This window comes from Canis lupus, chromosome 10, assembly GCF_048164855.1.
Source record: "Canis lupus baileyi chromosome 10, mCanLup2.hap1, whole genome shotgun sequence".
NCBI classification, from domain to species: domain Eukaryota; kingdom Metazoa; phylum Chordata; class Mammalia; order Carnivora; family Canidae; genus Canis; species Canis lupus.
This window is the reverse complement of record NC_132847.1, coordinates 36351169-36473064: the sequence shown is the minus strand read 5'-3', so window position 1 is coordinate 36473064 and position 121896 is coordinate 36351169. Positions and strand designations below refer to the sequence as shown.

Below are 121896 nucleotides of genomic sequence, written 5' to 3'. Positions count from 1 at the left end.
TTTATCTGATATTCTTCTGTCATAAAAACCTATCTTGTCTTTTCTATCCCAATACAAAGCAGATGCATGACAAATGTTTGTTGACTCTGGTCCTTCTTCTAATAACTGATGGGAAATCCAGGAAAAGAATGTGTTGTTTTCTCAAATACTGCTCTGTAAATCTCAGACGATAAAGTGCCAGCTAATCACCCCCTGGGTCCCAGGCTTTCACTGGGGCCTTCTAAAATACACAAAACTCAAGTGAAGGCATGACACCATTAGCACTACATAATTCAAGCAAACAATAAATGTGTTTACTCTGCCTGGCTACTGACCACCTGCCTTTCCATCCCACAAGGCAGGTATCTATATATAGGATCTCCTTGTTTGCATTCCTGCAGAGAATGAGCCTTTCTTTCCTTTAGGCCTCACCATCTGTGGATCTGAAAGAAGCTTGGGCCCCCCTGACAGCATGTGTCTGGTCTTACTTCTGCTGCTGGTGCTCCTGCCTCTAGGGAAGGCTGCACAGCAGAGGGATGGCCGACAAACTCAGAGCTCTGTTTCCCCTGTGATCCTAGAAAGGAATCGCAGGGAGCTCCCCATTGGCAACCACGAGGAAGCTGAGGAGAAGCCAGATCTTTTTGTTGCGGTGCCACACCTCGTAGGTGCAGGAGAAGGCCAGAGGCAGAGAGAGAAGATGTTGTCCAGGTTTGGCAGGCTCTGGAAGAAGCCTGAGCGAAACTTGCACCCATCCCAGGACTTGGTCAGTGAGCACTTCCCACCTGGGACCCATGCCCTCACTCAGCCAAAAGATGGGATGCAAATGGAGAAATCTCCTCTTCGGGAAGAGGCCAAGAAATTCTGGCACCACTTCATGTTCAGAATGAGTCCAGCTTCTCAGGGGATCATCCTGCCCATCAAAAGCCATGAAGTGCATCAGGAGACCTGTAGGACAGTGCCCTTCGGCCAGGTATCTGTTCTGGAGGGAGAGGGGATCAGGAAAGGGGTGGACAACTGCGACAGGTGGAGGGTAAGCTGCCAGGACCCCGAGTCTCACCTAACTCCCAAATTTGGTCCTTGGGCACTCATTATAACATTTGCCAAGGATGATCATACTCCCCAAATTTCCATCTAACTTGCCCTTGTTTCTTAGTGTTCTGGAAATGCTGTAAGAATGATATGATGGTACTGCCCAGATTAATAACCCAGATTAGTGATGGCACAGAACTTTGTTTTATGGGGTTTTACTTATTTTTATGTTGGAGGGGTTCTATCCGGAGGGATAGGTGAGACTGTGCCTTCAGTAAGGAAGAGTGGGAACCTAGAGCAATAACCAGAACTTCTCTCTAGCTATTCCTCTACCCTCTATTGGGATGTCGATGAGCAGGTTGGCTCTACCTGTAGATAAGGTGAGATACATGGGACTCCTCCCCAAACAGCCGCATACATATGTATCTTGGCCTTAATCCCTGTATTTCCTACCCAACTACTTCATAGGCCGTCTGACAGAAGTTGCTACATCATTTCTAACATTACCGCAGCAAAAAATGATTTAATTTAATTTATTTTCTCATAAGCTTTCAAAAAATGATATCAGTGTGAAATCACATTTTTTCCTCTTGGAAACACCTCCTACTTCATGTCCCGTTGGCTGATTTGTGGTTATTATGATGGATTCAGCACCATTTTAAGACAAAGGGGCATTCTACTATCCACTTCCTCCCATCAGTCCTGGCAAGCCCTGCGCTCCAAATGTTAAATTAAACCGAGAAACTGCATCAGGTCCTTAAACACGAAGATACTGAACCGAAAGCAACGCAGGGGAGAGTAAAATTTTACAGTCCAATAATGCTACCCAATTAAGCAGGCAGTATTATAAGGTAATTGACTGTGTAAGGCAGTTAAGTATGCTGCCTGAAAAGGCAAGGATATGTAGCAATAAGTCCATTATCAAATAATAATGACTGCGCTGTTGGCCATGTGCAATTAGAAAATTGCTCCCAAGAATCGTGCAATTGAATTTCCTTTGAAACTCTTATGTTGAATTCTATTGCTAGTTAAATTAAAATTAAAGTGTTTGACTCATATATCTTGAAGGGCACATAAAGCTAGGTGAGGGGGTATGGGAGGGGCAAAGGTGAGGTGATGCATGATGATTTGCAGGCATATGTGCTATAACTTTGCCCCAAGCAGCTTCATAGATCTCAAAATAGAATAGAATTCATCTTGATGTTCTAATCTATTCTATGAACAGTTGAACAAACGTGTATGGAAAGTCTATTATGCATAATGCACTGTGAGACGTCGAATGATAAGGCGCATTACTTAAATAGGAAGTTAGGCATTAGAATTTTTTCAACCGGTAACACGTAATTAGATCAAATTTCTTAAAGTTTGGTATTTAAGATATAAAATATTTTCTTATTAACTTAAGGATTTCTTAAAGGCTAATTTATTTATCTACTGAACAAAAGAAATTTAATTGAGGTGCCCTTATGCCCTTATAGATTAACCATCCCTTGGATATTGTAAAATATCCAAAATTGGAAAGGTTTTGAAATTTTAGTCTGAATTATCTTCAGACTTACAGTCTATAGCTTCTGCATCATGTGTGTCAGTGAAATGACTCAAGATAACTTAATGGAGATGTGTTTGCCTCTTAGACGATCACCCATGAAGACTGTGAAAAAGTAGTTGTACAGAACAATCTTTGCTTTGGGAAATGTGGGTCTGTTCGTTTTCCTGGAGCTGCACAGCACCCCCACACCTTCTGCTCCCACTGCTCACCTGCCAAGTTCACCACGATGCACTTGCAGCTGAACTGCACCGGCTTTGTCCCTGTGGTCAAGGTGGTGATGCTAGTGAAGGAATGCCAGTGCAAGATGAAGACTGAGCATGAGCATGGACACCTCCTACAGGCAGGCTCCCACGCAGAACTTCATGCCCAGGATCCCTTCATCCCAGGATTTTCCACTTAAAAGGAGATCCCACTATTACCTTTGAAAAACACAACTACAATAGCAAAGGTGCTGGATTACTCAGTTTGGAAGTGTTAGTGGGTGCATACTATTTTAAGGGAAAGGTGGTTCAAAATAGCGAGATAGGACAATTTAGAGGCAATGGTATTCATCTAGTTATTGGTACGTATTTGGATTTTAGTCTTGGCCCTGCCGTCCTGGCAGGAGGATGTTAAGGATGTGGAAGCTTTCTCCATCTCAAGGGCTTCATCTCTACATGAGGGACTTGAATCAGATGATTGCTAAAGTCCTTTCCACTACAAATGTTCCATGATCTAGTGTCTCTGAGTTCTGGTAAAAGCCCTACATCTGAACTTGGAAAAGAAATAAAGTAGACCCTAAAAATTGGCTTCTTTGATAACTTGTCAAAGCACCACCCAAAACATGTCTCTAGTATTTTTAGGAAGGATTCTTTCATCTCAGACAGTGTTTTATTTGCCTTCCAGATATGCTTATTTTATTGCCATAGATGTAAGGAGTAGCTTGCTTGGTTGCCTCTTTATTTTTCTGATATTCCCCATATAAAGTTCTTAATGTCAAGTCTCTGTCTTTGAAAAAGGAACAGCAATATTACTTTTAGTGGTTTTCATAGGGACGAGGAACAATCACTGGTAGCCACACAAGTATGTATATTATGGGGAACTAAAAATATATGCTCCAGTACCAGGCTTAAAGGTCAATCCAGAGATGCTAATGAGGTAACCAAGGAATTCCAGTAGATGTCAAATTAAATAAACTGCAAATGATTAAACATGGAAACAACTTATAGGTGAAATTCTTTATCCATGTGCATTTTGGATTAGGTAGTAAGTTAGACTTCTGTGTTTGGATGACTGTTTTTTTTTTTTTTTTTTTTTTGCTGCTGTCTAAAAACTTCATATTATGTATTTTATTCTGTAAATGCCATACTTGCAAGTTCTGAAAATATTCTGAATGCTTTAATGTATTAAATTTTAGTATATGAAGCATTGGGAAATGTCATGGAATTCAATTGTCTTAAATTTTGTTTTATTTTATTTATTTATGTATTTATTTTTAATTTATGATAGTCATACAGAGAGAGAGAGAGAGAGAGGCAGAGACACAGGCAGAGGGAGAAGCAGGCTCCATGCACAGGGAGCCCGACGTGGGATTCGATCCCCGGTCTCCAGGATCGCGCCCTGGGCCAAAGGCAGGCGCCAAACCGCTGTGCCACCCAGGGATCCCAAATTTTGTTTTAATAGTTTTTATCTGTCCCATAACTTAAAGGTCCTATCTGGAGACTACTTACCTGGGAGCATTTCTCAATGGTTTCAGAGGCTAATGACAATGCTCCAAGTGTTTCTTCTGACCCTTCCAGCAGTTTTCTGTTAACAGAAAAAAAAATCACTGTCTTTAGTGATTCCATTTCTCCTTCTATATTTATTTGTATGCATACATTGTATAGACCTGACTTTAGTTATATTTCTAGTTATATTTCTTTTTCTATAATTACTTTTTAAAAATCCACCTTAAAATTATTTTAATTATTTGAATCCTATTACTTTCAGCATTCACAAAAAGGCATTTCTCAGAATATTGATTTTTTTTAAAGGAATTGAAGTATGCTTTAATTCTATTTCTCTTTAATCACATCATCTAACCTGGTGTTCTGAAGAAGCAGATGTATTTATATTTAGTGTATATTCTACATCAAAGTAATATAATATGTGATATACAGATACACATGTGGCATTTGCATCAGAATATATTATACCCTTTGGTGGTCAAAGACAAGCTAATTGGCCAAGATATGGTCATAAGGATGATACTGTTAAGCATTAATGATATCCCAGCTGGTCAATATATTTTGATGCCAAAAGCTATTGAGCAGCTGTCTTGTATGCAATTGCCTAACCCTGATTATGTAAACCTATCTCTGCCAATTGGACTGTCCTTCCCCTCCTTACATGCTTGCAAATCCCTTTTATTTATCCTTGCAAATAGACTCTCAAGCCCAAGCCCCAAACAATCATCAGTCTTATTCAAACTCTGCTCTGCTCTTCCCTCATGTGAATTCAAGATGAGACAGTGGATAGTGGTATCAGAGCTTACATTCATAGTGCAGACCTCATGAAATTGCTCACGTTCATCTTTTTACTGGAAAAAAAAAGGCAGTTCTCAATGGTTCAACATAATACATAGGAGTGTGGGCACCTGAAAGGAAACACACAAATATCGAAAATCTATTAAGTGCCAGATGCTATGCTGGGTCTCCTGATAAGTTATAAGTCATACAACTTATACAATACATAAATACATATATTACACAATCTTCGCAAAAATCTTCTCTTAAAGTTTTATTTTATTTAAATTCAATTAATTAACATAAAGTGTATTATTAGTTTCAGAGGTAGAGTTCAGTGATTCATTCACTGCATACAACACCCAGTGCTCATTACATCAAGTATCCTGTTTAATGTCCATCACCCAGTTACCCATCCCCCAACTCTCCTCCAGCGACCCTCTAGTTTATTTCCTAGAGTTAAGAGAGAGTCTCTTATGGTTTATCTCTGTCTCTGATTTTTTAAAAAGATTTTATTTACTTATTCATGAGAGACACAGAAAGAGAGGCAGAGACACAGGCAGAGGGAGAAGCAGGCTCCATGTGGGGAGCCCAATGTGGGACTCAATCCCGGGACTCCAGAATCATGCCCTGAGCCAAAGGCAGATGCTCAACCGCTGAGCCACCCAGGCGTCTCTCTTTCTCTCTCTGATTTTGTCTTATTTTATTTTCCTCACCCTTCCTCTATGATCCCCTATTTTGTTTCTTAAATTCCACTTATGAGTACAATCCTTACAAAAATCTTATAAGGTGGGTAAATACCCTATTTTACAGGTAAGAAAAATAAGCCTTAAAAATTTTAAGCTACCAGACTAAAGTCATTTGGAGCATATTTTCTATTTGTATTAAAATATTTGTTCATTTATTGCTCTCCAGTTTACACTGATTTCTTTGAAGTCTCCTTCTTATAGGCCTCAAGGTTGATTTCTTTTACCTCTTCCTCAGCAATCATATTTGAGGACATTGATTTTACCTCTTGAAAGAGAAATCATCCCCTGGTCAGATTCTCAGCCAAACATTGCCCTAAATTAAAGAGGTGGTCATGGCAACTCCCTCATCAATCTTGATCTCATTTTCCACCCAGATAGGATTAGGGTGATAAAGAATTACTTCAAAATTGTTGTGGGGGCACCTGGGTGGCTCAGTTGGTTAAGTGTCCGATTTCTGACTTTGGCTCAGGTCATGATCTTGGTGTCATGAGATTGAGCACGTCAGGCTCCATACTCAGTGAGGAGTCTCCTTGAGATTCTTTTCCTCTCCCTCTACTTTTGCTCATGCTCTTCTCTCTCTCTCTCTCTCTCTCTCTCTCAAAAATAAATAAATGAATCTTTAAAAAATTATTGTGAGGATAAGTGTAAGTAGCAGCACATGAGAGAGCTTTAGATTCTGTAAAATTACAGGGCTTATTTCACTCTTCTCCATTCAGGCATACTTTCTTTAAAAAAATTATTCTGAAAAATAGACACACAGAAAAATGCAAAGGATATTATAGCAAACACTCAAATTCTTACCACCAGTATATTTGACATTTTGTCATCATGTACTTCTTGTCTATTTTTACAAAAGAAATAAACTATTTCATATATATATAAAGTTACCTCCAACCACCATGCTACGCTCCATGCCCCAAACCCCTGACCCCTCAAGAACATCCCCAAGATTCCTATTTATATTTCCAATATCCTTTTATATTTTCGCAAAGGTATGTATATATCCATAAATAATAAATAGCAGTATTTTTCTATATATTTTTTTATGCAGCATGTATTTATGTATCTACAAGCTATATGCAAGATATAGCTCTAGGTGCTGTGAATATGGAAAGAAAACAAGTTGGACAAGCTCCCTGCTCCTATAGAGCTTACATTCTAGTTGGGGAAGACATGCAATTTGAGAATCAGTCGACTCATTAATCACCAAAAAGGAAAAATATCAGGTGGCTGTAAGTTGTATGCAAAGAATTGAGAAGGGGAATTTTGCTAGAGGGTAGTTACTTAGTTTGAGTCGTCCCTGAAAGGGTGACATTAAAGCTGTGAGTTTTTAATTACACTATGATGAGCCGTATGAATTGTTCTACAGTGATTTATTTTTCTCCACACAGAGTTCTGCCTACTTTTTATAACAGTTTTTAAAGTTTTTTTTTTTTTTAATGTCTACTTTATCTCAATTCTAGAAACTTGGCATTAAGTATTCGCTACAGAGTGGTTAACTTAGCTTTGAAAATTTATTTTTTTCAATGTACATGGTTTCTTTAAACTGTCAATTTAATTTCTAATTAAGAATGTCATGTATCTTCTTAATTTTTATAAAGAATCTATTCTATGCAAGACACTGTGCTGAGAACCCAGAGATAAGTAAAGATGAATAAGAAATATTTCCTGCTGCCCTGGAGCTTACAGCATTGTAGCAGAGAGAATATGTGCAAATTATAAAGCAATAATGATAGTAGTAATAATAGCAGCTACCAATTATTGAGCCCTTACTATGTGTTCTAAGTGCTTTCTTTTCCTATCTCCTAGAAATAGACATTTTATACTCATTTTTTCCCTCTTTTTGAGAGTCAGGAAGCTTCATTCATTCAGTCCACGTATATTTATGGTTGTGATGAGCCTGATCATTGCACTGAGTATAAAGAATATAAATAAAGGAATGCATGATTATTTGAATATAATTCCTGACCTTACAAAGTTTATAGTCTGGGAACAAGTAAATAAATGTATTTGTTTCTGTAAAGCTAGAATAATGCTCTTCCTACTATGCCTCCAACCCCAAATTGAAATTCCACTGTCTTAGTGAAAACTTCCATAAGCGCTAGACAAGGTTAGTTTAGACTCTTGCATGATTTCATGGTGCTGTATTTCTTCACCTCTCAGCACTTGTTTCAGTTTATGATTATACCATTATTTGTGTCATCATTACTCAAATCATTAGCTTCATGAGAGGAGGGATCATATTGGATTTCTTTGATCATTGTAATCAGTGCCTAGGAAAGTGTCCAGCAAGTAGCTGGTACTCAATAAATATTTTTTCCTGCATAAAAGAAACAATATCAATAGATGTCATATGTTGAAGATATATCATTACCAGGCACTGTACCAACCACTTCACATACATAATTTAATTTATCCTCAGGAAACTCTATAAGGGAGAGAGTACTGCATTATTTTGTAGATGAAGATGATCATATAAGTTAAATAACTCTCCCAGAGCAGCACTGTGGAAGAGAAGCTGAGTGACTCCAAAGTCCCAGATCTTTCCTACTATTTTACATTACCTCAAGATAATAAAGATGAAAAAATCTATAAATAAATATGTGTTTATATATGTACATATACATATATACGTACACATATACATATATACATAAACATAATATATACACACACATATAGAGTTAAACTCCTGATTCATCCACTACTTTATTCCTTCTCTGATTCCCAGAGCTCATCATCCATGCCTTTCTTTTTTTTTTTTTTTTAATTTTTTTTTCATCCATGCCTTTCTTAAGACACTTAATCAATGAGGATGCTTTCAACTCGAGAACCGGAAAGCACAACTCAGAATATATTAAATTATAAAGGGATTTAGCATTTCACTAACAAGCAGTATGGAAGGCAGCTAGTTTCCTGGTTGGTCAAGTCAGAAGCATTCCCATTCTACCAAGGACTCAAATTCCTTCCATCTTTCTGCTCTGTCATTCTCAGTGTGTCCTTCACAAGCTAAAACTCCCCTCAGTCACAATATGGCTGCTGCAGTTCCAGACATCATGTGTCACCATTCGCACACCAATGTCTATAATAGAAAAGAGGATTCTCTCCCATTTTGCATCCTTTTTAAAGAGCTGAATAAAATCAGTTACACTGAGGATAAACAATGGAACAAAACCTTTGCTCTGACAGCAAGGAATAAAGAGGAAATGACAGTTGAGTACCGTTGAGTAGGCAAACAACAGTGTCGGCCACAGCCCTTTGTCATTTTTTAACTTATATTATCACTATTTATTTACTTTATTTCTAAATTGTAAGTAAACTCTGAACAAAAAGTTCTGTATATTGTATATACTTGTTACCACTCTGTTTCTGATATAATGTTGTTTTATACAGCATATTATTTTAATATATTTTAAATACATTTGAGATACTGTTTTAGATATCATATTATATACTTATATTTTAATATTGGTATATTTGCATATGTAAACATACATTTACATAAAATGTATAATGTTCTATGTGAGATAAATGCTCAGTACACATTAGCTTAATGAATTTAAGGATGAATTTTCGGAGCTGCTCTTGGAAGAATAGGTAGTATAGATGGTGTGGGGAGTTTTGAATGACAGCCAACAGGTTTTAAGGATGTATTTGGTAGGCAATGGGGAGTTTTTGAAGGTCTGTGAGCAGATTAGGATGGTATGGGTTTGTAACTGTCACTCCAGAGGGGCTCATGAACCCCCTGAAATGTGCACATATGTTGCAGGTATGGGAATCCTTCAGGGCAGAAGGTCCAGAATTCTAATGAGCTTCCCAAAGATTTCCATGAGCCAAAAATCTCAACAGTGGGTATGATAAATTGGAATGGAAAGAAAGCATGGAGGCCAGAAGAGCTGGAAGAAACGGTGGAAATCATGTGCACCAACCCCATCTGACTGGAACTCAGGAAAAGTCAGGTTTCCACTTTCGGAACAGAGGATGAATCTGAAATATTGATGGGTCCTCTTCACCTTGTTTCATCTCGTGTTCACCTCCAGGAGCTTTCAGTGGTGAAATGTGTGAGTAATAATTCCCTGAGCAATGGAATGAACTTTCCTGTAGTACTAGTTCTCCAGAGCCGGGCCCCAATTATCCACCCACATTTCTGGGAGACAGCTCAGATTTTCCTTTAGTGTCTGCCTCCCTCTGACTCTGTTTTGCTCCTCTTCCTTTCCTCCAAAAGAAACAATCACCAGTGACCCACCTGTGGGTGGGGACTCGGGTTAATATTTTTCAAGGAAATTATCATAAGTTCCTTTTGTCTGCCAGCTAAGGGAAACACACCTCTTTGTGTCCAATATTTAAAGAACAAGAATTTCCAGTAGGTTCTTTTTCATAAGTCACAATTCTATTACCAAAGGAAACCTGCATCCTGCCCAAACCTCAGGCAAGAAATAGGTGAAAACTCAAGTGGATAGACAGATTTCACATCTTGCACCAGCTCAAGTAAGACACTCAGATGATGCCCTCTTCGGGGGGCCTGGGATCCATGGGATTTAGCAGTACCTTACGCTTAAGCAAATAATATCTTGGAGCTTTACAGGACCATGGGAACACCTTGTGAACCTAGAAATGAAGAGGTTCCCAAATGTGCAAATATCACAAAAAGAGACTTTCTGTCTCCATTCTCCTCCTTGTCTGCCAAAGAGATCATGAACCCTGGCACAGTTCTAAGGACAATTGCCAAACAGGTGGGATTTTCTTTGGAGTCTACTTTTCCTCCTTTCTGCCTTAAATCTCATTCTTGTGGTTTCCTCTCTCTCTCTCTCTCTATCTCTCTCTCTCTCTCGCCTTCACTTTAGGATATTCAAATGACCTACAATTGCTCAGAGCTTCTAAGTCATATCCATTTATCTTGAGCCTATCAATGTATTCATCCAACTAACATCTTTTAGAACCTATTAAGTGGTGGGCACTGTGCTGACCCACAGGGTATCAAGATGGCTATGATAGGCTCCTACCCTTGCGACAGAATTTATCTGGCTGGAGAATTTGTGTTTCAGCTTCTTAAATTTGGTTGTGCATTAGAATTACCAATGTGCTTGTAAAATATAGAAGCTGTGTTCCAATGGGTGGTGGTAGGGGTTGGAGAGAGGAGGCAATCATTGATGTATTTTTAAAGCTCCACAGGTGATAATGAAGAGGTGGAGGTCACTGAGGAATTCTGTACTCTTGCTCAGATCTCTTCTAGACCAAGAGCATTATGCTGCCCTCCCAGCCCTTCTGGATCTTCCTGTTGTTGTCCACAGAATCTGTCTTTCAAGTTCTTCAAACTTCATTTTTGGGCAGTTCATGTGTAACGTGACTCCTGTTCCAGTTAACAAAACTGGATTTTTTGCTCAGAGGAAATAGAGGTGTTTAATTGAGTTGATTTTCTCTCCCCCAGATAAATTGCTCTTTTTATCACATACCTACCATGGGACACCTTGGTGGCTCAACGGTTGAGTGCCTGCCTTCAGCCCAAGGTGTGATCCTGGAGTCCCAGGATCGAGTCCCACATCGGGCCACCTGCATGGAGCCTGCTTCTCTCTTCCTATGTCTCCGTGTCTCTCATGAATAAATAAATAAAAATTTTTAAAAAAATCACATACCTACCACACATATTCCTTCATCAGCATTGAACACTATAATTCAATAACTCCCAAATATCAGCCTAAAACTTACTTTGGGTGCTCACAAGCAATGCTTCTTGGTTCCACACCTAGAGAGTATAATTGACTGAATTGGAGGTATTCCTGGGAACCTGTATTTTTCTATCTTTTCATTATAAAATTTTTCAAAATTACAAAAATTTGAAAACACTAGTACCAAAAATACTTCTATAACCTCCAGTTTGACTCAACAATTATTGACATTTTGCCATACTTGCTTATCTTTCAGTTTGTACAGGTATGTGTGTATGTGTGTGTGTGTGTGTGTATTTACTCCATGGTTTTAGACTCTTGAACAATTTGAAAGTAATTGCGGATATCATGACACTTCACCTTTACTCCTAAGAATGAGGATATTCTTGCTCAATAAAAATACTGTCATTATTGCTGCTAAGAAACTTAAAAATATTGTCAAAATCTCATCTAGTCATTTTTATTTTAACAGACACCTTCTGAATCTTGTTCTTTCTGCCAAAATTATAGAGGTGGAAGTTTCAAACATTATGGTGGGCTGATAAAGCAGGTCTTTGGGGAGCAAGCAGGACTTATGCGACAACCCAAATAAGCCTTGAGTTAGCTCTGAGATTTCATAAATCAGGGCAGACAAGTGTCCCATCTTGCCAGAATGTTTACTCTACTTGACCCAGAGTCTAAGAGAGAAGCCTGACAGGTCATGTGGCTGCTGGAAAGCACTCCTATACATTAGTTTTAACTCTAAGAAAGCTGAAATATTCTTCTTTGCCCTGGGAAGCTTCAAAAATAATTTTCCTGCCTTCATTCTTAGAATAGAAAGTTAAGTGGCAAGTGCGCAAAAAGGCATCTAAAGCATTAAGGACACAGCTCGTCTAAAGGATGAGATTTGCCTCAGTGGAAATGATCAGTTGGATGATTCCCTGCTGTGACTAAAGAGTTAAAATTGCGGCGCAGAGTCCTGCTTCAGGGGAGCTGTAGGACATAGGAATCATGGGAGTTGTAGTGTGATAATTTTCCATGCTCTTTAATACTGTTTCCATAAAACAGCATCAGCTGCTGCTGAACATGGTGTAATTTTAACATGATCTTTTAATATTTACAGGGCGCTTGTAAAAGACTTCATAATGACAGTTGGTGATTCCCGTGGCAGTTAATGAATGACAGCACAACTGTGATCAGATTGCTTTAGGAAAGAGTCTCTCAGAAAGCTGGCTTTCACAGGTTCAGGCCAGGGGATGATTCTTGGGTCCAAGATTTCCTAAACCTAAGGTTGATCCCATTTGATGATTGCCTACATGTTCTACAGGGTCATATCTCCAGGTTCTTCCCAAACAGCCAAAGTGGAATAGGAAAAGGTAGAGTGAACAAGGAGGTTGCTTGCTAGAACAGGTATGAGCCTGGGGATGACATTTTTCTTTGTTTGTAATGCAGTACAGTGAACATTACTTCTTGACTAAGAGAGCAAAGAACAAGGATATCAGTAAGAAATTGTGTGTGTGTGTGTGTGTGTGTGTGTGTGTGGTGCGTGCATGTCTTTGAGTTTGGCAGTTATCCTTATCCAAAGAAGCACAGGTATTTACTTAACCTCAGATGTGCTTAGTGGCATTCTAAGTCATTGGTCAATTTTTCATCATTGCTTCCACTGAATTCCTCAATTATGTGTTTGCCTCCCCCATACTATTCATCATGACACTCTGAGTCTGAATTGCCTATGGAATTTTCTCAGCCATCTTTATACACTGTTGCCAGTCTCATTTTTACCAGCAAAGCCTGAGGCTTCCTGCTGTGGCACTGCAGGATGTCAAAGGATGAAATGTCAGGTGGCCTCATTTTTTTCATCTACTGAATGTAGATACCATGAACCCAAAGCAGATCTATTGAGTTAGCATATTCAGAAACCAACAGAAGTTATTTCTCCAAAGTGTTATAGAGCCATAACATATGGCAGAAAGTGCTATTTTTAAAAAAGATTTTATTTATCCATGAGAGACACACAGAGAGAGGCAGAGACATAGGCAGAGGGAGAAGCAGCCTCCCTACGGGGCACCTGATGTGGGACTTGATCCCAGGACCCCGGGATCATGACCCAAGCCAAAGGCAGAAGCTCAACCACTGAGCCAACCAGGTGTCCAGAAAGTGCTATTTTTATTACCTTGGGCACTAAAGTTTTTCTAGAAGGACTCAGATTATTTTATTTCACTGGCCAGCATTGTCTCCACATGAGCCACATTGGCTATCTCTTTCAGAGTCTTCATCTCTTTTCCTGGTGCTGAACATGTGCCTCTTTCCTTTACCTTTCTGAGAGCTCAGCATCTCTTATTCTGGTGTCTACGTGAAGTTGGAGGTCGTTGAAGTTTCCCTCTCAGCCTCCCTTCTCTCCCCTTCAAAATATCCCACTTGCTCACCCTCTGGCTCTTCTTTTGTTTCTGACTTTCAGTATTAAGTAACTGTCTGTTCTCCTACCAAAGATAACTCTCCTATTTGGACTGTTGATTCTACTGGTACCCCTGCCCCATACTTTGTTTAAGCTCTGAATCCTTTTTTTTCTTTACGTTTATTTATTTAAGTAATCTCTACACCCAACGTGGGGCTCGAGTTCATGACCCTGGATCAAGAGTCACATGCTCTACCAACTGATCCAGCCAGGCACCCCTAAGCTCTGGTTTCTAACTTGTCTTCCTCTTTTGTTTTTTGTTTGTTTTTTAAAAGATTTCTTTATTTACTTGAAAGAGAGAGAGGGAATGTAAGTGGGAGAGGGGCAGGGGAGGAGACCAAGAATCCTGAGCAGACTTCCTGCTGAACATGGAGCCCCACATCGGGTTCGATCTCACCATGCCAAGTTCATTACCCGAGCTTGAGAGTCAGACACTTAACCAACTGGGCCATCCAGATGCACCTTCCTCTTCTCTATTTTTATGTCTTGGAGACAAACCCAGCCCCCACCTCCATCTCTTTGGCTGTTGTTTTTAAATAAAATCTCTCAATGAAAATCTTAATCCCTTTCCTTCATGCAATGAGGTCATCATCATCAAAATTACTCTATTTTTAGTACATTCTTTACATTGAACCAGGGTAGAACTTGTCATCTTTCTAGACCCATTTTACTTCTGTCTAGGGTCTCTACTAACCCCATTCACTTAAGCTATTTTCTAAAAACACTACTCACAAAAATTGTTTTTAAAAGCACATTTTCAAAACTAAATAAATCAAATACAAAAGCACATTTGTCTTCTGCTTTCTGCCTCAATCCATATTTCTCCAAAAGATGAAGGGTCAGGGTGACCTACCCAGGGCATCACTTTCTCCTATACTAGAAGAATCTACATGTGAAACTGTTGAGTCTCATTGCTGAGAATGGCAGCAACTTTATTGTGCCATTGACACAGAAAAGGAGACCTCTTTCCTGAAGAACCCTGACTTTTGAGTCCCGACAACAGGTGGCTTTCAATTATCAAATGGGTTGCTAAAACTCAGCTAAAGACTACCAAGAGACAAGCCTGTAGCCTGACAAAAATCAGATTTCTTGCCTTTCACGGAGGAAGGGCACTTCAGAGAAGTGCCACTAGACAAGTAGGAGGGGCAATGTCAATTGGGCTTTCACTGAAGGATTTTGAAGATGTTCTAACTGAAGCAGGCATCAGTTTTGTATTGGTTGTTGTTTTGAGGTGGGATTAGAAAAAGAGGGAATTAATAGGAATTGGGGGCTGTCATGAGGTGGAGTTGGCTGAGCATTTGGATATCCTTAGTAATAAATGAAAATAGCAAGTGGTCTGAGGCACCACTGGTCAGTAATTACCCAGAGGGGGTCATTATAGTAATTTATATCTGCCACGTGACCTTGGCAGAAGCAATGTTTGCTATTAACTTGGCAGCTGGCTTTACCTGTGTCTCTCCTCCCAGCCTGATTAGTGGCAGGGCTTCTTTTCTCTTTTCAGTCCAAGTTGATTTTCATTCTTTCAATTCCAAATACATTTTAAATCTTTCAAGTGGCATGGATTCTAAATTCACCTGAACATTCACTAGACCATGTTTTCTCACTGGCACGTAACTAACTGTAAGAATTTAGAGTTCATCTTGATTTAGCCTAATAGAAACCTCTAAAGAAAACATCAAGCAACCCTAAAAGTTGAGAGGAAGCCAATTTAGAATATATAGAACTTTTAAAAATGTTCTACTACTCTGCATTTTGATGATGCCATGGCACTCACTTTTGAAGTTATCTTACTCTGAAAGCTTAGTGGCTCCTTGCTGGAAATAGCATTGAATTTGAAGCTCACCATAATTCAACTCTGTTCTAAGTTTTCATTCTCTATTTTTCCATGTATTTTATGTTTGAGCCCCACCAGATGGGCCACTGGGTACTTTCATGTCTCCATGCCTTTGCATACATTTCCTTTGTTCTGAAGGGATCCTCTGTCCCAGCCAAAGTCCAATTCTTTTTTTTTTTTTTTTTAGATTTTATTTATTCATGAGAGACACACAGAGAGAGGCAGAGACATAGGCAGAGGGAGAAGCAGCCTCCCTGCAGGGAGCCCAATGTGGGACTCAATCCCAGGACCCTGGGATCATGACCTGAGCTCAACCACGGAGTCACCCAGGAGCCCCTCAAAGTCCAGTTCTTATTTGCCTGATGCAAGAACCTTTCTCTGTGAAGCCACTCTTGAACCACCCTGTTGACACTACTGGCTACTTCTACACTACTGGCTGCTTCTTTAGTTACATACTCCCATATGTAACTCTGCTTAGCATTACTTTTGTTCTATCTCCTAAGCACACAGTGGTTTTTAGAGTTATTTTTGGTATTTGGAGAAAAAAAGTTTATTTTACCTGCTCTCCATATCCTAAAGCAAATTCTTCACCTGACGTTCATGATTCCATTATGGTCCTCTGGAGGTATGGGAAGGTGGCAAAGCTTCTGAAATTTTATTTATAAATATGTATGTACATGTTTATATAATTGTGTGTATACACACACACTTTGTTGGGAAGAGGGTCTGTAACTTTCATTAGATGCTCAAAGAGATGTGTGCAACCCAAAAAAGGTTAAGAACAACTATTAGAATATTAGACTGTTCTGGAATGGGCACTCTGCCACTCAAACAGATGGGGGAGATGACTATAAGCAACCAAGAAATCATGAATGTGCATCAAATGTGGGTGCTTACGGCATGGTACCCAGCTGGGCAGGTGGAGAACGCCATCCACCCAAAGCTGCCAAGGGCTATTAGCCAGTGTTGATTAAACTCTGGACTGCACTTGCTCTGACTTTTGGAAAGTGTAGTCAAATCCAGTTCTCCCCAGTCACGGCACGAGAGCACAGTAGTTGGCTGAGTTTATCCACATAAATGCCCTGACTGTGCCTTTGTTGAGAAGCTAAGTTGGCAGTGGCAGCAATGCTGCTTGTTCTTGTCTACTTTTTCAATTCCCAGATAAATATTAGTTTGATTAATAACCATGTTCCAGTTAGTCACAGGAAGGATGAAGTAGACCAGAATTCTGGAGGGAGAATATAATGTAGGACTTATATCTCCTCTCCATCCTTCCAGTAAACAGAAAAACTTCTCAAAAGATTACATGATGCCCTATCTCCCTGACCCTCTCATTATGACACAGGAGTCAAGTATATACGTTGCAGTATGATACAGTATGATACAGTCATGTTTATGACTTGACCTCCAATGTAAGGGATAGACAGGCCTTTGATTAGACTTAAGTACTCATGCTAAAAAGATCATGATTCTGAGAATATTTTTCCTGCCACTTTCTCCTGCCACATGCCACTGAACTAATAATCATTTGGTACTTGTTGAAATCACTTGCCATAAATTATTCCTTCTCACTATAGTATACTGAAAAAAAAGAGCAAAGTAATATGCAATTCAGGTACTTGAATTTTTTTTTTTTTTTTTTTTTTTTAGGTACTTGAATTTTGAAAGTAAAACTCCATGTTTCCCCTTCCCCCAAAGTGACTAGTTGTGTTTACTTCCTTCCTTCCTTTCCCTCTCTTTCTTTTAAAGGTTTATTTATTTGAGAGAGAGAATGTCCATAAGTGGGGATAGGGAGAGGAGATCTCAAGCAGACTCCGTGCTGAGCTGGATGTGGGGCTCCATCCCACAACCCCGAGATCATGACCAGAGCAGAAATCAAGAGTCCAACACTTAACTGAGCCACCCAGGCACCCCTGTATTCCTTCTTTCTTTCCTTCTTTCTCTCTTTAAAGATTTATTTATTTATTTATTTATTTATTTATTTATTTATTTATTTATTTATTTATGAGACAGATTGAATGAGGGGAGAGAGAATCTGAATCTCCACACTGAGCACAGAGCCCCAGGTGGGACTCAATCTCACACCCACCAGCTCATGACCTAGGCTGAAACCAAGAGTCGGACGCTCAACGGGCTGAGCCACCCAGGCGCCCCTTTATTTTTTTCAAACAAACCAAGTTACAAAAAATCCTACTACATAAAATGCATTATGAAAACCAAAGGCAATTCTTTCAAAAGCAATTGTCACAGCCTCTCAACCTAGCTATGCATAAATGGAGGAGCTGATTTCTTAATTTTAAAGGGAATAAAACTTGTATATAATCAAATCAATCCCTATCAGTGAGTTCCTTGGGGCGGGGGAGGGGGATAAAAGAAATTTTTCAGATCAGTAGTTGTAAAAGTTGAGTGTGCATCAGGATCACCTGGAAGGCTTGTTGAAACACCAATTACTGGGCTTCACCCCTAACGTTTCTACTACAGTAGATCTGGAATGGAGCTGGAGGACGTGCATCTCTCACTAGTTCCCAGGTGGTGTTGATGCTGCTGGTGTGAGGACCACACTTGGATAACCACTGGCCTAGGCCTTTAAGGTTCAAAGGTATTTGTAATTGATTCATAAACCAGAACACAACATGTTTAAAAAACCTAGCAGTACAAGGTACCATAAGGGTTCAAAAGAAGCTTCGGCGTGTGTGTGGTGGAAGAGTACGCTGCGCTGGCAGGATTTGAGCTGACTTCCAGGTCTGGGTGAAGATCATCAGAGAGGAAGACAAAGGGCATCCTAAGAAGGGTAAAGGAACCAGGTTCATTTGAGCTAGGACTGGAGAGGTACATGGAGACGCGTTGGTGAAGGGCTTGCAATGCTATCCTGTGAGAAGTTCAGATTTCATGCACCAAGTAGTAATCTTCCACCCATACACTCTCCTCTTGTGGCATGCAGGCAAGAGATTTAGCTCTATGTTACCACCACCATTGTAGTACCGCATCGTATCAGCTTAGGTGAGGGAAGGCAGGTGTTTGCTAAGGTCCCAACTTAGACCTGGAGGTGGGTTATTTGCAATGCCAACTCAACTTACTTTTCCCTAGGTGGCGGGATGGGAAAGCTGGCAACTTTGGGCTGCCTCCTTAAACGCCTAGTAAAGCTTGTCCGAGTGCGGGCTGAGGTTGCCCACAGGAATAGGCAACTCCCTAGGTGGCTGCGCCAACTCTGGCTCTTGCTCCTCCGAGGGTCTGAAATGGGCACGACCACGCACTGGAATCCAGCGCCCTGCAACACGGGCGGTGCGCGCGTCGGAATCACCCGGAGGGCTGGTTAGAACGCAGGCCCCGATGCAGCCGGCCTGGGGGCGCACCTGTACCCAGCGCGCGGAGGACGCCGCTGCTGCGGGCCGCTCTGAGGCAAGGCGCCGGGGCATCCAGGACGCCCTGGGGGAGCAGGGGCCTGCGAGCCTGACGGGGAGGCGCCTCCGCCCTCCCCAGGTGGGGGTGGGGGTGGGGGTGGGGGTGGGGGCGGGGGCGGGGAGGAGGGCAGCGGGGCACGGCCGGGGCACAGCCGGGGCACGACCGGGGCACGACCGGGAAGGTGCGGCGCGGAGGGCGGAGGCGCCGAGGGGCGTCAGGTGCGAGCGCTCCGGGGACGGCGGGGCCGCGCCGCACGCGGCTGGGCCCGGGCGCCTCTCCTCCTGCCCGCGGCGCGATTTCGGCTCTTTCGGCCCTCGGCGGCTCCCATCGCGGCCCCCGGGAGCGGAGAGGCGGCGGCGGCGGCGGCGGCGGCGGCGGCGGCGTGCGGGCGGGCGCACCCCCACCCCGCCGGCCCCGGCGCTCCGGCTCCCGGAAGCGGAAGGGGAGCGCGCCCGGCCCGGGCGACGGCGACGGCCGCGGCGCGGGAGGAGGAGGAGGGGGAGGAGGGGGAGGAGGAGGAGGGGGAGGAGGGGGAAGAGCGGCTGGCGGCCGCGAGAGCAGCGGCGGCGAGAGGCGAGCCCGCCGGCGCCGGTGAGTGTGTGCAGGCGCGGGGCCGACGCGGCCCCCCCCCCGCCCCGCCCCTCCCCCTCCCCTCCCCGCCCCGCCGGGCCCCGCCGCCCTCACCTGGCCGCGCTCGCGCCGCGCGCCCTGCCCCTCCCCGCACCTGCCCCCCGCCCGGGACCCGCTCGCCCGGCTCGCCCCGGCGCTCTCGGAGCAGCTGCCCCGGAGCCGCGCCCGCCAGCGCCCCCTCCTAGAACTGGGGGTGGGGATGGGTTCCTGCTCTAGTCCCAGCGATTGGGGGGCGGGTTTGGCTTATTTATTTATTTAGCCTTTTAATGTATTCAGCCTGTGCCCCGAGCTCCTCGCCTGGGAACCTCCGTGCCCGCCCGCAGAGCCGCGCAGGCCCTCTCAGCCTTTCATTCATTTGCGGACCCCTGGCGCGCGGCCGCGGAGGACCAGCAGCGGCACCAGTAGTTGGCTCCTTTAGTGACCTTCTGGTACCCCCACCCCCACCCCCACCCCCACCCCCACCCCAGAGGGATTTTGAGAAAACAGCTTCTGGAAGGCAGCAGTTTGCACTTGTTACCATTCACTATAATAAATAGGTCGCTGGATTTTAAGTGGAGAGTCCATTTAAAGTTGTGGTTTCTCGAGATCTATTTGGGTCACATTTTAAAATCCCTTGTGAGTCAGAGGAGGATGTCTGTATCTCTAGGGCTGAGGGAGCCTGACCGGTTATTACTCGAAGATATTGCAGTGTAGCAGTCCATAAAAGTACAAGAGGGGGGGAAAAAATCAAGGTCATTATGGGTGGGTCATAAATCATCGTGTAAAGTTACAGCCTAAACGACGGCTAAGGATAATTAAGCGCACGTTAAAAAAGATGATGTGTCAAATGGGTGCTCAGCCTAGGATGCTAGTGTGTATGCAAACTGAAAAAAAAAAAATTCACTACCTGCCTCGTGGTAAAAATAACAACAACGATAGTTATCATTTGATGACTGCTTGACTTGTGCCTCCTGTGGCTTTTTGTGTAATGTCTTGTTAAATCCTTTCATTGCTTTAGGTTTTACTTATTTTACAGGTAAAACCCAGAGCCGTGTTTTATTTTGCTTTAGTTGCACAACCTCTTAATGGCAAAAAGACTTTTGAAGAAGAGGTGAGGTGAGAAATCAATTGGAAGGAAAGAACCAAGTGAGATTTAGTGTAGTGGAAAGAAAAACTAGATTCTAGCCCCATTGCTGTCACAGTCTAGCTGTAGGGTCATGATAGGTCAGTGACCCATCCTGTATTCTTATCTATACAGCTAAGGAGTTAGGCTAAATTATTATTATTTTTTTTTAAATTTATTTGTGATAGTCACACAGAGAGAGAGAGAGAGAGAGAGAGGCAGAGACACAGGCAGAGGGAGGAGCAGGCTCCATGCACCGGGAGCCCGACGTGGGATTCGATCCCGGGTCTCTAGGATCGCGCCCTGGGCCAAAGGCAGGCGCCAAACCGCTGCGCCACCCAGGGATCCCAGGCTAAATTATTTAAGGCTTGTTTTAGCTTTTCCATACTTAGCATATACAACATTTGTAATTAATTAAAAACCCTTTAACATGTTAAAGGCACATTTTAAACATATACCTGAAGAAGTATTAGGAAAATTATATCAAAATATAAAAAATGTATATTTCCATATTTTTGGAAAATTGGTGTAGTACTATTATAGACTTCCTCATTTTGGATGTAAAACAGTGGGATCATATTAGGTCCCTTCAAACACTGGTGATTTCCGTTACGTGTAATATATTTTAGCAGTTGTAGTTGGAATGAATGGTATAGAGCATATTTTAAATAATATGGTAACCGTGTCACACTGCCTATCTCTGGGGTGTTTTACTTAATAAGAGAAAGGTAGGTATTTTTAAATGCACACATGTAACCATCAGTTTAACAGGTAGATCCTAAAGAAGAAGTGACCAATGAATCATAACGTTTTACTTATTTGCCCATTGCTGGATTTTTTTTTTTTTTTTTTTTTAGTTCACAGGGACTAATTCAGAGCCTGTGGAAAAATGCATAGATAAAATAATGCCATGTATTAGTGAAGAAACTAATTGAGAAGTCTAGTATTGTCACCATGGAGTCTTTTTCTGGGTTTGTAATTGAGTGTGAGTGAATACAATCTTTTTTTAGCATAGAAGGCTACATACAGGTAATATCAGTATTAACAGGGATAACAGGGAAGGCAGAGGAAAAGCTGTTTTTATTACCAGAGAGTTTTTCCCTAAGCTCAGTTTTACTTTTATATTAAGGCATGAAGGAATTTTATATTGCTTTAGTAAAACATTAGGGCTCAGATTCAGTTTTTCAAGTGCACTAAATATAAATAGCATTTTAACTTTAGTAGAATGATGAGTGCACTTATACCTCCTACGGAGTTGAAAATGTTTGAACTATTTTGTATCAGTGAAAAATACAGGTGAAAGATAAGAATAAGAATAAATGGGGAAAAATCCCTTTTTGTTGTTGTCAGCATAGTGATTTTTTTGGTTAAGACTCATTGGTGAATTGAATAAATCTAGTTATTCACGATGTGGAATAACACTGCTCTCATGGGTAGCTACCTCACCAAAAATATCTTAGGGTGATAGTAGTTTTTTACTTATTTCCCTCTTTTAATGTACCCTAGGGAAAAGATGTGACATGCTCAGAGTTTGTCTTCTGCCTTTCAGACCCCCTCTTGCCCATGCTTTATTTACCTGCAGCTAGATTTAACGTCATCTCGTGTAAGCGGCAGGCTGGGTATCTGCTCTTTTCACCTACCTGTTGCCATTTCCCCAAAGGGCAGGTTAGGTAAAAATTAGTATTTTGCCACTCTCTGATTAATTTTATTTTAGTTCGCACTTTAATGTGTGCAGGTATGACCTCAACCGGGCTTCTGCTTTTAAGCCTTTTATCCGTCATTATGGAATGCATAACTTGACCTACTGCAGAATTTTCAACTTCAAGCAAGTAAGGAGTGATTATTTGTTTTAGTATTATTGTTCTTAAACTGTGCCTGCTTTGGTAAGGCCTGCTTTGAAGGATATCTGATTTAGTTTTGGTTTTGTTTTGTTTTGTTTTCAGTCTGTCTTGGTGCTGTGGGTACTAGAGGTAGGCAGCTAGTTTCCCTTCTCCTTGGAAGAACATGTGAGGTTCATGTCTAGGAAACACCAGGGCCTCTTTATTTCTACTTTTACTTTATCTGAAGGTTTTTCCTTGTCCTGTGTTTGCAGCAAAGGTTATCTGTTGCCTTCTGTCCCTACCCTACACTTGAGTTCTTCGCTTGCCTTTCCTGACCCTTTCCCACATCTCTACCTTCCTTTTTTTTTTTTAAAGTCTTTTTTTTTTTTAATTTTTTTTTTCATTTATTTATGATAGTCACAGAGAGAGAGAGAGAGAGGCAGAGACATAGGCAGAGGGAGAAGCAGGCTCCATGCACCGGGAGCCTGACGTGGGATTCGATCCCGGGTCTCCAGGATTGCGCCCTGGGCCAAAGGCAGGCGCTAAACCGCTGCGCCACCCAGGGATCCCCATCTCTACCTTCCTAAGTGAAGAGTCCCATGTAGACTTTTTTTTTTTTTTTTTTTTAAGATTTTATTTATTTGAGAGAGAGCAAGCACAACCAGGGGGGAGGGGAGAAGGACAGAGGCAGAGGGAGAACCAGGCTCCCGGCTGAGCAGGGAGCCCAGTGCAGGGCTGGATCCCAGGACCCCAGGATCATGACCTGAGCTGAAGCAGACGCTTTACTGATGGAGCCATCTAGGCGCCCCTGTTTTTACTTTCTGTTAGGGAATTCTGATGAAGTATGTCATTGTAGTGCAATATTTTTAACAGAGGTATTAATTTACATTTATTTTTCACTCATGAAGGTACATAGAGGAGCCAATGGCTTATGTTCAATTCTGCCTAGAAGGTAGTAATTTAAGGACTGTTCTAGAAGTGGGTTCTTGAAGCCATTGATACTGCAAGTATGTTTTGCTTTGACACTTTGCCCACCCACATTTTCACAGAGTCTTCTTGGAGAACTCAGCATTGAGTCAAAATTCTTCATTAGTTTCTGAAATCAGGTCCTGATTTGCTCTCATGGTTTTTTAGTCCTTAACTTACCAGCCCTTCTGCTTTTCCTTGAAAGATTTTGGTTTACAGGTTTTAGTTCAGCCACTCTATTTTAGATCAAATCTCTATTTTAAGTTTTCTGCTTGAAGAGACCCCATGCCAACACGTAGAAATAAAACTTTCCTGTATGCTCATAGTACCATACCAGCTGAAAGGCTGGGCTGTGGGAGGTTTCTCATCCCTGACAAGTGTCCTCAGGCTACTGTTGGAGGAGGTAGAGTTGGGGTATGGCTAAATTGTATCAGGACTTTAAAGATAGGGCCCTGGAAACATTGTTTGATTCTGGAGTTTGTAGGACTAGAAGTAAAACTTACTTACCTTCCTCTCTCTTCCTCTCCTATTCCCCAAGCCCCTTTAAAGTTACTATTTTGAGAGTTGCTTTTCATTTGTCAGGCAGTTTCTCATTTAAGCATAACAACAATTCCATGAGTTATTTTTATCACCATTTTACAGATGGCTAAACGGAAGCTTGAAAAGAAACGGCAGCTTGGAGGCTGTGCCATAATTTGAATGTGGCTCTCTTTTTCATATACCACAAGATTAATTTCCTACTCTTGAAATAAACTGGATACCTATGTGATATTTTAAAAATTAAATTACCTCCTTGATTAGAGACAGCTACAGCCTGATTTTTAAAAAATTAAAAATAATTATATATATTTAAAGATTTTATTTTAGGGAGAGGGAGAGAGTCCACAAGCGCACGAGCAAGGGGAGAGATGGAGGGGAGAGAGAGAATCCTGGGGCAGACTCCCCACCTAGCAGAGTCTGACTCTGGTCCTGTCTCAGGACCCTGAGATCATGGTCTGAGCCAAAACCAAGAGTCAGCTGCCTAACCAACTGAGTGAGGCACCAGGCACCCCAGTAGCCTGATATTTTAGGTGGAATTATTTAACCTGGCCAGTTTTCAGGGTAGATAACATCAGAAGTTAAATATCTATATAAATATGTTTAAAATTTTATAGTTGTAATTTCATTTTAAGCTACAACTATAAATTTAAATTTTATGTATTTCTATATTAACCATTTTGGAAACTGGTATTTTATTTTGGTTTGCCCCATGAATTGTGGATTGTATTTCTTCAGAGATAACAATGTTAAAAATACTTAATGACTTTTTATAGTTAGGAAACTTTGGGATGTTCTTTGTTATCCTAAAATTACAAGGAATTTTAAGCCTAACATTGTTTATATACTACAGAGATTTGATTTGATTTGATTTGATTTGATTTGATTTGATTTGATTCCTTGGTGTTGGTGATGCTGTTGAATTAGATGAAATGGTCATCCCATTGTAAATGCTATGGTGCAGTGAAGCTCTAATAACTGTCAATGTAAAGTAGGCGTTTTCCTTGATTCTAAGCCATTAAGTGACCTGGGTTTGACTCATAGATGTTTGACTTGTGCTATTACCTAATAATACTGACAGGAAGAACTGTTTTGCTGAAACATTAGGAAGCCACCCTACGGTCATAGCCATAGCAGTATTATTGACTTTGGCCATGTTTCAGAACATTTTGTTGTACCACATTTAATTCTGCTTGTGATTTTTTTCTAGACGAAGATGAATTTGTTCATTTGCTCTTAGAGTAGCAGCCCCTCTACTTTGTCATTCCATATTTTGTCTCTAAAAAATCAAAAGTGCAGGCAAAGAAACCACTCTAAATTAGCTTAGAAAGTAAGAGTAGAAACAAATTATATTTGACAATCTAAAAATCATGGCTATAGAAAAATTGACACTGGGAGAAAATAGAGTTAAAAAAGTCTATAAAGGGGGGATCCCTGGGTGGCGCAGCGGTTTGGCGCCTGCCTTTGGCCCAGGGCGCGATCCTGGAGACCCGGGATCGAATCCCACATCGGGCTCCCGGTGCGTGGAGCCTGCTTCTCCCTCTGCCTGTGTCTCTGCCTCTCTCTCTCTCTGTGACTATCATAAAAAAAAAAAAAAAAAAAAAAAAAAGTCTATAAAGGGAATGGAAATGCAGTGCTAATGATTTTGATGAATTTCTCACATCCTCAGTTAGTAATAGTTTCCTTTTGTTCTGCTAAGCAGTATGCTTAGGAAACTCCTCTAACTTGTCCTTCATTTCCTGTCTTGGAGAATGGTACCGCCCTTCATGGAGTCCCTAAGCCAAAAACCTGGGAGCAGTCCTACCATCTGCCCTTTGCTTCTAGTTGATCACCAAGTATGACCAGTTTTACTCATAGAATTCTTAATTTGCCCTTTTCCAGCATGTCTCCTGCCCTGTGTTCTTTCTTCACCTCTGTCCCACTGCACTCCCCTTATAAGTCTTTGTTTTTGGTTTTCCCAGGTACCCTCATTTCTCACCAGGTTTAACCTGTAAGCCTAGCTTATTTTGTGTAGTCCGTTTGGGAGCTTTATCCATCCACCCAAGTCCATTCTTCACAGTGTTGCTGTTCTTTCCAAAATGCGAACTTCCTCATGGCATTCTTCTGCCTAAAATCCTTTGATGGTTTCCCACTGTTTTCAGTGCAAAGTCCAAACTCATTTGCATGGTTTAACAGTGTTTTTTGCTCTTAGATCACTCTTGTGAGTCATGAAATCTCTTTAGTGGTCTGTGACCCAACATTATATATTTTTATTAAAGTGAACTAGGATAAAATAGGATAGCAGTGTCTGAGTACATCACATGTAGTAAGGGCAAATATTTCATTACATTTTTTCCATTATATATTTCATATAATGAATATAAAACATGTCATAAATTTCTGTGTATACTGGTGAGGTCATAAAATATATTTCTTGGAGATGAGTGTGCTCAAAAGGTTAAACATGTTTTACTCCGTTCTACCATATGCAATGACTCTAGTCATTTCAGTCTGTTTAGGTTTTCTCTGCCTGCTTCTATACTTTTGCTTATTTCTCTTCCTTGTTCAGAAGAGCCTCCATTCTTTGACTAGCTAACTTGCACTTTCCACTCTCTCCAGACATCTTTTACTCGCTGTAAGAAATACCTTTTGTACTACAACCTAGTATATACATAAATATTCCCAAAACTGAAAAAAGTTCCCTGAACCAACATCCTTCCTAGATGAGGTGCATTCTTGCCCTCTTGCCCTCTATCTTACCTTGTCTTACATGGTATGGATCTTGTCTATTTATTAGTCTGTCTCCACTGAGGATGGGGCCCATCTCTTTTTTGTCTGTATCCTGTGCAAAGGCATAGTATATAGTCAATAGATGTTAATTCCATTAATAAGTACTGAATTGGTGTATGTATGTTATCTAGAATGCTACAGTATGGTTGTTTAAGCTTGAACTGTAGAAACTAACTTTTATGGTTGATTCTCTTAATGTTTCATTATAGGAAGATAACTTTTTTCCTTAAAGCATTTTAAACTAAAACTTGCTTCTATTTTAAACTCTTTATGTTTATCAATTGTGATTGGATAGTTCCAGCCTCACATCTTGAGGGACGTTACATTGCATTTTGTCTCATCAGTGATCTCAGAATCTGTTGTCATTTTGTGATTTGTGGTCAGGAAGTTTGATGAAGCCCAAATGTTGGACACACAATACTAATTTGATTTTATGGGAACTGGGTGTTTTCAAAAGAGAAAACTTTCCTGTATAATGGTAATCAAATGCAGATTTTGGGGGGATGGGTAGGATATGAAAACACAAAATCAGGTGGAGTTGAGCCATCTTATTTCTGAATTTAAAACTTTTGTAATTGACATTTTCATGAAATATTGAGTGACTTACAATTTTTATCTTTGTAAGAGATTATTTGTTTAAACAATTAATAGATTCTCATCGAGAACTCTCATTGAGGAGAGATCCAGTTGTTGGGATGAATGAATTCTTAAAAAAAGAATGAATCAAGATAAAACCTCTAAATGCAAGTACCAGAAAAATTACAGCACATCTTGGTGAATTTGCAAGTGGTAAGTCTACATTTAATTTTACATGGGGATATGTTTCTGTATTATGTGGCATAGTATCATCAAAGTCTTATTTTTAGATGCATGAAACAATTGTTCATTTGTAGAAAAAGATAATTGTAGTTGCATTATGTTTATTTAAAATTTTTCATATTAAATTTTAGCTAGACATTTTTTTAAATAAGAAATTTCTTTTTCCATAGAGAAAAGTAATCTGTAAGTAATATGAATTTCAGAAACATCCTCCTGAAATACAAATCTGATATGGATTTACAGCTGATGCTTCTATACTGCATTTTAAAAGATATTAATTTTATTTTTATTCTTATTTTTAAAAAATGTTTTAAAAGCATTTAATCTTAGGGTGATAAATATAGTGGCAAAGAGAGGCTTAAATTAAACATCTTGTGTAAAAGGTTGTAGTGTCTAATCAGAACCTCCTCAGCTACCTTTATTTTTCAGTTGGTTGAAAAGAATTTAGAAGTGCATATGTTTATTAATAAACTTAAAAGAACACATAATCTATACATAAAATGTGAAAGCTTTTCTTCTCACTCTCTTTCCTTCCTCAGCTCAGTAATAACCACTAGTGTTAACAGTTTGGTGGATGTGTTTTCTTTTATATTTTTTTCTGTAAATATTGAGAAATTATTTATATGTATTTTTTTAACAAAGAAAGAATCATGTTATATAAACTTTTCTGTAATTTGTTTTCCCCTCCAATTGAATTATGAACAATTTTAAGCAGAAGAGTTGAAAAAAATTTGTGGTGTAATATCTGAATACTTATCACCTCGATTCTGCAACTCATATTTTATTAAACTTCATCACATGCTCATCCATCTCTCTGTCTACCCGTCAACCCACTTTTTTTTTTTTTTTTGGATCCATTTCATACTTAATTGCAGACATCAGTACATTTCTGCCTTCCGCCCCCTCCCTGATGTTTCAGCCTACATATCATTAACTAGAGTTCAATGTTGGTATATAGGGGTTTTTAAAGGGTAAATTTACATACCATGAAACGCACCATTCTTAAGTGTATGTTTGCGGACTTCTGACAAATTCACAACCTGTGTGCCTCAAATTCGTACCGAGATGGAGATCTTCATGAGGGAACTGGAGTGTTCCCTTATGCCTTTTCCTAGTCTCTCCATTATTCCCCTCTCTTCTAGGAAACCGCTGTTAAGCTTTTTTCTCATAACTTCTTTCTTTCATTCAACACTATGTGTGGGTAGCCATATGCAGGTCTAGATATACCTCCTTTTTTTCCTTTCTTGTTTTCTTTTAAAATTATAGTAGCTTGACACTTTGGATGTCTTATAATTTATTTGACCATTCCTTCCCTCTTCATGAACTTTGACGTTGTGCCCAATTTTTGTGATTACAAAAAGCACCATGTGGAACACCTTGAATGGGTACATACCTCTACACTCTAATGAGTACTTTGGTAGCTGTTACTAGAGATAAAACTGCTGGGTGAAAGAGTTTGATTTTTTAATAGATCCTACTAACTTGCCCTATAAAGATGATTGTATCAGTTTACATGCATACCAGTAATGGATGAGCATGTCCTTTCCTCCATGCTGTCTCATCATTGGATAATCATGTCTTTCAAAAATTTTGTGAATACAAAGGATAAAAAACACGCCTAGTTATTTCATATTTTCCTAATCAATAATGATTAGCCATTATTTTTTTTCCTTTGTGAATTGCTTCTCTGTGTATTTACTTTGTATGCCTCTTACCTGTCATGTATTGTAATGTTTTTTGAAAGGGATACTTTGTCTTTTAATTTTGCTTGCAGTAAGTTTTAGGTTTCAGAAATTTTAATATTTATGTGGTCTTGTTGGAGACGACTTCCTCATTTCAAGATTGTAAAACTACTTGCTATTTTCTTCTACTAGTTTTACTTTGTATTTGAAATTTAGAAGAGAAAAATCACTGTGAACTGAGGTGGCAGGAAAAATTTCATCTGGAGAGTGAGATTTAAATTGACCTTGAAGGGAACCCTGGGTGGCGCAGCGGTTTAGCGCCTGCCTTTGGCCCAGGACGCGATCCTGGAGACCCGGGATCGAATCCCACATCGGGCTCCCGGTGCATGGAGCCTGCTTCTCCCTCTGCCTATGTCTCTCTGCCTCTCTCTCTCTCTCTGTGTGACTATCATAAATAAATAAAAAATAAAAAAAAAATAAAAAAAAATAAATTGACCTTAAAGTATGAATTGAATTTAAATAGAGTAAGCTAAATTGTAGGGACATTTCAGATAGGAGGGATGAGAGAAGGAATACTTTTTCAATATTTATGAAACATTCATAAGGCTGATGTGGAGAATCACATAAAACTGAGTTTAAAGAGAACATTTGGCTAGATTTCTTGTAAATCATTTTGGCTAATTTCTATCCTTTCCTAAATTTTGCCTTTTGATGTTATCGTTTTCTGTCCTTTAATAGTTTTCCATCCCCTTCTTTTCATAGTGATTCTAGTATTCTTCCTGAGGAAAATACGTAGTAAGATTTAGTGGCCTAAAAAGGCAAGAAAGGAAAGCTAGTTTTCTCCTAGAATAGTTTGGACACTGTAAATATTTATGTAGTCCAGTTTATTAGAGTTGAATTATAATATCTTAAAAAAAACAGTTTGTGCTGTAGTAATTTACATCATTAATGAACTTAGTCACAGCACTCAAGTAGAGTCACCAGATAGCAATCTTAAAAAATGTGGAAGTACCAGTATGTCCACTAGTTACATCAAAGTTTGAGTTATGAACTCACCTTTTAATGTATAAATTAGCATGTTAGAATCTCCAGCTAATGAAAGTATTTTACAAATGCCATCCTTAAGACCCAGCAGCAGCACTGTGTTCAGTTTGATTGTTGCTCAGGATGTGTAATAGTTTCTGTTCGGCCATAAGCCACGCCTAGTAGATATTAACTGAGTGGAGTGATTCTGCAACTCTACCAGTTATGTGTTTCTGGTTGTAATCTGATTTGGAGCTCTTGGAAGACTACTGTTTGCTTCTCCGCAATCTAGCTGTAAAGCTTATGTGGCATTAATTTTCACTAATCAGGTATTTAAAAAAGAATTTAACATCTTATTTATTCTTTGTTCTATTTTTCTGTTCTTTACTTACTTCTCCTTGGGGATGCTTGTTCTTTTAGGGCTTGCTGTCTACATATGCTTACATGCAGGAAAATCAGACACATTTGACTCTACCTTTCAGTATCTAGTATTTTCAGTTGTGAGGAATCTCATAAGAAAAATTTGTTATTCTCTGGTGGAGGAGAATACAAATAGAGTTCAAAAAAATTAATGAGTATTTGCTAATTCTGCTACTTATTTTGCTGGCTTGTAGGCTTCTCTGTTTCTAATACTAATAAATTTAGAAATAAATAGTGAAATTATTCTCTGTAATTATTGGAATTCATAGTCTGTTTTTTTCAGTCCTAACTGGAACTGAAACATTACAAGAAAGAAGGTACATGAAGTTAATAATATTGAACATGTTGAGAGACAGAGCCTTCTGTCATTTCTTTTGGCACTTGATGGTTGGCAAGGCTGTAAAAATAAACATTCTTTTTAATGTTTCTCATTTTAGCTATGTAGACAGCTTATCATTTGTATTTGAGCTCCTTTAGTTTTTAAAACAATGATACCCAGTAAATTAAATAGCACACTTTATCCTCTGTGACTTTCCTCACTTTAATGATACTGATAGGTCTTTTAATTTTCTAATTAAAAGGTGATGAAGTTCAACTTTTACTTTTTTAAAGGCTTAGGCACTATTTCTATTTTAAAATTCATACATAAGTACTAATTTAGACCATATCTGATTTAAACAGTTGGGTGGTGGTGCATTTGGTTTCTTGTCTTTTTTTTCCTACTGCTCCAGTATTTGCATGTTCTAAGGATGATAGGATCAGGGTATTACTTTAAAATTAGCTAATCCTAAATCATTTTTCTTTGTTCTGGTATCTTTGTAGCTTTAAAGAACATTGGCAAGGCCCCTAAGGGGTGAGATCCTGAGGCTCTCCAACTGATGATAGTGAGGGATAGAAGATGAAAATCTGGGAGTCCTTCTTGCCTCATTCCTCTGTAACCCCTAATATCCAGTCAGTTAGTAAAACATACTGGTTTTATTGTAACTATTTCCTCAGTTGATCTCTTCTCCAAACCTAATTTTGGCTTTTGTCTTTCCTTAGCCTAACTGATCTTTAATTTTATCCTTGACACCAGAGTTTCAATAATTTATTAAAGTATAAATACCCTTCATGCTCCACTGTACACTTTATGACTTATGATGGCAATTGTAATACCTCCTACAATTTTTGCCCTTGTATGCTTCCTGATGTTTCTTCTGTTTACAGTGTTGTTGCCACTTTTCTTTGCTTGGGTAACTTTTACTCTTTTAAAGCTGAACTCAGATTTCACCATCTATAGGGAGTCCTGCCCAAATTTAGCTAGTCCATATCCTCCATGCCTCTGGGGCCATCTTGTCCACATATCTGGACCTTAACATGTTCTATTAAACCCAGTTTGTGACTCTTCCACACTAGACTGTTAGTTACTTTAAAAAAAGACCACATCTCATTCCTCATTGTATCTATAATAACTGGTATGTTGTGGTGGCTCCATGAATAAATTTGTTGAACTGAGGTCAACTCATTGCCCTAACATTGAAGTCTTAGGGAAGCTTTTGGATCGGTGGTCTTTAGATATCAGTCAGCTCTATCAGAGACACGTGGGGAACATTTTAAAACATTTTATTGGTTTTTGAGCTTTACTCCATAAAGAATTATAATTCAGTAGATCTGGAATAGGACCCAAGAATAAGGTATTTTTAAAAAGCTCCTCAGTTGATTCTGATTTGCCTACAGATTTGAGAAACATTGTCCTACTTTATTATTGTATTATTCCATTGTATTTAATGGGAAAAGTGCCCCCTTGACTTTACAGAGTAATTTCTATCTACTAAGGTAGGCATATATTTTAAATCACTCTTTTGGTACCATGAAAATAGAATTACTCGGGAGATTGATTTTGTTAACACTCATATGAAAAAGTCCCATTTAAACAGGGGTCTTCTTGAATTGATAGTAATAAGATTAGTAGGGCTTAGTTCTGTGAATTTAAATATTTTTTGGCAGTTTTGTGGTTACTTTCTGGTTATCATAACTTTTCAAAATGACTTTTTAAGGCATTGTATTGTGGTTTAAAATTGCACAAATCTTAAGTGTATAGAACAGTGAACTTTTACATATGTGTATACCCAGGTCAAGATACAGAACAATTCTAGCCTCTCAACGTTTTCCTTATGTCGTTTTGTAGTTAGTAACACCCCTCCCACCACAAGAGGGACTTGTATGACCAAGTATTTTGACTTGTATGACCATCAGTTAGTCTAATGATTAAAACTGCTAAACAATTTCGCACATATCTTTTAATATGTGTCTCCTTTCTCTTGGGTTTACACGTGGAATTGCTGGGTTAAGGACAGACTTGTGTTTAGCTTCAGAAGGTATTGCCAATTTATCCTCTATGATAGCAATTCATAGTGAAGATTGGAATTAAATTAGTTGAAGCTCATGATGAAATTTGACTATCCTGAAACTTCTTTTTGTATTCCAATGTGTTTCCTTTTGTCAAAAACATACAAAGAAAATTCGGTGTCATTTTATAGTTGCCAGTAACATAGTTTTGTCTTAGTCAAGTACTTTTTTCTACATAACTAATTTTTTCCTTTGTTACCTCTCCTTAGGATCGTCATTCCTTGTGGGTTGGCAGGCAGTTGTGGGACTGCAAAAATGGGTCTCCGGATTCACTTTGTTGTTGATCCACATGGTTGGTGCTGCATGGGTTTGATTGTCTTTGTCTGGTTATACAATATTGTTTTAATTCCCAAAATTGTCCTCTTTCCTCACTATGAAGAAGGACATATTCCAGGCATATTAATAATAAGTAAGTTTCTGATCTTTATTTCTTTATATAATTAGTTTTCTCATTGTGAATATTTTTGGCATATAGTATCACTGTGATAACCTTTCTTTTAATATTATTAGTGCTGTTAATATTAAGTTACTAAATTGTGGAAGCTTTGAAAAAAACTGGCTTTTATATACTTTGCAGGGTTGGATATGTGTGGGATCTCCATATCTAACTCTGCAAAAGATTTAAAGGTTGTTTCGTTTAAAATGAAACTGACACAGTAGTGCTATTTTGTGTGTGTCTGTGTGTATTTTAAGTGTTTCTATTATGTACTTATTTCAAATGTGGAAGGAGTTTTAAGGATGAAGATGGTCCACATTACTGAGAAATGAGAATTTCATGATACAAAAATTATGGATTATGATGTGGATTATGGTGACACTGAACTCTTGGATAATTATTTTCTGCTATGGTTCATTTGGTGATGGCTTGCTTATGATTAAAAGAATAAGATTGAAATGAAATATTTTACATGTACATGGCATTTACAGTTTCCTTGTACATTATGTCATTTTGGCCTCACAAGTGCTATAGGAAATATAATCTCTGTTATACAAGTGGTAAAACTGACCAGTACCATGCAGTCCATTCTGGTGTTAGCATTCAAACTAAGTTTCCTATTACGGGTGCACTGCCTTCCTCCCTCTTCCCTTACTGTTATTTTTCTAACTATTCTTTTAAAAACTCAAAATTTCTAGATTCTTTATTTTCACATTACATCGATATCTTAAGATCCATTGAAAGGAGCAATTGGATGTAACTAACTCAAAATAATTTTGAAGATAGCCTGTTAGAGGTGATGAAAACGTATAATTGTAGGATGGGTTTTAAAATGCTGCTTTGATTCTGTCAAATATAGTACTTTTAGTAATTAAAAGGGTGCTTATTCATTTATGCCATTATTGGCAAGGAATCTGTTAATAAAAAATCTGATTTATAGCAAATTTATCAGTTATGCAAAATAATATTTAACATTAATATGTATGAGACAGTCTATTGGCTGTATTATTTGATGAATGAAATGCATTAGTACTTAATTATTTTATTTAGTCATTTAATTTTTCCATTTTATTTTTTGAAAATTATTAATCCTGATGGCATTATTTAAAACATGCTTTTAAACTTTCAATATACTTTTTGATAAAATATTTTGAAGAACAAATGACTAATTTTATTTACTTAACTTTCTTATTTATTTCAAAGTATTCTATGGCATTGCCATATTTTGTCTGGTTGCATTAGTGAGGGCCTCATTTACTGATCCAGGAAGACTCCCTGAGAACCCTAAGATTCCACATGGAGGTATGGCACTCTTCAGATTGATCACTTTTGTTCTGCTGGCATTATTACCTTTGTGAATGTATTTTATAGTCTTTAGCATGTATTCATTATAAAGTACTCTAACACCATTCTCAAGTCTTTTCTCAAAAAATGTTTCCTTTCTAGACTTCTTTTTTTAAAATTGCAAATCCCAGCTGACCCTGGTATCCCCCAATCCCTGCCTCCTTGTAGTTTACCTGTTTATTTGGTTTTCTCTTCTCCCACCCTAGACCTACATAATAGCCTCTGTGAGGGTGTAGAGTTTTTGTTTTGTTTTCTTCATTTGTTCTGTGCTCTATCCTTAGTGCCTATCTCTGTCACAAGTAAATGCTTGTTGAATGATATATAATTACCTGATATGTTTTTATTTAAAAGGATTCTTTTTGATGGTATCCCTCTCTTTGTGATATTATAAATTGAATATTGCTTAGAGTAAATATTTGTAGTATAATGACACAATTGCCTACATTTTTCCAAGTTTTAACAACTCAGTGAAAAAATTAGAAGGCTTTTTATTCTAGTGTCTGTTGAAGGTAATTTGGGGCTCCCTTATTGCATAATAACCATTTGAACCACAGAAATGTGGTTCAATACACTGAAAATGCATTGCTTGTTTATTATTATATGCCAGGTATAGTAAACCTCAGGTACTCTCTTTCCTCAGTTGCACTTTTTGATCATTTGCTATATAAGCTTTGAGAACTCCTTGTGCTTTCTTCTAATGAGGAATTTCTGTGACTTTGTTGGATATTAGAGAACCAGAATATTCCCTATAGTACTTCAGTGCTTTCCAGCCTTGCCGACACCAAGGGAGCTTTTAAAAATGTCAGTGTCCTGATCACAATCCTGTATTAATTAAATCCTAACGTATGGAGGTTGGAGCCAGATATCAGCACTCTTCAAAGATCTCAGGTGATTCCAGTGTGTAAAAAATTGGGGAACCTATTAATTCCCTCTGAAATTAGATTAGTGGCAAGTCACTTAAAGAGCCTCCCTTAAGTTGCTGAGAGCCATTGTTTAGGGACATACTTGGCCTTGCAAGTTTAATGATTAAATGGGAATGATATGACACTGATGGTTATATGACTAGCAATTTCTGAGAACTGTGTCAAATATTTTGCTTCTATTTACTTAGAGAAGCAGTATCACTGTCAGTTTTCGTGTGTGCGCACATGCACACGTTTTGGGGTAGGGAGGGTGGCAATCTGCAATTTGTACCAAATCTCTTTCTTCAAGTAGCCTAAATCAAGGGCTCTCTAACATGTTAATAAACATATTGCCTCCTTCGACTCTGAAACCCAGTGTTTCCAGGAAATTAGAGAAGCAAGCCTTTCCTAACTCAGGACCCATTTCTGACAAAATCTTTAGTTTGCAGCAGTCAGAAACTCAAATGCCTGCATGTATCAGATGCTACAAATCAGTAAGAGAGGCCAACGAAGAACGATGTCATACTGAAAGTCTCCCATCTAAAGACAGCAGCTACGGTGAAATTGTCATGTAGGCCCAGTGTTCTTAGATCTCACAATTTTTAAAGAAAAAACAGAGAACTGCAGTTTTTAAGAGGAATTTTATGATTTAAAAAAAAATTAGCTAGTTAAACATTTAAAAAACATTGGTTTTAATGAATGCCAAATGAGTTATGTCCTCAGGACTAATTGAATTGACATGAAAGCGCTGTGTTACCTTTAGCTAATGATGGGAGGACTCCATGGCATGTTGCTGCTGTTTGGATGTCTGCATTCTTTCTGAACTCAGTTGACATTTGGCCTGTTATTCTTCACTGAGTCCTGAAGACTTACCTTTTGTCCAAATGAAAAAAAAAATTCATTTATTGTTTTTTTTTATTTTTTTATTTTTATTTTTATTTTTTTTTCATTTATTGTTTTTTAATGTTTCCAAAGTATTTTACTATCTCCTGTCATTTGATCCTCATGGTAATTGCATGAGGTAGGTAGACTGAATAACCCAGTGTAGATTGTTCTGTATAGGTCACACAGCAGGTTGTCATAGAGTGCTGTGACACCCAAATACTTGTCTCCATCCCCCCCCCCCTTTTTTTTTTTACCACGATCTATATAGAGATGAATAATTTTAGCCCTTTATTCACCTTTGCTTTGATTCTGGGGAAAACTGAAGTTATCATGTGTTTCATGGTGTAGGTTTCCTGATTATTTTGCAAATATGGTTTTAACATAGTAAAAAATACAAAATTTTGACTGTGAAAAAATCGCATGACTTGAGTTGGGGCTATAAAAACTGATATTTATTCATCATTGTTTTAAAGTTGAGCAGTTTTCATATAATTGAATTCTTTAGAAAAGTAAACTTAAGCCCTAATACTTTTGATTTTAACCATTTAAAAAGAAAGATTTTATTTATTTGAGATTGTGCTAGTGAAAAAGAGAGAGAGAGAAAGAAAGATGGAGAGAGAGCATGAGTGCAGGGAGAGGCTGAGAAGAGGGAGAAGTGGGCTCTCCATTAAGGAAGAAGCCCAACACGGGGCTTGATCCTAGCACCCTGGGATCACAACCTGAGCGGAAGGCAGACACTTAACTGAGTGACCCACCCAGGTGCCCCAGTTTTAACCATGTTTTAATTGAATTAACTCTGAAATATTTTACATGACTTTGTTTCTTTTTTTTTTTTTTTTAAATAGAATGACTCACCAAATATATGAGGTCATTTGAATATAAGAGAATGTTTCATTGTCCCACACAAAGATCCCCAGAATTTGATTTTTATAAACTTTTGGGCATGTAGGTAAAATAGTCAAATGAAATCATTAAACATGTATTTATATGATTCAAATTCATCCCATGCATGCTTGAAATATAGAAATATTACTTTGTCATTTCCAAGTGTTATAAAATGATTTCATTCAGTCTCTTAGCTTTAAAGAAAAAACAGCTTTATTGAGTATAATTCACATGCCATATGATTCACCCATTTTAGTGGCTTTTTTAGTATGTCCACAGAGTTGTGCAACCATTACCACAATCAATTTTATTTATTTATATTTTAAAGGAAGCTCTATATCCAATGTGGAGCTTGAATTCATAACCCAGAGATCAAGAGTCGTGTGCTCTATTGACTGGGCCAGCCAGGCAGGTGCACCACCACAGTCAATTTTAGAACATTTTCATCATCAAGTTCTTAACTTACATGTTTGACTTAACTGTTTTTGTCATCATTAGAGGCGTTTTGAGTAGAGCAAAATTCAAAAATCTTGAATTTCAAGACTTTTACGTATCTGTTACTGAACAAAATTTTCCAAATTTTAAAAAATGTAGCACCTTTAAAATTTGTGTGATAATGTCCCTTGAAATTTTACCCCAAAATAGCACACATGTAGGGACACATATGCTATTAATGCTCAAAGTCATGTTTTCACTTGTAGTTTTGCTTCCCTCCCCATTTCTTTTATTTTTAATTTTTATTTATTTATTTGACTGATTGTGTGAGTGCACAAGCAGCGGGAGTGGCAAAGGGAGAGGGAGGAGCAGACTCCCAGCTGAGCAGGGAGCCCAATGTGGGACTCGATCCCAGGACTCCAGGATCATGATGTGAGCTGAAGTCAGATGCTTAACTGACTGAGCCACCCAGTCCCCTCCTCTCCATTACTTATATTGCTTTTTAAAGGAGATCTGTTAAAGACTTACTGCCATTTATTTTCTACATTGTCAAGTGATTCTGTCAGGAAACCTCTGTAAAGAGCCAAATGTTGTATTGATTTTCATAGTTTCAAGTTATATTTTCCTCCCTAAAACATTATTTCGTGTTTTTTAAATACAGTAATTGAGAAGGCCTAATATGCAAGTTTTTTAAAAGTCTGAAATAGAATGTGATTACTTTCTTTCTGAGGGATAAGTAAAACAAAACCAAATCTTGCTTTGTATTTATTTATGCATTTACAGCTTTAAGAGGATCCATGCTACACAATGTGATACTGTGATACTATTTACTTAGGTCACTTAGGTTTACCGAGTCATTTGTGGAGTTTGTCTTCTTTAATTTGCTTTATGTTTTGATTTTTCTTTTCTTTAAAAAAGTCACTTTTCAATTGTTCTTTTCTTTAAAATTTTTCTTTCCTTTAAAAAAAGCCGGTTGTCAATTTTTCTATAGCTATCATAAATTAGCAATTGATTTCTCTCTCCCATAGGCCTTTTTTTAAATTTAAAATCTTTATTTTAAAAATAAATAAATAAATAAATAAATAAAATCTTTATTTTCATCAGTTACAGATGGCATTCTGCCTTCTGATTTTTTCCCTATAGGCATTTATTTTATATTAGATGGCTAGTACAGAAGTCTTCAGACATCAGAATATGTCAGTTACCAGGGCACATTTGAAATGAATAAACCCCAAAGAAGAAAAAGGAGAAGAGCAAGAAATGGTTTATAGATACGTAGGGTAGATTAAGATGGATGGATCTTTTTTCTTGCTATACAAGGCAAAAACATAGATGCTACTTTAAATTTCTAGATATTTAAAATGGTGATTTTTTTTTCTCCTCTAAACACATAGGTGTGTGTGTGTGTGTGTGTGTGTACGTGTGTGAGAAAATGTGAGTTTTCAAAGCCATTATAGATACTTTATAGTATCCTAAATTTAGCCAGTAGAATGGCTCAAGCTCTTTTTTTAAACAAATTTATGATCTAGACCATAGATTGGCAAACTCTTCTTTACTGTATGAGTCCAGATAGTAAATATTTTCAGCTTTATAGACCATACAATCTCTGTCACAGCCCCTCAGCTCTGCCATTGTAGCCCCAAAGCAGCCAGAAATAAAATGTAAATGAATGAGTATTCATTTGAACTGTGTTCAAATAAAACTTTATGTATGGCTGGAATTTGAATTTCAAGACTTTTACATATCACACATTCTTCTTATTGTCAATCATTGAAAATTGTAAAAACTATTCTTAGCTCATGAAAACAGGTGGTGGCCTGGATTTATTTGCCTGTGGATTGTAGTTTCCCACCCGGTGGAATAGACTACACAGTTCTAGGCTTTCTTGCACTATAGCCAAATGCTGGCTTGTTTTCTGAGGAGATAACATTTTTAAGTATGAAATAAAGATTTTTACTCTTTAGACTCTCGTATGCTGAAATGACTAATAATGAATACACTATATTTATATTTTAAGGCACTGGTTTAAAACCTAATGATTTTATATTGTCTTTTAATGAAAATTGGCTTATCAGGGGGAGTCTACTTCCTGACTATATTTCTTGCAATATATAATTCAAAGTTTTAACATTGGGATGGTTGAGAGCATCTCTAGCTAAGTGGGGAAAGAGTAATTTGCTTGTGACATTGTATTGTGCTACATATGAAATGAGTTTTCATTTCACTTACAGTTAAACAATATTAGTTTAGATGTCTAAATTAAATAATGTTGCTCTTTCATGTAAGTTTTTTATTAAAATAAGAACTGTGAATAAGAAATAAAGCAGGATCTTAACTCTAGAAAACAAACTGAGGTTGCTGGAGGGAAGGAGGGTGGGGAGGATATGTTGAAATGGGTGATGGGTATAAAGAAGGGCACTTGATGTAATGAGCACTGGGTGTTATATGCAACTCATTAATCACTAAATCCTACCTCTGAAACTAATAATATAGTATATGTTAACTAAATTGAATATCAATAATTAAAAATGAAATTTTAAATGCAAATGATAATTTCTCAACTTATTCAGTATTATTGGATCAATGAATTTGATATTATTATTATTATTATTGACATCTTCTATAGTAGAGTTTTTTCCTAATACTTCACTATATAAAATTCCAGTATATTGATTTTACTCTTGGCCATTAAACTAAAATAATGGAATTAAAATAGGGTATCTTTTTAGAAAATGGAACACTATCTACCATTATCTTCTTTTACTTATATTTAAAATCTGTCATTTTTTAAATTCAAACTTCTCATACTTTAGCAAGCATTTAGTGACCACCTATTGTGTGCTAGGTTCATAGTTTGCATATACTAGTATTTACTCAATATGGTAGCTAGGCTTTATTACTATTACTATTACTATGCCCATGCTTTTAACAAGATTAGAGTGTAGTTTAAATATAAGTGATGGAGGGTTTAAGAATTTTGTAAAAGTAAAATTCCATTTCAACAAATATTAAAGAGATACATTCTGAATAATAAAGCAGTTGTCTTGGTAGATGACTTTCATATAGTTCTTAAAGATCTGATTAGAAAAAATTATAATGAAAATAAATGGCTTTCTGTAAACTTAATGTTTTTGGCACAAAACTTAAATGTGTGATCTTTAATTACAAGGTAGAGAAAATTGCTACTCGGTGGTAAGAGTTTTGTAAAGAACTCCCTTATTTTCATTAAATAATAATTCTCTCATAATCTTCTTCTGAAATCATTCTAATACCTCCGAAACCCTTTTCTAACCCTTTCCCATAAACACTCCCAAATAAATTCACTGTTATTAAAAATATAAAACGGTTATGGGGTGGGAATGCTCTCTCTTTTCTAATGAGTTTATAGGATTGATTTTGACTTCTTAATGAAACTAGGATTCAGCATTATTTCTTCTTTAGAGTCTTTAGTTAATAAAATTTCTAGAAATGAATTTGTTTACATAAAATTGTTTTAATATAATTTGGTTATACTTTAGGGTTTTTTTTTTTTTATACTTTAGGGTTTTGTCATTAAATTTTACTTATAGCAATATACCCCAAACCCAAATACATTATTTTCTGTTCCTTAGTTTGACTATTAATAGTGTTTTACTATTACAGTGTTTAAAATTAGAAATGTATAGAGTAAGACATGCATTGAAAAGCAATATTTGGGTGGGGGATGGGGTAACTGGGTGACAGGCATTAAGGAGGGCACATGATAAGATGTGTACGGGGTGTTATATGTTGGCAAATTGAATTTAAATAAAAAAATAAAAGCAATATTTATGGCAAACTCTTTTACGGTGAAGATGTAGAAGAAGAAAAGTCTCTTGGACATATATATCAATGACTTCTATAAAATCTAAACTGCTGTTGCTAAGTTTCAACATTAGTCATTTGCCTTTATTAAATGGATTTTAATTTCCTTCTCTAGAAAGGGAGTTCTGGGAATTATGTAACAAATGTAATTTGATGAGACCAAAGCGTTCCCATCACTGTAGCCGCTGTGGCCACTGTGTTAGGAGAATGGATCATCACTGTCCATGGTAAGAAATTTATGATTTAATTTTAGTAAAAAAATAGTAAAAAATAAATCACAGTACTTATCAGATTAAAATTAAAGTTATATTAAAGTCATGCAGTTTTTAAAATTCCTTCAGTAAGGATACCTTTATTCTGTCAGGTTCTATCAGCTGCCAAAGTCATTTTTGCACATAGATCCTGTCTTTTCTAATAAGGAGATATTCAAGCAGAAAACTGACACTTAGATGCATCCACATGTACAAAAGAACTAAGATGGTTGTATAAATGAAGCAGTGTATGTAAAGCATCTAGTGTAGCATCTTACACATAGAAAGTATTTAAATAGTAGCTGTTATTATTTCTAACTGTAATAAACCGTATACATTGCATTGTTTGTATTTCCCTTTACAATTGTTTAATTAAAGAATAACACATTTCAGAAATGCTGATAACCTCATTTCTCCCCCTGTAAACTTTTTTCAATATTATGTATTGGACACAAGTATTAAGATTACATGCAAGCTGAGTGTGTATAAGTGGTAGTTAGCTGATTCTGCTGAACTGCCAACATTTTTGGCCAATAGGGGGCTCTCTTGTAATATTTTTAAAAACAGTTCAGTTGAGAAATAGAATTTTAAAAACAAATGCTGTGAGAATTCTGCATTGTATCTCATTTCAAAGCTGTCACAAAAATCTGTGAACAAGATATTGTATTTAATTCTGTTTTCCTAGCATGGGATCTCTGTATAAATATTTAAACTAGTATAGTGTAGCACTTTGTAAATATATCTAAATACATATATATTTATGTTTGTACACACATACATGCATATATACAAAGTTAACTGCATAATGGGCTTCTTAAATTTATAACTGCATTTATCTATAGTTGACTCAAGGTTGGAGTTTAGTTTTGCCTGATGATGCTGATCAATTTAGAGTTTCCCATATTTTTGGTAACTTACTCTGATAGCACAAGTTAATATTTGCGAGCTTTTAGTGAAAATTTGATTTTTACCATAAGGTGATTATTTAAATAGAAGGTAATTTCCCAAGATTAGGAAAAATAAAAGTATTTTAGATAAAAGCACTTTGTTACTGTATAAAAAAGTTTAAAATTGTCTAAGTCCATCAATAGGATAGTATAGTGTATAATATATAGTTGATGTTTAAAAAAAATGTGCCTTGAAGTTAAACAGATTAATTCTCAAGTAATTATCTAAACCTGAGTGATCTGTTTATAATAGATTTTTTTTAAAAAAAGGCTAGGTGAAACATATATTATTAGGCAAGTGGTAACCACACTGAAAAACTCAATTGTGTAACCTTTTTTAGAATAATGTTTAGGATTTTGACATTAATTACTGTTCTTAGTTACTATTCACTATTTTCAAGGTGGAAGTGTAGCTCTAAGGATTTATAAGTACTTGCGGATGTGTATTTATTTTGAGCAACTAAGAATGGAATTTATTTTTTTACGATTTTATTTACTTAGGAAGAGAGAGAGAGACACAGAGAGATAGGCAGAGGGAGAAGCAGGCTCCCTGTGGGGAGCCCCATATAGGACTTGATCCCAGGATTCTGGATCATGACCTGAGCCAAAGGCAGATGCTCAACCACTGAGCCACCCAGGTGCCCCTCAGGATAGACTTTAAAAGTAGTAAAAATCGGGAGTGCTTAACAGTAATGTCAGTGTGACAGGTTTCTGTCCTCCTACCTCAAATCATTCTGATTGCTCTCCACAGCTGGGATGCTGTCATAGAAGAGCAATATATAGAAGGTTCTTGTTCTCTTGGCCACTATCACTTCCTCTGGCGAGTGTCTTCACTGCTTTGTTCCTGTTTCCATACCAATGAAACAAGGAGACTGCCATCTGCTCTTCCTGCCACCCCGGGTGGCTGTGAGTAGAAGGCAGATCATATCCATGGACTTCTTTGTAAAGTAGAAAGTGCTTTCCAAATGTGAGGTGGCATATTTATAGTACGTCTGTTCCTGCGCACTGTTTGCTCATAGGTTTAAGAGTGTTCGCCTATCTCCATGAAGTTCAGCATACGTGAAGTTGTTCGCGTTTGTTTTCAGTTTTACCACTCCTGAGGATATGTCTTACTAAAGTTTAAAATACTGTTTCTGTTTTCCTTTTTTCTTCAGGATTAACAATTGTGTCGGTGAAGATAATCATTGGCTTTTTCTGCAGTTGTGTTTCTACACGGAACTTCTTACTTCTTATGCACTGATGTTTTCTTTCTGCCACTATTATTACTTTCTTCCAGTAAAAAAGCGTAACTTGGTAAGAAATATTTATATCCACTAATTTAGAGTGGCTGTAGTATACAGTTATTAACATGCAGTTCCTTTAAGTGCAGAAGATTGAAAACAAAAAAAACAACAAAAATAAACTCCAAACTTGGTGAATTTTAAAATGTATCGGGATTAAGAAAGTGCCCTAATCTGACATTCCCTTTTAACCAAATCCATTTTTGATTATTTATTAGGGCTCAATGACTTTCTTTAAAAAGCAACATATTAGATCTTTCAGTGTATATGTTTTGGTTTAAAAATACCTACAATGATGAGAGAGTAACTGAAAAATGTTAACTTCTTGTTTCCTTTCAGGAAGAAAAATAGGCTTTAATTTTTTTTAAAGGTTCTCGAAGGAACATTTTTAAGAAAAAGGATTCCGCCCCCCCCCCCCCCCATCCCGGACTTTTAACAATGAAAAGAATTTGCAAGCTCCTTTAAAAAGTTGTTGTTATATATACCATTGGAAACTGTGCTTTTGTCATTTTGTACAGGGTAACAATAGACCTTAGTAAGGCTTGCCCCAGATTGATGATGGTAGGAGTGATTGTGGTGGTAATAGCAGCAACATGTGTTAAGTACTTGACTATGTAAATGTTAATACCATGCTTGTGGGCATGTTTCAGTTCTCACTTTAATGCATACAACAACCACATGAGGTGGGTACACTTTCCTCCCATTTTTATAAATGAGCAAACATACTATAGAGGTTAAATAGGTAGATCATGAAGGCACAAAGCTAGATAGTAATTATTCATATGATTTTAGTTGTAGAGCTGGGATTTGAATCTGATCTTGTGTTGTTGAATCTTACTTTATGTGTTTTGGCAGTTGATATTCCAGCCTAGTTTTGTGCATAACTTGGATTGTGTTTTTGAGATACCCTGTGCGTGTATGTGTGTGTAAGACAGAGAAGGAGGCAGACAGGCAGAACAGAAAGAAAGCATGCACAAGGATGCACTTGCGCATGTGAGGAAGGAAGGTAGGATGGGATAAAGGGACAAAAGACCAGAATCCTCCATGGAGAAGGGGAATTTTTCTTTCCTAGTTATATCATTTAAATCTTAAAAATAACAATTTCAGTGGTGGTACACATAGCTAAATTTTGGAATAAGTGAGAGAAGGGTCTTTCTAAAGAATAAGGTCTTTAAGTTCTGTGTCTTTAGGTCATTTCTATATATATGATCTTTTTAAAAAAGATTTATTGATTTATTTTAGAGAGAGGGAGAATGAGTGAGGGGGAGGGACAGGGAGGAGAGAGAGTGAGAGTCCCAAGCAGACTCCTTGCTGAGCATAGAGCCGAATTCAGGGCTTGATCTCAGAACCCTGAAATCATTTTAACGATCTGAATTGACTGACCTGAAGCCAAGACTCAGATGCTTAACTAACTGCACCACCCGTGTGCCCTTCTATATGACCATTTTGTATAATTAAAAGAGAGTATTTGCTATTGTTGTTTGGCTGTGTATATTAGGTGGGGCCTTGTGGTGATTATGCTTATTAAATATAGATTGAGCAATTAATATTAGATACTAATAAGTGAAAAGAGTTCAAAAGGAGAACTTTAAATATGGATGTTTGACATTTTCACACTGAGAATTTAGTGCATGCTAGTATTGTAGTTTTAGAAATGTTTCATCTCATTTATAGATTAATTTCTGATATAATTGGCATTATAGTTAGAATATGTAAAAGGTTGAACATATCCTAAGAGTAACCTGTTTCAAGTAATTGAGCCTAATAAGAAAAGCATTAAAATAATAGTTACCCAGTAAGATTAAGGTCATAATTTTTTAAGGTGAGAGGGAGAGAGATAAAATTCGGTCATGTTAATGAAAACTTAATAGAGGTTCCCTAGGAGGAAATGCATTATAGTATAGTGGAGGGATTGGCAATTTGACCTTCTACCTGTTTTTATTAATAAAGTTTTGCTGAAACGCAGCTACTCTGATTTGTTCCCATATTGTCTGCAGTTGTTTTTAGGCTACAACAACAGAGTTGAGTAATTGTGACAGGTACATATGGTCCAAAAAACCTGAAATATTAACTCTCTATATTGAGTTTGCCAACCGTGGTAGTAGAATGATCTTGGCTTTGTAAACCGACACACCTAGGATCAAAGCCTGGCTTTTGTTATTGTACGTATAATCTTTGACACCATGTTTAAGCATTCTGGATTGCAGTGTTCTCTTTTGGAAAATGTGAATAATAAGAGATTAAATGAGATAACACATGTAAAAGTATCGGATATAGAATAGACATTCATTTGAGTTTTTTTAAACATTTATTTGAGAGAGAGAGAACGCGCACACACGTGTGCAAGTGGTGAGGAGGGGTAGTGGGGGAGGGAGAGAAGCAGACTTCCCACTGAATGAATGTGGAGCCTGACATTATGACCTGAGCCAAAACCAAGAGTGGGATGCCCAACTGAATGAGCCACCCAGGAGTCCCTGGCCTATTAATTTTTATGAAAATTTTACAGACTATTGGATGGTATTGCTGGGAGACTGGTGACAGACTGAAGAAATTTCAGTACTCAAGACAAACTGATTTCCATCTCCAAATGAAAGACAGAAACTTTGGGAAAATTCTACCAATTACAGGAAGGATCACTCTATTTTGTTTTTTGGGTTTAAAAAAATATTTTATTTATTCATGAGAGACACACAGAGAGAGGCAGAGACATAGGCAGAAGGAGAAGCAGGCTCTCCATGAGGAGCCCGATGTGGGACTCGACCCTGGACCCCGGGATCATGCACTGAGCCAAAGGCAGATGCTCAACCCCTGAGCTACTCAGGTGTCCCTGTTTTTGTTTTTGTTTTTTTAACAGGAAAACTGATTATAGGTGATGGTATTTGAATCCTCAGAAATATATGTATTTATAAATATATATTTTATTAAGTATATATTTACATGCATACTGAATGTTGACAAAATGCCCTCAGAATAGTAAACAAACGTTTACTATTAAGAGATTAAAGATGTGGGATACCTGGGTGACTCAGCAGTTGAGCATCTGCCTTTGGCTCAGGGCATGATCCTGGAGTTCCAGGATTGAGTCCTGCATTGGGTTTCCTTCATGGAGCCTGCTTCTCCCTCTGCCTATGTCTTTGCCCTTCTCTCTCTGTGTCTCTCATGAATAAATAAATAAAATCTACAAAAAAAAAAGATTAAAAATGTAGGAGAAAAAGTGGATATAAAGTGCTTTTGCATGGTATTAGATAAAGGTATGTTTTCATTCTCTGCATATGGCTGTCCCATTTTACCAACACTATTTACTGAGGAGACTATCCTTTTTCCATTTTTCTTGATTCCTTGTCAAAATTAATTGATCATATATGCATAGGTTTATTTCTGGGCTCTCTATTTTGTTCCATTGATGTATGTGTCTGTTTTTATATCACTATCATACTGTTTTGATTATTAAAGGTTTTTAATATAGTTTGAAAGCAAAAACTCTGATGCCTCCAGCTTTATTTGTCTTTCTCAAGGTTGATTATTCAGGGTTTTTTTTTTTGTTACTCTATAAAAATTTTAGGATTGTGCCGTTTCTGTGAGGAAAATGCCATTGGAATTTTGATAGGGATTGCATTGAAATCTGCAGCTTGCTTGGGTAGTATGGACATTTTAAGCATGTTTCATTCTTACAAACCATGAGCATCGAATAGCTTTCTATTTAATAGTGTTTTCTTCAATTTCTTTCATCAGTGGCATAGTTGTCACTGTATAGATCTTTCCCTTCAATAGTTAAATTTATTCTAAGGTATTTTTTGATGCAATTATAAATGGGATTGTTTTCTTAATTCCCTTTCTGATAGTTTCTTATTAGTGTTATAGGTACACTACTGATATCTGTATATTGATTTTGTATCCTGTAATTTTGCTAAATTCACTCATTAGTTCTAACAGGTTTTGGTGGAGTCTTTAGGTTTTCTGTATATATCATGTTATCTGCAAAGAAAGATAGTTTTACTTTTTTTCTATTTTGGATGCCTTTTATTTTTTTTCTTGCCTTATTGCTCTGACAAGCAGTACTAAGTTGAATAAAAGTGGTGAAAGTGGGCATCTTTGTCTTACTCCTGATCTTACAGGAAAAGCTTTCTGCTTTTTTATTACAGAGTATGATTCCTCTGGGCTTGTCATATATGGAATTTATTTTGTTGAGATATGTTCCTTCTATGCCTAATTTTAAGACTTTTTTTTTATTGTGAATGGATGTTGAATTTTATAGATTGCTTTTTCTGCATTTATTGATATGATCATGATTCCTTTTTTTCCTCTCCCCCCATTCTAATGTGGTGTATCACGTTGATTGTTTTGCAGATGTCAAATCATTTTATATCCCTGGAATAAATCCTACTTCATCATGGTGTATGATTTTTTAAATGTATTGTTGAATTCAGTTTGCAAATATTTTGTGGAGGATTTTTGCATTTATGTTCATCAGGGATTTTATCCTGTGATTTTCCTTTCTTCTAATGTCTGATTTTGGTATCAGATTAATGGAGATCTTGTAAAATGATTTTGAAATAAGGGTTGGAATTAATTCTTCGAGTAAAGCTCTCTTGTTCTGGACTTTCTTTGTTGGGTGGTTTTTTATTACTGATTCAATTTCCTTCCTAGTAATTGGTCTGTTCAGACTTTCTATTTCTTTATGATTCAGTTCTGATAGGTTGTATGTCTTTAGGAATTTATTCATTTTCTTCTAGGTTGTCCCATTCGTTGCTATACAATTTTTTTATAGTAGTGTCATATGATCCTTTTGTTTGTGTGGTGTCAGTTGTAATGTCTCCTCTCTCGTTTCTGATTTTCCTTGTCCTCTATTTTTTTAGTGAGTCTAGCTAAAGTTTTGTCTGTTTTGTTTATCTTCTCAAAGAATCCCCTTTAAGTTTCCTTGATATTTTCTATTGTCTTTTTAGTCTCTATTTCATTTATTTTTTTCTCTTATCTTTGTTATTTCTTTCCTTCTACTAACTTTTGGCTTGGTTGTTTTTTTTTTTTTTTTTTTTTCTAGTTCCTTACCGTATAAAGATAAGTGGTTTGAGACATTTCTTTTTTCCTAAAGTAGGCATTTGTTGCTATGAACTTCTCTCAGAACCACTTTTGCTGCATCTCCTAAGTTGTAGTGTGTCCAGTTTCCATTTGCCTCAAGATATTTTTTTATTTGTTTTGACTTCTTCTCTGAACAAGAAGTTGGTTGTTCAGTAGAGATTGTTTCAGCAACACGTATTTGTGAATTTTCCTTTTTTTTTTTCTTATAACTGATTTCTAGTCTCATACCATTGTGGTTGGAAAAGATGCTTGATATGATTTCAGTCATCTTAAATTTATTAAGACTTGTTTTGTGGCCTAAACATATGATCTGTCCTAGAGAGTGTTCTGTGTATGCTTGAGAAGAGTGTACATTCTGCTACTGTTGGATGGGATGATCTAATGTGTACAGTTTAAGTCCAATGTTTCCCTGTTAATTTTCTTCTGGATGATCTATCCATTGTTGAAACTCAAGTATTGAAGCCCCTGCCATTATTGTATTGTTCTTTGTTTCTCTCTTCAGGTCTGTTAATATTTGTGTTATGTTGTGTTTAAGTGGCTCTATATTGTGTGCATAAATATTTACAAATATTATGTCCTTTTGTTGGATTAATCCCTTTATCATTATGTCGGTCTTCCTTGTCTCTTATTTACAGTCTTTGACTTAAATCTATTTTGTCCATAAGGCACCTGGGTTGCTCAGTGGTTGAGCATCTGCCTTTGGCTCAGGTTGTGATCCCAGGTCCCTGAGATTGAGTCCCGCATCAGGCTTCCCACAGGGAGCCTGCTTATCCCTCTGCCTATGTTTCTGTCTCTCATGAATAAATACGTAAAAATCTTATTTAAAAAAGTCTATGTTGTCTGACATAAAAGTATATCTGCTTGCTTTTGGTTACCATTTACATGAAATATCATTTTCCATCTCTTTATTTGCAGTTTATGTCTCCTTAAAGCCAAAGTGAATCACTTGTAGGCACTGTATTGAGGATTTTTTTCTTTAATCCATTCAGCCATTCTTGTCTTTTGATTGGAGAATTTAGTCCAGTTTACATTTAAGGTAATTATTAATAGGCTTGCTCTCTTTCTTTGTGATTTGATGATTTTCTACAGTTGTGATGTATATTGTTGAGTAGGAATTGCTCATCTAGTTTCTAGATTTCTTTCAAAGAGAATCTCTCCATGTGTAGCAGTAGATTCAGTGTGTCTGTGAAAAGAGTTGAATTCAGGAGCTTTGTATATCACCACTTTGGACTGGACACCTTTATGGGGTGATGAGGGGGCAGTCTTTGTACTTAGCAGTTGTTCTGTGATGTGCTTCATTGTTTCTTTGCATTTTTCCTGTTTGAGAGAGTTTATATAATTTCTTGAATCTCTGGCTTGATGACATTCTTAAGTTACAAACATTTATTTCTTTGCCTATACTATACCATTAATTCAAATACTGCTTTTGCCCAACTTTTCTTTTGCATTTCTGATACTCTGATTTTATGTACATGAGAGCTCACTGCACTGCACACCTTTCACAGTCTTTTCTGTGTTTTTTTTTTTTTTTTTTTTTTTTTTTCCTCTCTGCTTCAGAGCACGTGTTCTACTGACCTTTATTCTGGTTTATTTTGATCAGCTCTTCTGATCTGTCTAATCTACTGTCAAACCCTTCTACTGAGTTATTAATTCAGTTATATTTTTCACTTTCAAAATTTTCATTGAAACCTTTTTCATAGATCATTTCTTTAGTGAAATTCTAATTTGTCATCTATAGTTTTGAACATTTTAAAGTTATTTTAATGTCTATGTCTGACATTTCAGTTTTGAGATCTACTTATGGGTCTGTTTCTGTTGAATTTTTTTTCTGTCTCCCTTAGTTTCCAGATATTTGGTCCTTTCTTCTGACAGATCTGATAAGTTTTGTGGGATACCAGGCATTTGACAAACTGTAGAAGAGCTGGTTGATTTTTTTTCTTCTATATGATTTTTTTCTTCTATATGATTTACTCCTTTTTTTGGATTGGCAATAAAGAGAAGGCTCATCTTGATCCAACCAAAGGTTTGTATGATGAATATTTCTAAGGCTGAGTAACAGAACATTGGTCTTAATATAGCAGTTCTTTTGAAGATGACATTTATTACATTTATTGAAGTTTTGTAAAGATTTATGATTACTCGGTTTTGTCTTTGTGAAGGACTACTTTCAGTTTTCCTTCTCTCTTATGAAGTAACCCTTCATTTTCTCAGCTGAAAAATTTTGGTGTTTACTATGGATCATGCCTTTTCCTTGTTCTTTCCCCAACTCTGTAAGATTACAGACAGCTCTGAGCCTCTGCTTCTGATTGACCTTTCATACTGCTTATGAATTGGCAAGTACCTTAAGGTAAGAAGCAGTAGGACTCACCTTAGTGCATTTCTAGACTCTCAGATCTTGGGCCTTTAAGCCTTGACTACTTTGGCTACTTCCCAGTGTCTTCAGTCAGCTGTTTATTAATTAATTGGATTTTATGTGGCTTTTAGTAGTGTTCTTATTGAGATTAGTCTCATAAAATGGTTTCCCTCACAGGTGTTGTTGGCAGTAGCATTTCATTTTAAAATTTCTTCCCACGTGACTCGTTTTCCTTTTTAAAGATTTATTTATTTATTTATATATATATTTATTTATTTATTTATTAGAGAAAGAGAGAGTGCATTTGTGTGTGCATGCACAAAAGCTGGGAAGGAGCAGAGGGAGAGACTGTCCAAGCAGACTCCTGCTGAACGCAGGGCTGCATGTGGCACTAAGTCTTAGGAGCTGTGAAATCAGGACCTGAGCCAAAACCAAGAGTCAGATGCCTAACCGACTGAGCCACCCAGGTGCCCCACTTCCCAAGTGATTCTAATCTGTGTTGCCTAACTGTGCATCTCCAAGAGACAACACTCATGTCCTAGTCTAAGTAAGAGGTGTCCTGTGGAGTTGTGCAGAACAGTGCTGCTCTGGCTATAGGGTTTAAGAACTGTTATAGGAAATGAGGCTTGGGATGGACTTTTAATATAGGTAAGAGATTAACAAGATGAGATGAAGGAAGTCATTGTTGGCAAAAGAACAACAAAAGGTTAGAGGCAATAATTGAAATAATTGATTTTAAGGTCAAATACTTTCTAAAATACTAATATACCGTATAGCAAATATTTCTTTTTTTTATAGCAAATATTTCTAAGGTGAAATAATAGAGCCTTGTTTTTACCATAATAATTCTTTTAATGACACTTTATTTTTTTTCTTGTAACAAGGTAGAAAAAAACAACCAGGAATTTCAGTACAAAAGGCCCCATTATTACCATTGACATTTTAAAAAGGTAACATTTTGTAGTGGAATATTCTCCAAACAGCTCTGCTCATCAATTTTTTTTCTAGGTTTTTGCCTGTTTCTTTTTTATTTTTCTCTAAAACAACCAAACAAAACTATATCCATCTCTTCACTTTGTGTGGAAAGCTGGCCAGATAGTGTCAGCATGTTAATTCACATTGTTACCTTTTCAAATATTTGAGATATGGAATAAAGATCCCCAGATATCCCTAATTATCTTTGGAGATTAATGTATTAATGATTACTATGCATCTTTCTTGTGGAGATATTAGCACAATTATGGGATGCCATGGATTTGACCCTGTATTCTCCTGTAAGTCAAAGGAAGTAAAAGCTTAGTCTGTGTTCTTTTTTTATACCCTTTTAAGTTGGTAGATGGCAGCATAGTATTTTTTGTAGCCAAGTTTTAAAGCCAAGTACTAGTTTTCTGGTTGGGAAAAGAAAGTGTTAACAGCTCTTCACTAGGTTTTTGTTTCTTTTGTTTATTTGTTTGTTTTTAAGGTAAGAGTGTTTATTCATTAAACAATAGAAGAAATGGATTACCATTTAAACTTTGTTGTAATGGCACTCAACCTGTATTCAGTAGAAAACTGGTACATTTTGGTTAAGCTCAAGGAAGAGAGAGTTGAGAGAGAAAGCAAGCTGTTTTGCAAATTCTGGGAAGTGAAGGGCTTAAGACCCTGATTCTTCCATTCCTCTTCTCTTAGCTTCCTCTTGTCAGGAAATTCTTTCTGTGCTGGGTTGTTTTAACTGCTTTGCAGTTGCCCAGGTGTTTTTTTTTAGAGTAACTTAATACTTTTTAAATTTCTTCTCTTCCTTTACTTTTAAAATGTCCACCTATCATGAACTTTCAAGGATTTATATGTTTTTACTATGTAAAGCTTTGAGGAAATATTTCAAATATCCTTTAATGAGGGAAGGAGGTATAGGAGATAAGGAATTTATTCACCAGGAATCAATGCCTCAAATAAGGATATATTTTAACGCTGTAATTATTGATATATATTCTAAGTTTTATACTAATGAAAGCCTACAACTCTAAAATAAGTATTACTGTCTTCTTTGTAGACAGTCACTAAAATAATCTCAAAATTCTCAGTATTTTTTTTTTTAATTTTTATTTATCTATGATAGTCACAGAGAGAGAGAGAGAGGTGGAGACACAGGCAGAGGGAGAAGCAGGCTCCATGCACCGAGAGCCCGACGTGGGATTCGATCCCGGGTCTCCAGTATCGCGCCCTGGGCCAAAGGCAGGCGCCAAACCGCTGCGCCACCCAGGGATCCCAAAATTCTCAGTATTAAAACAAAAATACGTAAATGGAAAAACTGCAGAAACTTAAATGATAGGTATCTTTCTAAATAGATAAGGATGACTTAAGCATTTTTTGTTAGAATCACAGAATCCAAGATCAATAAAAATCATAAGCTTTGAGATATTTGGATAAGTTTTTCAAATGTTAGATGTTAAATTAGTTTGAGCATCATTTATATTTATCATGCCAATATAATGCTAAATTTTATTTTTTAAAACCCCTCTTGAGACTAATGTCTTACTTTAAGTAGTTAATTGGGATGAAGTCATTTTAAAGATTTCAAGACATGTAGATTGGCAATGATTTGGCATTTTAAATGAATAAAATAAATGAATATTAAAGAAACTGAATTTTCTTTGACCAAGGTCCAGATTTGACTACTTCCCACATAGTTATTTTAAATATTTAAAAGCAAGTGCCTAGTCATTTGGTATATTATTAAATTATAATAATGTATTTCATTTTGTTGTATGCTAGCTTACCAAAAGCAAAATTAGAAAATTATAGCTTTATAATTAAATATGGAGGAAGGTATCATTTTACTTAGAATGCTTTTAGAAATTTATTATTCATGGATAATGAATATATCATTAGTCATATTTTTCATAAATTTTACGTTTGGTTATTTTGGATCTGTAAGCATTTGATTAGTAGAAAATGTCAAGTCATTTAAAGTATCTCTGAGAGGATAAGTATTATGGTTCTATTGTACAGAGAAGGTGACTAAGAATCGGAGAGTTCCAAAAATACTCTAGTCCAAGAGTTATCACTTGGCAGAGGTATGATTTTGGGCCATTTCTATCCATCTCTAAATCAGTGTTCTTTCCATATTACCAAGATACTATTGCACTTTTTGTATTTTTCCCTAATGGTTTTTTTTTTTTTTAACAATATTATGATAGCATTGTTAATTTTTAAAAAATACAGATTTAAAAAACGCTGAAGCATCACAAAAATCTCTTCTTCAAAGAAAGCTCATCAAGTATCCTGATTGGTGAATTCATACTTTGCTGTTTTCACTTTTTACTGAGGCAATGCATTTGTAGTAACTTATCTAATATAAAGACTGTCAAAATAGACCTTGTAAAGGCATTATAATGGCTTAAATATTTTTTAAAAATATGTACCTGCTGTCAATCTCATAGGCAACACTGTCTCTCTAGGTGAGAAAATCTGAGGTGGTTTTCTTTTTGAAATAAATAATTTATAGCTGTTAGTATAGAGATTTTGTAGCTAATCATTTGTGTCATAGCACATTAGTTCTAAAGTATCATCTTTTAAACTGTTTTTAGATGAAGTAGATTCAGATAATTTGTAATTGATTCTTTTGTACCTATTTTTTTGTGAAGGCCCAAAACTAATATATTCACTGCATTTAAGGCTATGGGAAGAGTGACAGGAGGGGGATGGCAGGGAGAGAATCACAAAAGGTACATGCCACCAACATTCAGAAGAGGAAGATAAATCATGTGTAGCAATTTGACCAATCCTTGGCTAGGAAGATACATTATTATTATTCCAGTGAGCCCATATTTAATACTGTTGCTAAGGATTTGATGTCAGATACAACAGTGCCACAGATTAGATGTGTAGCTTTTTGGCTAACCAGAAGATGGGATTGCAGTTAGCTTTGAATGTTGGTAAATCTCCTTATAATTTATTTTATTCTGTCTATATAATCAGTTTTAATGTATCCTGAGTACTTCTATTATTTGTTGCTATTTAAGAAGTATTTTAGACTTAGTCAATAACTTTGTTTTTTGGTGTCTGTAAAGTCATTCATTGATTTATCTTGATCACTTTAGAACAGATAAAATCATTGAAATATGCATTTAACTTTTTTGGATTTTGGGGGAAAATAGTTGAGACTAGACAAGAATAGTGTGGAATTAAGAAAAAATGAAATGAAAATTCTTTTTAATGCTAATATGGTCATTTGGCATTTTTGTGCGTGCATCCTGAAGTGGTAGTAGAAATATCATCCCTTGGTAAATATTTTTTTTTTTTTGCTTGAAAGTAATAGTGTCAGATACATAACTAGTTTATATTAATAGGGAAAAAACAGTTTAAGAATAACCTATTATTGGGGTGCCTGAGTGGCTCAATTGGTTAAGTGTCCAGACTCTTGATTTCAGCTCAGGTCTCCATCTCAGGGTTGAGAGTTAAAAAAAAAAAAACAAAAAAACAAACCCAATAAGAATACCATTATTCTAACAGTTGTCAGTTGTGTGTGTCAATATATCCCTTTGCTTTTAGTGATACATAGAACATGAAAACCTTATAATAAATCTTGACCTTGCCCTGCATACCAGGTCTATTGAATATATATTTGGCAAATTTGTTTATATAGCTATTTATGAATATTATAGCATTTAATATAAATGATTTAGCAGTTTTTATTTCTCTCTGAGAATGGTTCAGTCGCTTTGAGTTTAAATGGTTATAGCCTGGCAGCAATTTCATTGTCTCATCTTTTTTTTTTTTTTTTTTTTTTGAGGATTTATGTATTTGAGAGAGAGAATGTGTGGGGTTGGGGAGAAGGAGAGGGGGAGAGACAGAGAGAATATCAATCAGGCTTCATGCATGGGGCTCAATCCCATGAACCCCAGATCAGGATCTGAGCTGAAATCAAGAGTCGGACACTTAACCAACTGAGCCAACCAGGCACTCATCTTGCTCATCTTTGACCAAACATCATAAGTTAAATTGTAAATGTAGCAAGAACACATGGTGTTTTTTTTTTAATTGAATTGCTCCAGTTTTTCTAGATTTTTTTTACTATTAAGATATGAGAAGGCAGACAAAATGGGTTTTCTAAATATTTTACCCTCAGCCATGAAACTGGCAGTGAGGTACCAGTATAGTTTGCTCTCTAAGAAAGCTGCAATTATATCTGTATCAAAATTTAATGTGTAATCCTGAACACTTGATGGCCATTAAATGTGAATAATTTTATTTAGATTTGAGTTTCCGTTAGGATTTAACAAAACTGAAAGAGTGCATTTTACTTGGGGGCTGGATGTCAGAGAGGGTGCAGAATGCTCCTATAACTTCTTTGGAATATTATGCTAAAACTTAAGCTATGGCTTATTCTAAGAAGTGCTGATAACATTAGAGATAAAACAGGATTATATCTTATGCAGTTATATCTAATTGCCACATGAATCTAACTTCAGCATGTAAAGTTGGTTATAAAGCCATTTTGAAAATTCAAATTTGTATGCTTTACATATCTCAGTTATGACATAAGCTATTTTCATTTTTGAAAAATAGGGAAAACCAAATCCCTTCCAGCAGTGCAGTGGTGGGGGAGAGGGCTGGGGAAGAGGGAGGTTTTGTCCCCAAGAGTACATTGGTAATGTCAGGAGACATTTTTGGTTGTCACAGATCTCGGGAGTGCTTCAGGCATCTAGTGGGTAGGGGCCAGAGTTGCTGCTAAATATCCTACAAGTCATAGGATAGTCCCCCCAACAGAGAGTAATTCAGCCCAAAGCATCAACCATGCTAAAGTTGAGAAACTTTTTAGTAAGGAGAAAGATCACATATACCTAAAACCTTGTTAATTTTTGGGTTAGTCTCCTAGAAACACAGAAAACTACTTAAAATAATAGCTTATAAATAGAAATTGCTTTCTACTGATGCTATAAAAACTTACCATTTTATAGTAATATAAAATTTTATTTGTAAAACAAGTTTATTTTTAAAACTTATGAAAATACTCATTTAGTCATTTAACAAATATTTGTTGAGTGTCTACTGTGTGCATTGGTCGCTGATCTAGGCTCTGAGGGTGCAGCAGTGAATAAAACCAAGTTCTTGCATTAAGGAGCTTATATTCTAATTGGAGGAGACAGGCAATAAACACATATATGACAGGCAAAGGAGTATTGTTAAGTATGATTACAGTTGGGTAAGGGATAGAAGTTAATGATTGATAATGTAGTTGGAGAAGGCCTTACTAAAAGTGTCAACAGTGATACTTGAGCAGAGACCTGGAACTCAAGCAAGTCACTGATATTGGGAGAAAGAGCATTCCAGGGAGAGGAAAGAACCAAAGTCCAGTCCTCCTGAGGCGGGAGCACACTTGATATTTTCAAGGAATGGTAAGAAGGCCAGCCTACCTTGAGTAGAGCAAGTTGGGGAGAAAGTAGGAGGAGCTGAATTGAGAGTAGTGGTAGATGGAATTGGAGGTTGGAGATGTTTTTTTTTAGGATGTTTGGTGGTCGGGACTTTGGAAACTATTGGAGGGGTCTTGAGCAGAGTTACACAAACTCATTTACATTTTAGGAAGAAAACTGATGGGAAGGATATGAAGAATTAATTGGAGGAGGATAAGGATGGCAGCAGTAAGACTAGTTGCGAGACTACTAAAATGTCCAAACATGAAACGATTATGGGAGTGGTGGAAGTGTTGAGAAGTGGTCCATTATAGTTTAAAGAGCTAAAAGACTTGGTGATGATTTCGATGTGGGGTATGAGATCAGATATGACAAGTCGAAAAAAAATATGACAAGTCGAAGATGATTTCATGGCCTGAACAACTGGAGGAAAAAATATATCACTTACTAAAGTGGAGAAGCCTGGAGGAAGAGTTGATTTTAGGAAGAAGTTAAAGACTTTGGTTTGATGTGTTTACTATGAGATAACCTGGATATTGAATATATCTAAGAAGAGATGTTAACTAGACAGATACAGGAATGTGGATTTCAGTGGAGTGGTGTGTACTACAAATTTATGAGCTTTCAGCATAAAGATGGTATTTAGAGTCAGGGAATCTGATAGGAGATTTTCTAGGAAGTGTATAGTCTTTTTGTCTTCGAGAGAAGAAAAGAGGTTTAAAGACCAAGCCCAGGGCACTCTTAACTTTTAGAAGGCAGAAAGAGGAGGAGGAATCAGAAAGGTGACTAAGAAGGAGCAGCTAGTGAACCAGAAGGTGAAAGTGAGGGTCAAGAAAGTTGATGGTGTCCTCAGGAGAGGTTATAGTAGTGTACGGTGGAGTGTAAACAAGCAGGGAGTCAAGTGAAAGTATTGGGGGAAGGTAGTAATAGGTAGTGAAATGGTATTTGGGTCGACAGATTGGAGGTGCCACGGTTGTTGAGAATTTGTTAGCCTAAGATTTGTTCTTTTTGTTACATTGATAGAGTTTGTTTTCATTGCAATGAATATTGCTATAAATATTCATGGTGCGTTTGACCCTTAAATAGTGCAGGGGTTAGGGGAGCTCACCCCTGTGCAGTTGAAAATTCATGTATAACTTTGACTCTCCCAAAACTTCGCTAATAGTCTACTATTGGCTGGCAGCCTTACCAATAACTTAAACAGTTGGTTAACACATATTTAAATACCTGTTATATACTGTATTCTTACGATGAAGTAAGCTAGAGAAAAAAAATGTTATTAATAAAAGCATTAGGAAAAGAAAGTACATGTTTAATACAGTAAAAAAAAATCTGGATATAAGTAGACTGGTGGTGGTCAAGCTGGTGGTATTCAGAGGTCAACTGTGTTTCATTTAATATAAGACAATTTATTCAGTCTACTGACGGACATTTGAATTGTTTCCAGTTTGGGGCTGTTATAGTTAATGTTGCCAGAAAGCATCATTGTTCATATCTCTTGCTGTATACGTGCATGAGTTTCACTGGGACTTAAAGCTAGAAGTTATAGTGTTCAAAGTATATATCTATGTTCCTTTACATACTGTTCACAGTTTTCCAAAGTGGTCCTACAAATTTAAATCCTCCACTAGTAGAGGATATAGGTTCAGAGTACTTTACAAAGTTAGCCATTTTGCTGGAGATGAGCAGTACTTGACTTTTGTTCTCATTTGCATTTCTCCAATGACTAATGGTATTGAACCCCTTTTCATATGTTTACTGACCAAATGAATAGCCTATTTCATATAGTGTGCCTATGTTAAGTATTTTGCCTATTTGGTGGTTAGAGAGGTGTTGACTTTTTTTTTTTTTTTGTAATTGTAGAGTGTTTTAGATTTGAGCTCTTTTTTGAGTACATGTGTTGTAAATATCTTTTCTCTAGCTTACCTTTTCAGTGTTGATGATATTTTTTGATGAACAGAAGTTTTTGATTTTCATGTACTCCAACTTATCAATCTTTTCTTTTTCAGTTAGTGCTTTTTAGGTTCAACGTAAGAAGTCTTTTTCTATCCCCAGATCATCAATATAATTCTCCTGTATTGTCTTCCAAGTATTATATTTTTTTACATTTCCACCTGGAATTGATTTTTATGTTTCTCATGAGGTATGAGTCAGGGTTTCATTTTTTTCATAGGTGGATAGCCAATTGATTTAGCACCATTTATTAAAAAGATAATTCTTTCCACTTTGCCCTGCAGTGCCATCTTCGTCATAAAACAAGTAGTGTATGTGTGTATCTGTTTCTGGTTCTTTGCTAGTCCATTGGTCTTTTGTCTATCCTTGTGGTTGTACCATGCTGTCATAACCATAGTTAGATAACAAATTTTGTTATCCGGTGGAGACTCTTTTTTTTTTTTTTTTCATTATTTTTTGCTCCTTCGGGAGCCTTTTTAGACATTTTCTCCGCTTCCTTCAATGAAATTAAATACCAAGTAATAGAATTTTGTCAGGTAGGATTAATTTGTGTTTGGGCACAAAACTGTTGAAACGGGTGATTCAACACCCGTGATTCTTCCCCCGCCACCTCCGCCCGAAGAAAAAATTTTCTCCCTCTTAGGAGCCATATAACCTGTATTGAGAATGCATGTAGTAAACCAACCCTCTCACTTTTTTCTTTTTATATAGGAGTGATATGATATTCGCTGTGGTTTTTCTGTTTGTTTCAATGAAATTTAGAAACAGCTTACTTAGTAATTTGTACAAATTGAAACAAAGTAAAAGTAAAAAAAAACGAAAACCAAAAAACCCTCTGCCACCAGTACACTATGCGCTCTCCTGGTGGGGGATTTTTATTGGGATTGTATTAATTTTATAATCAGTTTGGATAGTTGATATCTGTAACAGTACTGAGTTTCCTGATCATAAGCATAGTATAGCTCCAAGAAGAAAACTGCTTCAGGAAGAAATTGGAAACAGGAGTTCTATCACCCTAAGTGAGTAGTTAAAACTTTTGCAAAGAATATTCACAGATTTACCAGTAAGGTCTAGTCTAATCAAATATGAAAGGAAACAAGAACTCTAGTCTTATAAAACTCTTTTAAAAGAAAAAGAGGGAACTCTCCCCATATATGTACATATATGTGTACTATATGTTGAATACATCTTATCAAAGATAAGAAAGCAAATTATAGCCTAGACTGATTATGAACATAAACAACTTCTACACAAAATAGTAGCAAACTGAATATATATATTATATATACATAACCAGCTTGATCAGATCTTAGAAATGAAAGGTAGTTTTTATATTAGAAAATCAGTATTTTTATCACATTAACAGATTAGAATTAAAATCATATGTATTCAGACAACCCTTTAGACAATTAAATTAATAGCAAAACTTTTTAAATAGAATCAAGAAACAGGAAGTTCCTGAATTAAATATGGTCAAAAAAGTACAAGATGTCTGGGGGAAAGATATGAAGCTGAATGGAGAGAGAGAGAGAGAGAGAGAGAGAGAGAGTCTTGATTATGTATTATAATTTGAAAAACTAATTTTAAAATTCTGATGGAAATACAGATTATCTAGAATGACTGAGGCATTCTTGAAAAAGAACAAGAGGGGTGACATGGCCCATTAGGTATGGAGATTTAGTAGAAAGACATAGTAGCTAAAGTGTAAGTCACTGGTATAGGGATAAACCAATTCAGACCCCTATGTTTCAGTGCACAAAAAGAATAAACATCAATTTCAGGTGGATTAGTGACCTAAATATGAAAGGCAAAACTATAAAGCTTTTAAAGGCTTTGAATGATAATAGACGAATAAATCATTATTACCTCAGGCTTCTTTTTTTTTAGAGATTTTATTTATTTATTCATGAGAGAGAGAGAGAGAGAGAGAGAAAGGCAGAGACACAGGCAGAGGGAGAAGCAGGCTCCACGCAGGGAGCTTGACATGGGACTCATCCTGGATCTCCAGGATCACGCCCTGGGCTGAAGGTGGCGCTAAACCTCTGAGCCACCCAGGCTGCCCCTACCTCAGGCTTCTTAAACAGGAAATAAAAAGCATTAAAGGAAAAGATTGATAAATTGGTTTACATTAAATTGAAGCACTTGGAGTTATCAAAATATGCCATAAAAAAAGTGAAAAGGTAGATTCAGAGTAGAAGAAGGTATTTGCAATATACAAGTAAAACATGGTAGTATCCAAATGGTATGAAGAATGAAGTAGTAATCTTTGCCTTCAGGGTAGAGGTGAGGGAGAGAATATGATAGCAAAGGAATGTACAGATGAAAGCTCTGTGTGGTTTCAGATGTTCTCATTCTTGAGCGAGTGGTGTTATTTTTCCCTAAAATGAACTTACATCCTATGCGTTTTCTGGATATAAAGACATTTCTTAACAACAACAACAAAAAGAAATGGGAAAATGAAAACGATAAAGATATATCTTTATTATAGCAGTTTGCTAGGGCTTCCATAACAAATTATTAGAGACTGGAAGGCTTAAACAACAAATTCATTTTCTCAACAGTTTTGGAGGCTGGAAGTCGAAGAGCAAGAAGTCAGCAGGTTGGGTTTCTCTGGATGCCTCTGTCCTTGGCTTGCAGATGGACCACCTTGTCGCTGTGTCCTCACATGAGGACATCTGTGCTTGAGCATCCCTGGTGTCTGTGTTTTTTAATTTACTCTTATAGGGCTACCAGTCAGATTGAGTTAGTGCCCACCCTAAAGGACTTGTTTTAAGCCCTTCACCTCTTTAAAGGCTCTGTCTCCAAATGTGATCACATTCTAGGGTCCTAGGAATTAAGTTTTTAACATCTGGATTTTGGGGGAGACACATTCAGCTACAACACTGATGATGTAGTAAAGTTCTTGAATAGTAAACGGGTTCTTGTGATTTGGATAAAGTTTCCCAGACCAATTTTTAGATCCCAGAATTGCTTCATGAAAAAAAATTAAAATAAAGCAAGGATGTTGTGCTCTGAAGAACTGTGCTAAATGACCAAGATAGTGTGCTAAAATGGAATTTCTCAAGGTATTTTACTGTCTTACACAAATACTCTTAAATATAAGTATGAAACCAAGTGAATAAATATAATATTAGAATTAGATCTTTTAGTCTCATCATCCCCAAGATTTATAAATCCTAGTTGACAAAATTTTTAAAAAAGCTTTTCATTGGGAGAAGAGAAGATGCATTTTATTTGGTCAAATATGGTATTTTTATTACACTCCACTCTACTATAACACCATATGTGCATTTCTGAAATTCACCCTTCTATGCAAAATTATGCAGTGAAAACCACAGGGCTTATGGGAAGATGGAGGCACAACACTCAGAAACTTTGTCAGTGACTCTCAAAAGGATCAGAAGACTCTCAAAAGGATCAGAACCTAATAAAATCAACAGCTTGGTTTCACAGTTAAATAGTTAAGAAATGCATACATAATACTATACTGGACTTGACACTTTACCTTAAAAGAGACCTGCCATGTAGTTGTGGAAGTGGGCATCAGACAGGTTGCAGTAAGTGACTTACTCAGAAGCAATGGAAGGAGAGCCATCTGAAATCTGAGGGAAAATTGTAATAGCAGTTGTGGCAGAGTGTGACTCATAATACAGACAATGAATTATGGTAGCCAGTAGGTGTTCAGATGTGTGCATGTGTTATGTGTATTCCCATGTACCTTCGTTTAGCAGGGTGTGGTTTTCCAAAATCATGTAGGGTTTCTTGCAGTTAAAAATCACACATAAGTAAATGGAATTCTTGCTACGCTCAAGCTGTTGTTTCACATACTGACCATGTTGGAACACTTTCGTGTTTTCAAGCAGCATTATAGCAGAATTTACTGCACTTAATTTCTTATACATGGCTCCATTTTTTTATTTTAGCATGTTTTGTAAGGACTCTGCGTTAGGCTCTTTTCACTGAGCTTTTGAACTGACTGCCAGAATTTGACTGCTAAACAGCATCATGAGTGTCTTGGTGAATTTTAAGTTTTTCTAGACTAACGAATTGAGTGGTTTGGGTGTAGACTCAGATTTCTGCTTGAGTCTGGTGGATGGTCACTGTGATACACAGAAAGGCACCAGTTCTTTTGTTTCAAGCAAACTCATTATGTTCAGTGACCTTCCTATTTTTGATGTTGCCAGGAAGATATCTTTAAGCCTTAGCCTGAATTAGTGTTTAAAAAGCATATGGGTGGTTATATTTTGGGGGTCCTTCCCATTCATTTGTTGCTTCTGTTCACTGTGGAAGTATTATTTCAGAGCTTAGCAGCAGTAGGTTTCCAGAACTCTCTCTCACTCTTCTGGTCTCTCTGCTTGGTAACAGAGGAAATGAAATGCTTCTTGTTTTCATTTTTACACCACTTTCTTGGGTTCACTTTCAAGAGACTCGTTTTTATGCCTTGAGCCAGGAAATCAGCTTTCCCTCAGAGCATTTACATTTCTCCTCCTTGCTTGGTGTTTCTACAGTCCTCTGCATGCATCCCTGTTAGAGAGCATATATCATGTTGTTTTGAGTTTCAAAAAATTGGGTTCTCTCTTGAAATAAACTGCAGCTTTTTCAGGGCATAGATCATATCTTTCTCATTCTTACTTTTCTGTTACATAGCACAGTGTTTGGTGGTGATGGTTGAGTGGATGGATAGTTGAATGGGTGAAGAAGGCTTAAAGAGAGCTGGTCCACACGATCCTATCATTTGTTTCCCCCTCATTTTGACTAAGTGACGTATCTCTAGGTGTCTTGATCACTTGATCTTTAATACTATGAGTCAGGCTTGTACATTCAAACTCTCTAGAAATATAATAATAAAATTTCCTTTTGTGTAACTGTGTAATTGTGCACTATATGTTTTCTTTTTGTTTATTTTTTTTTTCTGGAAACAGTAAATAAGCTTGGCTAATTTGGAACTTTAGGATTGAGGCTTTTTGATACAAGAGTAGTAAAATTCCTATTTTTTGGCTTGCTACTATGAATTAAAACACTTATTTTTGAAATTTTCTAATATTTATGTATTGATTAAGTGGAATAAACTTAAAAGGGGGAGAGTATTTTTTTAAGATAAGGGAGCAATGTTAATGGGTTAATTCTTGACTGTTTTGAAATTTTACATAACTTGTCAATTTGTTTTAAGTCTTTTTTCTCTCTTCTTATAGGACCTCTTTGTTGTTAGGCATGAATTGGCCATAATGAGACTAGCTGCCTTTATGGGCATCACTATGTTAGTTGGAATAACTGGACTTTTTTATACTCAGCTTATTGGCATCATCACAGTAAGTATGTTTTTTCAATGTAATGTATTTATGAACATATTCCCTAATTATGAACTTAATTCTAAGAAGTGACAAAAAGTTTATAAATTAAAGGAGAAAATTACCCATAGCTATTTATATATTTTCATTTTCATATGCCTATGTAATTTTAAAGTAGTTACAATAGGTGTATAGAGTATATATACAATTATACAATTTTGTATCCTGCTTTTAAAAATTAGCATATTTTTGTATGACTACAGACTCCATGTTTATAGTTTTTAATAGTTGGATATACTCTGTTTAGTGACTTGACTATATTTTAGTTAACACTTTTCCTGTTGATCAGCATCTAATGTGTAATATTTTTTTCTATATTACAAATTACACTACTTTGAACATCTCATTTTCCTCTTTAAACTATTTAAGATAAATTCCAAAAAGTGGAGTTGCTGGTAGAAACATTTTATTAGTAATTAGGTCTTATTTATTTTTTGCATATATTTATTAGTCAAATGGGATTTATCAAACAGAGAAGTTCAAAAAGTGAGAAAATTATATTGAGTAATGATATAAAAGTTTGGTAATACACTGCATTGTAGAAGATATAGGTTAAGGTTTTCTTATACATTGTTGATAGAGGGTAAATTAGCATAACCTTTTGGAAAGGTGAATTGTCAGTGTGTATCAAACATTAAAATGCACAGTCCTTTTGATCAATCTCTACACATTTATTTTGCAGAAACTATTGACATATGTATAAATAAATATGTATGTAAGAAATGATCTCCATTGTTATGTTATGTATAGCAAATGTATATGTAAACTTAAGTGTTTACCAGAATATGTTCAGTGAAAACAATGTATAGTAAGAAAAAAAACATATCAAAACTTTCTATAAAGTAACAGTAATCAAAAAAGTGTGGTACTGGCACAAGGGTATATATATATATATATATATATATATATATATATATGACATAGAATTGAAACTCTAGAGGTATTTGTATATAAATATGGTCAACTAATTTTCAACAGGAGCACCCAAACTATTCAATGGGGTAAAGAAAAATCTTTTTTTTTTTTTTTAAGAAAAATCTTTAATAAATGCTGCTGGGATAACTAAATGTACACATGCAAAAGAATAAAGTTGACCCTTACCTCAAACCATAATACATAAATTAACTCAAAATGGATTGTAGACCTAAATGTAGGATCTAAGATTATAGAACTCCTAGAAGAAAACATAAGAGTAAATTTTGGAATAGGAAATAGTGTTTCAGATATGACTCCCAAAGTGCAAACAACCAAGAAAAAAATATAGTTAAATAAAAGTGTAGACTTTTGTGCTTCAAAGGACACTATCCAGAATGTGAAAAGGTGGCTCATGGAATGGGAGAAAATATTTGTAAATCATGTATGTGATAAGGGGCTTTTTATATCTAGGATAGAGAACTCCTGTAACTCAATAATAAAAGGACAGCTTAATTAAAACATGGTCAAAGAATCTGAATGGACATTTGTTCAAAGAGGTTATATCAATGGACAAAAAATACATGAAAAGATGCTCTATAACACTGGTCATCAGAGAAATGAAAATCAAAACCATGATGAGGTACCACTTCACACACGCTATGATGGCTGTATGAAAAAAAGATAGTAGCAAAAGTTGGTAAGGATGTAGAGGAGTCAGAATCCTCACACACTGTTAGGGGGCATGTTAAACAGTGCAGACAACAGTTTGGCAGTTCTTTAAAAAGTTAAACACAGAATCATCACTTCATTCAGCAGTTCCACTCCTAGTTGTCTACTCCAGAGAAATGAAACGTGTGTTCACATGGAAAAATTTGTACATGAACATTTATAGCAATGTTGTTCATACATAATAGCCCCAAACTGAGAGTACTCCAGATATCTGTTAGCTGATGAGTGGATATACAAAATGTGGACTATCCATACAATGGACATTATTCTGCCCTAAAAAGAAGTGGAAGTCCTGATGCATGCTACCACATGGATGAACCTTGAAAACATTATGCTAAGTGAAAGAGACCAGTCATAAGAGGTCTTGCCTTTGTGTAATTCCATTTATATGAAATGTGGAGAATAGGCAAGTCTGTAGAGACAGAAAGGAGATTAATGGTTAACTAGGAGTGGAGAGCTAGGGGGACTGGAGGTGATGGCTAAAGGATATTGGGTTTCTTGTATGAGGTGCTGAACATATTTGGTAATGGTTGAATGACTGTGAACATACTAAAAAAAACATCAAAATGTGCACTTTAAATGTGTGAATTGTATAGTATATCAATTATATGACAATATAGCTCTTAACAAAATGACTTCTCTCATAAGTTAGGTGTTAATTTTACTCATTTTATTTTCATTCATTTTGCATATAATTTGTCAGTGTCCTATTTTCTTAATGTGTTCTTTCCTCTTATTGATCAGTAAGAAATGTTAATAACAATGTTAACTTTCAGAAAAAAAGAAATATGCAGGAAATAGCTGTGTGTCTCTCTCTGTCCTTCTATCTGTTTTCAGACTACCCCTGGAAAGGCACATTAGATATAGGTAGTGATAACCAGCCTCTGAATAGAACAGAAAGAATAGTCAGAAATGGAGGGAAAACATATTTCCTGTATAACCTGTGTTTGTATACTTTATAAGGTACTCATAACCTTTGCTCCCTAGGTTTTATAGGAAAAATACTAAACACACAGGAAATTTTGAAGAATTTTGCATGTGGGTAGGTGAATATCCAGCCACAATGGACATAGTAGAATAATTATCTCATGTCAAACTATCAGTCTATATTATCTTTTGATATACATATCAAAATAAATTGCATCAAATTGTTCACCATGCAAATCATTAACTAGAGCTCGATGCTTGTTTACATTTTTTTCCTTTGAGGCAAAATTTCCTACAGTGAAGAGCATACATTTAAGTGTTCCTATTGGGTGTTCCTATTGGATGAGCAGTGCACCCCAAAACTTTTCATAACATAGAATATTACCATCACCTCAGAAAGTTTCCTCATGCCTCATGGCAATAAATCTGCCTCCTCCGCAGAGGCACTACTGATCTGATTTTTCCCCACCATAGATTAGTACTGGTTGTAGAATTTCATGTGTGTCATTCATATAAGTTTTTCACTCAATATAATCTTTTTTGATCTGTGTTGTTGCATGTATTGATGATTACTTATCGTTGCTGAGTAGTATTGCACTGTATGACTGTGCCACAATTATTTACTTTGTTGATAGAAGGCTGGCTCGATTCCAGCTTGGACAATTGTGAATAAACCTACTAAGAACATTTTTGTTCCGGTCTTTTTGTATTAACATGCTTTCATTTTCTTGGGGCAATATCTAGGACAAGAATTGCTTTGTCACTTAAGAAAAGTTTATCTTTTGTTTCATAAGCAACTGCCAGATCTTTTTCCCAAGAGACCGTACCATTTGTACTCTCACCAACGATGTATGAGAATTCTAGTTGCTCCACATTCTTGTCAACATTTGTTGTTGTCAGCCTTTAATTGCAACTCCTGAGGTCGGTTTTTTTAGCATCTTGTTTTAATTTCTGTTTCCCTGATGACTCGTGATACCGAACACTTCTTCATGTGCTTATTCGCTGTTCATCGATTGTATAATGTCTGTTTAAATTACTTTTATTGTTAATCAGCTTGAAATATTTTTTAATATCATGATTTCTTGAATGATGATGAATAACATGGTTTTAATAACAGTAGTGAAGATGAAAGTAGGTCTTTGCCTCTTTTCTCTACTCTTATACTACTAATTCATAATTGTTTTATAGTCTATCTTTAAATTATGTCAGAATTGCTAGATTATACTCACACTTTGAATTTTCACTTTTGCAGTTGCCAAGATCATTGGTAGAGGTTTATATCCCCTGAAATGATAATTCTCAGATTTTTTTTTCAGTTTCTAATGATGAATGGCTGGAAATGGACATTTGGGATGTTGCTGCTAAGAGTGCAAGTTACTTATAAGGGTCATTGGGTTTATAGCTGGGGGCAACAGGTTCCTTCTTACCCAGCAGCCCCAGAAGCTTCAGAGAAGGAAGTTTGGCAGCAAAGTCTTCAAAAATCTTTCAAGAATCTCCACTATAAAATTTTAGTGTTCACTTTTGAATTGGCCATAAAGTTATTTTTTGAATTTGTTGCTTTTTAAAGGATGAAGAATATCAGATTACTTACTGAATTTGTTGGTTTTTAAAGGACATATGATACCAGATTTTATTCTGACTCTTTTCTGTATTACCAACATGTTAATATTTTCCAAATTGCATGATTTTTTCTTTTGCTATAATACTGAACAGCACTTCATTGTCTTAAGATGGGGAGTTTGGGTTCTGATGTTGTGCTATTTCTAAAACTAAGTAGAAACCACATTTGTTATATAATGCTTTCTCCAAAAGTTTCATTTCTTTCTGTGTACATATAGTGCCCTCTCAGAATACTCTACTAAACAGTTCTGATATCTGTAGAAATTATACATTTGTGAAACATTCAAAAAAAGAATGCAGTGTTAAGATATATATTTGTTAGTCCAGTGTTTACCCACTCTACCTCCTATTGAATCTAAGTACTTTGGACATTTACAGTAAATTTCAATTCCATTTTCTGGGCTTTCATAGTGAGCTTCTAGCATCACTCTTTTGGGATTAAAAACAAAATTTCTTTTATGGTTTCCAGAATGTACTCCTCCTCACATTGATTTAAGGCTCTTTAAGGTTTAATTATTTAAAGTTGTTAAACCTCAGTATTAATTTTAAATCTAATGAATTATCAGTATTTAAATAAAAGAATTTAATATTTTTAATTAAAATTAAAAATACAGAGATTTTGCTTATTTATTTATTTATTTTAAATTTTTATTTATTTATGATAGTCACAGAGAGAGAGAGGCAGAGACACAGGCAGAGGGAGAAGCAGGCTCCATGCACCGGGAGCCCGACGTGGGATTCGATCCCGGGTCTCCAGGATCGCGCCCTGGGCCAAAGACAGGCGCTAAACCGCTGCGCCACCCAGGGATCCCGATTTTGCTTTTTTAAAATACAGTATGCTTGCTGTTTCATTTTATGAAAAAATTAGTACTACCCACAGGAAATTTCACACCTGGGAGTGTTTTTGTAGTAATTTGAATCCAAGCATCTCTCACAATGTGAAAGAAGTGATGAATTTGTTAGGTAGCTTACGAAAGAAAAGGAGAAGGAATCACAGTAAATTTAATCCTTCCACTGACGTCTTCCTCCTTCCCCTATTCCTGCATTCCAAAGACCAGGAGGCATTTTGGGAAAACACTGGTAGGAGTATTATTTCATTATATAAACTGTATCATTACATAACTTGAATATAGGCTTATTAGACAACAAATAGGCAAAACAAATGCTGTCCTTTTTAGATTTAGATTGAGGTTTTGAGGAAGCAGCACATCCGTTTTCAGTAATTTTTTCCTTATTCTTACTTGGAATAAATAAATAATTTCTGTCCATGTGAGAGAGAAGATCCTGTCTTCTTATTTATAGTAGAAGGTAACAGGATAATTACAGTAATGATTATCTGATGTCATTTTAGATTTAACAAGAGCAGATTATCTGTGACCCAGATAAAATAACTAGAAATTAAATTTAAAAACAGTGGATTTCTAATCTCATTTCCAAGGTTAAAAGATCTCAACACAAACAGATGTTTCTGTGCAATAGACTATCTTAAACCCAATTTTAGAGGATTTACCTTTGATTATTTTTAGATTTAATTTTAGACATATGTTTAAAGATATGTTTGTGCATATTTACTAAAATTAATATTGAAGTTAAAATGTTTTCAGAGCAATCTGCTTTGAAGCATTCTTTATTTAGGGAGCAGATTATTCTAATTATTCCTTACTTAGTCTGCTTAGCCTTTTTGTTTCTGTTTCCGAAATGGATAGTGATGTTGTTATTAATGTAATTGATGTTGTCAGAATTTCTTATTGAGCAGTAGTTCACACACAGCCAAGAATAATGTCCATTCTGATGAGCACCAGTACTCATAGTGCTGGATGATTGTATTAGTCATGTTTTCAGTCACTGGGCTTGGGGAGAGTTCATCAAGAAGCGCTCTAACAGCTGGTACAGCGCCTTCTGGTGAGGTTCTGACAGTGAGCTATTGTGTACCATGACACTGCTCTGACAGTTTATCTAAATTTTGTATACCAGCATTTTTGTTTCCTGGGCACCGTGGAGTTTATATAATAGCTTAAGCTTTTGATGGCGCCTCTGGAGCAGAGTGCTTTTCTCAGTTGTGGTGAGGTTGAGGGCAGGATGGGGAAGATGTATTTAGCTGTGGTTTTGAGCTTTAAATTCTCAAAGAAAAAATTTGAGCTTTTGCTCAGTTAGTCTCCCAGGTACTGTTGTTGGACTCTACTTGAATTACTAAAAAGATAGCTTACAGTAAAGCTTTTCAAATTAAAAGGGGGAAAATGCTCCCCCCTCCCCACATCCTGATTCATGATTACTCAAATGCAGAAAGAATCACAAATGCAGGGGTGACTTAACTTTAACTTGATTATTTTATACAATGAAAAGTATCTTATGTTCAAAATGTTCAGTTAGTTTAAATGAGATTATCCACTGAATGGCATTCTCATTAATCAGACAATTAGTGGACTTACCTGCCTTTTAATATATACCCAGAAATGTAGCCCCGAGATTATTAATCCTTATAATTAAATTTTACCAAGTATGCCACTGAATCAGTGTGGTGAATAGCAACATTCAGTATAGTCTCTGTACAAATTATGTTTGGTTTACTCAACTACAGATCAGCATTGCAAATATGGAAATCATGGCTAATTATGCTGAACTCAGCTTACTTAACATTTTTATAAAGGGCATTCCGTATAACATTTTGTTTTCTATTCTGAATTATATTTTTTGTTTAATAAAAACAAAATATTTCTAATAGAATCTTCTAGTTGTAATATTAACTGAAATATCTTCTTAGTGGGTTTTAAAAACCTAGAAAAATCATGAGAATTAAAAATGCCATTTCTTATATGCTTTTAATATTATACACAAGTATTGGCTAATTAATATTTCTTTGAACTTTGAATATATAGAGAACTTTATAGAACCTAGGTTCTCCCTTGCCAAAGAATTGGTTTAAATACATACTAAGTTACATTGCATAATAGTAATACAAAAGCATTCTTTTAAAAAATGCCTCTAGCATCAAAGTTATTATGTGTGGAATTGTATTGCTCTTTAGCATAAACACGTTCCTCTGTGAAAAGTATATTTGTGTTGTGTCATCTCTCTGGCTCAGTGTCAGTCTTCTTGTATTTCTGATAAAATTGCAAGTAATTAACTATCTAAAACTATTTCTAGAAGTTCTTCCATAGGAATAGTGCATTTTAATTTTCTCAAAGCATTATTAATTACTTGAGTGATTAAATTGATGCGCTTTTTGGTAAAGAAGCTAAACAGTTACGAGTTTTCATTTTACTTGAATTTTTACCCATTCATTTTCTCATGTTCTGAATCTACATGAATTTTTGATCTGACTTTAAAATATTACTGTAGGATTGGAGGAAGCACTGAATCCTGTATTTATAGTTAACTTGTAGATCTTTCCCACAATGATTCCTGTGCTTCTCTCTGTCATATTTTGTTAATATTTTTGTTACTCCCTAAATCTCAGGCAGAGAAGCACATTAACCAATCTTACTTACCAGTATACTGGTAACCAGAAATCTTATTGAAAGTATAATGTTGTATTAAAAATGTAAGAGTTGTTAACCTGGAGTGTTGATTGTGAACATGGTTTCCAGCTGTTCCAAATATTTAGCCTAAGGCTTACTTAAACAATATGTTATTTTATGTAACCATTCTCTCTGTCATTCTCTGTGTATTACAAATTATCTTGTCTACTTGACTGCTTTCACTGACTATAAGCTCCTTGATTCTAAGGACTGTGGTATAATATGTCTTAGTATATTTTTGATAGATGGATAAATGAGTAAATGAATCATGGTTTATGTACATAGTATTTATTTTTTCAACTGGATTGTAAGCCCCTTGTGGACATTGGATTATCTGTGTAGTCTCCCATAGTCCCCGTTATTTTATCTTTCATTATACAATCCACTTTTTAAAAATTATATTCTAATATAATTGAGATATTATATCTCTCAGCCCTCTCAAAAAGAGTATAGTATATCAATAAATATCAATAAAAAGTATAGTAGGCAATATCTAGTAAAAAGTAGGGCTACCATTTATTGAGGGTTTATTAAGGGCTCTAATATATATTAACTCATTTAATGCCTACAAAAGCTAAGAGTAAGGAATTATTTGAAAATTGAGATACAGAGTTTTAGTAACTTTCCTAAGGTTACACAGCCAGAAAGTGGCTTGATGAAGAGAAGTACAGGAATTATTTTGGAAAGAGATTTTCAGTGACTATACATATAAGATCTGCTGCCTTCTCACTTTGATTCCATGACTGATTAAATGTTTATATGAACTTCAGATCTGTAATAAAAGATACAGCTTTAATAAAAGATATAGGTCCTCTGTTGGAGATAGATGCTTAAAGAACTGATTATTTCAAATGAGGAATATAGTGAGTTCTGGCTTCAAAGGAGGAGAGAGAGCTATGATTAACAGGAAATATTCTCTCTTTGGATTGCAATGAAAGAAATTAAGGAATCATGCTATTTCTGTCCATGTTCAGTGAGTTTAGTGCTGCAGGCATATATTGAGTATCCACTCGGAAGAGTTTTGCTGCTTGGTGCCATGGAAGATATAAAGCTGCTGTCCATACATGGATAAGAGGTGCTAGGAAGTCAAGCAAAAGTCTATCTTAGAATTAATAGACATTAGTGATAGATAAAACAGATATATAATCTCTCATGAATAAAGTTCCTGAGCAGTTTTTTAAACTCCAGATTAAATCAACAGAATCATTGAATTAGGTATGTGCAATAAAGTAAGAATAAAGAGTGTAGGCAATCATTGAGGTTAGAGTGAGCTGTCTTAATGTCTTTGTGATAGAATGCTCTTAAATTGCATCAAGTTTTCAGTTTGGCAGGTGTAGAAACTCCACTTTGAACACGTTTCCAGAGTTAGGCCCAGAGGCAATAATGTTTATTACTTCAAAAGTGATAGTCATATAAACCAGATTGACTGTTTATTCCCTTATATGTAGTTGTCAGGTGTGCCAAAGTACTCTCCAGCACATTCTTTCTCCTGTACAACAACATATATGGCAGTGTTGCTTGGTGAAAATGAACTCAAAACAGGATGAGTCAGTTGGATGGATTGTATCATCAAGCTGTCTATTCCAGGAGGGCCAGATTCTTAGGACTGTTAACCAGGAAATGTTTGGTGATAAATTCTTGCTCTTTGGCCCCCAATACTCCTAATTTTTCTAACAAACAATAAATACTTCCCTCTGACTTTCTGTTAGGAACTACTTCTCTCTCCTCCATTTCCAAATATAATCTTATCAGTTAGGATATTTTAACTTACTTTCTTAGACTGAATCTGAAAGATATTTTTTTTGTAAGATTTATTTATTTATTCATGAGAGACACACAGAGAGAGACAGAGACATAGGCAGAGGGAGAAGCAGGCTCCTTGCAGGGAGCCCGATGTAGGACTTGATACCTAAACCCAGGACCATGCCCCAAGTCGAAGGCAGGCACTCAACCACTGAGCCACCCAGGTGCCCTGAAAGATCATTTCTTAGGGTAAGACCAACATGCAGGAGAAGATAGAGTAACTGTTGATAAAATAGGCAAAGCCCATATAGATCTTGCTGTTTCCAGTTTACTTTTTTAGAAAATAAACTTTCAGTTCTTAAAATAAGAAAACAGGCACCTGGGTGAGTCAGTTGGTTAAGCATCAAGCTCTTGAGTTTGGCTCAGGTCATGATCTCAGGGCTGTGAGATCAAGCCCCATATTGGGCTCTGTAGTGGGCGTGGAGTCTGCTTCAGATTCTCTCTCTCCCTTTTCTTCTGTCCCACCCCCTTCCCTTGCACATGCTCATCTTCTCTCCCCCCCTTCCCTCTCTCTAAAAATAAAATAGGAAGGGATTTTCATATATCTCTTAGTTATGCAGATAGATGGAAGTCTTAGATATTTTAGTCACTAGACCCATCGTCATGACGTATTTTTCTGGGTAAACTATTCCAATTGTAGACAACATACTATAAAAACTTGTTTCTAAAAACAAACAAACAACAACAACAAAAAAACCTTGTTTCTTATCATTCTTTGAAGAACAAAGTTTTCTGAGTATCTTTCCTGACGGTACTAAAGGTATTGAATCTTTCATGCTGAATGAAATAATCTGCACCAACATCTATTTTATTTATTTTTATTTTTTTTCTAAAATATCCCACATTTCCCTGCTTTGCAGCACAAAACAAACAGTATATGAAGGCTCAGTTGGCACTTTTGGCACTAAGTTGTGGTTTTCAGTGTTCTCTGCCAGTAGAACCCTCTCTCCTCTGGTTTGCAATTCCTATCGTGTTTACGAATGTGGTAGCGTGATAACTTGTGTTGCTCTGAGCAACACAAGGACATATTTGTGCCATGTTTGGCTATTCAAATACAAATTGTATTTTTTTTCTTACAATAGTATTCTTGATAGCTGAGTTTCAGAGAAATAATCATTTGCTATTCATAGAGGGGAAAAACACCTTTTTTTGGCTAGCCTCACAAATCCTGTTCAAAACATCATGGTAAACATCACATTCTTTGATAGAATAACCATCTGTTTATGGTGACTTAACAGGTACTATTCTACTTATTTCTTGAACCAGATCCTGGAAAGATATCAAAAGCACTTGGAAATAAAAGCTTTTCGTAATGTCTGAATCCAAAGACTTTGAAGTTGATTCTTTTACTGCCACAAATAAGTTCCTCAAAGTTTCAATCAAATTGTAAATTTATGCATAGTAAAAATTTCCAATAATACTAGGTATAGTAGTGACTTTGTAGTCAGTCACCTTTCCTATCTCAAAATAGTTTGTAAGTATTCTCTGCAAGTGTGATTTAAGGCCATTTACTTACCTGTCCTAGGAACACTTACAGACCTCTGTCCTGTTTTTCTTTTGCCTGATTGCACAACCTGCCTTCATTGTTTTGGGGCAACCTGTCACCCATCATTGCTAAGAACCCGTTAAAATTACTTCATTCACTTTCCATACAGATGTGGAAGCAGAGGCCCCACTTTCCGCTAAGCCCATAATCAACGTTCTCATGTATTTGCAGACTGTGTTGTCACAAAGTAAAATGTTATTTTGAGGAAATTATGCAACAGAGCTGAGAAAAGTTAATTATAAATAGACTTGTCATTGGATACCATGAATTTCAAAGCACGATAGGAAAACTAATGAATATGGAATATGTGGCTAATCTACAATCTTGTCACAAATTCCCAGGAAATATGGAAATGAAACACTGCTATTGGTGACTTTGTCATCTAAAAAAATAATTTTCTCATTTGTGGGCTAACTATAGTTATTCAGCTGTTCATACATTAAGAACTTAATATTGTGAGCCATTGATGTAACTTCTATAAAGAGATTTTTAAAGTCAGAGTGTTTTTTATTAGTATCATTGGAAGAGAGTTTTACAACCAAAGAAGTTCTTGGCATTGGAGTTGTCACCCCAGATATTTGCATGAATAGTACTGCTTAATAACAGCATAGTCTACCTGCCATATGTGAGCAAGCTATTAGAGGGTGAGAGGAGGAAAACTTGCCTTTTTTCATATATTTAAAAGAACGTATTTTCTTTGTAGTGCTTTGAAGTATGCTTAAGATATAAATATATGTCTACAATAAGATTGTGTGATTTGTGTTTTGATTATTTGGATATTACGTACTGTCACGGTTTCTCAGTGGATTGAGGATGGATTTTTCTCTTAATGTACATGAAACCAGCATGTCTAGAAAATGGTCTTTTCTTCGTTAAATTGTTTTGCTCACATATTTGTGTTAGAGCTCTATAGAAAACACATAAAATTGTATTATTATGAAGATACTGATTTTTTGTGTTAAAAAAAGTTTACTTTTCAGAATAATAGATGCTGTAATATGTGGCAAATGCATAGATTGTCTTGTTGGATTTGTATTTGTTTATAGAAATCCAGAACCAGTAGCACTCTTTGGCCCTTGGCAGTTCTCTGTTCATGAGTGCCTTTAATTCATCATTTTGGTATTTAATTTTTAGTGCCTATTCACTAACAGTTGAATTAAAAATAAATCCTAGACTTTTAAAAGAATTATCAAAGAAAGCAAATATAATAAAGGGTTATGTTTTAATAAAGTGAGACTCCTACAATTTTTGTGAGGTTTTGTAATTGAATAATTTTTTTTAATTTGGCACAGTGTAATGTTCATTCTGTTTTTGTCAAGGGGATTTCAGCAATGTATGCAGTTAATTTAAAATTCTTAGTACCCATATGTAAACTGTTTAAATCTTTAGAATATTCTCTGAATATGATGAAAAGGTTCATAAAGTAGATATGGAAGAAAGCCTTGATAACTTTGTTACATCTGAGTATAATTTTTCTTTAATTTTTAATAGGATACAACATCTATTGAAAAGATGTCAAACTGTTGTGAAGAAATGTAAGTATAAAAGCGAAGTCTGTGGTGCTCTTATTTAAAAATGGAAACAGCTGGCCACATTTGAAAAATGTGTGCATGTAGTGGAAAGATAACATAATGATGGCTTTTTCTTGGTGCCTTGTCTAAAGCCTGAGCTAGACAAGCATAATCCAGTCTTACAGTAGGGGTCTTCAAGCCATGATAGTTTTCAAACAAAATAAGTACTGATCATTCTTGTTACTTGTCTAACTAAAGTAAGTTAAATTATTTGTCCTGAAAGTACATCAAAAGAGATTTGCTACTGTGTTGTTGACACACATCCTGTTAATCCTGAGACTCTCCTCTGCTTCAAAAGTTGCCCTAGGTTGATTGACGACACAGATACAATATCTGCTAGCCAGAGTTAAAACTCAGCTGCATGCCATAATGAAAGAAAAGCTGTATTTGTGATGCTGGGACACAATTCATCAGAGTCCAGTAATGGATCCCCAGCCAACCTGTATTGTTTTAGCTGACTGAAGTGCACCATGGGAGTGCTGTCTTTCACTAATAATGCTGTCTTCTGTAGATCGAGGCCCCGAAAGCCATGGCAGCAGACCTTCTCAGAAGTTTTTGGCACTCGTTGGAAGATCCTGTGGTTTATTCCTTTCAGGCAGAGGCAACCACTGCGAGTTCCCTACCACTTTGCCAATCACGTCTAAACAGATGGATGGTGGGCACAGATGGGTCCTCCATGCTGGAAATGCGTTACAGGTTTTCTGATAATAGAACTATGACAGTCTTCAAGTCAATTAAAATCCACCCACCAATCTTAGGCATCATAATGTGCCCCAGGCTTTATTTTAATAGTGATCTTGATCCTGTTGTGGGACTAATACGAGATCTATATTTAAGTTTTAAAGCATGTTTACTTTCAAATTAGCTTTCCACAGGGATTTCTTTAAATGCTTTTATTATTAAACCCAAAAGGCGGTGATTGAGATAAAATAATTGTACATATTTTTTTTTTTAGTACTGACAGTGTTATAGGTTTTAATTTATGGGAAATTTCAGATGTTTATTTAAATTTTTCACTCTTAAGCAGTACTAACCAAATCTGAATTTAATGCTTCGGGTTTACAAAAGTTGATACACCTTATATTCTATGTAAATTTTCTTTTTCACATACATAATAGCTTAAGTAGTAATAAATACTGCCTTTTACATGTGCTGCAGGATTCTTTTAATACAGCATAGAATTGAACAACAAAAAACCAAAAACAACCGAAAAAGGGCAGTATTTTCTTAGAAGTAGCTCTCTAATGTTTTCTGTTTTTCTCTTCACCAAAAACAAAATAAAAACACCACTAAAATAAAGCACCCAACTACCTACCTTATTTTAAAGGAAAGATTTTTTCCCATATTAGCTTTTCCCGTTTCTTTTCCCGGTACTGATGTGATTATTGGTTGTTGTTAAAATGCTCCAAGATGGAACTTTTGACCACACAGGCATGTATTCTGTTTTACCCTAAGATTTTGGTGAGCAAAAAGGGTAGAGGATTTGCAATAATTCCACAGATACCTTTTCTAGTACAGTTATATTAGAATGCATATGTTTTTAAAATACTAGTGTAACTAGATAATATATAATGTACAGTATAAAGAGGAATATTGTGCTTTTGAAAAACATATGTACTTTTTTCTTTACCTACTAGTATATCTAAAATTACATATTGGACGTTTATATGTATAGGTATTGGCCAACTCATAATGAAACTGTATAGGAAGTTGCAAGTAAAAATAAGTAACTCTTGCGTACCTATAATCACCCACATTGAAATGAAATTTTAATCAGCCAACTACAAATTTGGATTGACATACCTTTTGTTAGTAGCTAACGTTAAGAAATGACCTTAAAAATAAGAAAACATAATGATCTATATTTATCATTAGCTTATACAAATTTAAATTTCTAATGGTGATGGTCTCTTGGAAAGCATAGATGATTTGTGTGAAAAGACATTTAGCATGCTTTGAAAAGAAATTCAGCTTTTATATTTTTTCCATGAGAATACTGCAAAATCCATATATCTTTTTAGAAAGTGTATGCCCTCACAGTCTTTGCCTTGAAGAGAAGATTGAAGAGGTCTGCTGTTCTTGGAGCATATCAATATTTTCCTTTTAGTTCTGAGAGTAGGGAGTCATACCTGAGAAATCATGAAACAGATTTCCATTGTCAGCCAGTTAACTCTACTGTAGTTAGTTCTTTCAGGAATTGTAAATACCTTCTAAAATAATTGAATAAGCTGTTCTCAGAGATATAAATACCATGTCTTTCATGTTCTGACTGCAGTACTTTATTATTTAAAAATTTAGACGTGGCAGATGAAAATATTTATTGGTGCTGATAAGATGCATAGTAAATTTAATATGAGAAGTTATATTTATAGAGCTTAATGAATCACAAAATTAGTATGTTCGTGTCAGGCAACTGAGTTGGGTTTTGTGCAAGCTAACATATTGACCAAATTTGGTCTGGTGACAGAACTGTTAATAGGGAGGTAATGTGTAGATATATAGATAGATATCAGTCAAATGCCTTATGCTGTATACATTCCTGTCAAATGAGAACCTTGAGCAAAAGCAAAGCCAACTGTAGACCCCCTAAAGAGCTTTACGGACATATTTATACTTCATGTAGTAGCAGTAACTACCTTAAAGTTATGTACCTGGGAGGTCCGCAGTGCCAACCTCTGCCTTAGCAATGAGAGCCAGAGGTGGTCCCTTTCCCGAAGATTGTTTTTAGTTTTCTCAGACATACCACTTCTAGGCACATTTTCTTCCCTCCTTTCTCTTTACCTCCCTGGTCTTGATCCTGCCACCTTACTCTTCTAAGTTACTGGGATACAAACTGATACACTAAGCAAGGCATATATTTATTTTGTTTGAATGGCAGAAATGCTCTATATCGATCTATTTATATAAGAATCTATATTAAAGCATATCTGTATATCCGTATGCTGTAACTTTCAGTATTCCGAAGTTAGCACACCTAACTGGGTTTGTAATTCTTGTGCCACTACTTGAAAGAAACCAACCAGCCGGTTCCCAGGGAGTGCAGGAAGTCTAGTTGTGTTCCGTCTGCGCCCTCTTTTGGCTAATTGGTATAATTATCCTGGCTCTAGAGATGTACTACCCCGCAATTCGTTGTATAGCCTAATTCTGAACATGTCAGAGCTTAGGGGGATTGTATGTACAAAAATGTAAGAGTCTATGAAAATCAGTCTGTTCCAGTTTATGATGGCAATGTCTAGCTCATATAAATGTGATAACTACCTTGCTTCATTATGTATATTCTTATTTTTTTTATTCTCAATTAGAAATTTCTGTCAGATCAGGATAAACAAATGTAAACTGTTTCATGAATTTTATTTTAAATCTTACTTGGGCAGATTAAGTCCTTAGGATTGGGAAAGCCATTACCTAAAATGACCAATTTATTACAAAACACAGAACCTTACTGTAGTTACATTGGCAAGCAAGTACCTAATGTGTTTTAATCAATATCGAAAAAAGATACGTTTTTTTTTTTTTTTAATTTCAGTTTTGGAATGACTTTTTTTATTGATTCTACTGCATTAAAAATGAGAGATTAATAATTCTTTCTATACCTTTCTGCATTCTTTTTTAATTATCTTATTCAGAGTTACAGCTCTAGCTTTGGTAATCATTGTGTTATGTACTTTGGATGTAAATAAGTAATGATGTTGAGCATCAGAAAATAGTTATGAGCAGTGGGATTACTGATATGGTCGCTTTGTTTCCTTATAAACATTCCCTTTCATTTTTAAGCAAAATATATGTTAAAGGATGCTTTAGATCAGTGAAGTTTGGAGTTGGGCTTCTGGAAATGAAATATTTTTAGCTAGAGACTCTAAGTTACACCTCTTGAACGATTATATTTGTTCTTCTGTTCTGTGAACAAACATGCTTATGGGCCCAAGATTGCAGGCAAAAATTGACTTGAGTTCAGGATTCCCTAAATAGTAGGCATTCAGTTAAAGAGCTTTTAGTACTTTATAACCAAGACATGGAGTTTTAAAATATGTGAAGGTGTTCCGTTATAAGAAAAATACTATTTTGCCTAAGAGTTGTATTAAAAATATCTGTGGTTAGTGTAAGAGATACCTATATTTAACATTTTAGTTGATGGTACTCTTAACAGAAGAAAGCATAGTTTACTTTTAATAATAATGGAAGTAGAGCACATTACAATACATAATGTTTAGTTTAACAACTAAGTTAAAACTTCTGATAGATTGAACATTGGTGAGTTTTTGCTGATGCTTAGAGGTATTTTTCTCTAAGGATGCTGGCTAATTATAACTATTCGTCATCAGGCCTTTTCAAGTCACTTCTATAAAAGTAATTACTTGAAGGTGTGTTTCACCCAAAAGGATATATTATTTCTGAAAGCTAATCATGAAGACTTTGGTTAGGATAACACTTCCAACCAGGAAATGTGAAGTAATTTAGATTTTGGCCACATAGTTTTCTATGTATTAGATCAGAGGGCAGTTCGATTGTTCTCACATGTGTTGCTATAAAATTGCAGTGTGTCCAGCCATGGTTTACAGCGGCATTAATGTTAACAGAGCTACTAGTCTGTCCCTGAACTTTTTTTCTAGTCTCTAACTACTTCCCTTGTGCTTTATGTATGAATAGATTATCTAGCTCAAGTTTACTAAACTGTTGCTGCTTCATTAAATAAATTGTTGACATCATCTCTAACAAATGTAGATATACCTAGAATTTATTTGGGAAAGTGTATACTTACAAACATTAAATAATTTACTAATAAATACAAGTATAAGATTTTTTACCCAACCTACTCTTGCTTTTGAAATATAAGTATTGGCAAATGTAGTTAGTCTGGTACATTTAGTATATTCTACTTACTCTACTTACTATTCTACTTACTAGTGTTGTTAACCATATAATTAACAATTAAATGGGTGTATTATTTAATGTCCACATTTGTTACCTTCTACTCTAAGAATTATCCTCAATTTATCTAGAAATCAATTTCATTATGCTCTGAATTTAGCCCTTCTCACTTGAATTCTAGAATATTCTATACTAGAATGTGAGAAAGTGATAAAAGCAACTTAAAGTATTTTGAACTTATGTTATTTTATATATCAACTAGTATTTAGCATTTCTGCTGCCTTTGGGATGATGATGGTTTAATTTCAGGAAAGTGTTTTCTCTGATGTTTCTTTCATTTTCATTGTGCGATTTTTAGCAACAAAATTCATTACATTTTGGTCTGTTCTTCAGATGTCGTAATGCTTCCTGCTAGTGCTGATTTGAAACAGAAATAACAGTGTAACTTACAGTTCTTAAGTTGTTGATATTGCCCGTATTTTCCATTATCATTATATATATGTTTTTACCATCGTACGTCCTTTTCCCTTTGTCTACCATGGATGGCAGGTAGAAGTGAATAGAGGGCAGCCAGAACTGGATGGAGAGAGTAGGGGAATTTACAAAGATGGAGAGAGGGCCAGTGGGACATGGATGAACAGCATCTGGGCAGCAGGGTTGACTGGGTGCAGTCTCTGGGACATCAGGAAACCCCTCCCCCCAGCTACAATCATTTGAGCCTCATCCTCATCTCTTGTTGATATCATTTTACTGTGAGAGTTGCTAATGCATGTAAGCATTTCGAGTTACTTTATTTATATTGCTGATTTCATCAGTTGGCCAGATGCCTTTGATAAATTATTTTAAATTTTAAATATCACAATTATGTAGCATATACTCACCTGAAGTGTTATGAGTAATGTGAAAGGTAGAGCTGTTGAACACAGGGGAGAAATGAATAGGTTGCCCAACATTTGAAAAGACAGGTCCTTTTTTTACAAGCCTCCCATTGCAGTGAAAGGATACTAAGTGTGAGAGAGAGTAAATTTTGCCACTGAGGGAAAATCAGCGATTTCTATGTAAAGGATGATTTTTCACTTTGAAGTTTGGGCTGTTTGGGAGCTCTTGATCCCTGGAAGGCCACCCAACCTATTGGTATTATGAATAGCTGTAACATGCAATATAGTGCTTACCACAGTCGTTCAACACTTGAGTCTTTTTTGGTATTGATAGCTTTACGTGTAAACAGATGTGGACGAAACAGCAACAACAAAGGGTGTCTCTTTTTGTGGTTTCGCTTGCCTGTTTGACTAAGCACAGGGTTTAATTGTATAGGCTGTTAACTAAAAGAAAAGATTGTCTGCGTATTGCAAGCTCTGTATTCTTGCCAGTATGCATCGGGTGATATTTTAACCTACTGGTGCCTGAAGTTAGTGTTAGTGTTTTACAACCTCAACAACTAAAACATCCTGGTGCTACTCACTTTAGCACTGAGTGACATTTGTAATTCCTGTACCAAAGAGTGAATTTTTTTTTCTTAATTTTTGGTTGATGGAGACTTGTGAACAGTGTTCCTAACAACAATTTTGATGATCACATCTTAGATTTTGCACACTGCCTCAGTTTAATTGGTTTTAAATGTCTCTCATTTGGAATTTTTTTTGTAGTTAGGCATATGACTATGGTTTTTCATTTCTGTATTTTAATATAGATTGGCTACTTTAAAAGATAGTTTAATGGGCTGAGGTTAGAAAAGATAATTGAACACTTTTCACAAGATTTTTTTATGTTGTTTTTATTTCTACAGGAGTAAGTGAAAAAATAATAAGAACTCTCCTTTTATTTCTATACATGAGCTATATAGTTTATTGAGCCCTTTAAATGAATGCTGAAACAATATGCTAAAATGAAAAGTGAAGGGCCCATTCTGATTATGAGAATCCTGCATCTGTGTCTGTGTGGGGGTGGAGGTGTACCTAACCCTTAGTGGCACTAAAGAATGATGTTGCCATTTATGTATTTTGCAAATAAAGATACAATTAAAGAACACCTTAAGAAATTTATGTGTACACACATTTGCGCATGCACGCGCATACACACACACTTTCCTAAGAGGAAATGCAGATTGATGTACCTTGATTTAAGCAAAACAATTAATAGAAAATTGAACTTCACCAAAACACACACAAAAAAAAGAGGTCTGGATGTTATTTATTTTACATAAAAAGTTAGAGTAAGATTATTTTGAAAACCAGTTCTGTTTAATGGTTCATTTTACAAAAAATGTGAGAAAATACCCTTTAGAAATATTTGTAATTGTCCAAATGTTGTACTGCTATGTACACTAATCTGGTTCCTTATTTTTTTCCCACAAATTTTCAGGACACTTGTTTAGTGTCTTTAAAACTGCAACTGAAATGGTAAGATTTCTGGCAAGAAGACAATTGTTGGTGTATTGGAAAAGTAGACAATCACATTTGAGAATATTTTGCATTATTTTCAATCAACTGAAACTCTCTCCTTGAATGTAGATACAATATATGGTTTTGCAGTGATTTCTGAATGGAAAAAAAGGATCAAGTCTGAAACTGAAATGAAATATAACTTAGGATCATTCTAATATACGTAGAAATACATATGTACATGTCATTAGAGGTTAAAGGAAAATTTGTAAGCAAAATGGGAAGAACCAATAGTCTCTCTCTAATTGTCAATAATATATTTCCTAGATTCTGTTGCTACAATATTGGTTCTGAGCTTTTTTTGACTTGTTTATGTATTATTTCAATTAATGTGGTTGAATGCAGTTACTTGTTCAAGTTTTTGTTAGTGGATAGTTCGCCACAATTTGTTGTCCAGAGATGAATATTAAAAAGAAGTTTTACTTTACCATAGGTAGAATGGAGCAGCTAAGATGTTATGATAGGAAGAATCTCCTGTACTATCAGAGATACTCAGATAAATGGGTTGTAAGGCTAACATGATGGGGGCAGGGTGGGGTGGGCGGGCGGCAGGATAAGCTTTGGGAGGCTTGAGCACTGATGACCATGTTTGTATGAGCTGTGTGTCCCCAGAGTAGGCTTTTAAAAAATCTGACTGGCAAGTTTAATGAATGGGCAAAATCTGTGATATTTGGGGACTTGTGTCAACCTCTAATTGTCTGTAGTGTTCTATCCCTAAGATAAAACACCTTTTAATGGTGGTGTGTTCCAAGTGCCATAGAAAGATCCTGCTTTTAAAAATGTCAGGTGTTTTTTTCATTCAGTGAATATGTTTAAATCTGAGGACTGTTCTGCTGCTGCATTGTCTGTTTTACCTTGTCTGATCCCTCAAGAGCATTTAAAGAAAATCTTCACTAACATTTCTAGTGCTAATGGTAAAAAAGAAAATAGCAGTTGAAAGATTCAAGACTAGGTTGAAAATAGGGAAGATTATGACAAGCAGGAGCTGTGTATCTGAGATGTACTTGTTTAAATGAAAAGTCTCCACTGGTTCTTAAAATGAAAAACCATGTATCTACCTTAAGAACAATGTCTTTTTTTAAAAATAATTTTAGCAATTTAGTTTTTATTCATGTAATATTTCTGTTTTTCTTTACAGATTGTTTTTAATTTAAATTGTGGAATTTTTACTTCTCTTGAAATGTATTATGTACTGTATTTTTAGAAATCTTATTTTTAAATAAATATTTTTTAAAAATATAGAACTGTTTTCCTCACCCACCTCTTTATTAAAATCAACCCAAATTCTAGATTCCAGCACCAAGTGTGTATGATAGGCCTTTTTTTTTTTTTTAGTTTTATGCAATTTGGACGATTATTGATAATTAGTTGCCTTTTTAGGATATTGTTCTACCATAATCTCAAAATTCATTACACATCAAGAAGAGCTAGGTGTGCATCCTAGGTTGAAATTGACAAACACAATATTCACAGTCATTTTTTGTGTTAGAGATGACCCAGATGGCTAGATTCAGTCACCCAATTTATTTACCACTTGTTGTGCCAGACACTATTTTATAGAAATATTTTTTCTTTGAGGAATAATTGACATATAATGCAGAAAGCTTAAGTGTACATCTAGGCATTTTAGAGCCAGGGTTATTAAATTACTTAACACCTTTGTTCCCATGGGGTTGTAGTCTCATGGTTTCTAGATAGTTTTTTATTGAGAAATTTCCAAAGTCTCAACTAACTACTTCCACGTAAAACTCACAAAGGAGAAGTGAAGTGTATATTAATGAATATAGATTGGTCAAAAATACCATGTGAGAAGACCAATCAGTTTGTCTTAGAAACAGTGAAGGAATATACGCTGCCCTGAGATGGAAAGATACAGGCTTAACTTTATTTAAAATTCTTAAGTTTTTATTATCAGAAAGGTTATGTTGATAAATATTCTGGATTTACACTTAAATGACACGGTGGAATTGCAAATAAAACTACAAACTTTGAAGGCAAATATTGTTGCATTCCGACAAACCAAAGATTCTAAACTGTAATCTTGTTTCTTTTTCAGTTTCTTTTGTTCTGATTCTAAGCAACATTTACAATACTTGTGCTTCCTTGGTGATGCTAAATTACAATGATTTTATATCTTTTTGGTCAGAGGACTCCTTTAAACTCATAAGACTTACTGCAGACCTCAAAGAGTTTTTGTTTTTGCAGGTTGTCTTAATCACTATTGACTATTATTAAAAATTAAAACAAAGAAGTATTTTAAATGCTTATTTATTCATTGGAATAGCAATAATAAACTCATTGCATGTTAACATAAGTGATTATTATTTAGAGACTTGAATTTATATATTTTTTTCAAAGCTCTAGTATCTGCCTTTCTAAAAAATTTCACATCTCCTCTGTTTCTGCATTTAATCTGTTGTATTGTTATTTTGTTTGAAGTATCTAGAGAAATCTGGTCTCATGCAAATAGTGTAGTTGTGAAAAGGTGAACATTTTAATAGTCTCTTCAAATGGCTATGCATATTCTTTGATGCTACACAACAACTCATTAAGTGATGGTTTCTTGAAACTTTACTTGCAATGTGGAACCGGAAATAAAATGAAGAAACTTAAGTTTTTAATTCCATTTAGTAAACATACAGTGTTTTATTAGCTTCAGGTGTACAATACAGTGATTCAGCAGTTCTGTACATCACCCAGTGTTCATCACAAGTGCACTCCTTAATTCCCATCACCTATTTCACCCACCTACCTCTCCTCTGGTAACCATTTGTTTGTTCTCTATAGTTGAGTCTAAGTCTGTTTCTTGGTTTCTCTCTTTTTTCATTTGCTCATTGGTTACTTAAATTCCACACATGAATGAAATCATATGATACTTGTCTTTTCTGACTTATTTCACATAGCATTCATTATACTGTCTAGCTCTATCCATGTCATCACAAATGGCAAGATTTCATTCTTTTTATAGCTGAATAATCCGTTGTATATATGCCACCTCTTCTTTATCCATTCATCAGTTGGTGAATACTTAGGCTTCCATATCTTGGCTTTTGCAGATAATGCTGCTATAAACATAGGGGTGCATTTATCCCTTTGAGTTGGTGTTTTCGTATTCTTTGAGTAAATACCCAGTAGTTTGATTATTGGATCACAATGTAGTTCTATTTTTAACTGTTCCACAGTGCCTGCACCAGTTTACATTCCCATCAACAGTGCAAGATAATTCCTTTTTCTCCATATCCTCCCCACACCTGTTGTTTCTTGTGTTGTTGATTTTAGCCATTCTGACAGATATGAAGTGATATCTTATTGTAGTTTTGATTTGCATTTCCCTGATAATTGATGGTGAACATCTTTTCTCATCTGTTGGCCATCTGTATGTCGTTTTTGGAGAAATTTCTGTTCATGTCTTCTCATTTCTTAAGTGGATTATTTGTTTCTTGAGTTTTGTAAGTTCTTTATATATTTTGGATACTAACCCTTTATCAGATATGTCATTAGCAAAAATCTTCTCCCATTCCATAGGCTGCCTTTTAGTTTTGTTGATTGTTTTCATCATTGTGCAGAAGCTTTTTATTTTGATGAAGTCTAAATAGTTCATTTTTGCCTGTGATTTCCTTGCTCAAGAGACATATCTAGAAAAATGTTGCATGGCCAGTGTTAGAGAAGTTACTGTCTATGTTCTTTTCTAGAGTTTTTGTATTATCAGGGCTCACATTTAGGTCTTTAGTCCATTTTGAATTTATTTTTGTGTATAGTGTAAGCAAGTGGTCCAGTTTCATTCTTATGCATTTTGCTCTCCACTTTTCCCAACATCATTTGTTAAAGAGACTGCTTTTTCCCCATGGGATATTCTTTTCTGCTTTGTCAAAGATTAATTGACCATATAATTGTAGGCTTATTTCTGAGTTTTCTAATCTGGTCTATTGATCTATATGTCTATTTCTGTACCATTACCATACTGTTTTGATTACCACAGCTTTGAAATATAACTTGAAGTCTGGAATGGCGATGCCTATAGCTTTGCCTTTCTTTTTCAAGACTGCTTTGGCTATTTGGGATCTTTTTTGGTTCCATGCAAATTGTAGGGTTGTTTGGTATAGTTCTGTAAAAAAAAAAATGATATTATTTTGGTAGGGATTGCATTGTGAATGTGTAGATAGTATAGGCATTTTAACAATTGTTCTATCAATCCGTGAGCATGAAACGTCTTTCCATTTCTTTGTGTCATCTTCAGTTTCTTTCATCTGTGTTTTATAGTCTTCAGAGTACTAGTCTTCCATCTCTTGCCTAGATTTGTTCCAAGGCATCTTACTATTTTTGGTGCAGTTGTAGGTGGGATTGTTTTCTTAATTTCTCTTTCTGCTGCTTTATTATTGGTGCATAGAAATGCAACAGATTTCTAGACATTGATTTTATATCCTGCAACTTTACTGAATTCATTCATCAATTCTAGCAGTTTTTTGGTGGAGTCTTTTGGCTTTTCTATATATAGTATCATGTCATCCACAAATAGTGAAAATTTTACTTCTTCCTTACTGATTTGGTTGCCTTTTATTTCTTTTTGTTGTCTGATTGCTGTGATTAGGACTTCCCATACTATGTTGAATAAAAGTGGTGGCCGTGGACATCCTTGTCTTATTCCTGACCTTAGGTGAAAAGCTCTTAGTTTTTTCCCATTAAGGATGATGTTGGCAGTGGGCTTTTCATATGTAGCCTTTATCACTTTGAGGTGTGTTCCCTGTAAACCTACTTTGTTGAGGGTTTTTATCGTGAATGGGTGTTGTACTTGGTCAGATGCTTTTTCTGCACCTGTGGAAATGATCATATGGTTCTTAGCCTTTCTTTTATTGAGGTGATATTTCACATTGATTGATTTGCATATATTGAACCACCTTTGCAACCCAGGAATAAATCCCACTTAATTACAGTGAATGATTTTAAAAAATGTATTGTTAAGTTCAGTTTGCTAGTATTTTGTGGAGGATTTTTGCATCTATGTTCATCAGAGATATTTGCCTGTAGTTCTTTTTTTCTTTTTCTTTTTCTTTTTTTAGTGAGATCTTTGGTTTTGCAATTAGGTAATGCTGGCTTCATAGAATGAATTTGGAAGTTTCCCTTCCTTTTCTACTTTTTGGAATAATTAGAGAAAAATAGATATTAGCTCTTCTTAAATGTTTGGTAGAATTTGCCTTTGAAGCCATCTGGTATTGGACTTTTGTTTGTTGGGAGTTTTTTGATTATTGAATCAATGTATTTGCCGATTATCAGTGTGTTTAAATGTTCTAATTCTTCCTGTTTTAGTTTTGGTAGTTTTTGTGTTTCTAGGTATTTATCCATTTCTTCTAGGTTGTCCAATTTTTGGCATATAGTTTTTCATAATATTCTTTTATAATAGTTTGTATTTCTATAGTGTTGGTTGCTACTCCTTCACTTATTTGTGATTTAATTTATTTTGGTCTTTTCTCTTTTCAGTAAGTCTGCTGGCTCCCTTTTCCCCGTTATTGGCAGTGTTTGCTCCCTGGCCTGAATGTGGCATGTTTTAAATAGATGTGCTCTGGTCTGCTTAAGAAATGAAAACTGTTGCCATTTTGATGGAACCAAGGCTCCACAGAGCTCCCAAGCTGGGGAGATGTGGTATAGATGGAGGTTTGGGCTGGTCTTCTGAGGGAAGAGGCTAATCACACTGGGACTGAGCCAAGCTTAACTGGGAAGGGTGATTCTCCCAGAACCTGTATGTGTCCGGGGTGGGGCTTGGTGTAAGTAAGGTAGCTAGTGTCTGCACTGCACTGATTCCCACAGGTGTCTCTGTGCTTATGCTGAGAAGCGGGGGAAGGGAGTGGCCCCTGCCAGTTCTTTTCTTCCTAGGAAGTCTCTCAGTGAAGGCTACCTCTTTGAAACATGCTCCAAGATGAGCAAATAACCTCCTCACAGTGTGTGCAAGGCACTCTTCAGATGGCTGTTTCCATGATGTATGTCTGTGGGTTCTTTGCCCTGCTTCTTGGCTCTGTTGGAGCCAAGCTGGCTGATCTTCAAAACTCCAGGTTTGGGATGCCTGGGTGGCTCAGTGGTTGAGCATCTGCCTTTGGCTCAGGTCATGATCCCAGGGTCCTGGGATCGAGTCCCACATCAGCTCCCCACAGGAAGCCTGCTTCTCCCTCTGCTTCTGTCTTTGCCTCTCTCTCTCATGAATAAATAAATACAATCTTTAAAAAAATTAAAAAATAAAAAAAAAACCTTCCAGGCTTTAAGCCCCATTGGTTATAAGAACTCAGCAAAATTCAGCCCCTCTCACTTCCTAAGTGAATTGCTGTTTGGACTCATTTTCTCTGTGCACTCCCCTGTACATCAGTCTGTCCCTTGCCCTCCTCTGCAACTGCAGCTCTCCTCCCCCAAACCACAATGGCCAGGAGCTGTTTTCCAAACCGGGTCTGTGCATTTCCTACCTTCTTCCATGTGGCCTCTTCTTTACTTTTGGTTGTGGAGTTTGTTCAGCTAGGCTTCAGGTTGGTTATCTGGGATATTTAGGATGGTTCAATAGTTATCTAGTTGTATTCATGGGATGAAGCAAGCCTAGGGTCCTCCTACACCACCGTCTTCCAGACTCTCCCCAAAAAACTTTTCATATTTTGTTATATTAAAATCCACTGGTCTCTTTTTTCCCTTTGGAAAGCTCTCTTGACCCCTCCATGATTTTGTGACACCGTTCATTGGTCACTTGGAAAATACTAGAATAATGCAGATCTTCCATGTGTTGCACTGTTCATTCTATAATATTAATTAGATTAAATTTAAAAAAATATTACCACTGACCTTATCAGAGAAGTAAATACTAGAAATCTGTTAAACTCCTAGTAATACATTATATTTTTCAAGATCCTATTTTTTACTTAAAAAGTTGAATTTTATCACTGGTAACCACATACTGTCTATAGTTTTCCTTGAAGTGACAGGAGTATTTTGCTTATTTTTGAAAAAAAAAGTTCTCATTTTTTTACATTTTTACATCTGAAAAAGCATAGTTTGTCAGTTACTCTTTCAAATAAAAAATAGTGTCCCATAAAAAACATGGCTAGTTCAGCTTGCAACTCAAACAGTTGCACCAGTGCTTTTCCTCAAGAATAACAATTGTACTTTGGAATACAGGTGAAATCCTCTATGTGTACTTCCCATGTTGTCAAACAGAATATTAGCAATGTGCTCCAAGATCAAGATTTAATAAAATTAATCATTTTTACTGACTCATCAAGGGCAGTACTAAGTGAAGATGGCTTATTATCCTTTTTAAGCTAAAGTTTGTTTGGATCTACTTAATTTGGCTATGTCTAGGGAAGAAGGAAAGGAAGATAGGGCAAAACATTATGCATTTGAGACTCAAGTTCATTTACTCTATATTTGATAAGTGGAAAGGAACAGTAGCTGCTTAAATAGAACTTACATTTGTATTCCTACTTTTGAAACAGCTAAATATAGCATCCTTAAAGATTTACATCTATTTAGTCTTGTTATAAAAAGACAAAAACTAAAAATGCATGATAGTATAATATTGCGAAACCATTTGAGAAGCTGCCAGATACTGTAGATGAACAAATCCATACAAATGCTGCTCTAGGCTGACCAATTACCCATACGAGCAGCAATTATATTAGCGTGCAAGGGCAATTGGAGGGAAAATTGGACCCTGTGGACATCCAGCTGAGCAAACAGGACTGAGGAAGGATACAGGATGTGTTTGGAAGAAAAAAAATACATCTAAGCTAACTTAAAAAAATTGTATCAGTTGCAGCATATTCTTTACATGTCCTTTTCTTGTTTAGTTTTTCTTTTTTTCAAATTAGCTATCTTCTTCAAAAAAATGCCTCTGCTTAGATCAAACGCTCAAATAGCAATGTGTTTTGCATGTAAAAAATGCCAGAATAATTCAGGAAATAGAGAACTTGGAATATACAAATCCAAACACTCAGATGCTACCATACATATGCACTTAAGTATGTTGTTAGTTGTTTAATTGGGCATGGTCTGGATTATATTTATCCTTTTTAATACTGAAATTTACTATTTTTAAAAGATTTTATTTATTTTAGAGAGAGAGGGCATGAACAAGTAGAGCAGCAGAGGGGAAGGGAGAGGGAGAGGGAAAGAATCTCAAGCAGAACCTGTGCTCAGCACAGAGCCCGACACAGGTGTCAGTCTCATTACCCTGAGATCTTGACCTGAGCCGAAACCAAGAGTCGGAGCTTTACTGACTGAGCCACCTGGGCACCCCTGAAATTTACTTTTTTTTAAATAACTAAAAATGTTCCCTACTTCTTATGATTCATGGCAAAAACTGATTAGGGGTCTAATATGATGTGGAGCTTTTATAGTTCCACACTGAAACTATGGATGACGAATCCTTAATGAGTAAGTAATGACCATCAAGTTAATGAAATGTTCTATAAATTATGTAACTATAGGCCAAATAGCCTCATTCCTTTGAGTAGGTTCATATTTTAATGGCAACTAGAAGTACCTGATACCAAGTTTTTTGGAGTGGTCTGTACTTCTTATAACTTATTTCTGATTTAGAGAATTCTTAAATGTTTGAAAGCATTTCATATATTCTCAGTATGGAAAAGTGCCCACAATATGGAAAATACCAATCTATCCAAAGTACTCTAATTTTTGCCATTCATTTGCCATGTGCATTTTTTTATTTTTGAAAAATAATATCAATTATTTGGGTGATCACTGGTAGATAAGCTCTAAGAGGGCATTCAGTCAGCCCCATGTTCTGGTACCCAAGTCCTTGTAGAATCTTCTTTCTCCTTACTGAAGGTAAACACTATTATAAATTTGAAACCTATTATCCCATTCATGTTTTTATACTTTGTGTAAACATGAAAAATATTTTATTGTTTGATCAGTTTCTTAAATTTACATAAACTTCCCCACAACAGTTCTTCTCATCTCTTCTGTTTCTTTCTCCATAGCAATTCCCACCATCAGGAACAAAATGTGAAAAATCCCCACTCTCACTCTCCCACCAAGGTAGCTACTGACCATAATTTGGTGTCTGTCCTTTCTCAACCCTTCCTTCACATATATCATATATATATATACATAGATCTGTCACATGAGTGGTTGGTTTGTTTTTCAAGGGAGATTCTACTAACTCTTGTGTGATTTGAATTTTTAACTTAATAATATGTCTTGTGATCATCCATATCAAGATATAATAATCTATTGGATTCTTTTAACTTTTCTATAGATTTCCCTATAGCAGTTTCCTATAATTTATTTAATTTATTTATGTCTTCTATAATGGACGTCAAATGGATTCCTTTTAAAAAATTGTTTTTGCTATTAGTAACAATGCTACAGTAAATATTTCTGTACAATATCTTTCTGCTCTTTTGCTATTATTTCTTTAGGTAGATTTCTAGAAGTAAAATTGACAAGTCAGAGGATGTGCATATTTTTAATTTTGATAGGAAATACCAAATTATCTTCCAAAATTCTTGGAATTTTATATATTTCAAAAATATATAAAATATATAGATTACAAATATGTATGGATATGGATATATATACACATACAATAGCATAAAGGAAGTGAGGAGTTTCTATAAACTTTCATTTTTGTAATAAATGTGTAGTGGGAGACTAAGTTTAAATTTTTTAGGTGTACAAAGTGTCACCAACACAACTTTTTTGGGGATAGCTTATTTTTTCATATCTGATTTATAAGGTTACTTGTGTTTTTGGAGGTATTTTGCATGCATTTAATTCTTCTAATTATTGTTAAAAATTTCAGAAGCATTCACCAATATTTTTGAATTGTAGACTTCATGTAAGAAATGGTATTTTTAAATACCCCCACCCATTTGAAACAAGAGCTGCTCATGTTTTTTTTTTTTTTTTCAGAACTTCACATAAATGGAATTATACAGTATGTCCCATTTCTTTTTTAACAGGCTTCTGCTCAGCATAATGTTTTTGAGATTCATTCATGTTGTATCAGTTTGTTTTTTGTTGTTGCTGCTGAGTGTTATTCTTTTGTATGAATAATCCTCAGTGTATTATCTGTTCCACTTCCTGAAGCAGTTATGAAGGATTGGTTGTATTTCTTTAAATATTTGATGAGGTGTACCTGGATGGGTCAGTGGGTTAAGTGTCTGCCTTTGGCTCAGGTCATGGTCCCGGTGTCCTGGGATCAAGTCCTGTGTCAGGCTCCCTGCTCAGCGGAGAGTCTACTTCTCTCTCTCTTTCTGTCCCTCTGCCCCAGGCTCACCACCACCACCACCCTGCCACCAGCTCATGCTCTCTCTCTCTCTCTCTTTCTCTCTCTCTCTCTCTTTCTCTTTCTCTTTCTCTTTCTCTTTCTCTTTCTCTTTCTCTTTCTCTTTCTCTTTCTCTTTCTTTCTCTTTCTCTCAAAAAGATAAAATCTTAAAAACATAAGATAAATTGATAAATTTTAGTGAAGATAAATGGACGTGGGCTTTTCTTTGCTAGAAGATTTTTTTTTTTTTTTTTTGCTAGAAGATTTTTAATTAACTTATTCAGTTTGTTAACTTGTTATCAACGGTCTATTCAAGTTTTTCCATGTTTTGGGGATTTATGTCTTTCTAGGAATTTGTCTTTTTCATCCAAGTTGTCTAATTTGTTGCATAAACTTGTTCATAATAGAAGCCTTTTAATTTCTGTAGTGTCAGTAGTGATGCCCCCTTTTTCATTTCTAATTTTACTAATGTCTTCCTCTTCTTGTTTTGTTATTCTACTTTAAGGTTTGGCAGTATTGTGATCATTTTAATGATATACTTTTGTTTTCATTAGTTTTCTCTATTTTTGTTTTCTATGCAAACATTTAGAAATTTCTCAAGTTTATTTCTACCGTAGATTTCTCCTTTAATTCTGCTGTGGTTGGAAAATGGTTTCTCAATTATTTTAATTTATTGAGGTTTTTTTGTTTGTTTGTTTGTTTTTGTCCTAGCATATGATGTCTCTTGAAGAATGTTACAAATATGTTTGAAAAGAATGTATATTCTGGTTTGGGGTAGTGTTCTCTTGTTAGTTATGGCAAGTTAGTTAATATGTTTTTTCAAGTCTTTTGTATCTGTAGTGGTTTTCTGTCAAGGTCTTATCTTAATTATTGAGATTAGAGCATTACTCTCTAAATATTGTTGAATTGTATATTTCTTCTTTTAATTCTTCAAGTTTTTGCTTCATGTATTTTAGGACTCTGTTGTTAGATGAGTATAGATTTATAATTGCTAGAGCTTTCTGGTTATATACCATACTGTTTGGTTTATAACATAGATTTTATATATATAAAATATATAGATTACATATATGTATGGATATGGATATATACACACACAATAGCACAAAGGAAGAGAGGAGATGGACTTCTATTAGAACAAAGTTTCTTTATTTTGCTGGAATTAAGTTAGTGTTAATTCATAGTAGATGGTAGTGAGTTACAGTGAAGATTCTAATCACTGAAATAGCCACTAAGAAAATAATCCAATAAAATATAATTTAAAATTAGTAGAGAAATTAAGATGGTACCCTAAAAATATATATGTAAGACAAAAGAAGGCAGTGGGAGAGGAATAGAAGGGGAAAAAAAAGGATGTAAGATATACAAAACAAGTAGTAAATTTGTATATATAAATCCAATTATGTCAATAATCACTTAAGTGTAAATAGAATAAAAACTCCAATCGAAATGTACAGATGGTCAGACTGGATAAAAAAAGCAAGATCCAACTATACACTATCTACAAGAGATAAAAGACATAAGTAGGCTGAAAATAAAAGGATTACAAAAGATAGATCATGCAAGCAGTAATCATAAGAGAGCTAGAATAGCTGTAATGATATTGGATAAAAAGAGATTTTTATACCAAGAGATGTTATTAGAGACAAAGAGGGATTTTTTTTAATATAAAGATGTGTACTGAAGGATCATGATTTAATAATATCAGTAATTTTTACTGCTTCATGAAGATTTTCTTAAGTGGGACTTTTTTTCCTGCAGATTTAATGAGGATAAACAATACCATGATTACTAATACAGTGTGATGTTTTGTCTTGATTTCTGCCAAGGGGCCATAACCCATGGATTTAGAACTCCTGATTTAGACCATTTACACTTAACATAATTACCATTATGGTCGTTTTGAAGTCTAACATCTCATACTTTTTAAAAAATTATTTGTCCTATCCGTTTTCTGTTTCCTGCCTTTTTGGGATTAACTTAGTATTTCTTTAATACTTCATTTCCCCCCCCCACTATTGGTTTATTAACTGTACCCCTTTGAATTTTTTAATGGTTTCTCTCAGAACTACAATATACCTCTTTCACTTGCCAGTCTATTTTCAGATATTATTCTGCTTCATGTATAATGCAAAAATCATACAACATTTTGTTTCCATTTCCTTCTTCTTTCCTTTTGAATGTTGATGTCATATATTTACTGGTACATGTGTTACAAAGCTCACAATAACATTGTTATTACTTTTCTCTTACCAGTCAATTATCTTTGAAAGAAATTTAAAAGTAGGAAAAATATTTTTAAAATTTCCCCATCTGCTTACCATTTCTGGTGCTTTTCAATCCTTTTTTTAGATCTTGGTTTTATGTATATCTTTTTCCTTCTGTCTGAGAATTTCCTTTTACATTTCTTGTGATTCAGGCCTGCTGGTAATGAATTCATTCAACTTTTGTTTGTCTGGAAAAGTTTTATTTCACCTTCATTTTTGAAGGACATTTTGTTGAATATAGAATTCTAGGTTAGAGGGGTTTCTTACCCCACTTTTAGCCCTTCCATTCCATTGTTTTCTGGCATGCATATTTTCTGGTGAGAAGTTTGTTAAGTCCTTTATTTTTCCCCCCTCTGCCCAAAGTACCATTTTTTCTTTTGTCCTGTCTCATTTAATAATCTCTCTATATGTGGTTTCAGCAGTTTAATTATGATATGTCTTGGTCTGGTTTTCCTTGTGGTTATCCTGTGTGGGCTTATTGAACATCTTAAATCTATGAGTTTATTCTTTTCATAACATTTTTTAAACTTGGCTGTTATATCTTCAAATATTTTGTCTACCCCATCACTTTTAAATATATGTTATAACACTTGGTTTTGTTCCATAGGCTATTGAGGCTCTGTTTTATTTGCTTGTTTTAATATTCTCTCTCTCTGTCCTGTTCAAAAAGTTTCAATTTTGATGTTGCAAATTCATGGTCTTCTGTAGTCTCTAAACTACTGTTAATTCCATATAGTGAATTTTTCATTTTAGATTTATTTTTTATTTCTAAAATTTACATTTAGTTCCTTGTATCATCCATTTATCTTTTTATGAGGTACATGTTTTCCTTTAAACACTTAAACATGATTATGACAGCTGTGTTTTAAACAGTCTGTGTTTAGACTTGTCTGTTAATTCCATCATTTCTGACATTTTTGCATCTGTTTTTATTGACTGACTTTTCTCCTCATTATGATTACATGTTCTTGCTTTATCATGCATCTAGTAATGTTCAGTTAGATGTTGAATTTTCTGAATTTGACACTTTTGTACAGTAGGTATTATTGCGTTCCTTTACGACTGTTAGACTTTGTTGCCGTGGGCAGTTTAATTACCCGCTGACCAGTTTGATCCTTTCAAAGCCCAGCTCACCATCTTTTCCTACTCACTTCCTAGAGCCCAAGGAACACATTAGATACTCAGCTGGCCCAATGCCTTGCCAGCTTTCAGTGGAAAGATTACTAATCTGTTGGTTAATTAAAAATGGGGGGGGTTTGGAAACCCCCAAAGTTAGTTAGAATTTCTTTTAGGGTCTCCCTTCCTTAGTTTCAAGGAGAACAAATGTCAGTTACCCTCCCCTATGGGGAAGGGAGGGTGAATATACCCCCTTTCTCTTAAAAGATTCACCGAGAGGCCACATTTCCCTGCCAGTTCTTCCTTTATATTAATTGAAGGACTGGAGATGGAGGTGGGGAAGACCGAAATGGGCACCTCTCAGTAAACCTAGGGCATTTTCTGCCATTACTTTCTTCATTTGTTATGATTCTAGGACAATGGGGAAAATTCTGTTTTACAGTGACAACAATAACAGCCATGAAATTCTGCTACTAGAAGCTAATGATTGTGGGATACTTACTTTGTGCCACACGTGGTGCTGAGAGCTTTACAGAGGTTATCTTCTCTAATCCTTAGAACAAGCATATGAAATTGTCCCCATGATCTCATCTTTCCAGGCAGGAATATAAAGGCCACTCAGCTGGCCAGGGCTAAAATTCAGGTAGGGCCAAAATTCAGATCTAGAGTCTGCATTTCCTAACCACTAGTGCTGTCTTTCCCCCAGATTGTGCATTTGGCTGTTTGTCTCAGGGATGCAATTGCAAGTTTCCATCTTTGGTCGTATATTCATAGGTATCATCTAGACAAATTTCAGGGAAGCCCTGGTGCTGTTAGCAGCCATTTTCAACCAAAAAGTCTCATTCTCCTTTTGGAGTCTTTTTAACTTTAGGATCCTGTGATTTAGACATAAATAATAAATATGGTTTATAGAGGGTAATAAAACACTCATTGACTTACTGCCAACTTTACTCTGGGTCCTCGTTTCTTTGATTCTCTAAGGGAATAACTACCTCTTTGGGAATTAATTTCCCCATGTGGATTTGAATTAATTCCCTCAGGCCACAGAATTGTAATCTGGAAGAGTTCATTTAGCAAATGGCACCCAGCTTTTCTCACCCTGGTTTGCCAAAGACAGTGTGAGGCTTTGTTTGAACACAGGCAACAGTTCTGGACAGCAGATGTTTGCAAATACCATTTGTTTAATTGCTTAGGCACTTGATAATATATTTTTCTCCTAAGCTGTGGGAAACACATCCTTTATCAGCTTTAAAACAGAGTGCAACTTTGGAGGGCCATTCTGTCTGTCTTTTTTCCTTGTGCATTGGTCCAGACAGATTGAGTGAACAAAAAGAAGAGAAAGGGGAAGCTGTTGGCAGTTACCCTCAACTTTGCCTCCTATTGCCAGCAGCAGCGATATAGAAATGAGTACCCTTTCCCATCCCACTCCCCACCCCCTGAGATAAACCCAAAGACCAGAAAGGCACTGACAGCTAACAAGCTGAAAAGACAATCAAGGAGGAGAAGGCTCACATGGCAGCAGCCCTCCTGAGGAGCACATCTTGCCACATCTACAGTTAGTGGGTGTCTGGGGTCTGAGAATGTTCCAGGGACCTGGCTGGCATCACCCTATGGCTGGCTTAAAGTTCTAATGGACATGTACGTGGGCACAATAAGAATGCCAGGTATGGCCTTCCGTACTGTGCACAGTGGCTTCAGAACCTTACCCAGGCTGTGGAATCTTTGATACTTCCGCCTCAGAGGACATGGCCTGTGGTCAATTGGGGTGGGCTTCAGATGTATTGCTGGTCCTAGATGAGGCCCACAATAGGAAATGAGGCTCTCCAGAGCCTTCTTCCATGATGTCTTGAAACAACAGACCCTTCCCGCCCTAGAATCAGGATGTCAACCCTTAGCACTCTTCTGTTCCACCCTTAAAGAATTCCCAGTGGTGCCTCCAAAACCACATACAGCCAGATGTCACTTGGAGAGTTTGATTCAGTCTGTCTTGATCTGGACTTGGGAATCTGAATCCGTGTATCAATCCATAGGTGATTTCAGTTATATAGCTAGGCTTGAGAATCTCTACCTTAGTGCTTTCTAAAATGGAGCACTAAATGTATCATTTGTGTGTAATAGTTACAAGGAAGATCTCTAGAGCCAAGATTCTTAATCCTAGCTCTGGCTCTTATTAGCTGTGTGATCTTGAACAATTAACCTTCCTGTGCCTTATTTTCATAATCTCTGACATGAGAATGATAATTGTACTTTACCACATGTGGTGGTTTGAGGATCAGATAAATTAGTACATGTAAAACCCTTAGAATGCAGAAGCCCCTTAATAGGTTATCGTAAGTGTAAACTTATTTTGAAGAAAAAAATTGGCCATATATTTGCTTTGAGGCTTGTTTTGTTTGAATCCTGTAGGAAAACAGGGAAGATCTTTGTTCTACATGTGCCTGACCATTACAGTATCTGGGCATAGAGCTGTGGAGCTACCTTGTGCCAGATTTTCCCTATAATTCTTGCTGTAATTTTTGTCTTTATTAAAACTTTTTCATAGAATTCAGTTTTAATAAAGAATTAATTATATGTTTTTAAACCTCTGAAGAGATTACTTCTGGCTTCTCCAGGAGTCAGCTGTTATAAGACTCTAATGCCCTGTGAAAAGTACATATATTCTAAGTACATCCTCAGTATTTTTTTTAATTTTTAAATATTTTTATTTGTTTATTTGAGAGACAGAGCATGAGTCCAGGGGAGGGGCAGAGGGACAAGCAGACTCCCCACTGAGTGCAGAGGCCTATGTGGGGCTTGATCCCAGGATCCTGAGATCATGACCTGAGCCAAAGACAGAGGTTTAACTAACTGAGCCACCCAGGTGCCCCAAATGCTCAGTATTTTTAAGTTCAGTTAATTTCAAATATTTAATAAGTTTATACTAGATGTGAGGCACTTTTGGGAAAAGGAGGAAATAAGAGAAAGGAATCTAACATTTATTGAGCAGCTATTTTTTTTTAATTTTTTATTTTATTTTATTTATTTATGATAGCCACACAGTGCGAGAGAGAGAGAGGCAGAGACACAGGCAGAGGGAGAAGCAGGCTCCATGCACCGGGAGCCCGACGTGGGACTCGATCCTGGGTCTCCAGGATCACGCCCTGGGCCAAAGGCAGGCACTAAACCGCTACGCCACCCAGGGATCCCTTGAGCAGCTATTTTATGGCAAATAATGTACTAAGAATTTTATAATTTACCTTATTTAATGTCTGTGGCTGATACAGTTAGCTGTATTTTACAGATAAGGAAACAGAGACTCATAGAATTCTTTGTCCAGGTATTTGAGAAAGTCCAGGGCTCTACCATTAATACTTTGTCATACCACCTCAGAAGGTTCAAAGATGAAGACAGAACAGGATCATACCTTATTTATATAGCTTGTTATTGTTTATAATTATATGCACACCAAATTACGCACAGGGACTTAGATCCCAGAGCTGCTAGCTGTTCTGTATTATTCCACGTTACTTTTACAGAGCTGATAATAACTTGCCTTTGAGGGGGGCTTTTGTTTTACCCCACAGAATTGATGCAACAACCCAAGAAGGAATTAATTACAATCATAATAATAGACAGTATTTAGCAGGAACTTATCATCCAGGTCAGCCTGCTTCTGAAGCCCAAGGTCTTAATCATCATTACATTATATCATCATCTGCATTTTATGAACGAGGATACCAAGGCTCAAAGGAGCTATGTAACAGTTAGACTGCTAACCAAGTCCCTCTCTTCTGATGACATGTTTCTGACCAGTCTAATAAAGAGGGCTAAACAAGTATACAAACAACTATACTACAAAGCAGAATAGGAAAGGAAAAAGGAAAATGACAGGTGTGTGGTCTGGTAGGATAAGGAGAGGCTTATGAAGAATATGAACTGAGTCTACTAGATGAATAAGATTTCTAGAAACAGAAATAATCAGGAAGGATATTTGAGATGGATGCAAGAGAGTGAGTAAAAGTATAAAACATGGAATGTCCAGAAGACAACAGATACACAGGTGTAAATTCACCACAGTATGAGGTACACATAGGGGTGTGGGGAGACTAGGTTAGAAAGCTGTGTGTGCTTGAATGCAAGAAGAGTTTGCTCTTACATTGTTGGAGAATAGAGAGCCATTGAATGTTCTTGAGCATGGAATGTGTCATGATCAAAGCCACGCTTTGGGGAAGATCATTGTGGTGGAGAACACAGAGACCAGGAAGAGGCCATTCTAATAGTTCTTTGTATAGAAGAAGGATATGAACCAGAAGTGAAGGAAAGGAGAATTCAGGAAACCATTGCTGCCATGGAGAGTTGGCAACACCTCCTGACTGTCTGGATACTGAGGACCACAAAGAGGGAGGTAGCAAATACAGTTCTATGTTGCAGCCTAGGTCCCTCAAAGAACTGTGTTGCCATAAATGAAAATAGGGAATTAAGAAAGAGCTAATTTAGGGGGAGGAGGATAATTATCTCAGTTGGAAATAAGGCAACTTTGAAGTGCGGGCAGGTTATTAAAGTTGAAGTTCATCAACTTGGGTGGAAAGTGATGCAACCAAATACTCAGCTTAAGGAGGCATTCAAATGAGGGTGATGGTGGGTGAGGTCATGGAGCAGACACAAAAAGAGAGACAAGACATAAACTCTGGAGGCTCCTACATATAGAAAGCAGACAGGTGCTGAGGAGCTCTTAAAGGAGGTAAGGAAGTAAGCAGAAAGGCAGACGGAGGACCAAGAATGTCCAAGGCCATGGACACCAAAGACGGAAGTGTCCAGAAAAAAGAGATGACCAACGGTAAGGAATTGGTATGGTCAAGGAAGTTGAAATCAGAGAAGAGAATCCTAAGAACAAGTTTGATTCCAAAGTGGTGGTTGGTGGCAGGGGAGCATAGACAATAGGGTTAAGGAGTGAGTGTGCTGAGGGTGCCCGGGTGGCTCAGGCAGTTAAACGTTGGGCTTCCACTCAGGTCATGACCGAGTCCTGGGATGGAGCCCTGTGCGGGGCTTCCTGCCCAGCAGGGAGCATACTTCTCCTTCTCCCCTGTTGTGCTCTCTCTGTCTCTGTCAAGTGAATAAATTAAATCTTAAAAAAAAAAAAAAGAAGTGAGTGTGTAGGGTCAGGTAGAATGAATGGGCCTCTAAGTCTCCCAAGACATTCGTCAACAGAAGTCAGGAGACAAGATCCATTCACTATTTTGGAATGACACATGGCATAAGGCATGCCGGTCAATGAGGGGTGGTGGGTAGTAGCACTTTTTATATATGAATCTGCATTTTTAGGGGATTTGGAGAGAATCTTTTTTTTTTTTTTTTTGGAGAGAATCTTTTAAAAAGTGTTGGGAACCAACGTGAGAGAGACTTCTAAGGCAGTTATTCTAAACAGGATGAATAAAAAAATAGTATCACAGGATGGAAATTAACTTGCAACCTAAGAAGAGATCACCACTTTGGCTTTTATACGACATTCCACTAATAATTAGGGAGAAAACTTACAGCCTCCAGGAGAAAAAAAAAAAAAAAAAGTATTCAAATCATTTCCAACCCAGACACCAAGTTTCTGAAAACAGCTAGTAATGCACCTGGCTACACATGGTCCTTATCTTGTAGATAAACAAGACAGCTTCCTCAGAGACACACACTATTCCATGTTCTCTGCATAAATGCTTCGTTTCAAAGCATTCATCTCATATCTTCCCACAGATTACAACAAAAGACAACATTCTCTTGTTTCCTCTTATTATTTTTTGCAAGTTATTTTTTGTATGTTACAGTGATGGTCAGATTAAAATGGGCCATTTTAAAAAACAGTCAATATTGGAGTACTTGAAGAGGATGCACAAACTTCCAGTTCATGGGTGTATGGATGTAATAACTCTATCAGACACTCTGGAATAAAACCATGTTATGCAAAGAAGAGACTATGATCCTAGATGGTTCGTACTTGCTTCTAGCCTCAAAAGACAGACACACCCATGAATAGTCCACTTGGTGAATCATTCCCAGTTTTCTAATTGAGGTACCAAGACCTACTCTTCTTGGGGGAAGTTGGAAGTCTCGTTTTCAGGACAATTTTGGCACATGGCTGCCTTTGCATGGGTTTGTTTCTCTCCCCATACGTAACTAAGAAGCAGGAAACCAATAAAATACTCATTGCTTATTTGCTCTCTATTTCAGGGCCCTTACCACCTGGAGACCCCATTTTCCCTTTCTTAAATGTTCCTTCTATTTAGAAAATTTTAGAATTGAAAACACTCACTTGATTAATCTTAATGTTATTTTTAATAAAACTGCATGATAGAAGACCCCCCCCAAATAAAAACATCAAGTCTAATTGTATTCTAAAACCACAATCTTTATTTTGATGGATGTCCATCAGTCTTTTTTGCTGTGCATATTTATTACATATTTTTATCACAATTCCATTTTGTATTTTCTTCGTATAATTTTGTCTAAAGACCCATTCAGTGTCCTTGCATCATTCCAGAGACTAACATAGACATTCCCTACCTTGTTAAGTAAAGCTACCAGGAGACTAGGATTTACCGATTCCTTTCTCTTGGGGGAAATATACTAGTTGGTTACATCTTAATCTGGCTGTATGCTCTTTACACTTCTAGTTCTTACAAACGAAGAGATAACATCACTGTCCAGAAGACCTACTTGCCTGTCTTTCAACAATGCGATAGTTCTTTCACCTTTGGGAGATCTGGAAAAAGTATGTTCTCACTTTCCTATACCATTGATTGCCTGCTTACCCAGACTCATTATCCTGTACTTGCTAAAAACTGCTTTTGAACTGGAATTATCACTCACTTCAACATTAGCCTAGAATCATGCCGGGGATGCATGGTTTCTACTGAGGATGACAAATAAGGTGTACATTTCCATTTCACATCAGTTGGTAGTGGCTGGACAAGAACGTGATTATGTAGCAATGTATGCCTCAGATGGTGGGGAGGAGGCTATAGCACCACACCTAAGTTTGCCATCCCTTCAGATAAAGATTTATTTCAAGCCTACTATATGCCATGTACTCTGCATCCACCATATGATATATTCCTCATAGCAACACTAGGAAATATATCATTCTTCCATGTGGGCAATAGAACAAAAGCAAGGTGTTCACCTGAAATCGAAAATCAGGGAAATAAAATTACCTCAGATGGTTAGGCTGTGAAATCAACACAAAGACAAATGCAGAGAAGGAGCTTAAAACTTTCTGCCTACGAAACTTGTCGGATTGGCTCCCAGGATAGCAATATGGTGTTTGCCAATAACCGTATCTAATGATGAAGCATATTTTAAAGAAAGGTTGCCAGTTAGGAGAGGATTTGATTAATAATGGATGTTTTAGCTCAGTGGATGTCACTGAGTCAAATATAGGCTGTACATTCCCAGGCAGGACCATTCAGTTAATTACATTAAGCAAACATTTATTGAATGTTTTCTGTGGGCCATGCATTATATTGGATGCTGGACATATAAAGATAAGTAACAGTACTTGCCCTCAAGAAGCTCAGTTTATTGCATGTAAAGGAATAAACAGGTGATTAAAACAAGTGTCCAAGGTTAGAGATTTGCTTGCATATTTAAAAGCATGGAGGAAAAGTATGCACTCCATCTGGGAGGAAATGGTTGAGGTTTCCTGGAGGAAGGGATATTCAAAGATGAGTCTTCAGGCAGCTTCTCAAACTATCCATAATAAAGGACTAATTTTTTTTCTCTTTTTAATTTCCAGTTTCCTAGGTAATATACAATAAAAAAAATCGGTGACTAGACCAGTAAAATTAAAAAGTACAAGCCCAATTTTGTGATTAGAGTATACCAATACATAATGACTCTAGCATATTACTATAAAAATTCCTAAATGGTTACTTTTAACTTCCAGCCTTACCTCATTTCACTGGTTAAAACAAACAAACAACAAAACACAACAAAACAACAAAACAGAGCCTGGCACAAATTCCTAGCGCACATTTTGAATGGCTTGGTGTCAAAGGATAAGTAGGTATCATCTACCAGTGGGGAGGGGTTTGGGTGGTGGGGAGGACAGCCTGAGCAAGGCCAGGGCCAAGAGACTTCCAGAGTGGGGGGCGGAGGGCGGGGTGCTGTGGAAGCACTGGGCAAATTCTCTGAGCCACCTGAGTGGCTCTTCCTTACTCCTGGCCCATGCAGGCTCTGCTTGCAAACTCCCTCCAGTCCCGTGTCTTCTGTCTCTTTCTTTCTCTCAGATAAATTTTCGCCTTCAGGCTCTTCATTCTCCTCATCTCCTTCCAAGCTTGGAATGTTGACTTTTCTGGGAGTGGGAGCTGAAAGGAAAGAGGGGGAAGGCATGATCCGGGAAACTGCTCCATTTTCCTGCTTCTTAGTTCTGCTCGGAGAACACTTCGAATTCTTACTGTTAACATTCCCAAGGGTGCAAAGCTCATAGGATTTTATGTTGAAATGGAATCCATGAATTTGAATCTGTTAAACTCAAATTCAAAGGTTAAACGAGTCAAGGGTCAGTCTCACATTTTAATATCCTGAACCTAAAATGTGCAAAGGGAATGGAATTTTTTAAAAGGTGAAGGAACTTAAAAAGGCAATTTTGTAACATGTAATTTTTTATTGCCCCAGCATCACTCATGCCCATTATGAAATTTTGTCATAGCTTCAATTAGAGTAATTTCTAGCTCAGAACTTTAGAATTGGCTTCTGGGTGTTGTTTGGATGAACTGGCTTCCCTAGTTTCAGAAGGCTGTTTATTTGAATGATAAACTGAATATGGTTGGCATTAAGCTCAGTTATAAACAAAGCAAATGATGCTTGTGTTGAATTCTTCAGGGACTCGAAGCAACAAATGGATGGGCAGAAGAAATCATGAGGGAAAATCTACAGATTCAACTTCATTTTTTTCAAATCTATTTTTAAAATGAAAATTTTCAGGACACCTGGGTGGTTCAGTGGTTGAGTGTCTGCCTTTGGCTGAGGTCGTGATCCTAGGGTCCTGGGATCGAGTCCCACATCAGGCTCCCCACAGGGAGCCTGCTTCTCCCTCTGCCTATGTCTCTGCCTCTCTCTGTTTCTCATGAATAAAAATTAAAAATGAAATAAATGAAATGAAAACTTTCTATTATATTAAAAACATCAAAGCCAAAATGAAATGGAAAACCAATGGGAAAAATATTTATTACTACATTGACAAAAGACTAATATCTATGTTATATAAATCACATATACGTTAAGGAGAAAGACACCAAGAATACAACAGATAAATGAGTAGAAGGTATGAGAACCTAGAACTGACATAAGATAAAAATGGAAGTTGTAAGATAAAAATGTTTTTAAATGTTAATAAATTAGAAATTCTCATCTCTAATAGTGATTCTGAACAGCACACCGTTGCACTGCTCTTAGCAGTGTAAGAATTTGAGGGAGTTTAAAGCCATTCATTCACCGGTTCCAGACCCTATAATACAGGCCTGTACAACTATCTATGGTGAATAGATAGCTTATCTACAGGAAATCTTTTTTTCAAAAGGAAAAATATATCCAATATGTACAAGATACCATTGTAGCACCAATTAAAACAGCAAAATATTCAATAACAAGAGAATGAGTTATTAAATTATGGCACATTGACAGGATGAGATGTTGGTATAACTCCCTAAAAATAATTATGAAGATCATAATTCACCAGCTTACTACTCTCATCAGAGAAAATGATTTGTGGCTTAAAATATCACAGAATAAATCAATATAAATGTTTATTGTGCTATGATTAAATCATATTAAATGGGCATGCCTAAGAATAACAACTGGTAGAGAGAACAGAAGGCTGGAATAAGTAGCTGTTTCACTGCAGTGCAACGCTGTTTGAATCCTCTTCCTTTCTTCCGTTCGCCCCCCACCCCCACCTGCTTTCTTTCACAGTTTAAATAATATGTTTGTGTGACTTCTCAAAAGCAGGCTTCCATTTGTCCTGATTTCTACACTTATTTCTTTTATAACTGGATATGTTTTTACAGGTCAAGTTAAATTGTTTTGAGGACCAAGGCTAATTATAAACTGACAAATGAAAAAATGAAAAGGATAGTGAATAAAACAAGAAGAGTTTGGACCTATAATGTCCACCCCCCACCTCCTGCCCACACGTAGGATCATCCTCTGAGGGCACCGCACTGCTGTACTGACCTCAGAAAACAGAAAGCCTAATAGAAAGGAGGATAGACAGCTAAACAGATACATTTCAGATGAAATGTAGTTAAAGGCATGAATGTGTTCTCATCTTATATTTATTCACCAATGTTTCAATAAACCAATCCTGTGTGGAAACATGTAAAGTAGAGCCATGAACTTGCTTGTGAGATGGAGAAGTTTGGAAGAAGAGAAGACATTTAAGTAGGTTTTGTATACTTAATAAATTTTTATTCTCACAACATCTAGTAGTTTTGGGGTGCCGGGGCGGGCACAGTAAGTTGAGCTCCTGACTCTTGCTTTTGGATCAGATTGTGATCTCAGGGTCATGAGATCGAGCTCCCTTTTGGGTTCCATGCTCAGCACAGCTTCTGCTTAAGACTCTTTCCCTCTGCCCCTCCTCACCATGTGCTCTCTTTAAATAAATAAATAAATAAATAAATAAATAAATAAATAAATAAATAAATAAATAAAAAATCTTAAAAAAGATATCTAGTAGTTTTACAGTTTCTTGTGAAATCAGGCAAGCTCTGCTCTCTTCTCCCTAGAGTCCCATTCCTAAGAGAGAATAATTTCTAGCACTCTTTCATTTTAGTTTGGCTACCAATATATTTCTAAATGTTTGTGATGATATTTCTTAATTTTTTCCAAGTGGGTGTCATATGCTGACTTTCATCTATGAAAATGTGGATGTGGCTTTCTTATCATGCAACCTCGATGCCCACCTCCCGTCTCATTAATTGGTTGCTGGTTTTGTTGCTGTCTGTCATGGTAGAGACTTCATTCAGAGGTCTCTGGGCCTCGGCGGATGGTTCCCATATAAAGTTGCCAGGAGCAATCTGTATGGAAGATTTAGGCCCTGGCTGGAGGCTTCCTTATGGAGAAATCACAGATATCTTGTCATTTTCTGAGCAGCTCACAAAGGTCATTATTTTTATGATGTCTCTTTTGGGTTGATCAATTTCCCTAGAGAAGATTCCTACAATCTCTTGTTTGGTATGCATAAATCTGGTTGCCAGTTTTCTCAAAGCCAAGTTGGACAAGCAGCTGGGAGCCTCACCTTCTAGCTTGAGAGTCTCATCTTCTAGTGTGTAGACTAGACTTAACCCTGTTTTCAGAATGGCACCCCAAACTCTGGAATCCAGGTTGGCCTTGTGGTGGATTTGGTTAATAGAATGTGGCAGCAGTGATGATGCTGTAGTTCACACGAGGCCACAAGGGGCTTGGCATCTTCCACTCACCATCTTGGAACCTGCCCAGGTGCCAAGAGAACAGACTCAGCCTGTGAGAGGATGACAATCATGTGACCCACCTCACTTCACCCCAGCTAACAGCCAGCCAGTCCTCAGCCACCTACCTGACTTGTAGCTGACCACATGGACAAGGGAGCCCATCTGAGACCAGAAAAAGCACCCAAATGGGACATGTCTAAGTGTCCAACAACTTAGTTGTTTAGCATTCTGAGCTAAATTGTGGTGGTTTTCAGTGATGTTTTGGGGGGTTATGACTCAGAGCTAACTGATATGCCCAAATAGAAATTTGAAGAGGCATTGTGAGGCCAAGGAGATACTACCAGTTAGAATTACAGGATCAGATTCTAGTTCGTCTGTTGCTACTAACTGGTTCTGTGTCCTTGGGCCAGTCACTTAACCTTAGCCCTGCCCTCTAATTAAAGACACTGGAAGGTAGACCAGATAAGTGGTTGTCAAGCTTTGCAAAGTAAGCCCCCCAAGAGCTTGTTAAAAATAGCCATTCTGTCCTCAGTCTTGTAAGATTGAAAAAAAAATGATGATTTTATTTAGTTCCCTGGTGACTCAGATGAAGCCAGGCCAGCAGGCGTCTCACACACCAGTGGTCGAGAACCACCGTATTGTGAGATGGTCAGGGTGTCTTCCAGGCTGATAATGTGGCGAGCATCCCTCACTTCAGTGGGTTTTGCTGCGGCTTTAGATGCTTGTGCACCAGGATGCCTGCATTTCTTCCTCCCACGGGGCAGCGTTTCTCGTTACCCGCCCTCCCTCCAGCCCACTCCACTCCCACGGTCTCCGGCGGCTGTTACCAGCAACCTGTCTCACCACCTCTGGGCTGTACAGTTCAGAGCCCTCTAAAAACTCTTCATTCTTCAAGAAAACAGTCATTCCACCACCTGGGCTGTCTTTATCCTTCAGTCTTTTTTCTTTTTTTTTTTTTTTTTTTATTCATGAGAGACACAGAGAAAGAGAGAGAGAGAGAGGCAGAGACACAGGCAGAGGGAGAAGCAGGCTCCATGCAGGGAGCCCCATGTGGGACTTGAGCCCAGGTCTCCAGGATCAGGCCTTGGGCTGAAGGCAGCGCTAAACCGCTGAGCCACCCAGGCTGGCCCTATCCTTCAGTCTTAAAGGGGAAACCCATTCAGCTCTTTCGGGTTCTTCAAACTACCAGCTCTTTCGGGATCTTCAAACTACCAGAATCCTTTGGATTCTCTGATAGAAATGCAGGTGTCCCGTGTTCTTTGACTGATTTCCAGTGTTCGGTGACTGGTGGCCCAGGTCGTGTCACACCTTGTTCCATCAGCTGTTGTCTGAGGCTCTGTGAACCAGTGTTTTAAAAAGACCTCGGTCTCCTGCCCCTTGACATCACTCGTTTCCCATCTGGAACGCTCTTCCTGCAGGCCCACGTCTCCCAAACTAGGGTGTCTCCTGGGTAACAGTTTTACCATGGATACCAGTGGTTCTAGCTCTCAAATCGAATAACAAGCCTTAGTCTAAGCCTTCCTGTCATTTATTCTCAAATCACATTTTGCATGTGTGGCCAGGGGAGGGGGAAGGAGAAGGAAGACTTTCCATAAACTGCATCCATATTGTATACTCCCCCTCCTATCCCAGAAAAAAATAAAATAAAATAAATGATCTCAGGACAGGAGACAAAAGCTGTAAGGCAGATGGCAAAACCAAAGTCGTTCCCAGCCTTAGGACAGCGAGTGGGGTTTGCAAGAGGCGGGCATCCTGGGATCTCGGGGAGAAGAGACACCCTTGGTCATCCTGGGTGACCCTACACAGTCTGACCACATCTGGTACTAAATGTTCCCTTCTTTCTGGTTCCCCTCTGCACTGGGAGTCAGCTCCTCTCGGGGACAGTGATTAGCAGAGCTGAACAATTTGGAGATAGATCCTACATCCTGTTTAGGCTTTAAAAACTAGTAGGGGTCAGGGGCACCTGGATGGCTCAGTGGTTGAGTGTCTGTCTTCGGCTCAGGTCGTGATCTTGGGGTCCCGGGATCAAGTCCCACACTGGGCTCCCCACAGAGAGCCTGCTTATGTCTCTGTGTGTCTCTCATTAATAAATAAATAATCTTTTGTAAAAAAAATAAAAGCTAGTAGGGGTCAGTACTTTAACTCTTTTTTATTGTGAAGCTAGGGCAATTTATTAGATAACGCCCATGTGGCATGATGCAGTACTTACTGTGTATTCAGCTGGCAGGGATAAAATAAGTAACCTGTTAACTTCATGCCTTTTTTTTTAAAGATTTTATTTATTTATTCATGAGAGACACAGAGAGAGGCAGAGACACAGGCAGAGGGAGAAGCAGGCTCCTTGCAGGGAGCCTGATATGGGACTCGATCCCAGACGGGGATCACACCCCGAGCCAAAGGCAGATGCTCAACCACTGAGCCACCCAGGCGTCCCAACTTCATGTCTTTGAAATGCAATGTTCTATGGATAAAATTGGCTTTTGTTGATACTTTAAAATAAAAAACTCAGTTTCTTCATTGTTTGGCCATGAGTTAAGGTTCCATCTCACCCATGGCTGGTCCCCAGAGCTCTTACAGCGCTGACGTCGTGAACACATTTGTGATGACTATTTCAGTCCTCCAGTGGCTCAAGGAGAGTAGACTCCGAGTGATGGTCCAGAGTTCCTGCTGGCCTGATGGAGTTGGGTCAGTGTCGGGTTCCCTCACCCTCCCATCCACCCTGGGTACCGTTTCTTAACTTCGGAGGGAAACATTGAGACCTTTTGTTTTTGATTCAAAAGAATCTCAGCACTAAATAGCATTCATCGTCCATGCTCCAAATGCCAGCATGAGCTTTGGGGTTCATTCTTTCTCATCTGATCTTTGCCCTATGAGGAAATCAGAGCAATGGTTAGTTAGCATTTTTGTTTGACAGAAAAGGTAAATCAGGTCTTGCCACTCTAAGTCACTCGCCTAGAGTCATGTGCCTGGTGATGGTGAAATGGTTTCGAATTCAGGCTGTACACTTTTCACCAGGGCCCTCTACACCATAAGGAAAATCCTTACAAAATGGAGGGATCCCAGCCATACGCCTTTCTCAGACAGACATAGGGGCCTCTCTGTGCCAGGCTGGGTGCTGGGAACACAGTGTGACCCAGGTATGGGGGGTCTGGGGGCAAGGACGGGAGCGGGATGGATCTGTGCCATGTGAATCAGCTGCCTCGAGGTAGGGGTTCTGGCCTAAGGACCGTGAGTGAGTTCTCTGGGTTTTCTCCTCCATCTTAGTCTGTCCTTGATCCAATACTGAAAGAAAATTAGCTGACAATGGCACTGCACCTCTGAGTGTGTCCTCCAGGCAGCAGGGCCCAAAGAGAACAAACTGCGAGCCGTGTGTATGATTTAGAATTTTCCAGCAGACACATATTTAAAAAGTAGAAAGGGGCAGGTGGAATCAATGATGGGTTTTATTTGAGCCAACATATCCCAAATGTTCTCCTTTCTGCATACAGTCAATACAAGACTTACTGAGACATTTTACATTCGTTTCTGTGACAGAGAGTGTACCTCCACAGCACACCTCAGTAGGGACCCATTCCTTTTCCAGGCCTCAGCCAGCACCGTGTTGGACAGTGTGCTGCACAGGGTCTGCCCCAGAGAACTGACTCGTAAGGCAGGAGGCTCTCCTCCCCCCCTCCCTCTGCTGGGCACCCCTCTCCAAGGAGTCCTGGCCAGGGGCCTCTCGGACTCCTGCTCTGATGATGCTTTGGGGGAGAAGCTGCCCGTCCCTCCCATTGCTGGTCGATGGGCCACAGGGAGCCCTCGGCCTCCCTCAGCTCCCAGCTCCCCTCAGGCCTCCTCTCCTTACGTGAAACCTGACCGCGGCCGAGCCTGGCCTGCGGGCGCCCCTCAGAGCAAGCCCCCATTTGCAGTCCTCATGAATTGCTCTTTCTTTTCCACGGCACACAGAAGCCATTTCCCTGACTCCCTTTACCCCTGTGGCCGCACCACAGCGCCCGGCCGAGGGAGCTACACAAGGCCCCCTTTGTCTCTCGGCTTGAGCTCCACAATGTACCTGCTTTCAATAAAAGCCTTACCCTGAAAAGCCACATTTTTGTCTCTTTTCATCCTTTCCCATTTTTACAGAACCCGCAATCAAACCTTCACTTTCAACATTTAACCTTGTAAAACAGGAGCAGGTTTCGACTTTGGAAGTGGGTTTGAGAGCTCCCCTGCTCCCTGCCCAGGGTTGGCTTTCTGGGAAGACAGCTAGGAGGTGGGCGGCGGTTCTGAAGGCCCCAGAAATCCCCCTGTGATGCCTTGTGGTAGTATGGTGACCCTCTGTTATCCTCCATTTCTTACTAAAATCTTTTCCTAATCACAGGGAGGGGGATGGTGTCCTTTGAAGAAATGGATTTTGATAAAACTGTGCAGTTAGGTAGTTCAAAGAAAATCAGGAAGCCCAGGCGTGAGTAGGGAGCCATACACGGCACCCCTGAGGATGAGAGCTGCCCACGTCTATGCGCTAGAGACTGGAGCCACCCCCCTCACCTCACCTCACCTGCTCCACCTCAGTTCACCGCTCCCAAGACGATGCATATACCTCGTGGGCTCTCTAGTCATCGGTGACTTGTTTTCTTATCTTAAATCTAGAAACCTTGCATTTGGTGCACAACAGGACAGCTGGAAACCGCATCAAAAGGTTGTCTGAAACAAGCAAGCAAACAAATTGTCTGACACTGTTCTAGGTACAGGTTAAACAACACTGAAGACAAAGCGGCCCTGTGGAGGCTATGGCCACGCTGGCTGTTCAGAGGCTTATTACAGGGCCTCTGCACACAGGATGCGTTTAATATAGGCAACTGGAACTTTGACTTTTGGGTAAGAGCATTGGTGTTACTGAAACCAGTTTTCCTCTGGAGGAAATAATGTTTTTACTCCTTTCCTTCTCCCCCTCCCCATGTGATTGACTCCAGACACTACCCCCTCTGGGACTTGGCCACAGAGAAACTGCAGTTCCGTTCAGTGACTATGTATGAAACGTCTATGCCTTGCCCCCATAAGACTAAATAGAAGAGGGGCAGAGAGGCCCAGGAGAGGCTTGACCTTTACAGCACTCACCCCCTGTGAAGGGGAAATTTTTATTTCCACTCTGTAATAATCATTCCCTCAGACTCTCTAGATCAGGGGCCGGCAAATGATGGCCTGATGGTTGAATTTGGCCATTTATCTGTTTGCTTTTTTTAAAAGATGTTATTTGTTTATATGACAGAGATAGAGCCAGAGAGCACAACTGGGGGGAGGGGCAGAGGGAGAGGGAGAAGCAGACTCCCCACTGAGCAGGGAGCCCAATGTGGGGCTTGATCTCGGGACCTTGGGATCATGACCTAAGCCAAAGGCAGATACCTAACTGACTGAGCCACCCAGAAACTCCTCTTTGTTTGCTTTTTATAAAATTGTGGTAAAATATACTCAACACAAAATCTACCATCTTTCCTTCCTTCTTTCTTCCTTCTTTCTTTCTTCTTTCTTTCTTTCTTTCTTTCTTTTTCTTTCTTTCTTTCTTTCCTTTCTTTCTTTCTTCCTTTCTTCTTTCTTTCTTTCTTTCTTTCTTTCTTTCTTTCTTTCTTTCTTTCTTTCCTTTCTTTCTTTCTTTCTTCCTTTCTTCTTTCTTTCTTTCTTTCTTTCTTTCTTTCTTTCTTTCTTCTTTCTTCTTTCTTTCTTTCCTCTTTCTTTCTTTCTTCTTTCTCTTTCTTTCTCCAGAGAGAGGGAGATGTGGGGCTCAATCTCACAACCCTGAGATCATGACCTAAGCCAGAATCAAGAGGTGGACCCTTAACTGACTGAGCCACCCAGGCACCCCCATCTTACCCATTTCTAAGTGTACAGTTCAGCAGTGTTAAGTACATTCTTGGTGTTGCACAACCAGTCTCCAGAAACCCTTTTATCTTGTAGAACTGACACTCTATAACCCACTGAAACCGCCCCCATCTCCCCTTCCCCAGTTCCTGGCAACCACCATGCTACTTTCTGTTTCTACAAACTTGACTACTCTGGGTACCTAATATAAGTGGAATCATACAGTATTTGTCTTTTTATGACTAGCCGATTTCACTTAGCATAATGTCCTCAAAGTTTCATCCATGTTGTACCATGCTCTGAATATGGATGTACAAATATTTCTTGAAGACACTGTGTTCTATTCTTTTGGCTATATACCCAGAAGTGGGATTGCTGGATCATATGTTAATTCTATGTGTAATTTTTTGAGGACCTGCTCTACAGGTTTACAACCTCACTAACAGTGCACAAGGGGTACAATTTTTTTTTTTAAGATTTTATTTACTTTTTAGAGAGACAGAGAGCGAGCAAAATCATGAGTTGGGGGTGGGGAGCGGGAAGCAGAGGGAGAAGTAGATTCCCTGCTGAGTAGGGAGCCTCACGTGGGGCTGGATCCTAGGACCCCAAGATCATGACCTGAGCTGAAGGCAGACGCTTAACCAACTGAGCCACCCAGGTTCCCCTTGGGTTACAATTTCTCCACATCCTTGCCAACAACTTGTTTTCTGAATTTTTGATGGTAGCCATCCTAATGAGTGTGAGGTGGTATCTCATTGTGGTTTTGATTTTCATTTCATTTCCCTAATGATTAGTGATACTAAGCTTTCATGTGCTTATTGGCCATTTGTATGCCTTTTTTTTTTTTTTTTTTTAGCCTTGTCTATTTAAGTCCCTTGCCCATTTTTTAATCAGGTTGTGCCAGTAGCCCGGTTTTGGATATGAAGTTTTATTGGAACTCACCCATTCATTTGCATTTTGTCTGTGGCTGTTTTCTGAGCTACAACCACAAAGACCATATGGTCCATAAAGTCTAAAATATTTACTCTCTGGTTCTTTACAGAAAAAGTTTGCCAACCCCAGCTTTAGATAATTAATTGACTGTGTAAGTGTCCTTCATCTTGTTGAAAATGAAGAGACGGGATATACATAGCAACTCACACATAATTCCACAAATGATAACTTTCACAAACACCAATACATGGTGTCACATAAATGTTAAAGAAGAGGAAAACAAGACTTAGATTTTTGTTCCTAAACAACTCTTATTCTCATGGCCCTTGGCATTGGCTTGAAGCTATTTTTACTTTCCTCAGAAACCCTTACCCTAAAACCTTCACTCCTTTTCAGAAATGACCTTGTCTCCCAGGACAGGAGGAAGAATAATGTAGCAGAGGGATGAGGTTCTTTAATGCTTCTGTCCTTGGTTTCTGTCTCAGAGGGATGGCTGCCTCCACCCGGGCTCACAATCCCACCTCCTCCTACTTTCTCAGAAAAGTCCATCAGGCATGCTCTCTCAGTATATGTTTAGCCTTTCTATTTTCTAGCTCATTCCCTTGTGCTTTCAAACAATGCTTACTTCCCTGAATCAATCAATCAATCAATCAATCAATCAATATCTATCTATCCACCTCTATCATCTATCAATCATCTCTCCAATCTTTCTTTCCTTCAAGTTACCACTCTCTAGTGGAACTTTTGTTTTTGGTAGTAAATGATAGGCAAAGCAATCTGAGTTTGAGCAAACTGAAGGGTTAATTGAAGGACCCTGGGATGGCTCAGAAAACTGAAGGGAAAGCCACAAGAGCTAAGCAACCAGGCTTCAGGAAGACAGACCAGGGCGGCTCAGGTGCCTTGAGGTCTAGAACTTAGGAAACTCCCAAGGCTGTTCCATAGGACTCCCTATCTTACTATTGCTTATCTCAGCTTTTGTTTGTGGGGCTTCAACCACTCAGACTGTTTTTCTCTACCAAGCTGGAAACATGGCTTTGGGCATTTCTCAGGGGTATCTCTTTTCAGCATTGCCACCAGAGAGAATCAACCAACCTTTCTTAGTTCCAGTTTAATAATTCCAAGAGAAGATTACTCATCGCAAAATCCTTAACTTAATCACATATTCAAAAACCCTTTTTTCATAGAAGAGAACATACACAGATTCCAGGGTTTAGGACCTGGATATACCTGTAGGCCATTAACTGAGGTTATCACAGGGGCTCTGCAGAAAAACAATCAGGATGGGAAGAAAGGATGTTGCCTCTAAATGAGGTGGCCTGGGAGGGTGAATGCCATGAGGGAACTTTAAGTCAATAATTAAAGAATGAGAACAAGTCTTGGCCCTTGATTCTTCATCAGTGCCCATCTCAAAATATAAATGTCCATTAAAAGTTAATAAAAATTCTATGTAAATAATTTGAAAAAAATAATAATTCCCAGAGAAGGTCTCCTCTCAGCCTTTCTTGAGCCACGTGCCACCCTACAGTGGATACCATGACTGCAACATTCTCTGCCCCATGTGGATATAGCAGATATCCAAATAAAGGTTTGGATAAGCAGGTTTGCTTAACTAGAAGAAAGGAAGGGCACTGGACAGTGAAAATAGATTTTCATGATCCACTCTATTTTCCTATTTCTTTTTTCTACCAAATTTCTTGAAAGCATTGCCATGATTTCTGTATCTACTTAATCAACTGTCATTTATTCGATCCTGTCCATACTGTTCCATCACTACATATGCCTTGTTAAAGTCACTGATATCTTCATTGTGGTCCTTGACTTGTCTCTGGAAATTTTGACTTGGTGAAACCCTCCTTGCTCTTCAAAACCCTCATCTGTTGTGATTTCAGTGCTGCCAGCCTCACTTAGCTCTTCTACTTTCCTTTTTACATTTTACTGTCTTTGTTGGCCTTTGCCCAGCTGATTATTTCTTCGAAATTTTTATTTTCCAGGGCAGTTCTTTGCCCTGATTTATACCATACACTTTCTTTGGGGATTGGACTGGCCTCCTGAGACTCTGCTTACCACACATAAACCAGGAACTCCCAAATCCCTATCTTCTGTTTCTTTCTCCATCCTGACCTCCTGATGGGCATTTACAAGTTCTTCCTCTAGATGTCCCTTTGACATTTCAGATGTGTACAGAAACAGATGCACTATTTTTTTTTTTTTCCTCCCTGGACTTCCCTCTAGAGACTTGTCTCCCCTTCTGAAGGTCCATTTTGGTTAATGGTACCACCATCTCCCAATCTGCTAAGCCAGGAACCTGGGTTCTTCACTTTGTCCTCTTCGTTTCCCATAGAAGTGAGAGAAGTCCACCTCGTACATATCACTTGGATCCATGTTCTCTCAATGCCCATATTCCCTGGTTTGGTTCTGAAAGTCATCATTGCTTACTAGGAGTATTGCAAAAGTTTGCAAATTGGCTTCCCTGTTCTTAAACTTTTCCTAATCCCTGTGGGGTTATTGTTTATTGTGTGTAAATAAAAATATGTAATTCAATTATATAGTTAATATATATTTAATTATAATGTTTAATATATATAAAATATAATAGATTTAATTATACTATATAATTTTATATTTTATATACATATATTTATGACTAGTTTTTCCAGAATACAACTTGATAAGTTACTCCTTTGCTTAAAAACTTGCACCTTTTTCTTGCTTTCTGAAGCCCTGAACAATGGACTCACCCAAAACTCATCCCTCCTTGCAGCCCTTGATTCAAACACTTCAAACTGAACCCCATTTTCATCATGCCTTTAAATATATTTTATATTTATTTAATACATGTTCATAGTTTTTATAGTGAAAAAATCCTGCTTTATAAGATTTATTGTGAAAAACAGTAACCTCTGCTTGTGCTCCTTCCCAGGGCAGCCATTTTCAGCTCTTTCAGCTGTTTCTTTTGGATTGCCTCCATATTACTAAGTAATATGATGATCTGTTTTGACTTTTGAGATTTAATGTTATCTTTATTTTTGCCCTGTCCTGCCTCCACAACTCACACACACACACACACACACTTTTCCTTCTATATCCTCTCACTATGGTTATATCATACACTTGATAGATACATATTCAGACTCTACCTTAACATAACTACATGAATATTTCTCACAGCTGAGCCATATTTGCCATACTTGAATTTTTTAAATGAAAGTATGAAGACTATATTACATTACAGCATCATTTTATGTAATGACAATATAAGTTACTATACTTGTCTATTCCAGTGTATAAATCATGTTGTCATTTATCTCATCCCCTGCAATGACTTGCTTGGAGGTAAGTAGGCATTTTACTCAGCATCTAGTCTTATTCACATTTTTTGTGGACAGTATGAAAGACCTAGCACCCATCCATCATCCTATATATTGGTTTGTGTGGAAGCATCTGTGTGAGAAGTACGCTTTCTTTATCATGATACAAAGATTTAAGGTAGAAGGTGGAATGTCATATGATGTAAATGTTATCATGTAGATAATGATGTAAATTAATAGGACCACATTTACTTTTTTGAACAACTTTCTATTTTCCCTGGAGTTAACAATTGCCATGATTTTTGAATTTTTTACTTTTCTATATACCAATCAGTGGTTCAGTCCTAAGCTCATTGTCAAAAGGTAAAATATATTCTCAGTATATTCATAGGTGCCAGTCATCCTGTTGTTTTATTTATATTTTTGGACTTGATCTTCTTGAACCCCTCTGTCTCCTCATCTGATTTTTCAATTTGGGGTGAGTAGAAATGAGGTTAGAGGCACTGAGGCACTGAGGCACTGAGAATGGCACTGAGAAAGGCCCTGAGAAACAAAATATATACATTGCTGTGGCATTTTGAGGGAAGAGAAAACACTTCCCCAAATGTAATCCCATTTACTTTATTTTTTAAAAAATCATCTGTTTATTTCCTATGCTACAGTATTCCATGTCCCTTTGGGCTATATAGGCTAGGGTTTGCTCTCTGACTGGTTCATGTTCACTTACATGCATTCTCCACCAATATATGATGGGATGATAACAATGCTAGTGATAGTGACAATGGTTCTACAGAGGATGGTGACCAAACATCTCCAAATGATATCCGTTTCATCTTGCAAAGGAAGGAGAGCAGTCACAGAACAGAAGCAATCAGCAATGGTGGCTTCTTCCCTAGGGAGCTGCAGATGATGCTCTGAGAAGCCACACAGTTCTTCACTGGAACACAGATGCCCATATAACAGGTCTGTAGGAACAGCCTACATATCTACAGTGTTCACAGCTTGCCAGGTGCTGTGCCTGCATTTTCTCACTTGATCCACGTGGCATCCCTATGAATTTGGACAGTTAGGACTCCCTTTTGATGGAGTAGGAGATGCTGCCCATTGTCAAGCAACTAGTGTTTGTGGGACTTGGGAGTCGAGTCTGACTCTAGAAGGAAATCTGACACTAGAGCCCCACTCCTTCCTCTATG

At 37.0% G+C, this 121896-nt stretch overlaps 2 protein-coding genes and 1 long non-coding RNA gene across 6 annotated transcripts; 2 read left to right on the top strand and 1 right to left on the bottom strand.

The window, feature by feature from the left end:
- The first annotated feature begins 451 nt into the window (after positions 1-451).
- Positions 452-3690, top strand: CER1 (cerberus 1, DAN family BMP antagonist). Its single transcript, XM_072840293.1, has 2 exons — positions 452-949; positions 2643-3690. Exons 1-2 carry the CDS (start codon positions 452-454, stop codon positions 2955-2957), a joined length of 813 nt encoding a protein of 270 aa, XP_072696394.1. The 3' UTR covers positions 2958-3690.
- A 14168-nt stretch (positions 3691-17858) lies between these two features.
- Positions 17859-19052, bottom strand: LOC140640918 (uncharacterized). The gene is made up of 2 exons (XR_012037519.1): positions 18801-19052; positions 17859-18505 (listed from the first exon to the last, which is right to left on the bottom strand). It is a non-coding gene; the product is annotated as an uncharacterized lncRNA (long non-coding RNA).
- Positions 19053-19565: 513 nt separating this feature from the next.
- Positions 19566-79535, top strand: ZDHHC21 (zDHHC palmitoyltransferase 21). 4 transcript variants are annotated; one of them, XM_072841395.1, is made up of 9 exons: positions 19566-19716; positions 27601-27738; positions 33491-33573; positions 34921-35019; positions 42127-42238; positions 44364-44502; positions 65456-65572; positions 78161-78204; positions 78752-79535. In XM_072841395.1, exons 3-9 carry the CDS (start codon positions 33537-33539, stop codon positions 78882-78884), a joined length of 681 nt encoding a protein of 226 aa, XP_072697496.1. In that variant the 5' UTR covers positions 19566-19716; positions 27601-27738; positions 33491-33536; the 3' UTR covers positions 78885-79535. The 4 variants fall into 4 exon arrangements, with proteins under 4 accessions (XP_072697496.1, XP_072697494.1, XP_072697495.1 ...); XM_072841393.1 differs by having other exon boundaries at positions 33491-33690; XM_072841394.1 differs by lacking the exons at positions 19566-19716; positions 78161-78204; positions 78752-79535 and adding an exon at positions 69499-69775 and having other exon boundaries at positions 27599-27738.
- Positions 79536-121896: the final 42361 nt, after the last annotated feature.

Bases quoted from the DNA above. Each gene is read 5' to 3' on its own strand.
- CER1 (XM_072840293.1), top strand. From the start codon at position 452: ATGTGTCTGGTCTTACTTCTGCTGCTGGTGCTCCTGCCTCTAGGGAAG. The intron at 950-2,642 runs GTATCTGTTCTG...TTTGCCTCTTAG, and splicing joins GGACAGTGCCCTTCGGCCAG to ACGATCACCCATGAAGACTG.
- ZDHHC21 (XM_072841392.1), top strand. From the start codon at position 33,537: ATGGGTCTCCGGATTCACTTTGTTGTTGATCCACATGGTTGGTGCTGC. The intron at 33,691-34,920 runs GTAAGTTTCTGA...TTTATTTCAAAG, and splicing joins TCCAGGCATATTAATAATAA to TATTCTATGGCATTGCCATA. The intron at 65,573-69,498 runs GTAAGTATGTTT...TTTTTTTTTCAG, and splicing joins AGCTTATTGGCATCATCACA to TTTCTAATGATGAATGGCTG.